The sequence below is a fragment of the Sciurus vulgaris genome (assembly GCF_902686455.1).
Source record: "Sciurus vulgaris genome assembly, chromosome: 7".
In the NCBI taxonomy this organism is placed as follows: domain Eukaryota; kingdom Metazoa; phylum Chordata; class Mammalia; order Rodentia; family Sciuridae; genus Sciurus; species Sciurus vulgaris.
In genome coordinates, this window is record NC_136467.1 from 48,264,002 (window position 1) to 48,408,180 (window position 144,179).

The 144,179-nt window shown below is 35.0% G+C and overlaps 4 protein-coding genes and 1 pseudogene across 13 annotated transcripts; 3 read left to right on the forward strand and 2 right to left on the reverse strand.

Annotated features, from left to right (window-relative positions):
• Window positions 1-15,318: 15,318 nt before the first annotated feature.
• Window positions 15,319-24,226, forward strand: FAM162B (family with sequence similarity 162 member B). The gene is made up of 4 exons (XM_079147970.1): window positions 15,319-15,567; window positions 15,722-15,830; window positions 18,774-18,882; window positions 20,639-24,226. Exons 1-4 carry the CDS (start codon window positions 15,396-15,398, stop codon window positions 20,735-20,737), a joined length of 489 nt encoding a protein of 162 aa, XP_079004096.1. The 5' UTR covers window positions 15,319-15,395; the 3' UTR covers window positions 20,738-24,226.
• Window positions 22,726-65,822, reverse strand: KPNA5 (karyopherin subunit alpha 5). 5 transcript variants are annotated; one of them, XR_013765190.1, is made up of 16 exons: window positions 65,686-65,799; window positions 61,980-62,109; window positions 60,288-60,421; window positions 58,826-58,927; window positions 58,605-58,704; window positions 53,984-54,078; window positions 50,646-50,777; window positions 48,798-48,886; window positions 43,811-43,910; window positions 37,080-37,243; window positions 34,921-34,999; window positions 32,358-32,483; window positions 31,501-31,628; window positions 28,360-28,538; window positions 25,207-26,425; window positions 22,726-22,864 (listed from the first exon to the last, which is right to left on the reverse strand). XR_013765190.1 is itself a non-coding variant. In XM_079147966.1 (15 exons), exons 2-15 carry the CDS (start codon window positions 62,008-62,010, stop codon window positions 26,238-26,240), a joined length of 1,647 nt encoding a protein of 548 aa, XP_079004092.1. In that variant the 5' UTR covers window positions 62,011-62,109; window positions 65,686-65,799; the 3' UTR covers window positions 23,326-26,237. The 5 variants fall into 5 exon arrangements, 4 of the variants coding, with proteins under 4 accessions (XP_079004092.1, XP_079004093.1, XP_079004094.1 ...); XM_079147966.1 differs by lacking the exon at window positions 22,726-22,864 and having other exon boundaries at window positions 23,326-26,425; XM_079147967.1 differs by lacking the exon at window positions 22,726-22,864 and having other exon boundaries at window positions 23,326-26,425; window positions 64,902-65,734.
• A 4,684-nt stretch (window positions 65,823-70,506) lies between these two features.
• ZUP1 (zinc finger containing ubiquitin peptidase 1) lies at window positions 70,507-96,719 on the forward strand. 5 transcript variants are annotated; one of them, XM_079146282.1, is made up of 10 exons: window positions 70,507-70,790; window positions 70,875-73,254; window positions 79,744-79,854; window positions 82,528-82,649; window positions 84,190-84,358; window positions 88,484-88,672; window positions 88,963-89,128; window positions 90,684-90,835; window positions 91,916-92,136; window positions 96,472-96,719. In XM_079146282.1, exons 2-10 carry the CDS (start codon window positions 72,630-72,632, stop codon window positions 96,517-96,519), a joined length of 1,803 nt encoding a protein of 600 aa, XP_079002408.1. In that variant the 5' UTR covers window positions 70,507-70,790; window positions 70,875-72,629; the 3' UTR covers window positions 96,520-96,719. The 5 variants fall into 5 exon arrangements, with proteins under 5 accessions (XP_079002408.1, XP_079002410.1, XP_079002412.1 ...); XM_079146284.1 differs by having other exon boundaries at window positions 90,684-90,724; XM_079146283.1 differs by having other exon boundaries at window positions 70,508-70,790; window positions 72,691-73,254.
• Window positions 96,720-101,690: 4,971 nt separating this feature from the next.
• Window positions 101,691-118,481, reverse strand: RSPH4A (radial spoke head component 4A). The gene is made up of 7 exons (XM_079146601.1): window positions 117,686-118,481; window positions 112,887-113,121; window positions 108,100-108,840; window positions 107,008-107,155; window positions 106,166-106,283; window positions 104,789-105,019; window positions 101,691-104,235 (listed from the first exon to the last, which is right to left on the reverse strand). Coding segments are annotated over exons 1-7 (2,151 nt in total). The 5' UTR covers window positions 118,363-118,481; the 3' UTR covers window positions 101,691-104,234.
• A 9,062-nt stretch (window positions 118,482-127,543) lies between these two features.
• On the forward strand, window positions 127,544-128,569 carry LOC306665506 (THO complex subunit 3-like; annotated as a pseudogene). Its single transcript has one exon. The product of its transcript is annotated as a THO complex subunit 3-like (transcript).
• The last annotated feature ends 15,610 nt before the right edge of the window (window positions 128,570-144,179 follow it).

Consider the following 144,179-nt stretch of genomic DNA (forward strand, 5'->3'; position numbering starts at 1 on the left):
CTTCCAAGTCTAAAATTCTATAGTTCTAGATTAATTGTGAGTGAATTCAAGACAGAGGCATTATCTATTTTGATAACTTGAAGTTCTGACTCTCAATAGTTATTTCTTGTATTACACTGAAGAAAAAAAAAAACAAAACAAAAAACCTCTCTGTAAATCTATCCCTTTATAAAGTAATCACAGAAGTGATCACATCCCCTCCTCCCCTGTATCCCACAGTAAAGCACAGTGGTAGGCACATGTTCCCAGGTTTCCCATTCTTGGTAAGAGAGTTAAATAATGTTGGTTAAATTAATAAATATGATTGATCCTCAAGTGAGAAATGCATGTTGTATTGTTGATCCAATAACATGGAAAATATGATAATCCAAAAGAGTTATTATTGATATAACCTAAGATCATTCCATTCATAATGAAACTTAAGATTTGATCCTTTTTGTTTTCTGTTTGTGGAAAACAGGGAAAATAGAAGAGTATTTTCTGAAAAATCAGTAGCTAAAAGAAGCATAAGCTAAATCATAAGCTCATACTTCCATTAGTTAGGATTTTCTTCTGAGAATCCTTTTTCCAAAAAATGAACACACACACTCACACACACACACACACACACACACACACACACACACACAATTTGTCATTTGTTTATCAAGGATTTGGGAAAAGATAAATCACTCTGCTAAGACACACAAGAGAATGTTCTTTCCTGTTCCCTTCTAAGATAGAGTATGTAGTGTTTGGGGCTAACCCTAAAAGGACAAAGTATGACTTACCCAGAAAGGGGTTTTTTTTGTTTGTTTGTTTTGTTTTTAAGGTTTCAAATTGGTGTTTGTAATGAAGCTCTAGGAGAAGTTGAGAAAACAAGTTGGAAATTAGATATATAGCCAAAGGGTGCAGAAGCAACAGGGGAAAGAAAAATCTATTCTACAGTCAATGGACCTGGGGTGGAATGAATTACTATATAAAGGCAGTGAATTCTCTGTATTTATATATAATTCTCAGCATGACATATGTTGTATATACTTATACAGGTCTACTGTTTTCTGTTGATTAAACTTTTCTCTATAACCATATAAAAAAGCTATTGTGGGAAAGTGAGAGAAAGAAGTTGGTCACAGAACCCTCTTCTCACAGTAAATGTCCTGAGGAATGGTGGAGAGATGCTGTGCACACGCATTATTTCCTGAACTTCCTTGCCTGGCAAACATGTACTACTTGTCCTTGGTATTACATTTATGCATTACTTTCAGCTTCTCAAAGAAGCTTTTTTTGATATTGCTACCAGACCATAACAGTGTTTTGTTTGTTTGTTTGTTTTACATTTAAAATGCTTGTCCAGTCTACCATTTGAGGTTATTCTAAAGATCAAGAGAGATAATGCACATTAAGGTACATTGAAAGCTACAAATCATTATTCAAAATATTATTGCTTTCCCCATCACTGTTAGTATTGCTTTCACAACAATCTTGTGAGGTGTGTTAATAAGCATTAGGAAGGAGGAAATTAAGGAATGATAACACTGAGTGTCCTGCTTAAAGTTGTACATCTATTTCATGGTCAAGCTAAAATAAATTCAGACACCCCAGCTTGCTACTAGAACACCAGGTCACATACAGTGAAAACAAAAACCAGGAAAAGAGATTTCCAGAATTTTTTATGAACAGTTTTCTTCATATCCCTGACCTAGATTGTTTAAACTGAGATAGAGACAGAGACAGAGAGGGATTAAATTATTTTACTGATACCCAAGTTAAAAGATCAGATTAGAATTGTAAACTTGTTTCTCCTGTGAGTCAATCAAAACAAAGATATGAAAAAAGAGGAAAGGGTAGATTCCAGAGACTGTTTACCCAACTGTAAAGAGACAGCTATGCTCGGACCTTCTAAGTAGGTTAAATTTGCTAGCTTGGAAATATATTACAGGTGCAAGGATAAGTCAAAACAATTTTTTTGGAGGCCAACTTAACAATAGCTGTTAAAAAGGAACACATAATATCTGACTTAGCAATTCCACTGCTAAGAATTTAGATCTCAGAAATAAATTCTCTATCATACAAAGCTATATTTATTTGCAAGATGTTCTTTGTAATGATGATGCTCAAAATAATAAAAATTTTAAAATTTCAGACAATTAAATATCCATAAAAAACAATAAAATAATGATGACACTTTTTTCAATGAGAGACTATTCAATCATTTTAAGGAGTAAGTTAACATGAATAAGTATTAAACACCCTGCCATGAATTATGAGGGAAAAAACAGTTGCAGAATAGCATAATTTTTGTATATATGATATATATAAAGATTGGAAAGACATGTATCTGGTAATATTGATTTTCCCCAAAGATCAAATGGTTGGATAAACTTACTGTCTATATTTTATTAGTGTTTCAATTTTCATTACAATGAGCGTATTTTACTGCAGAATACAAATGTAAATAAAATGTCATTTCTTAACCTGCCCATTTACTAACAGGGCACTCATGATGAAAACCATAAAATGTCATTTATATAATAAAAATAGAAAAATATGTACTAAGAATTATTCTAGAATAAGAATTATGATAAAGGTGAGAGAAGTACCCAGTAGAATTGTCCTTCCAGATAAAGTAACAATAATTAAATGATGTAGTATTGATGTAAAAATAACCAAAAAGCAGAATTTTTAAAAATCAAGCTCTTTTAAATATTTTTATGTAAATGTTTGATGAACTAACAATCACATAACTCCAGAGAAATTAACACTTTTTAATCAATAGTAATAGACGTTATAGTGCAAAATATAGAAAACTGATTTTGATTTAAAACTTATATACCAAATGTCTACTTTTTGGACATAGAAATGTTGAAGGGAAAAAAAGCAAAGCATTACTTGCAAAAAATACAGAAATGCTAACATATCTAGAAATTATGTGAATTATGCAGAAACATCATATTATTCATTATTTCTCTTTTGAACTATTTTGTTAAGCCAATTTCCAGAGTAAAACTGTTGGTTCCCCTCCATCACTGCGCCCTACACCCCAACATACTTCACAGAAGAAGAAATACGAATGGTCAACAAATATATGAAAAAATGTTCAACATCTCTAGCTATTAGAGAAATGCAAGTCAAAACTACACTGAAATTCCTTCTCACTCCCATTAGAATGGCAATCATCAAGAATACAAGCAACAGAGCTGGGGAGACAGCTCAGTCGGTAGAGTGCTTGCCTTAAAAGCACAAGGCCTGGGTTTGATCCCCAACACCACAAAATAAAAAAAAGAATATAAGCAACAATAAATGTTGGAAAGGATGTAGGGAAAAAGGTTCACTTACACATTGCTGATGGGACTGTAAATTGGTGCAACCATTCTGGAAAGCAGTATGGACATTCCTTAAACTTGAACACCATTTGACCCAATTAGCACAACCAAGTGATTTTTTTTAATTAAAAAAAAAAAAAAGCTAGTTTCAATTTCTGGAGCTGAAAACAATTATGCAAAACCACATACCTGAAACCATACATATTTTTAGTAGAAAAACCACTTCCAAATGCCTACTAGAATGACTTTTTTCCCTGGAGAAATATGCTTTTAAACTCATATTCAATCCAGGCACATCACTGATGTTGGCAAAAAAAAAAAAAGCTTCACTTTTTCGTTTCTTTCTTCTTCTAAGAATAGACTATGTTTATATCTTTTAAATAACAAAGAAAAAAGAAAAATTACATGTACATGAGCTAGAGAACACAGACTGGGAGTAATTTGAGGACAGGGAGAGAACTCATTCTCACATTCCCATAAAATGCCCCTTGTCCTTAGTTTGTAAAGCGAGTTGAAGATACTACTGCCACCTGGTGGACAGTTATATTTTTGCTTTTTATTTATATAACTGTAACAGACCTTCATGAATTACTTTTAGAATAATTTCATAATAAACATTAATAATGATACTTAAGTTTACCAAAATATCCATGAATGCAAGAATAAAACTAAAAATATATTTATTTATATTTTATGCTTATTAAACAAATAATTAAGAAATGATAATATAATATAAAAAATGTTTTTAGAAGCAATGAATTTACTTTTAGATCTTTTGAGGAGAAAATACAACTATTAATTCTGGCAGGACAGTAATAATTCTTTATTCTAAATTTTCATACACTTTGCTTTCTTAAAGAAAAGTAATTACAGAAATCATCCTCTCTTCCAAATCTAATTGTAATACAATCTTCATTGAGTATTTGTTTACTTTTTTACCATTTTACAATTCATTCAACATTTTACAATGATTACAGTATTCATCCCCTGCTGGGCAGTACCATCCAATAGGCTGGGGGCCTGGGCAGAACTCAAAGGTGAAAGAAGGGGGAAGCTCACATGTGCCGCAGACACTTGAATCTTCTTAAGCAATGTGGGTTTTGACTGCTGCTGTTCCAGTGGACATCAGATTCCAGATTCTCCAGACTTTAAGCAAAAACTTGCAACAGTGGCTCTCCACAGGGTCTTCAGCCCTGAGGCTCAGACTGGGGTGCATTGCTGGGCCCTCTGTCTCTGGAGTTCCAACTTCTTGAATTGAGCAGCTATTGTTTGCCCTGGCTCTTTCCCTGGCCACTCCAGCCATTGTAGGACCACTGAACCCCTAATCCTGTAAGCCAGTTTAATAAATACCCCTTATAATCACATGTATCCTATTGTTTCTGTTCCTCTGGAGAACCCTAACACAGATGTTTTCTGTAATTTGCAGCTTGCTCACTGATGATTACAATATTAAGCATCACCTGTTATTACTAGCTTAACTGTGCCAAATGGGTGGGGTGAGGGGGATTTGATGCTAACAGAGCACTTGTGTTGAAAACATGTAAGTGAAATAAAAATTTAAAGTGTAAAGTCTTTTAAAATCTTTATTGGAAATGTATGCATCCTATAAATTGAATTTCCTGGGGCAAAGCCTTAGTTGCCACAAGCTGACCATAGCTATCTATGGCTTTTATGGTTTCCAGAAAATTACATGAATTGCTAGGGCTTCAGAGACGAATCCCATCTGGTCTTTGAAAAGAGTTTGATGGAAAAGAGACTTAATTTAATATTAAGCCAGAAAATATGCTACAGAGTCTAGGCTAAGTCATTGAATCCTGAGTATGGATCTCCTTGTAAGCTTTGAACAGATGAGGGGAAGATGCTGTGGGCTCAGGGGAGTTTGCGTTTCCCCAGATGTAAACTTCACTCTTTCTGGAGTATTAAAAGATGAGAAGGACAGGAGTATGGAACACAAACAAATGGAAAAACATAAGTATTTGAAATATATATTCTCAAATGATTTGTAGCCAGGTTCTTTTTTTTTAATATATTTTTAAATTTTAGATGTTGACAGACCTTTATTTTATTCACTTGTTTATATGTGGTGCTGAGATTCGAACCCAGTGCCCCACACATGCTAGGTAAACCCTCTGCAGTGAGCCACAGTCCCAAATCCTGTAGCCCTGTAGGTGGATTCTTAATAAGCAAATAAATATGCCTTTAGAATTTGTCTCTGGCTAAAAGAGAAAAGGAAAAAACTAAACTGGGCACCCACTTATAATTATGTACTAAAGTTTAAAATAAAAAATTAGCAGTTGTTTCTTTAATGTTTAAAGAATTCTCTGGTTTGTCCCCTGTATTTCAAATTTCCTTTAAAGAGACATTTAACTTCTCTGTCTCCAGTTCCAGTCCTTTGGATGAATATATTTTATTTCATCCAAACAAGAACTTTTTGAGAGTGAGAGTACTCTCAAAATAGTATTATTATTATATTACCACTATATAATAATAGTACTTTTATATAATAATATAACTATAATGATCGTTATGCCAGCATTTGAGCCTTCAGGGATTCTAGGACCCTGATCCTCTTCCCCTTCTCTCGGAACTCACTTTAACAAGTCTTTATCCTCAAACACTACACCAAAAATGTTCTTGCAAGATATCACATTGTTAAATACAATAATCAATATTCTGTCTTAATTTTACCTGACCTACAGCAGTATTGAATACAGTTGATCACCTTCCTTAAGATACTTTCTAAAAAAAATTTGACTGTAGCCAGGTGTGATGGCGCATGCCTGTAATCTCAGCAGCTCAGGAGGCGGAGGCAGGAGGATCTCAAGTTCAAAGCCAGTCTTGGCAATGGTGAGGCGTTGAGCAACTCAGTGAGATCCGCTCTCCAAATAAAATACAAAATAGAGCTGTGGATGTGGCTCAATGGTTAAGTGGTCCTGGGTTTAATCCCTGGTATAAAAAAAAAATAAAAAATAAAGTTGATTTCAAAACACCACACTCCCTTTCCTTCTTCCTGCAGTTTAAGTAGATGTTTGTTTTCTCCCCTTTGCTGGTTCCTCCTCTAAGCCTTGATCCCACCCAGTCTTTGGTCCTCTTCTTTATCTGCATTCATTCCTTTGGTGATCTGGTAGAACCCTTGGATTTGATACCATTCAATGCTGACAGTTCTCACCCTCATCTCCTAAACACCATGTTTTATAGTCAAAACCTACTTCACATCTCTGTTTGCATATCCAACAGACATCTGTCACAGTTAATGTTATTTCTCAATCATATAATATCCACTCAAAGTTTATATATTACATTCCTAACCCCTATTGTGACTGTATTTGGAGATACAGGTCTTTGAGAGGTAATTAAGATCAAGTGAGATGATAAAACTGGGTACTAATCCGATGGTGCTGGTTGCCTTATAAGGAGAGGAAGAGACACCATACCTCTCTCCACCATATGAAGACACAATAAAAAGACAGCCATCTGCAGACCAGGAAAAGAGACCTCATAGGAGGAAAATCAGCTGGCACCTCGGTCATGGTCATCTCAGCCTCCACAACTATAAGATATCAATTTCTCCTGCTTAAACCATGCAATTTGTGGTACTTTGCTATAGCAAAACACTATTAGCTAGGCCATGGTACCCACATATTTACCTAAATACCAGTCGAGATGTTTCTGTGAAGAAATTTTTTTAAAGACAAGATTAACATTTGAATCAGTAGATTTCAAGTAAGTGGATGGGCTTCATCCTGTTAGTTGAACATTGTAAGAGAAAAAAATGAGGTTCCTTGAAAAAAAGGGAATACTCCCTGCAGACTTTCTCTCTCTCTCTCTCTCTCTCTCTCTCTCTCTCTCTCTCTCTCTCTCTCTCTCTCTCTCTCACACACACACACACACACACACACACACACACACGCACAACTTTTCTTCTGGAGAACCCAGACAATATCTCAAACTCAAAAATACCCCAAACTCAACTACAATCTCACAGTCAAAATCTTTTACATTCTATAGTCTTCTCTACCTCATTTAATGACAACTACACCTTACAAATATTTAAGATGTTGGAAAGGCCAGGAGAGAAGGATGGTTTAAGAGAAACATTTCTGGAGAAAACTACAGAAGCATTTTGGAACATCTGTCATCCCCACCTTGGGATTTGGGTTGGTTGGGGAGAGAAAAGATTCTTTTTTCTTACCTAGAACCAAGGGAGAGAGGCTTTGAAAGAACTACGCAGAGAATTTGGCACATTTCCTCAGGAGGTTGACCCCTAACCCAGCAATTCAAAGACAAAAGGCTGTGAACCAAACCAGCCAACCAGCAGCAGAGAACACAAGAAGCTTCAAGAAGAACAAGTTCTAAGCGCATGGACGTAGTAGAGGCAGAGATGAGGGTCTGTCTCCCAGGAACCCACAAAAAGCCCTCAAGAAAGAGGAAATTATATACCCCATTCATGTACAATGAATCAAAATGCAGTCTGTAAAAAAATAAACGCTAAATAAAAATAATAAGAATAATAAAAAAGAAAGAGTCAGCCTCTAGCACCAACTAAAGACAGAGAGTGCCAGCTCCAGAATACAAAGAAATCTGTCAAGTAAAACTTCTTGCCCCTTTTCTCTTCTCTGGTCCCACCTGTCTTCCAAGTTTAAGAGAACCAGAGATGGCCTAGTGAAGGTACAGGAACCAGAGTTAATCAGAGGTTAAAAAGGAGCATAAAGTGGGGAGATGACAAAAAAGAAAGTGACCACACATCCTCTCCCCCATGTCAAGTTTCCATTTTGAAAGAGATGTATGTTTGGAGGAAGGCAAGTTTAATTTTAAATAAAGCTCAGAATATTTATTATTACATTGAATTAGACTTATAATTTCTAAAAGTGGCATTATTCTTAGCAACAAAATGACTAGTCATCTCCAAAAATGTTGTTGTATAAAAAGATTTTATACAAGGGACAGAGAACAAATAGCTTACAAATGGATTTAAAGGGATAGCATAGGGTTTGGGTGCAAGGAAGTTAGGAGAATGAATTTACTTTATTATTGTGTACCATCAAGTTTCACTCTTTACCTAAAATGGATACAGTAAAGATTTATGTTTATTTTGATTCAGAAATTCCACTGCTAGGTAAATACCCCAAGACAAACTATTGCATATATTCCCAACAAGATATCTCAAGAATGTTGAATGAAGCATAACATACAAGAATGAAAATGTAGAAAACTATAGAATTGATCAACAAAGATAAAAAAAGTAAGATGATATCAAAGGTAAAATGCATGAACTAGTGCAACTAACAACAGATGCATTTCAAGGACATTGTTGGGTAATGAAAATGCCTGTTGGGTGATGTACTGTAAAGTCACCTCAGGAGAGACGCCCCACTTATTGGGGAGGTTGTGGGGGTAGGGGACTGAATTTGCCCAGTCATGCTCCTTCTTCTGTGTATCTTGCTGCCTGCAGAGGACACACTTTGACCTGTTTTCCACACCATCCATTTCACAGGCAGACTGGCACAGGTGGGAGGCCTGCCGGGACCAGGTGTTTTGGGACTTGACGAGTCCGTCTATTAAATTCTAGTGTTCAGTATCAGGAAGCCCACACGCCTACAGGTGGATGTGACATCCTCCAATCAACTTCATAAATGATACAGGTAAAACCATGGTCTCCGGTCAGCAGGCTTATTTTATTTTTCACTTGGTTTAAAATTGGCAAGAAATAGAAATGTAATTTACTCTATCTCTTCACATACCCAAATCCTACATGTAAGGAGCAAGGCTGCAGCCATTTCTTCCCTGATTCTGCCCTCTTCCGGCACATCATTTTTAAATTTAGGCTGTTAACTTTCTTGTTAGTCATTGATCCAGTTGACCCATGGATTTTCACTATTTAAGGGTGATTTCCCTGCTATTTACTCTCTTTCTCTCTCTCACTTTCACTCATGCACTCTCTCACTCTCTGGCTCTTTCTCGCTTTCCCCTTAAGAGCAGACACTTTGTTTGTCTGCTAATAAAGTTTCTCATGTGAGTTCCCACGTCCGGAGTGGTTTCTGGGTGCTTTCACTACACAGGAGATAGTAGTTAGCCATAAGCATGTATTTAGGAATCTTCTACTGACTTTAACATTTTTCTTTTACATATTTTATTACATGATCTCCCTTTGTTCTTGATTTAAAGTTTCATATTATTCTTCTTTGTGTATTGTTTTGTGCCTTTTATACACTGTAATAAAGATTCATCTTGTACTCAATTGCAGTCAATTACTATATGAGGCAGGATTTTTTCACTTATATGTAACTAAACTTATCAATGCAATTATGATAACACATATTAAAGTGACTTTATAATTCAATTTTTAAATGAAACACTTATACAACTAGCAAGTGCTCCAAGCACTTATTTATTGATCTTTTAGAACAGCCCAGCCTTTTATAAACCAGCTTTGAGCATTATAGATGAGTGCCAGAGGAAGCTAGGAAGCACTTCAAATTCAGAACGTAACAGTCATAACAGAAGTAAAGACTATTTAATATGGACATGCATAAGTCTCCATCCCTATTTTTGTGTGTGTATGTATGTTATCTCAACAGAACCTTGCTATTGAATTTAAACATCTCATTCTGTTCTTTCTAGAGTTAGCATTTAATCAAAGTAAACATGGACTTTCCAATAACAATTAAGGAGACAGATGTTTTCTAGAGTTTTAAGATTTGACTTTTGGATAGAGAATATGAATGGTTCTTGGAGATCTAGTTATGCTGGGCCTCTGTATATAGTCGCTTACTGAATACTTTTCAAGTGAATGAAACAGAAAATAAATGGACAAAATGAAATAACTTATTTTTAACTTCCGTAACATTCTGTACCTTAGGTTATCCAGTTTCAACCCTGAAAAACTTCCCTAGATTTTGATCCTTTAACTCAACCCAGACCTTTTATTTGAGAGCAGCCATAATTAGATGATTTGTGCAACCAGTGCTCTGTCAATTATCTTTAACAAATTTTGTTATAAATCTTCATTATTGTGATCATAAGTAATGATAAGGTTTCTGTTTGTAGATAGTGGTGTAATGGGCAACATGTAAAGACAAAAAAGAAATAAAAACTCTTAGTCTCTGCCCTTTTAATTAGTTATGCCTCGTTATTATTATACTTCAGATGGGAAACTGGAACCATAAAATGCTAACTTGGTCATGCAAGATTGTTATGAAGAGCTTTGGGGCTGAAAATCAATCATTGGGAATAGAAACTGCATCATCATAGTGATTAAATGATTGCATACAATCTGACATGTAAAAAGTCTTCATAATCATCAAACCAGACTACAAACACAACCATTTGGCTAAAGAATGTGAAGAATAAGGTCATTGAAGATGGACGAATGCCTCTTTACTATCTGAGGACTTTGCATAGACGTATGTCATAAATGTGTATGTATTTCAGATTTTCTATGTCTAGAACAAATAAAGCTTTTATTTATAGAAAATGTAAAAGACTTTGAACAGTTCTTATCTGCAGAAGTAGATAAGCCAATCTGCTTTCTTCTGAATGTATTTGGCAGACTAATATTTGGACTTCTCCTCCTCCTCTTCTTCCATGCCAGGGATTGAACCCAGAGCCTCAAACATACTAGATAATTTCTCTGCCAGTGAGTTACATTCCCAGCCCAAGACTAACGTTTAGAGCAATGGGACTACGAGCAACTCAACCAACTCAGGTATCATTACACTATCAGTACCATAGAGTAATCGAATGCAACCCACCTGGCTTGTGGTTATTGCCATTTTGATTGTGTAGGGATGTGAATCATTGTCTATGAATCAGACAATGCAAAATATCAGAGCTGAAGATTTGAAAAGGGGCCTCTCTGCCTCATTATGATTTTCTTTTTCAGAGTTGTCTTTGTAGTATGTGAACGAGGATGTGGAGTACAGGGTTGGGGAAGCAATAGAGAAGAGGTTGACACCATAAAAGCTTATATGATTACATCCATATTTTAGAAAGCTTCCTCTGGAGGCTATACAGAGAAAGGCTGAGAAAGAAATCAGTCAGAGATAAGAAAAATACATTGGAGATCATTATAATAGGAGGTTTGAAAGATAACAAAAGACAATCCCTAGAACCTAAAACAAAAACAGAACCAAACTACTACAGCAAAAACAGGAACCAAGAGAAGTAACATCAAGAACTGAAGTAGGAAATCATTGATAGCTTCTGAGATCTCATTTTGAGCGGTCAGAGGGCTGAGGCATGAATATGAAAAGACAAAATGGAGAATGAAGGCAAATCAGAGCATGCTTCTCTTTTGAGAATCTTATGGAATAAGATCAGGCGGCAGTAGTATCATTCATGCATGCATTCCTTTACCCAATGCATATCTCCAGAACCTCCAGATGTGCTAGGCACTATGCTGTATCCTGACCATATAGTGAGTGATGCCCTAAGGATGCTGGTCATGGAGATAGAATTGGTAGCAGACAGACCATGCAGAGAATGGCAGCAACTCCCATGCAGAAACAAGGTCATGTAATAGAGAACAACTCTGAGCTCTTTGGAAATGAGAGGGGCAGGGGGCTACATTTGTTAGGATGAAGAGGAAAGATCTCTATGAGGTAGGGACAGCTGTGCTGAGAACTAGAAATTGACAAGGAGGCAAACATATGATCGAGGCCCTGGGATGAAAGCTAGTTAGTCCTGTTTGAAACTCAACAGAGACTAGTGTGATTGGAACAGGTAGAAAATGGACAGAGTGGTCAGAGTTGAACTTGGAGAGGTCATATAGACCTTAATAAAGAGTTCCAATTTTATCCTAAGTATGGTGTTGAACCACTGGAATGTTTTACCTGGATAGATTTAGATTTTTCAAAAGGTCATAATCACACTAGGTTTTGATGTTATCATCACCTCTGGTCAAATTAAGACCTCTGGCGTCCTCAGGTACTCAATGCTATGATCTTCTGCAACTTGTGTTAACGTATATTTAGGATGTAAGTGTAAGGACCTTCAAGATAGTCCCTTGACTTTTTTTTTTTTAAGCTTCTAAAGGTTTTTAAGGTTTTTAAAGTTCTAAGTGTCAGAATAATTTCAAAATACTCCCTCTTTTTCTTTTTTGTTTCTTTATTTCTTTCTCTCTCGTCTTTCCTCCTCACCCATCTTTCTCTCTTCCTTATTCCTTCCATCCTTCCTCTCCTTCTTTCTTTCTTTCTCCCTCTGTTGTTAGTGCATGCTTGGTGCCCAGTGGGTCATCAGGCCTGAACTTGAGTTATCTATTTGACAAGATTGTCCAAAGCCCTGGAGATCACTGTGAGCTGTCTCTGCAGATAAACTGTCACTCTAGAACTTTCTCCAATGAAAAGACCAGTAGAAAGTGGGAAAACAAATTATTTAAGGTTCCTTCCAAACCCTCCCTCGGGAGTAGAACATTTGCTGATGAGGAAATATTATTCTAGCCAGACTGACAGTGCCTCAGGGGCAGCTGGGTAGCTCACTCTGCATTCCCCATCTTTGCCCAGTACAGATTACAATGCTTTTGAATAAGAATTTAAAAAGTAAAAACTACCCACACCGAATCTATTCCTAGTTAGTAGAGTGTATCTTAAGAAGAAACTATATTAGCTGAAGGAACTACAACTGTAAATCATACCAAAAAGCAGATCTTGAAGGAAAAATACAAAAAATGGTATATTCAAAAAAATTGCTTGAAGCTTTGGATTGAAAAATAATAAAACAGTATGAGCAAACTGAATTAATTAGAAGCTCTTGGAGGAGCAGAGAATTTCTTTTGATTATCTGCTCCAACCTCCCAGTCTGCAACATTGTCCAGAATATAAATACTTATTTAACAAATAAATGTGTTGCCCTGTTAGAAAAAAAATAAAAGAATACAATTAGCTCTTTCTTCTATTAGAAGTTGATTCAAGTTCTTTTTAACTTGTTCTAATTGTAGCACTAAAGAAAACATCTCTTATGCAGCTGTAAGTAATTTATTTTATGTAGAACACTGCCAAAATGTTGATATTTTAATCCCATTAGGGATAGAAAATAGAATGCAAATAGTTCTCTTTCTCATGACTTGAGGCCTTACTCACTAGCCCTGTAGGTCTCTGATACTAGAGACGCTTGGATGTATCTGCATGACATCTGGTTGTCTCCACAGAAGCAAACTTATTTAGCTAATTTAATACTTCTTGGTGAACTATTAATAACGAGTTGCTTCTCAGAGACAGTTTTCTCAAACTCTATGGATACTCTCAGTGATGTAAAAACAAGTAAATATGAAAAGAAAAAACCCATATTTGAAAAAAAAGTTAGCATAATGGTGGAACAATCAGATATCATCTATGGCAACATCATTTCTCAAATAGGAATTCAGTTCAGTTCCATAAATATTTATTTGAAGACTGCTATGTGCTAGGCAACATGATAGTCACTGGGGATACAAAGTTGGAAGGGACATAGATTGTCAAGTATTTCAGCCTTTGCTTAAAGTGTGGATGGAGTCAGTTTCCAGAGACTTGCATTTATCTCTTCATTATTTAACAAATACTGTTAAATATCTACTATGTGTCAATTTTTCAGATATATTCTGGGAATACAATAACACTTTCTTCAGGTCAGGGGATTAAAATGCCCTTGTGTTCTGGAACAAGTACAAGTATGTAAAGGAAAGAAACTATGTATTTTGAAAAATTATTATGTGCCAGGCACATTTAGAGCAGCATCCCTATCCATTCTTTGTAAATAGCATCCACTCTATCTCTCACCCCACCACTGCTCACTTTTTTTTCCCCATCATGCTTCATTTTTGTTCATCCTCTAGTCCCCACCTGATGTTGTCATTGCTTTAGCCCCAGCTCTGAGTAGCAGGCATATTGTAGATTTGGGATAGTCATTGCATGAATGAATGACAGGTAGGAATTCTGATTTTACTAAGGAGATCAAGATTTATAACTTAAATAATTTGCCCATGATTTTGTAACTCCTAAGCAGCAAATCTGAGATTTAAATCTAGGCGTGAAGGCAAAGTTGAAGTTTTTTCTACAATCAGTCCTCTAGATGCATATTTCTTTACAGAGTCAATAATCAATCATTTTAAAATAAACACAGATAAATGAAAGGCATTCAGCTCAGAGTTACAGAGAAGTTCTTACCCTCAAGAACCTGAATCTATTTAGGAAGAAAATATCTGGAAATCCACTGACAAGCACAAAGCAACATCTAAGTGTGGAAGGAAACTCAGGGGCAATAAGGAGAAGAAGGAGATGCTGAGGAACACTTTCACTTGGTGGGGTCTGTTGTTTGTGGAATACAATAAATATTTCTCCAAAGTGTAGTGCTATCTACATCCCCTCTCTCCAGTCTTGAGTGTGAGTCCCTGTTCCCATTTAGTGCAAAAGTAGAGTAATTCTCCTCAGTTTAAGCAGAGGGGAGATGGTGGAAAGTGACAGATGAAAGCACATTTGGAAGGGTGTTTGGAGGGTTTATGGGTTTACCAAGAAATGAAAAGACAGAGAAAAACAGTTGTAGGAACTGTGATAGTTTTGCCCAGAAAAGAGAAAAAGCGTAGAGGTTGGGGTGGGACGCCATAACTTCAAACAGCTTCCTTCCCCACGGGGAAAGCTGAAGTTTGGAGAGTGCCCTTACCCTTCCTTGGTAAATATTTGAACTTTCCTGCATTGAAGTACTGTTGTCTTTTCCTCGAGGACAGGGTTTAGATTTTAGCTCTTGATCATAAACGGCGGAGCCAAAGACCAAAAGCCTGATAGAAGCACAAAAAATCTCGATACAAAGACACATTTAAAATGAACAGCACAGGCTGTCTCAGGAGGTTGTGAGCCTGCACGCTTTGCAGTTTTCAAACAGAATCAAGCCGCTCCCTGGGGAATCCTTTCCCCAGGAGCCCTGGTCCTGGGTCACCCGCGGGGCGGGGACAGCGAGCGGAGTGTGCGCACGTCGGCGGTCCCAGCTGCACACCCCGAGTTCCCCAGGTCCGGGTGGGGTCGGGTGGGGCAGGGTGGGGTGGGGCAGGACGCGCTGGAGGGAGATCGATCTGGTGAACCAGTGGGTGCGGGAGCGACTGCCGACGCGGGAAAAGCACTCAACATGCGCATCGCCGTCGGGAGCCTCCTGCGCCTGGGCTTGGGCTGCGTGGTTCCCTGCGCCCCGGGGACGCTTCGAGCAGCCTCTCGGCTGCCTGTATCCGCTCTCCGGCTCTGTGGTCTCCCTCGCTACTCCAGTGGTGAGAACCGCAGCAGTCCTGATTCCCAAAGTCACGGTGAGCCAGTGCTAGGGAGGGAATGACTTAGGGGTAAGGGGACCAGGAGAGGGCGGGCGAGGGGCCCTGAGCAGAGGGTCGAGGCTTGAGCGCGCTTATCCTCTGTGCCTTGGATCGCTCATTTCCCGGTCCATCTTTGTCGCTTTCTTTGCAGGAAAGGTTCACAGGGTCCTCGCCCAGCACAAGCCTACACAATTCGACAAGAAAATCCTGGTGTGGACCGGCCGTTTCAAATCGATGGAGGAGATCCCGCCTCGGGTTCCGTAAGTGTGGCGGGGTGCACACCCTGGGGTCAAGGCGCAGGGCCAATTTTCCCACACACCCGCCACCATAAGAAAATGACTACACTGCCCACCCCGCACCCGCCGTGCGGTCAAATTCTTTGGACGGACAGTGAGCAGCAAAGTTTATAGGGAGTTGCAGAAGTTGCAGATTTCGGAAATTCACTGGGCATTTCTACCATAGTCCAGACACTCATCCCCAGTTCCCAGAGCACCCGGAGCTTTTAAGCGAGGCGCGGTCCTCGCCTGTACTCTGGTGGCTGCGAGGGCGCCAGAGAGGGAGAAGGGCCTTGGGCTTGAGGTGTCTCCGCTAAATCTACACAAGTAAAAAGTCCCTTGATCATGGCTCATGGGGGCTGCTAGAGGGTCTTTGGGAAGAACCCTCATCCAGCCAGCCTTCCCCTCTGGGGAGGGAGAATGCCTGTGGCGGACGTTATTCTGCAGCCCTCTGAATACCAGGTTTACTGGAGTTGGGACACGCAGGATATCCTCATAGTCCAAAGCCTATTGATGGGCTGAAGCCTATTGATGAACTGAAGGGTGGCTGAAAGATAAAACTCAAACTTCCAACTTCCCAGCCAGGATAATGTAACCTCTAAAAAAATGATTTAAATGATAAGTAAATGTAACTTGTAAAAAACCGTCATTATATCGTTTCGGTTTATGCCAACAACCCTCCCCCACCCACACCCCCCCAAAAAAACACCTCAAAGGACTTTTACAAGTGAGTAATTACAAGAGAAGGAAACTAAGGATATAATCAATCGGCTAGTTTTAAAAATGATCATTAAAAGATAGGAAGACTGAAACCACAATGCTGAAAAGGATTAGAAGTGTTTCTATTTATTGCATTTTACTTTACAATTCCTATTGGAATACATAGATGATGGAAACAGGGCCTGCGTCTTGTTCGTCACACATTGCCTTAAGTTTGTTGCTTATTAATTTACCAGTTACCCAAAGCACCTCAAATAAATGGGGGAGAAAAAAACGTGGTGGAAAACATATTCTCTACAGTGAATTCTGAAGCATTTTTTATTCCTTTTTGGATTCAGAATTATTTAATAGGAAATGAACATGAAATTTGAAATAACATGACTTTTGGAATCCATTTTGCAACAATAGAGACATTTTCTAATATTATAAAACAAATCTTGTTTTCCTTGAGATATGCAGGCTGAATGTAAAAAACCAGCACATTGTAAATTAATGCTTATCAAGAGATCCTATGCTTAATACAGCATTAACATAGCTTAATGTGGGAAGAGACCCATTTTACCAAAATGATTTAATTTCCTAAGGATTATAGTCAAGACATACTATGGACAGGAGCATTTAACAATGAACAATATGCAAATAAAGCTTTGTAGTTTTTAACAAAATTTTAAAGCATTGCTATTTAGGAGGGCTATTCCTGCTGAGCTGTTAGTTCTGAAATGTAAACAACTTTCCCTTTTTTATTCTCTTAGTGGACATATAATTAAGTGACCTATAATTTTTGTACCGTACACTAATTCTACTTCATAATAACCATGTTATTTTTTAAAATTTTTGCTGTTAAACTAATTTGGTATAATAGATCAAAGCCAGATGGATAAGTCAAAAAGATAAGATCTTTTGAGTTCCATCTGGAGCAAAAGGTTGCAAGAAATAAAATCTAATAATGTCTCCATAGACACTAATTGAAACTGTTCACAACTAACATCTTAAAATTTACATTATTCTGTTTAAAAAAAAATCTATGGAAAGTAGGCTTGATATTGCTTTCTGTGATCTTTCAATTAGTGGAAAAATTAGTTTTTTATTTTTAAGAGAAATTGTTAACTTGTCTTCCTGGAGAATTTTTAATATAACTACACTTTAAATTTGACATTAGGTAGAAAAGAATGTTATTGAATATATTCTCAAGAATCAAATACTTTAATTATGCATATTTATAAACTGCCACTTCGTATTATTGCAAATTACAAAGTTTATAGTTAATTTCAATAGAAAAGTTCTGTATCCATGATTCCTCTTGTAACATTACTTTTTAAATAGTATTGCTAAAATCTGGACAACTTTATTAATAAGACAGTCCAGTGCTTTAATGAGTACATCAAATTTCAGAATTACAAAAAAATGAAGATTTTTGTCTTTTTCTTTAACAAATTATTGTGATTTGGGTCACTTCTTTTAAACTCCTGCAAAAACCATGAAGGAAACACCCTTTCTCTAATAGTCATTCCTACAAAAGGTATAATAGTATCTTTTGGGAATAGGATGTAAGGGGGTAAGAAGAGATTGGAGCCAGGCACGGTGGCGCACACCTGTAATCCCAGTGATGTGGGAGGCTGAGGCAGGAGGATCACAAGTTCAAAGTCAGCCTCAGCAATTTGGCAAAGTGCTAAGCAATTTAGCAAGACCCTGTCTCTAAATAAAATATAAAGAACTGGGAATGTGTCTCAGTAGTTAAGCATCCCTAGGTTCAATCCTAGTACCAAAGAGAGAGAGAGTTAAAAACTAGTGAAAAAAAGTGAAGAGTTGAAAGAGAGTTTTAAAGAATAACCCATTCAAAATGAAAATTCAAGGCCTACCTAACACATAGGCTAAGTGAATATGAATCATAGACATACTTAGGTTTTAACTCTTATTCCTTTGGTGAATAAAAACCATAGTGTGACCATAATCTCTAGTAGTTATATTCTTGCAATTAGAAACTAAATACACTATGCTGTGGTCTCATACTGGTTAACATTATTCTAAGATCTGAATAAAGTGCTGCTAATTTAAAATTGGTAATACTAATGGACCAGCATTTGAAAATTTTCATGTCTGTTTTGCATTCAGGGATATTTTTGGAATATCTGTTTAACAAATAGTTATTTATCATGACCATCAGGAGACTGTATTAACATAATTAACAAAAATCACTTCTTGGTTTAGGCCTGAAATGATAGATGCTGCAAGAAACAAAGCCCGAGTGAAAGCTTGTTACATAATGATAGGACTCACAATTATTGCCTGTTTTGCAGTGATAGCATCAGCCAAAAGGGTGAGTATCTGCTTAAAGACAGACCTGTTGTGGGCTGGGATGTGGCTCAGTGGTCGAGTGTATGCTAGGCAAACATGAGGCCCTGGTTCAACCCCCTGCTCTATGGAAAGAGAAAAAAGACTTAAATTTTAAGGAATGTTATGGACCTTGTAATTCCAGGATTATGGCCATTCATTACTGTAAGAACAAATTTGTCTTTTGAAATCTGGTGCCACCCACTTGTATTTATCATACTGGAAACAAATTTGTGCATAGAAATTTGGGTCCACTTACAAAAAATAAGCATAAACAAAACCAGGACTTTTTATAACCTAGTTGAAAATCTGCACAAGAACTTTGTTGTGTAAAAGTTATGCAGATTAGATGGTTTCTTACATCATGAACTCAATTAGCTATTGTACAGAATTATGAAAGAGAACTATACAAGTTGGAAGTGATTGCCAAGGTCATCTAGATTGCATCCTGTTTGTGAGTGCCTGCTTGCCAACTTCAATGTACAGTTTCCGTTTAATACTGCTGGAGAGAAGTTAGGAGCTGACAACTTTCAAATTTTGTTCCCTGCCTTTCCAAATCCTTCCATCTGCGGGTCACTTTTTGTGACCAAGAGCAGTCCCCAAAATATTGGGAAATGTGTAACACTGCTGAGTCTTCTCCAGTCTTAACTTCTCTCTACCGGCCTCCATCTAGTTCTCTCTGAACTCTAACTTACCATGGTCCCTCTGCACCTGAAACTGAACCCAGGAGACAGATGTCTCCATCAGTTACGTACACTGCATTTCAGTCCTGTAGCCACATCGCACAGGATAGCTTAGTAGGCTCTCTAAATCTGGGTACATTTAACCAATCACCATTCTGCCCAATCCTATGACTGTTTTACATCTCCCTAAATGTACATTCAGGTACATTTAGCCAATCTGCCCAATTCTGCGATTCTGTCTTTACCTTTTCAGGTTCTCAAGTGAATCTGAACCCACATACTTCATGCAGGAACTAGGGCCCATAAACATACCATGATGTAAATGTCCATTCATCCCTATTAGCTTGGAAAATAACCTAGTCTTTTTTTTTTTCCTTATCAAATGGGAAACTTTAAAAAACGCTCTGAACACTAAAAAAAAGTTCAACAATCTCATTTTTAACCTATTCATCAATTATAGCCTGATGATTTTCTAGTTTCTACAAATCTTTACATTCAATTACACAATTGAATCTTGAGTAGTTAAAAAGACAAATATTACTTCCCTCCACATAAATGCTTATTTTTCTGCCAGTTCCTGGGATAACGAGAGGAGTTTAGTCATTTCTTCCCTCTTCCTGATTTCTTCAGCTTTCTATAAGTAGCTCAGCTCCATGCACAGGATTCAAATCCTGGATTAAACTTCCAGCCCACAGTTGTCAAGGTCAATATTTTCCACCCAATGCCTCCTGATTAAAACCATTTCCTTCTTCCCTTACTGGTACCTGAGGATTTCCCTTTATTAATTTGGAGCTTAACTATTTGAAAATGTTTTTGTTATATTTTATCCAGCAAACCTGTCTGTATGTACTGAGAGGATGGGGAAAGATTTCTGACATCAGCTCTCCTGTTAACAAGTTTTTTTTTTTTCCCGTACCAAAGAAACATTTTTCCTAAATACTATTTGTGACAGATATTCTAGGTTATTTTTCTCTTTTTCTTTTTTCAAAGTCTCTTCTGTATGTCTAAAACACAAGTTGTTCCAGAGAGTCACAATGCTTTGTTTTGGTTTTTGTGCAGGCTGCAGAACGGCATGAATCCTTAACAAGTTGGAACTTGGCAAAGAAAGCAAAGTGGCGTGAAGAAGCTGCATTGGCTGCACAGGAGAAAGCTAAATGACATTCTTACAGGGTGTTCCCTTGAATACCATCATTACCAGAAACAATAAAAGATAGGTAAAATAGAACATTTTAAAAATATGCCATGGTTTTATTTTTGTAGTAAGAAACAGTCTTTTTTATTCATATTTTTAGCAAACTTTTATTTAAAAAAATAGTGCACAAAAAACTATAGTTTGAAGAGAGTCTCAGAGAACATACTTATATAATCACTGCCCAAGTCAAAAAGTAGAATATCAATAGTACCTCTGAAGCCTTTCTGCTCTTTCTCAAGTTATCACTCCCTAAAGGTAACCATCAGTTCTGATTTTCATCACCATATATTGGTTTTGCCTGTTTTTGAACTTTATATAGATGAAGTCATTAAGTATGCACATGTGTGGATTCTTAACGTAATTCATTCCTTTTAATGGCTTTATAATATTCCACTGTATGAATATGCCAATTTACCTGGATATTTGGTCCAGTTTTTGGTTACTGGAGAAAGCTAAAATGGTCAATTTGTGCATGTCATTAAAATAAGCTTAAATTAAACCACTAAGGGTTCTTTAAAATCAAAATGGCAGTCGTCTTTAAACTTGTTTGAATAACACTAATTTAACTTTTTAAATTATATATCTCATCCCTGTATATTCTTAATTTGGCATTACATTTTAAAATCATAAATGTAAATTTTTATCCTCACCTTTTTTTCTTAGAAAAGATTTAGAATAAATGTCTTAAATATCCTAAAAGAAAAAAAAAAAAACTAGAAAAACTCCAAAGGGACTAGAAGATTGATAATTATAAAATTAAGGGCAGAAACTAATGAAATAAGTAAAAGGTTACAGAAGAACAATGTAACAAAATTTGGCAAATCATTAAGATTAAAAAAAGACAATATTAGAAATGATAAAGGATTAAAGTCCACATTTGATACATTTCATTAAAGTCCATATTCTTCTTTTCTAAAGAACATTATGCATTATGAATTGCTATTCTATTGTGTGCTTCTGGCCAAAATGGGATAATAAGGACTATTATTTACCTCTAGCCTGAAACAACTAAAACATGAGACAAAAATATGAAACTAACAACACACATCAGGTAGTGGGCAGTGAGTGAAATAAAGGAGTCTTATTGTGGTGCCATTTTACTTATAAGGGGATTTCAAGACTGCAGGACACAGAAGGGAAAGCCAGGATGAGCTTGGAAGTCTAAGTTGGGGACAGAGTTGGGAGGCCAGAATAAAGAGTTCACAGAATGCTGTCCCCAGGGGACAGAGTTATACAGGCTGGTAGAAATATGCAGAGGGTCCATGAGTGTTCAGCTTAGTTGATCACATGTGACCACCCGAGACCATCAAAATAACCACCTGAAAGGACAAGGGGAAACATATTACCGGTAATTCATGGAGTGTCACAGTATTCAGAATGAAACTGCTTCGGGAGTAAAATAAAGGCTGTCCTGTGTCTGCCTCACAAAGTTTGAAAGCAAGCCTATAAAGATCCAGTATTTCCCAAGTAACTTAATTGTATCTCATGAAAAAGCTCAAGAAAACAACTGGGTTGATTCTGTATCTTAATTATGAATTGTGCTGCAAAACATGGGAGAGAAGGAATCTCTTTGGTATATTGATTTCATTTCTCATGGACATATAACCAGAAGTAGGTTCATTATCATTAGCCAACAGAAATGCAAATCAGAACCACAATGAGATACCATTTCACACCAGTTATAATAGCTATTATCAAAAAGACAAAAAAAATTACAAATGCTGTTAAGGATGTGGAGAAGAGAGAAATTTTATACTTTAATTAATGGAATGTAACTTAGCAGAGTCATTACGAATAGTATGGAAGTTACTCAAAAAACTGAAAACAAATCTATCATTTGGGTATTAATATTTTATTCTGACAATCTCTGCTCTTTAACTGGAATCTTTAAATCATTAAAAATCACTGTGATTATTGATGTAATTGAGTTTAGATCTACCATCTTGCTATTCCAATTTTTTTGTCTCCTTTTTCCTCTTCTTCTGCCTAATTTTGAATTAATCAGGTATGTTTTTATGATTCCACTTTATCTTCTTTGGTGGTTTTATAAAGTAGATGGAATGTTAACCAACAATGGCATCTGGTTTTGCTCCCTGTTAGGAATAAATAATCATGAGAACAAATTAATGAGACACATTTACTTAAATGCAATTGTAAAATAGCATTTTATTATTTTTAATATAGTGTTGTAACATTTCATAATATCGCATACTGCTCATATATTGGTTTATTTATTTAGGTAAGAATATCCTCCTCCTCACCTGACCCCCAATCAAAATTTAAAGATACACTATCCCTTGAGAGCCCTAATATATTGGCTCCTAACATGTCTACATTTCGTAAAACAATACTATGAACTAAAATAAATAAAAAAGTTAGCAATAATTTGATTTCACAGTTTCACAATTAAGCAACCAACAGATTGCTGAATTTAGAACACCAACAAAAAATCCACTAATGCTTTTTCATATTTACTTTTTTCTATAATGCTCCTTCTTAAGAAAAGAAAAAATATAGAGAGAAAGGCAATAAATTCTTTTACCCAGTAAATGAACTGCAGATAGGTTTTACAGTTACTAAATCATATATTTATTTCTGTGCCAGCAGATTTTATTAATTTTTTTTTCTTTCTTGTTCTGGTACTACCAATAATTGAACAAATGACATTAAAATTAAGGACACTAAAAGTTAGAATTACCTTTCAGAATAAAACAGGTCAATGAGTCAAATACAAAACAAATAAGAGTGATTGCATAGATTAACTAGTAGAAATTTAAATTCAGACAAAATAAAACCATATTTAATTCAAATTTAATTAAATGAAGTGAACTCTTTCAAAAAAGTATTTTCTTGACAAATGTATAAATGCTGTATATATTCCCTTTTATGCACATTTTTATTTAACTTTATTTGGCACAGTTTCTCTGGGATGTAAATGTAATATATCTTATAAAAGCCAATCAAAAATATTTTTTTTTCATAAAGGACAGTGAAAATTAATGAGAATACATTTTGGAGCATTTTAAATGGTACAATTGAAAAGAGTAGTCTCATTTTTTCCACATATTTTTCTTTTGGACTTAACCCAGGAGTGCTTTACCACTGAGTTACATCCCCAGCCCTTTTTATTTTTTATTTTAAGACAGTATATGTTTTTAAGAGTGGTAATATTTTTAACAAATTTTAAAAACAAAGTATTTCTCTGTCTTGATCCAATAAACTCCTCACCAGGCCTAAATCTAGTTAAGTACCCTTTTCATTTGAATATAAACAAATTACTAGCCAAGTAACATATCTAAGAAATTAAATAGAAGTTTATATTTAAATGCTTAACTTAATATATGTCATATTCTATACCTAGAGATACATTTGCTTTATTAGAAAAACATTTTAAGTCTCCCTTGACAAGTCATTCAATGTGTGCCTGCATGTGCATACACACATATATTATTTTTCCTTCTATAAGGAAAAAAGTCGTTTTGGAAGATTTGGCTCAGAGATTTACTATAGTGACTATGGGGTCCTCAAAAGCAGGCACAGCTGGTTAGTTTATAAATTATGCTGCATTATCAAGTTCATTTGATTAGAAAGAGCAGAATACCCTGTCACCTGATGCTTTGAACCATTGGCACCACATAACAGTATTTATCTGATAAATTCACCATCAATTTGGCAATCTTTAATATAACTACCCTGTTTTTGAATATGCATAAAGCAAAAGAAACTTTATATGCAATTACATAACATCCACCATAATAAAAATGGCACAGATACAATCTACTTAACATTATAAAAATGGATTGGCAGATGAAGTTAGCATTATGGACACCATTTAAACCTGGATTTTATAGCTGTAGGTTTTAAGTGTCTTTGCCAAAAGCTTAGTTTCATGATATATAATTTACAAAGTATTTTACTACTTAAAAGTGCTCCTATATACACCTTCCTCTTGTAACATGCCTCTGATTTCCAGCAGAAACATTATAAATGCTATCATAAATGTAATCTTTCTTTATAGAATAGACTATGAATCATATCAAAATTGCTTTAGTTCCCATCTTAAAAGAGTTGCAAATTATGTTTTAAATAAGTATTCTAGGTATATAATTGGAAATCTAAATAGACTGCATATAACTATAAATTAAAACATAGTTCAACAGTACAACTGCTTAAAAAATTCTTCCATGCACTGTACTGTGAGAGTAACAGACACACACATATATATAAGTAAATAAATATATATGTAATTTTTCTAGTGAAACCTTTCTTTTAAATTTTCAGAGTCTAAAGAGGTTTTTGCTGTTAATTTAGCAAACACACATTATTTTGACCAATCTGATACAAATGTAGTACATGATTTATAATAAGCAGCAGTATGACTATTATCAAAACAAAAATTCTAATATAGATTCCAACCATATTAAAGAATCCTTACCAATTTTCCTTAATATCATCACTTACTGTCCAAACATTAAATGCACTTAATATAATGTAATACATAATAAGGTGATTTCTTCAGGATACTTTTGTCATTCAAGTACTTAAGTTCATCATTACAAAGAGAATAAAACTTCAATTACTGCTCTGAAAAGTCAGAGAAATAATTACAGTATTATTTTAGGTATGCAGCACAACTTTAGATTCATGATGGCATCACTGTCATGATGCTTTTTAAAATGAATAATGAAAACATAATAAAACACTATTTCAAAAATGGTAGCACATTTGGTTAAAATATAAAAGATACTAGTATAATAGCATTTATATGTTAAAAACATTTAAGTGTTCTGTAATCTTTTTAATATGCACAAAATGAAGAACTGCTCTCTTCAAAATTGTGACATCTTAATTGATTATCAGTACAATATTTCTTGTTTTATAAATAAATTTTACAATTTTTCTGTTGCAATTTATATTTGCAAAGTATAACCTACAGCACAGTGATTAATAACTTAAGGTAATAAATATTTTCACATTCTAATTTAGCTTTTACATGATTCCATGCTTCTGAAGCTTTTTTGTTTTTATTTTTGCTTCAAGACAGAGGTAGATTTAGTAGATTGGATGTGTCAGACTTACTGCCAAAATGCAATATCAACAGCTATACTGCTATTGTGCAGTTTCCAAGAATACTTGAAAAAATTCAGAATCACTACATAATACTTCATCAAAGTTCTCCTTTTCAAGCTTCAGTTAAATAACTGTATAACATATTTAATTGTTCACAGATACAGAAATTCAAATAACAAAAACATACATAATAACACTGAAACAACAAAAAATACTTATAACAAAAGGTTACATCTGAATGGACATTTTTGTTTCATTTTTCCTTTTAAAAGTGGGTCAAATTCTTTTCTGTTCTATGTAAAAAAAAAAAAACATGAAACACTCCTACTGATACTGGCAACAAAGAGGAAATATCTGAAGCTACCCTTCTTGGCTATTAATTTTTTTCTCCACAAATTAAAGTTGAAACCCTTCCATTGGTGCTTCCTGCTGCTGAAATACAAACTGTTGTTGGTTTTCATCCACCTGAGGTACAATGCTGGGGTCATCTTCTTCTACACCAAAATAATGTTCAATCAGATCAAAAGCCTTTTGGTAAATTTCTTGATTTTCATGGCTTTGTAGAAATTCAATTTTATCTAGACCTATTATATAAAACACATATATTAAAACAAATCATTTTTGAAGTTCAGTATATACTTATATCAAAACAATAACTCCAATGGCAACAGGGTTGCTATTTTTTACTTAATTTTTCACATATTGACAGCCAACACTTATGCCTACTTTGCATATTCTTTTAATACTACAAAAATACAATTATAACGGAATAGCCCAAACTCATAACTTAAGGTCAAAATAATGACTGCAGTAAGGAAATATCAAAATCAGTGGTTACAAGCTTATATTTGTGTAATGTCTCCACCAGCAACATTATGTAATTTGACATAAAGGCAATGTGACATTCCCAGCTTTATTTAAGAATCCTAAATAAAAACTTGAATCAGCATACAATAAAGAGACTTAATATGGGCAAGGAAATATTAACACAAATAATTTTTTTTTAATCACATAAGACCCTCCTAATATATTTATTTACCTTTAGAAAAACATTCAACAACTCCCTTGGTATCACCTTATGGGCAGAGACATTGGCAGACATTTGAATAGAGAGTTAAAAAACATTTTTGTTCATTCACACAGCTCATATAGACATAAGACACAGGTAAAGACAAATTCAAATAGAAATAAGAGTTTCAGATATGCTAGGAATCTTTATATAACATGGATTCACCTACTTAATCACCCACAACTATTTGTTGGGTGCCTATTGATACACTACTGCACTGAAAACTGAAGAATTTACAATGAATCACAAGGTCTTATATTTACAAAAAAGAAAAAAATACAAATATTTTAAAAGTTAAAAACAATAGAATAAAAACCTCAGAGTCACAAGGTCATGTTCATTATTTTAAAGTGGAAAATTCAAAAAGGGGACATATTCCTTCCAATTCTTATCTTGATTAAAAACAGAAGAGTGACACTGAAAATTTTTAAAAATCAATTTAGATTCACAGCTATTATAAAATAAATTCCAATAAGTTAACTATTTTAAGAATCCAATCAGAAAAATCTGGTCAGCAAAAAATTAATTTTTAACAAACCTCCAAAGGGGGTGATAATTTTGCACACTTCAAAAAAAAATCAAAAGTTTGCTTTATTAAAGTAAAAAATATATATAAAGACTGGGAGAAAAGCCATTTCAAAATAAACAAATATAAAATACAATTAATTCAAATTTTTACAGAAGAGTCAAATTGATAAACTAGACAAAGTGCAATAAAGATGCTATTTTGAGCAGGAAATACATTAACACATGGACAAGACCACTGTATATGAACTAGGCCAAGAAATGCCCATGAAAGCAACTTGGTGATAACCATCTTGCATCTGTTAAATCAGCAATCAATAAAACAAGCTTATAAGGCTGTGGGATTCATTCACAAAGAGGCAGTGGCACTGTCAAGTAATAGGCCTTTGGAAAGCAAAAGGAGAAGACATATCAAAAGTTTAAATCAAAGTTTCTACCTATGATTCCATAAATGCACTCCTGAAAATTTATCCCAAGATACTAATTCAACAGAAGAAACAAATTTATAAGCAGAAAAATGCTTTATATTGGCATATTTAAAGAAGTACGCAAATTAGAAACTAACAGTCAACTGCAAGTGTATGACTGAAACTGCACACAATGTTCGCTCATATTATATGGCAATTATAATTATAAAAATTATGAAGAAATGTAAATTTTCTCTAAAATGTTCACAATAGAATATAAAACTACACACTGTAATTATATTGATCTAAAGTATTTGTGCATAGGACAATGTAAAAAGAAAGGTAAATAGTAAAAATAAATTGTTAGGAAAATAGAATTATAGGTAACATTTTAAAAACATTTTTCAAAATGTACTGGTCTTACAACAAAAAACATTTATGCAACTAGAGGGGAAAACTGCCTATGACAGACAATTAAGAATTAACTACAGTTGTAAATTTTTAGCTAACTGCTTACCATATGCTTCTTCAATGAGAGCACAATATGAATTAATGCCTACTCCATTCTGCTTAGATTCTTGTTCTCCAAGACGTAAAATATTTTCAAGTCCATTTAAAGCCACTTGTACTATTTTGGAGTCCATAACAGTCAAAAGGTCACAAAGTGGTTTAATGCAGCCTAAAGCTACCAAATACCTTTGAGTAATTTAAAAAAGAAAAATGGGGGGAAAGAGTCATAAGATTTAAGTAAACACTGTTTATTATAATAACAAAAATATTCTTCATAATGAAATGGTATTTAAGCAATTAAGAAAAGTATTCCTGTGCAAACTCAAATATTACAATTAAATTTTTACCTACATACAATTTTTACCTTTTTTACAATTTTTACCTTTATTCTCCTAGTCTTTAGTTTAATATAATTAGCAATAAATGGTATTGCAAATTACAAAGTTTATATACAGGAAAAGTGGTACTTGCATCTCTTTTTGCAAGGCATATGAGCACTAAGAATCATGTTCAACCTGTTTTTTAAAAGGGCAAGTCTATATATACACATAGGAATCATTTGGTGAGAGAGAAATGGAGAGGAAAAAAATTTTTTCTCACAAAAAGAATCGTAGCTAATGCTCTGAAACATACTATGTTTCAGAAGTATAAAAGACCTCTAGGCATACAGGAAGCCATCTTGTAAATAATATTTATAAATAATATTCACAAAAATATTCCACTCACTTCCTACATTTTGATCTTTCCTTGTTGTTGTAAGCTGTTTTTCCATTTTCTATAATGAAGTAACTGATTTGTTTACTTGGCAAAAAGTTCATATTAAGCACAAAAGTTAAAGACGGGCTCTGAAGCCAGACTGCATGAGTTCAAGTCCCAATTCTATTCTTTAATAGCTGTGTGACCCTTAGCAGTTGCTCTGTACCTCAGTGGGGCTAATAACAGTACCAACCTAATAACAGTACCAACCTTAGAAGGTTGTGAAAATAGTAGGTATTTAGTAAAAGTGCCTGTCTCTTTAAAATAATGTGTATACCTTTACTGGAGCACTCACTTGCCATAATACTGTATTGTAATTGATCAGAAGTATTTGTTTAATGAATTTCTATCACACAGTTATGAAGTTAAAAGAGATAACATTACATAAAAGCACCTAATGTATTTTAGTTAAAAATGGCCTAGTATAATAACTGGCAATAGTAGGCAATCAACAAGTGTTAGTGGAATGTATGAATGCTGAGCCTAATCTGAGATCTGGAAGTTCTCTTCCCACATATGTAGAGTTAATGAAATGGTGAAATTGGTTAGAGAAATAATGATCTCCTTGAGCACTTAATCCATACTAAAAGGTTAAGGAATGGATATAATCATGAAAATAAATTGAAAAAAATATATAACTATTTGGAGATGAACAATCAGACCAAAGCAGATAAAAATAACATTAATATTTAAAAACAAGACAGAACAAAGGAAGGATCTTGCTTTATTACTACTTAATATTAAAGCAATTAGGTGTAATGAAATATAAAAAGCAGAGACATGTTATCACTGTATGTAGGTATGAATCTGAAAGAATAACATAATAGTATAATAAAGGCACTGAAAGACAATGATCTCACAATAGGTAGTTTGAAAATTCTGTGCTTTATAAAATAGTATTGAAATTGACTTCTTGTTTTTGTTTTGTTTTGTTTTGTTTTGCGGTGCTGGGAATTGAACCCAGGACCTTGTGCTTGCAAGGCAAGCACTCTACTGACTGAGCTATCTTGCCAGCCTGACTTCTTGTTTTATAAATTAAAAAATCCAAAGCAAATATTCATTAGAAAATATGCCATAAATAGCCACTTGGAAGAAATCTAAAACATCTTGAATTTCATGAAGGAATCCTCAAAGAAGATTCTGTAGGAAGGCAGGCTTATATTAGAAGAACAAAGTGGAGCTTTGCTATAGGAGATCAAAAGATTCAAAGTACATGATAAAAAGATTAAGGAATCAATATTGACAATAATTATGATTATAAATAATAATAGCTAACTTTAGTTGAGAAGTTGATAAATAGACACTGTGCTGAGTACTTTCAATGCATAAATCTCACTTAAGGTACAGTTACTGAATTCATTTTGAAACAATGAAGAAACTAGATTAAAACGGTTAAATAACTGTAAAGGTCACATAACATTTACTGAAGGAGCAAAACTTGAAATCAGGCTGACTTAAAAGCCCTGTGTACCAACTATTTATACTGTCAGTAAAATAAAGAATAAAAGACCTAAATTAAAAAAAAAATAACATGCATTTTAACTAGTGTAGAAAAACAGTTCTACAGTGATACACACTTGTAATCCAAGTAGCTTAGGAAGCTGAGACTGGAGGATGGCAAGTTCAAATCCAGTCTTAGCAGCTTAGCAAGGCCCTAAGCAATAAGCAACCTAGTGAGACCCTGTTCTCAAAATTAAAAATTTAAATTAGGGCTGTGGATGTGGCTCAGCGATTAAGCACCCATGAATTGAATTCTTGATACCCAAAATAAAAAACAAAACAGAAGTATGATACTACAATTGGCAAGGCTAACAATTAATGCAGAAGAGAACATCACTAAAATGTTTATATGAATTTCTATTTTACTCTAAGCTGATACTCAAATTTATTAGTCATTTCTATGCAATCAATTAAATTTTTGTGATTTTAATGTCTTTTCTAATGCCCATGACAAAGTATTTTGCAAATTATCACAGACTGTTTCTGTTCAGATTCTTAATCTCTAGCCCATATGGTGTTAAATTAAATAAACAACCATTGTGCCAGTAAGGTAGTGCACACAGCAGCTTGGAAGCTGAGGCAGAAGTATCTCAGCAATTTAGCAAGGTCCTCCCTCAGTAACTCAGCAAAACCCTGTCTCAAAATAAAAAATATAAAGGACTAGAAATGTGCCTCAGTGGTAGAATACCCTTGGATTCAATCCCTAGTACAAAAAAAAAAAAAAAAGAAAAAGAAAAGAAAACCCTCTGTGAATGAAAGATACAGCAAATGCTGCCATTTCATGTTTAACAAACTGACATAGTAATGATATTGGTTTCATCAACAAATAGAAATGTTTATTTCAAATTCTGACTTACACTTAAAAAGCAATTTTTAAATATCTGAATCATACCTTATTTGCTCTGGGGTGCCTCCTGATGTTGCATTAGTTATAGCCCAAGCTGCTTCTTTTCTGGTGCGAAACTCTGCTTTCTGAAGAATCTCAATCAAAACAGGAAAAATACTTGCATCTATAACAGCCTGGGAAGAGAAAAAATTACATAGCATAATTAGTACAAGCATTTTTTAAAATATTACCAAGTAGAGAAGTAAAGAAACTCAGTTGTCTAAGTTTTTGGAAATATTTTGTTTCTCATCTGTCAATAGACTTCCAGGTACCTTTCTTCTTCTAAAAGGAAATGAGCTTTTAAAGGAATAGAGAAGCTATCAGCAGAATATAAATTTTTTTTTTTTTTTTTTTTGGTGGTGCCAGGGATCAAACCCAGGGCCTCATGCTTACAAGGCAAGCACTCTACCGACTGAGCTATCTCCCCAGCCCCCCAAGAATATAAATTTTAACAATGATAAAGCATATAATGATGAAAATGGATAAGTAATCACTGACTTGAGCTTAAACAGAATCCTAATAAACCACTGAAAGCTACAAGAGGAAGACAGATGACTGCCTAGCTTATTTAAAACTTAAAAAAAAAAAAAAAAATCCCTGTTTTAGAGACTAACCATTGTGTGTCAGGCAAAACGTTACACATTTTTATGTATACTACTGCAAATTTCTCCCTAGATTATTAAAAATAAATGTTAGGATCATTTTAAAGGAGGAAAGTCCAAGTTCTTTAAATTGCTTTTCAGAAATCTTTTTTTTTTTCCTTTTAGTAACTCACTAAAATATATTATTGATAAAATGCTGACTTTGTCCAAACTGGCATCTTAGACCTTCCTGTTCTAATCCTAGATCTAGAAAGTATTTACCTGAATCTGAGCTCTGTTTCCAGCAGTGATGTTAGAAATAGTCCAGCAGGCTTCTTTTCTAATTGACTCCTTTGGACTACTCAACAAGTGTAAGAGGCAGGGTAATGCAGAACAATTCAAAATTACCTAAAACAAGTTAGAAGTAGAAACAAAAAGTTTCTTAATAAATAATCTACAAATAAATCTAATGGATTATTTTTAAGTATAAAAACCACTCCAAAAAACAAAATCAAAACAGAGAAATTTCTCTCATAGTAAAACACAAGCACTTGCTATCTTTTTCCTTCCTGCTGTTGCCCCACCTTGTCTAATGCCAGTGTAGTGAAGTGCCACATTCTCAATCTCCAAAAATACAAATCAGAAGCTCACCCTTCAAGTTTATAAATTAAAGCTAGATTACAAGTTAACGCAAGTTTACTTGTACCATTACCAACAAAAATGTTGTTTTTAGAATATAACCAAGTAGAGGAGTTTTCATTCAAATTCAATGTTTTTTTAAAGTCACAATTTGGGGAATACTTTCAGAGTTCAACTGAAATAACTGTTTAAAGATTTAGTGACTGAGAGATCAAGATCTAACCTCTAGTTTTCAAAAATAGTGAAGAAAATATTTATCAGTCTGAAACATTTAATTCTATAACCATTAAGAAATCTTGTATAGAATAAGTCTATTTAATTAAAATTTTTACTGTTCCATTTTTCTTTTGTAAATAAGTATATTCTCTTTATTTCTTTATTCCATGTGATAATAATTATGCTCCTATATCAAAATCATTCCCAATGGTTTACATTAAATTTATTTGGTGAAGAATATATGAAATTTTGCCTAAAAAATACAGTGTATGGTTAGATGGACATTTTCACTTAAAGAGCTACTTTAAATGAATTATCAACTATTTAATAACTTTTGTGGTATCTAAGTAGACTTGAAAAGAGTAAAACTGAGAAATATTTTGTACATTAGAAAAAACCTACCGTAAGCTGGTAAAAAAGAGAATCTAATGTGTTAGACAGTGGAAGTTTTTATCTTTAAGAAAAACTCCACCTAAATCTGGAGTCAACCTTGATCCCACACCTTATTTGATATTTTACAATTCTCAAAAAGACACACACGCACATATACACAGTTAATTATTAATTCTGGTCCTTACCACTCTTCCTGTGATCTCATAATTTTGGTCTGCTATCTACTATAAAAGGCCCTCGCGTTTACAACCCCACTTTTGTTTAAAATCAATCACCTGTCCACTAAAACTTTCATTCTAGTTAAGTTTAATGCTCTTAAACATATCTCAGAGGTCTATACCTAGGATCACATAGATCTCCTCTAATCTCATAAGTACCTCTTTTATTTTTAAGAACTAGCTTTAGTTCTAACACTTTAGAGAAACAGATTCTTAGCACACTGATCTCTTTTTCAAACTTTTATAGCATTTATTAACTGATCAGTTCACAGCACATATTTACTACCTTGGATAATTTGTTTTAATATATATTTTCTCCATAGTTAGATTATAAATCCCTCAAAAGCATAACCAATATCATGTACTTCTTTGCATTGATAGAGGTCTAAGATAATACTTTCCTATATAGGTATCTGAGTTGACAACATGTTATCAAGAATATGCAAACTGGGGCTTGGGATATAGCTCAGTTGGTAGAGTGCTTGCCTCATAAGCATAAGGCCCTGGGTTCAATCCCCAGCACCGCCCAAAAAAAAAAAAAAAAAAAAAGAATATGCAAACTGCCATGGATGCTTGTACAATTACATTAATGCTAAAGTGAAGAGGTGGGCATGGGAACTGGAAGAGTGGTTACAGAATTAGCAAGATTTCTCACTGTTTATGCTAATATATATATATTTAGAACCACAGAAATATATATTTTCAGAAATTATACTTTTAAATAAAAGTAAAAATAATGAGTTCTTTGTTTAAGGAGGCTAAGATGTCCACTTTAGCATGAAGGCTAAGACTCCAGATTAATATGTAGCTGCCTAGAGTCTTAATGTAATCATGTTTTTTCTTTCCTTCATTCATTCAACTAATATTCTTTTACAATTTCCCATACAATGGTTGTATACTAAGCTCTGGGAATACATGGTGAATAAAGACAATCCAGATCTTTGTTCCAGATTCTACATCCTAGTTCAAGATCTCCTCTGCCTGGAATCTGGGGTCTGTTATCAGCAGAACTCTAGGACCTCTATTAACAAGTATCTGAAGTGTGAGCACATTAAATATCATTGGTGTAGAGTCAAGAACTCAATATCCTTGATTTTTACAAGCAAACAAGACATATACAGTCTGGAGGCACTTCTGTTTTCTTTCACAATGTTTTATTGTGTATAATCTGAATATAATTTGAAACTCTATTCCAAATATGGCCCTTGCTTAGACTTATGCAGGGTTCTAATAATTTCCTATGTTGCTTTTTCATTAGTGTTGAAGAATTATCTAGTGTATCACTTATATATATATATATATATATGTAATGAAGTGATATGAAACACAATAAACTTACAATACCTTACATTAACAGTCTGTCATAAGTTTGAACTCACCTGTGTTTGAATATCATCACCTGTCACAATATTACCAACTGCTCTTAATGCAGGTGATACAACTTTATAATCATTGTGCCTAAAAATAAAAATAGAAACTTACATACTAAGAACTTAAAATTTACAGAAAGTAGCAAAAAAAAAAAAAAAGTACAAAAGCCTTCCATTTTCTTATACTCTACACACCACAAATCTCATTATACTTCATTGATTTTCCCAGTAATATATTATAATGACATCTAATGTGACCCAGTTGTCCTTTGTCTCCAGTCTCTTTCAATCCAGAATGTTCCTCAGCCTTCCCCTGATTTCATGATTTTAACATTTTTGAAGATGATAAGCCAGTTGTTTGTATCCAGTGTTTCCTTGTGATTAAGACTTGGGTTATATATTTTTGGCTAGACACCACAAATTGCTAGAGTCTTTTCATTACAACCTATTGGGTGGCATGGTATCTATTTTGTCCCATATAGTGGAATCAAACTCTGGTCACTAAGCAGTATCTGCCAGATTTCTCCACTTTACCATTGTTATTTCCCTTTATAATTAGTATTTCATAAGGAGACTGTGTAAAACCCCATTCTTTAACCTTTCGTCACTAGTTTTCTCCTGATGCTTACTGTCTAAAAGTAACAAGTAACTATTAGTATTTTTACCATTGATTTTCTACTACTACCATCCAACTATATGTCTTATCTATATACTGATCTACTTATGTTAGTGTGGACTCATGGGTTTTCTATTTTATTCAGTAAGTCATAATACATTACTTTAATTTATTTTGAAGTTCATACTGTCCCAGTTTGGACAGTGGGAGCCCCCTTCAAGTGGGTTTCTGTATCTTTCTGAAATTTCTCCTTTTTTTTTTTTTTTTTTTTTTTTTTTTGCGGTGCTGGGGATGTGAACCCAGGGCCTTGTGCTTGAGAGGCAAGCACTCTACCAACTGAGCCATATCCCCAGCCAATTTTTCCTTTCTTTGAGCACTAACTACTTTCTATGTTCACCTTGGTTTTTTTTTTTTTTTTTTCTCCCCTCGGTGCCAGTTCTGAAACTAATCATTTGTCTAAGAATTTTGGTTCCTTTGAATGGAGAATGTTACTGAAAAACCAAGATCTCATCATTCACTATGTTCTGTTGTAAATATAGGTGTCATTCCTCCTCTGACCTTTAAGAGAATGGACACACCCAATAAACACACAAATCATGTCTTTTTATGTTGAAAGCCATGAACTTACATTGAGAGCTCCAGTTCTAACCTACCATCATAAGGATTATTCAAGCTTTCCCATTTGATTTTTATATCTCCATTCTCTGATAACAAGAAACCAGCTTCTTTGATACTAATTTTCCTATATATATCTGAGCAGACTCAGATAGGCTGCTAATTCATGATGTGTTGGCTCTAAGCCCTGCTTTAGCCTGCTTGCCTTTTCAGTATGGTGAATGCTATTCTCAAACATGAGCCTTAATCTCCCCACAGGACTTGCCTGTTCACTCTCCACTTGCTGCTGTCCTCATGCTGGGGCCTCAACCCCTTACCAGACCTCTATTCTTTGTGCCACCTGACCTGTTTGAGCTTATCTACTAGTTTTCTGACTAGAAAGGAAGGAAGGAAGATGACATTTTTTTTTCAAGATGGTAGGAGGATAAAAAAGCTATTTCTTTAAAAAATGTTTTAACTTCTTTGTATAGAAAAGCCACTCTTTTTAAAGAAAGCAGTTATAATAGCCCAGCAAAGAGAAACATTATTTTAATAGAAGGATTTTCACTATATGGCTTTTTATAATAATTACTATAATGAATAATAAACTAGATTACTGTTTCTTCAAAGAGCAGGAACTATATTTTTATTTCATTAATAATTTCTCATGTTAATAGTCATTCTATAAGTACTTGTTGAATTAAGTCATGCTCATTCATAAAAAAAAATCTGATAAAGCAAAAGAAATTCATTTATGAAATAATTAGTCCATAATTCAGGATATAAGATACAAGTTAAGGATCATTTTTTAGGACTACTAGTACTTTGTAAAGTATAGGGTTGGTAATTTTTTAACTCTTCCTGAAAATAATGACTCTTGATATGTTTACAAGGCCATTATTTCAACTGCTAGTCTTAATACATAATCATACAATTCTAAAGCATAAATTATAGTTACATCAAAAGTTCCACCAATCTTCGACAGACTCCAGAATCTATGACTGCTTGAATTTTATCATTGGGTCCATCAGAGAGATAAGAAAGGGCCCAGCACACATCTGCTAACACATCCGGGTCACTGCTAAACAACAATCGTGACAGGACATTTAAGCAAGGCGAAACCTGGAAGGGAAGAAAGAATCAATATTTTAATTTTTCTTTATCTAAAAACCAAGTTTCCTTTAGGAAACCACAGAAATTTATTTTAAAATAGAAAGTTAATTCTAAAATAATACCAGAGAAATTAAAACATCCTATTGTTTTAAAATTATGATCAGATATATGAACATGAAACTGATTATGGTTGCTATTAATCTTATATTGAATAAGACATGGTAAAGTTTTTTTTTTTTAAATAATAAATATGCATTTGGTATCTACCATCTGTGTAAAACGAGGTCTAAACACTTCAGTGTTTGCTATAATGAGCAAGGAATATGATCTAACTTTCATGAACCTTGCCTTATTCATTACATGTGCTTAACTGGGAATAAATCTAATAATAATTTGAAATGCAAAGGAGTAGAAAATATAAGTGTGTGCAATATACATGTATAGGTATATACACATAGGCATATACAAATATATGAATGAAGGATCTTCAAACGAAAGTCAATAATAAGTTCTATTTCTTTTTCATGTACTAAAACCCTAAATTTTCAACTAAAGAAAACAAAACTAAACACATAAACAACTAATCAGTTGTAGAGAGTGGCAAGGTACTTCATCTCTCTGAGATTCAGTTTACAAATCTGTGGGAAAGGGGGTTTGAAAGATACATTCTATGACCTTTCCTCTTTGTCAGACAGATCTAGGTTCAAACTAGCTGAGTGGCTGTGGAAAAATTACCTTACATTTCTAAACCTCAAATTCTTTGTTTGTAAAACAAATAAGTTGTACTATTAAGTTTGTGAATGCATGTAGCATCTAAGAACAATATCTACTATTCAGTAACTGCTCAAATATCAGCTCTTTTTATCCCCATGATAGGTACTGATTCTATATTCCTTAAGGCATATTTTTTAAATTGGCAATCTAATGTATCTCTTAAGTCTCTTTACTAAGAGCTACAGCAGTCTCCTAACCCTTACAGACAGGAGATACATTCCAAGACCCCCAGTGGAAGCCTAAAATCATGTAAGAGTACCAAATCTAATATATTCTATGCTTTTTCCCATAAAGACACAAATTTAATGTCTTTTTCCACTTAAGTAAGCATTCATCAAGCACTGTGCGCCTTTACGTTTTGTTTTGTAGCATGAGGCACAACAGCAAAATTAGAACAAAATTCTTTTTCCTTCTTCATATTCTATGGACAGAAGCTTTGTTCTTGTTGCAGATCTTAGCAATGTCAAGACATTTTTTTCTTTCCTTATTAAGCTATACACTTTCATCTCTTCACTAAAAGAAGCGATTTATAGCTTCTATTTGGTATATATGAAGTACTGGAATTTAAACTGAATTCTGAAGTAAAATAAGGGTTCCCTGAACATAAGCACTACAGTACCTCAAGCATAGAGCACGGATATACTAGACAAAGAAATAATTCACATCCAAAGCAAGATGATGCAAGATTTCAGAATGGTTCTCAAAAGACATGCAATGTAAAATCCATGAAATTTCTTATTTCTGGAAATTTCCATTTAACATTTTTGGACAAGTAAATGAAAACTCAGAAAGAAAACTGCAAATAAAGACTGAGGAATACTATATATGTTAAATGCCAGATATGTCACAAATAAAAAATGATGAGTGTTTTTTAGGTTTCAAATTTTATTTTTCCCTTTATTTTAAAGATTTTCAGTACATCAAACTATAATCTTCTGAAAGTAGTTATCATCTCTGCTGGACCTTTGACCTAAGGATAATCCTAGGGCCCAGATATAGAAATTGGCTTATAAAATAGATGTACCCATCTGTGAATTAGTAAATAGAATCAGCACAACTGTAAATTAGTAAATAGAATCAGCACATCCTTCTCCAGCAATCATGCTTCTATCCCAATCACTTCTTCCTTGAATGGATGAACGTAAAAATCAGTTTTTTAAAAACAAATATGAAGTTCTGAGTTTAAAAAACTTGTAGCTTATGTATCTTTATACCAAGTTAAAACACAATAAAATACTAGATTTCTACAAAAAAAAAAAATCTAAATATCTAGTGTTACGAGAGCAAAGTATAAACATTTCTGTCCTGTCACCTTCTCAGAGACATGGAAAAAACTTCAAAAATATGAATTTCATATTTGAGGAGACGAGCAGACATTTATAATCCTCCCCACAATATTGAAAGATGAAAATAACATAAAATAGTAACTGACTTAGGGCTGGGGTTATGGCTCAGTGGAAAAGTGCTTGTCCAGCATGTGTGAGGCACTGGGTTCGATCCTCAGCACCACATAAATAAATAAAATAAAGTTCCATCAACAACTAAAAAATATGGGGCTGGGGAGATAGCTCAGTCGGTAGAGTGCTTGCTTTGCAAGCACAAGGCCCTGGGTTCGATCCCCAGCACCACACACACACACAAAAAAAAACTAAAAAATATTAAAAAAAAATAGTAATTGACTTATAAACGGAGGGAGGAATGCTGAAGAGGGAGCTACAATAAGAATGAAGGCAATTTATCACACCACCATCAGTCTGAAATGCTTCAGAAATCACAGGCACCAGTATCACATAAGGCAGGACAGATGGTGCTAAAGTAGAGAGAGATTAAAAATGTGCAAAAAAGAGGAAAGAATCTTGAGTCCCTGTTACACAGGTGACTGGTATTCTCAATGTTACCAAAGACTGGAGGTTTGTTTTAAGAAACTGAACAATAAAATGTGAACCAAAGAAACTGAATATTGGAGTGGTGGCAGAAATTAAGCAATGAACTGGAAACTAGGGAGATTAAGTAAAAAAATCCTACATACTAACTGATAAAAAAAAGCCTACATACTAACTGATAAAAATATCTAGTATCCTTTCAATGTCCATTTTCCAAATCTCCAAAGGTCAGGTGTACTACTTTCACTGCACCCTCAACCAATTTACTCACCTTCCAGAAAAAGATTCCAAATTCTGAATGGAAAACTAGAACGGTCTAAGAAAAAAAGACTAAAATTTTTAGTTACCAAAAGATAGTATGGATTTGCCATCCAGTTACCCTAAAATGAAGCCTGTGACATGACAAGCCATAACTATATAACCATCTTCCAATAAACTTTCTAAAGCCTCCTTCCTAAATCTGTCCAAAGTCAAGCAGCATCAGGTGAATAAGGATACCTCCAGTAGGAAAGAGACTATTACAAACAATAAACCATAAAAACAAGAAATTACAAAGAAACAGACATCTGAAAAAAAGAAAATTGCAAAAATAACGATAACTCCTTAGATAAGACAATTTGCTAGTTTAAAATAGAAGAATTACTAAACATGAACAACTAGACAGCAAGAAAAATAATTCTTGAAAATAAAAATATGAAGAAATAATATTTCCAAAAAAGAGGAATGATAAATGGAAAACTTCCATTTTCCACCATTAAGTTTGACAGCTTCCCAATACTGGTGGTGCTACTGTGCTTAAAAAAAAAAAAAAATTGTATAATGAAATGCGTTAATATTTGGGAAAGCTGAATAATTCAATGGATTATATTTTCCAAAAGACCAAGGCATAATGTTACAGTATCATGCTTGAGAAAAAAAATATCCCTTTAAGATGCAAAGTTAAGGCTGACAAATTTTAATGTAAGAGAATATAAAAAGTTTAGTGGAAGGATTCCAGACTCAATGCAAATAACTTTTGAGAAACTACTACTTAAGTTTTGGTACAGTAACAAGGAATATCCAGAATTACCTAAAAAGACTTTATATGCCTCAACTAAAACAACACAGTACAGAATTGAACACAAAGACAGAAATGAGAACTGTTGTCTGTCTCCAAGACTTAAAGATTTGTAAAATTTAAAACAATACTATTCTTACAAAATTTTTCTTGTTTTGAAAAATACGTTTCATTAAAAGTGTTACAGAACATGTAATGAATTTGCTGTGTTTAAACGAATTAATGTTTAATTTTTCTTAGTTTTTAATCTAGTAAATACCATTAGATATAAATCACATGAACAGAAAAACTTGGATTCTCATAATTTTAAAGAGTGGCAGGGGTTCTAAGACCAAAATTTTAAGAACTATTATTTATTGTTTTAGGTAGAAGGAACAGCTAGAGCAAAGTTAAGAGTGTGCTGGGTGACCCTGAGGAACATCAAGTAGGTCTGTGTGGCTAGAGAATGAAGTGAGATTGGAAAACACCAGAAGCTGAGCCAGAAAAATCACGAAGTTAGGGGGTGAAAATCCTTGCAGGATATTTAACAAACTTCTCTTCTACTTTGAATAAAATACAGGGAGCAACTGCAGGATTCTTAACAAAGTTATGGGACAAGGGGTGGTATCAGGGATTAAACTCAGGGGCACTCGACCACTGAGCCATAACCCCAGCTGTATTTTGTATTTTATTCAGAGACAGGGTCTCACTGAGTTGCTTAGTGCCTTGCTTTTGTGGAGGATGGCTTTGAACTCTCGATCCTCCTGCCTCAGTCTCTTGAAGCCACTGGGATTACAGGCATGCATCACCATGCCCAGCTGAAGTGGCATTTTAACAGGATCATTTTGGTTTATTTTTTGGGAATAGAAAATGATGGGTGGAGTAAGACAAAATTTGTTGAGATGCTACTGTAATAACCCAAGTGACAAACAGTAGTACAGAATAGGTAATATTAAGGGAGGTAGTATATTTCCTTCTTTAACAAATTATTTTGAAAAACTTCAAACTTATAGAAAATTGGCTAAAAAAAAGTACATCAACACCAACATGCTATTCACCTAGGTCTAGCCATTGCCAACTTTTGTCCTTTCTCCATGTTTGTACATAAACAAAAGTGTTTTTTCTTTTCTTGCTTTTTTACTGGATCATGTGAGAACCAATTGCAAACATTATCATGATACTTCACCTCCAAATGCTTTAGCATATATCTCCTAAGAAAATGGGCATCCAACATTCTTCTACTACACTATAATTATTACACCCAGGTAATTTAACATTGTCACAATATTATCATCTATGGTATGAATCAAATTCAAATTTTTTAAACTATAAATTTACAGTGATCCATGAACTAATCTAGGAATAAACACTTCACTTTTTTGCTATGTTTCTTTAAAAGAATATATTTTTTTAAATCTACTAAAGTAGCTACATAGAACAAAATTACACTTTTTAGGTATATAATTCAGTATGTCTTTTGTGAATTAATATTAACGTATATATCTGTATAACCAATATTCAATCATAATCAGAATATTTCTATCATTCTGAAAAGTTCTCTTTTGTCCATTTGTAAGCTAATTTCCTTTTCTTGGGTATCACCAGTCTCATTTTCCCCACCAGTTTTAGGGCTTCAACCCAGTGTACTCCACCATTGAGCTACATTCTCAGCACCTACCTACCTACCTACATATATATTTTTTTTTTATTGTAAACAAATGGGGCACAACTTGTTTCTCTGTTTGTACATGAAGTAGAGGCATACCATTTGTGTAATCATACATTTACATAGGGTAATGGTGTTTGATTCATTCTATTATTTTTTTCCTTCCCCTCCACCCCTCCTACCCCTCTTTTCCCTCTATACAGTCCCTGCTTCCTCCATTCTTGCCACCTTCCCACCCATTATGTATCATCATCTGCTTATCAGCAAGATCATTCGTCCTTTGGTTTTTTGAGATTGGCTTATTTCACTTAGCATGATATTCTCCAATTTCATCCATATGCCTGCAAATGCCATAATTTTATTATTCTTTATGGCTGAGTAATATTCCATTGTATATCCTACTTACCTATTTATTTATTTATTTATTTATAATTTTGAGATAAGGTCTCACTAAGTTGTCCAGGCAATTCTGGTTACCTATCTGACTTTTGTTATATAGATTTGCTATTTCCAAAATATGAAATGTAATCATGCACAATGCAGCATTTGTGCATGGTTCCTTTCATTCAGCTTAATGTTTTTGAGCCTAATCTATGTTTTTGCATGTATCAGTAATTTGTTGCTTCTTATTGTTGAGTTGTATTCCATCACAAGAATGCATCATACTCTCCATACACCAACTGATACACATTTACACCATTTCCAGTTTTTGGTGATCATGAATAAAATTGCACTAAGATTCGTTTACAGGACGTCTTTTTAAAGACATACTATTACATATCTCTTAGGTAAGTACCAGAGAGTGAGAATACTAGTTAATTAATACTGAAGTATCTGTGCTATTTTACATTCCAAATTCTAGGACCAACAGTAGATGAATTACTTTAATCTTTTTGGGAAGCTTCAGGTCCTGTAAACAAAAAACGTTACAACAACAAAAAAAAAAACCCCGCAATATTTCTAAAGTCAACTCCAAGATACCAAATATCTGGTTATAATGGTTGCCTCTGGGCAGATGAATTTAACAGATGAAGAGAAGGGAAATTTCCTTTTTACAGTAAATCTTTTGAATTTTGTGAATGTGAAAATACTGTCTAGTCAGTAACAAAAACAAATACTAACAAAAATTAGAGCCCCTTCAACTAAAAAAAATCTACCATAAAGAAACTTAAAAGTTTATGGAGACAGATTTCTTAATTTGTGTATTTCATTCATACCTTACTAAAGTTTGGAGGAGGGTTTTTGCCTCTACATAAGTTTGAGAGAGCCCATACAGCATTTCTGGTTGTTGTAAGTCTGTTTGAATTTGTTAATAACCTGCCAAGAAAAAGAAAAAAGAAATTGTTGCTTTAGATTCACATTTTCACTTTAGCTATTTTCTATCATGATACACAAACTCTCTTCAATATATTATTTAAGATATTCAAACTCATAAAATAGAAAAAGGGAATCTTTAAAATTCCCTTTATTCCCTTATTCTACTTTCAAAAACAAAAATAAACAGCTCTATATTTTAAATTTTAACTCTAAGATCTGAACAAATTCTTAAATCAAAAATCACTTTGAAAACAGTAGGTGTTGTGGGAAACTTAATTACTTCTATATATTTTGAAAAGTACTAGATTACTTTTAACCATGAAATACTACATTATATAAATTCAGGGAGCAAGGAATACAACATAAAATTAAATGAAGATCATTTACTGACAAGGGGATTCTTTGTTTTGTTTTCAATAGATTGCTTGTCTAAGTATTTATTATCTGATTTTCAATGAACCCTAGTTACTGCAAAGAAACTGTCTAAAATAAGAATTTTTCCTCTCAGCTTCCTAAGAAGTTAGTAACAGGGGTTTCCCCCTACCCCACAACAGAATGTTATTTTCAGTTATTTATATGAACTAGTTATTTATACTTAAATAGGAGATCCTACAAAATACTAGTCATTCAAACTTTAGGTAGGTGTAGACCCCAAGACAATGACAGATCCTTACAACTTAGAATAAAAGCACACACACCAAAATTTGGCATGTTTTTTCATGAGTCTGAGGACCTCCACAACCTGCTACAGAAATATAGAGACTCTAGATTGAAAAAATATCCCTGTTTTAGAGTAATTATCAGTAAAAACAGTATAGATGGGAACTCTGGGGGTGGATCTAGTTCTTCCTGAGAAATACTGAAAAAGTTGTAAACATGGTCAAAATAAAACTGAACTCTGAAAGATGGGCAAAAGGGTATAGTAACTAAAAGAACTTTTATCCAGAAAAGGGCTGAAATATGTTTCCCAAAAGGAAAGTTTTCTGACATTTTCATTTACCCTCTTCAGTTTGGCAGCAGAATTTAACATGGCAGTCTGTTCCCATTGTGAGTTCCTGGTTCTAGAGGGAACAGAACAGACTTGTTTCCAAGGACTTCTGTTTCTGTTTGGACTATGTGAGGATTCCCTGAAAAAAATGGATGTAAGGGACTTGCCTTTGTTTTGCAAACCTGGAAACTCTCAGTGTGGAAAAGTATTTATATAAAGAATGTTCCTTGAAAACAGTACAAGGCAAATTAATATGGTGCTGAAACCTACAGCAAAGGATCTAGTGAAGGCAAACAAAAGACACAAAGAGAACCTGGGTGGAAAAGTTGGGGAATAAGGGATTTAAGGAATAAGGAATTTGAAAAGTTCCTGCATACCAGATATCTAGAAGCTACACACATGCCCAGGTCACACTGCATATTCAGAAAAAGCCTCAGAAACTGTAAGTTTTCAACTTTGACCTTTAGTCTGGCACAAGTAACAAGTGAAGGCTAAGTCATAGTTGTAGTCAGGCTGGTTAAGCACAGAAAAAGACATGGAGAATTTTTTTTTTTTTTTTTTTTAAATTTAAACTCCTACCTTTCTTTTTCTGGGTTCCAGACTTTCATGGAATCCTGCTGTCAAACTCTAGCTAACCAATAAATTAAAGGAACAGACTTCATCAACAATAATGACCAATAATACAGGCTTAACAAAATTAAATCTAAAAAAAAAAAAAAAAAAATCCCTAAACAAATAACAACTATGACAACAGAGAACATATATTCTCCTAAAGTGAATGTGGAACATTCTCCAAGGCACACTCCCTGTCCCACCCCTTGGAAGTTTCCCATTGTCACCAAGAACCACCAAATCTGACTTTTACATTTGGTCTCAGAATTTAGGTTCCTACCCTGTCCCCCACCCTCACCTCCCCCCACCCGCCTTTTTTTTTTTTAAACAGTTTTCAAAAGTTCTTAAAGGCAAGAGTGAATTTCTGTGGATTTACTGGTCCCAGCTTTTAGGTTCTTTAAGACACTGACAGGACTGCATAGAGGCTTTTTCAGCATTACTGTATTGTCTCCGTGCCAGAAGTGGCAAGATCACCATTAGAAATGGAAATTACATTTGAAAGCCATTAGACTTCTAGGTAATGCATCTGAAAAACTGATCACACTTTAGAGGCATATGTGGTATCATTTTTTTTTCCTTTTTCTAAATGTTTGAATTTTATACCAATGTTTAAATTTAATTGGGTGTTAACTTGAGGTTGTAAAAAGGTTGTTTTGGGGGAGGTTTGTCCTGGTTTTGCTGTAAAAAGTGTTTCAAACTCTGCTGAAATGTTGCTTAAAAGCATGGTGCTGGAAACAGTTCAACAATCTGTGGCTACTCATTCTTGCCTACTTTTACTCTCCCTCTGAAGCAGGTTAGCATTGAAGGTGGTATGGAGAAGCCTGCATATGTGTTCAATTCTTTGTTTCTTCTTCCCTTTCCCTCTGCCTCCCCTACCCTCGTTTGTTCGCTGTACATCTTGTGTTCAGTATGTGTAACTTGAAGCTAATTTGTACTACTGGATACCTGACTGGAGCCACAGATACAGAATCTGTATTGTTCTTACTGAAACACAGCATGGAATTAACATTATACTTATATAAAACAAACCTAAATTAAAACAAAAAAGAAAAAAACAAAGTATCTTCTCTGATCACAATGGAGTAAAGAACCAAAAATACAACCATAAACTGGGAAATTCACAAATATGCAGAAATCATGTAACAGACTCTGAGATAACTAGTAGGCCTCAAAGAAATAAACAAGACATCCACACACAAAAACTAGGAAATACTGTGAGATAAATGAAAATGTAAATATACCAAAACTTAAGAGATGAAAGCAATGCCCACAGGGAAATTTGTAGCTATAAACATCCACATTAAAGATGACCTCAAATCAAGAACCCAATCTTTCACTTTAAGAAACTAGAAAACTTAAGAGTAAATAAAATCCAAAGCTATAAAGGGAAGGAAATAATAAAGAGCAGAGATAAACAAAATAGAAAATAGAAAAAAACTAGAGAAATAAACCAAAAGATGGCTCTCTGGACCAATAAAGGAGAAGAGATTCAAATTAATACAGTTAGAAATCAAAGTGAGGATATTACTACTGACCTTTCAGAAATAAAAAGAATATGTGATTATTTGAGAGTATTATGAACAAAGGCAACAAACTTGGTCATAAAAAGAAATGAGGGGCTGGGGCTGGATTTGTAGCTCAGTGGTAGAGAGCTTGCCTAGCATGTGTGAGGCACTGGGTTTGATTCTCAGCACCACATATAAATAAATGAATAAAATAAAGGTCTATCAACATCTAAAATATATATATAATGTACATATATTTATATATACACACATATGTATATATACATATTTTTTTAAATAAGAAAACTGTTAGAAACAGCCAAACTGACTCAAGAAAAAAATAGAAAAATCTGAATAGGCCTAAAATTACTCAAGATATTAAATTATTAATCAAAAACCTCCCAATAAAGTTCAGCATTAGAATGGTTTCACTAGTGAACTCTACCAAACGTTAAAGAATTAAATCCTTCTCATGCTTCCAAAACACATAACAGTTCCTAATTAATTTTAGGAGGACACCATTACCTTAATACCAAAGCCAATATTCTTTATGAATATATATCCAAAATTCCTCAATAAATTTCTAGGAAAATGAACCCACTAGCATATTAAAAAGATAAAATACTATTATCCAGTAGATTTTATTTGAGGAATGCAAGGATGGTTCAATTAATATAATAAACCATATTAATAAAATGAAGTAAAACAACTGATTATTTCAAGTGAAGCAAAAAAAAAAGCACATTTAAAAGAACTCAACACTGTTTATCATTAAAAAAAAAATCAACATTAGGAATAGAAGGAAACTATAATAGAAGGAAACACAATAAAGGACATGTATGAAAAACCCAGAGCTATTATACTCAATGGTAAAAAGAGTGAAAAGTTTTTATTCCAACATAAGAAACAAGACAGTGATAGTGGTTTTCGCAACTTCTTTGCAACATGGTATTAAAAGTTCTACCTAAAGAAATTACAAAAGAAAAAGAAATTTTTAAAAAATTCAAATTGAAAAACAATAAGTGAAACTATTTTATTTTCAGATGATAAACTCTTAAAGAAATCCAAAATAACACAAAAAAATTATTACTGTCAATAAACAAATTCAACCAAGTTGCTAGGCACAAGACAGACACCAAAAATTTGTTGTATTTCTATACATTACCAATGAACAAGTGAAAAAAATTTAAGAAAACAATTTTATTTACGATAGCATCAAAATGAATAAACTTCAGGTGTTCTTTGACTTATGATAGTGTAAAATCTTGATAAATTCATCATTAGTTGAACCTTATATCCTCCTCCCACCTCCCACTGAGGTTTATGTGCTAAAGGTTTGGCTTCTAGTCGATGGTGCTATTGGGAGGTACTGGGACCTTTAGGAGATGGGGTCTAATGGATGAAGTTAGGTCACTGGAGGCATGCCCTTGAAGAGGATCTTGCTCTTTCGCTTCCTAACAGCTTTGTTCCAAACACATGCTCCCTGCCATGATGTTCTATCTTACCATATGCCCAAAGCAATAGGACCAAGCAACTATGAACTAAAACTTCGGAAACCGTGAGCCCAATAAATATTTCCTCTTTGTAAGTTGATTTAAGAGAACATAAGAGAGAGAGAAATGATAAAATTTGTAATTTTTGCCTACTGTCATGCTACTGTGGCTATCAGAAAACATTACAAAACATTGCTGAAGAACTTGTGTATTGCAAAATATAGTAGAGAATATAGTTTTCATAAAGTAGAATTAATTTAATTGTAATAAATTTAAACAAAGTACTTACTCTAAAAGAGGTGGAAGTATTTCACAGTTCAAAACAAAATCTCTGCATTCTGCATTATCACCCGCAATATTACCAAGTGCCCAAACAGCCTTAGAAAAACAAGAAAAAAAATACTCTTAAGAAAATACCTTGATTAAAAGGCTCCTTTTAGAATGATACTTTAGAACAGAATAAACAAAATCACAATTTTCTATAGTGTGTGAAAATTAAAAGCAAGTCAGTAAGAAAGGAACATTTTAGAAATTAAATTTTAAAATTGTAATCAAATTATAAGAGAATTTTAAAAGTTCTTGTATGGAGAGACAAAAGATAACTATTTAGGAAATTTTCCAATTACTATACTGGAGGCTTGTCCCTAAGCCAAGAAACTCTCTAACTACTGATCTGTAAACTAGGAAAAGAGACAATGCATAGAAAAATAAATTAATGTGAGAATTAAATAAATCACTGAAAATAAACATAAGATTAGTCAGATTTTATTATCATTTAAAAATAAATGGTGGCAAAAGATCAAATTATTCACTTATTAAATTTTAGTCACATGAAAAACTATGCAAATAAAAATATCATTTTATTATATTCTCACTTTGAATTTTTCCTGTAAATATAAAAGTATATGCAATCAGGAAAATTTAACATTCTAAACATGAATTAATACTTTTGACTTTTAGTTTAGATATATTTTTTTAAATTTTTCAAAGAAAAACTTGTAAATAATAAACATAAACAGGGCTGGGGTTGTAGTTCAGTAGTACAAGTATAAAGTGCTTGCCTAGTACCTGTGAGACACAGGTTTGATCCTCAGCACCACATAAAAATAAATAAATGAATGAATAAATAAATGAATAAATAAATTAATTAAATAAAGGTACTGTGTCCATCTACAAATTTAAAAAATCTGTTTAAAAGAACATAAACATAAATAAAAAGCTCTAAAGCAAAGGTATTTCTCACCCTGGGAAGCATAATATTCTCTTAATAGGATATTATTTTTGGAGACAACTTTGAAATATGTAAAAAGACCCTTAGCAATTTTAGATCTGTTGATAGGGTAGTCATTTTCAAGAGGCATATGAAAAATGACATAAAGTGATGTTCATCAGAATAGTTTTAATACTAATAAACTGGAAGTAACTCAAATGTACAATCAAGAAATTGATAGCAAATTATAGAAAATACCTGAGTGCATACTAAGTTACCATTAAAATTTTCCTGGAAGAATAATTAACACTATAGGAAAAAGTTCCCAATATTAGTGTTAAGTAGATTAAAAAGAAAAAAGGTGATGAATGGAATGGTAGATCTACAGATCAATGTGCACAAAAATGATACAATCAAAAATACCAAAATAGTTTATTTTCTTTGGATGGTACAATTATATTTGATCAAATTTTCCCTCTTACAAGAAAATCTTAAAAATGTATTCATGAAGTATATTAAAATGGTTCTATTCAAAGTTATGCGATAATTTAAAAAGAAACAATAGAATCACTATAATAATCCACATGCATGCAGAGAATAATTAGTAGACTGACCCAGCTTTAAAACCTACCAGCCATTCATGATTTTGTGTAAGCTACTAACTTTTCTGGGTCTCAGTACATTCTTTTGTAAATAGAAAGACTGATTCCTATGCTAGCTGAGATCACTCTTTCAAAGAATCCAGGATTATGACCGAGACAATTCATTCTTCTACCCCTCTAATCTGATACTGAAAAGAAATTAGTGTTTAATAAATGCATTGTACAGGCAAATTAGCCACAAAAAATTACTAGTCATAATTACAAATGGCATTTTCAAGATAAAATTAAGAGCTAGCATATATAAGAGTACAAATTAGAAACTTACCTGTTCCTGAACATCTTCATGTTCTGAATTAAGAAGTTTGATAAAAATTGGAACAGCCCCAGTTTCAATCACTACCTTGGTGTGCAGAAAAGTTCCAGATGCTATATTAGTTAGTGCCCATGCTGCTTCAAACTAAAGGGGGAAGGTGAAATAAATAAATGCATGAAAGAAATGTCAGAAAAGAGAAAAAAGAAAGAAGAGAAGCAGTAAAAATGTAACAGGACAAGTATGAGAGAAAGACTGACTTATGATTAGTAAGATTCATTGTGAAGTCAGATTTCGTAAATGAAAACTCTTAAGAAAAACAAAAGTATTCTCCAATCTGTAAAAACAAGAACTGAGAGGGAATAAAATGGTAATTTACAAAACCAACAATATATAAACACATTTTAATTCATAAAATTGCTGATGTTTGAGACAGTAAGGTAGTCTAAAGAAAGTTCAAAAATAAAACACTACTTTACAAAGGAAAAAAATCATAAAAGGTACTTGTTTCCCTAGGTAGCAAGTAACCTCAACCTCGTTATAAGAAACAATAAAATGGAATTTCAGGGATTTAGAGATATTTGTTTGACATCAAAATTTCATTATTAGCAGAGCCAGTGCTAGAATTTCTGATGTTCTTTTTAAGCAGCAAAGCATCAAAGAAGTTATTTGTATCAATTCAATTAGAATTTGGATACATTTATATATGATACGATTTAATGGCAGAAACTGAGAAACCTGAACCCATGGCTCCCAAACAATAAAGCTGTAAATATAGAAAGCAACATATAAATTCACAGGCAAACTAAGCAATGACTATAGCTTAAAATATACTTTGAACAGACAACTTTCCTATTACCGTAGATATCATCATAATTAACAGAAATTGTACATAGAACCATTACCAAAATACTGAAAAGTACAATTATTGTTATGTATAATATTAGGAAAAAATTTATACTAAAAAACAATGTAGACCATAGTCCTAACAAATTGTAAATAACGAAATAAATAAAAGACAATTAAGGGGGATAGGGTGGTGCTTCAGTGGTAAAGTGCTTGTCTAGCATCTAGCATGTGTAAGGCACTGGGTTCGATTCTCAGCACCACATGAAAAACAAATAAAGGTTCATCCACAACCCCCCCCAAAAAAAGAGACAATTAAGGGGCTGGGGTTGTAGTTCAGCGGTACAGCCCTTGTCTGGCACGTGTAAGGCACTGGGTTGGATCCTTAGCAACACATAAAAATAAATAAATAAAATAATTCTGTCCATCTACTAAAAAAAATATATATATATATATATATATACACACATATATATATATATACACACATACATATATGTATGTATATATTTGTTGTTTTTTAAAAGACAAAGGATTACTCCACAAAATTCTCCTTGGTATCTGTAGAGAAAATGTCAGTGAAGACTAGGATATTCACAAACCTACTGAAGAACTGTGAAAAACTTGAATGCATACATGTGATTAAAGAAAGAAAGAACTTTCTAAAAATAAAAAAAGAAAGAACAGTTCAATTTCACTTTTACTATGTGGCAATAATGCTAACTTTTCTGATTTGACAAAGAAGTAAAAAAAGATCTGGACATTCATTTGAAATTCCCCTATTTTTAAAAAGTCTAATTCACATGTTTTAAAATGTGTGCAGGGAAACAAATATGTCTGCAGGCCATTCTGGCCTGTAGATCCCAACAGGCTTTAGACAGAATAATGGCCTGAACCTAGTTTATTATGCATTCATATGCATAATATGGAGTTACCTCGAGGTCACACTACTGTATTTCATTAGGTCTTAATTATAGTAACTAATAAATGTTCAAGTTGCCAAAGTTCTTGAATACACCATGCTATTCTCTCAACCTAAAACTATTTTCCTATTCTTAGTCCACCAAACTCTCCTTCACCTTCACGACTATTTGAGAAGTTTTCCTTGATTTCCCCCAAACAGAATAAACTACCAAGTTCTCTGTGTTCCTACAGCATACAGTTTTGTTACAGCACTAAGGATATTATGTTATCACAGATCTGCTTTTGTCTTCCTTTTGCTACAGAGAACTTCCATAGATAGGAACAATGTTTTAAGTTTGGAACTATAATGTCATATAATATTTGGCTCAAGCTAGCCATCATTTTTTTTTTTTTTTTGTACCAAGGATCAAACCCAGGGTTGTTAACCACTGAGTCACATTCCCCAGGGTCTCCCTAAGATGCTTAGGGCCTTGCTAAGTTGTTGAAGCTGGCTTTGAACCTCTCAATCTCCTATGCTGTTGTGATTGTAGGCATGTACCACCACGCCCAGCACAATCAATACTTTTATTTATTCATATCACTCATTTCATTTCACACCCTTAGAATTGAAGAGTTACATAATAAACTAGATATCAGGACACCCAGATGTTAAGTCTGGAATCTGGGCTTTTATATAAAGCCAAGAGACTAGCTCTCCTGATTTCTGATTCAAAATAAATGACAGTAAAAATGCAACCAGAAAATAAAGTAGCCTTTTCCTCAGAGATCCTATTGTACACATTTTCAACAGTTTTTCACATTCACATGTGCTACATATTCCTCTGTTTCTATGAGGCCTTTCCCAAAATTATTCAGGTAAGTGAATTATTCAGGTAACTATTCTAAATTGCAAATTCAACAACTGTTAAATAACATTCCTTCATTAGCATTATTAGGTATAGGCTTACTGGAATTCCTCAGAATTCCACCCTGTACTCTTACTTAAGAATTTACTTAGCAAAAAAGTCATGGAGGATAAACTTTTTGGTGCTTTTAAACATTAAAATATTTGCAAATTTTGGTAATTTGCCACTAGTAGCAACTTATGTGGAAGACATTTTAAATCAGACATATCAAGGATGAAGAGTAATGCTCCTGGGGAGAAAAACTTTAGTCACATTTTTACTAGATTATACTAGTTTATTCTTGTTTCAAAAAAGGAACTAATTGATTAGCTAAAATGTTTTAAAAGGAAACATTACAACTGTGGTTAACTAAGAAACAAAATAAATTTAACCATTAGTTCAACATTTTAGTATGAGGTTTCCTAAAACAACAAAAAAATTATTAATGGATAACAACCACAGAATTTTTATTAACATTAATAATAATTTTATATACTTTCAAATATTAATAAAATAACAATTGCTAGAAGAAACAAGCATTGTCATCATGCCCAGGGCAAGACAGGTGATAGTATGTTGTTTTTCTTTAACTGTCAAGTACTTTCTGAATGCTTACAATATAGTCAGTACTGAAGAATTTTAATATGGAAACTAATGTCACTTCTACAAACAGATTAAGATAGAAAACTTTAGACTTACTTGTAAGGTACAATTTTCATTTCTTTCAAGGAATTTCACAAATCTCTGTACAACTCCTGGTTTCTGTATAACTTGATCTATTGGTGGATTAGGTTCTAAATATTGAAAAAGAAATCAGTTACTACATAGACACAAGAAGACACTTATCTGGTCCCTGTTTTAATTATCAGGGCACATAAAATAACTTTAACTGGATATAACTGAAGACAAATTTTCTCATAATTGCAATTTTATTTACTTATTTATTCTGCTGCTGGGGAGTCAATCAGGTAGCATTCCACCACTGAGCTATATCTCCAATCCCACTGCAATGTTTTTTTTGCAAAGCAAATGTTACTTTCTCATTAATTGCACCGATAAAGAGATTTTAAAAATATTTTCTACATTGTTTAAATTGAAGCCTATAAAGGAGGTTACCTTAGCAACATGGGAGTATTTTAGCCCAATACTTAAAACACCAACTGAGGGATAAAGGACCTAATTCTTTCCAATATCACCCTCAATTTCAAGGATACCTTCTTTACAACCAAAAATATTTGCCTAATGTCTCTGAAGTCAGATGAGATTCTGTTTTATATGAATGTTTCTTTTTACAGAAATGCTACGGACAATCTAAAATTCTTAATAAATTTCTAGGAAATGCAGAAGACTTTTTAGAATCATAAAAGCTCTAGGAAATTCAAGAAAAATTCAAAGCTATTTCAGGGAGAGAACAACTAAACACAAAGAAATCTTGCTTCTATCTTGGATTTAGTAAAAATTTCCTCTGTGGTTATTCAGTAACTTCTCTGTTGGTGTTCTTTTGGATCAATCTTATTTCCATTTACTCTCTTCCTAGAAAATCAGCCTCTTTTGCTAATTCAGTTGCCACTTAGAGTCATCATTTGTTGTAATAATTCACAAATCTCCTTAACTGAATTCTTCTCTTCTATATGCCAGACCATATTTATAAGTGTGTTTAAGATGTATTTTGGGGGCTGGGAAGATAGCTCAGTCGGTAGAGTGCTTGCCTTGTAAGCACAAGGCCCTGGGTTCGATCCCCAGCACCCGAAAAAAAAAATGTATTTTTGTTTTCACACCTTAAAATGTCCATAACCTAAACCAAATTCATATCACAATGCTTACTTACTCTTACCCTTACCCTTCACCTTCACCCAACACCCAAATTTGTCTTATACTATGTTACCTATCTATCTAGTCACACAAGAAAAAAATTAACTTACTCTTCATACTATAGTTAATAAAGCTATAGAATAAAATTTTGTTCAGATGCTCTAAATGAAAGTCCAGGTTCTTCTAATTATTAACTTGAGACCCTAGTTTAAACTGTTTTACACTTACATAAACAGGGTAAAACAATAATATGTATTTTTAATTCTTTTACCCTCCACCTTTAAAAAAAATCAAAACTAAATATTATGGTTATAGTTTCCACCTTTGCCTTTCTTGTTTAAAATTCTAAATTTACTAGCCTTTTTTTTTTTTTTTTCCTACATTTATAAGAAAATTTGCCTTGCTCTTTTTGACAGTAGACAGGAGATGGAATTAGGAGAAAACAGGAATTTTGTTTTTTAGGTTTTTGTTGTTTTTTGGTACTAGGGATTGAATTTAGGGGTGCTTTACCCCTGAAATCCATCCCCAGCCCAACCCTTTTTATGTTTTATTTTGAGACAGTCTCACTAAGTTTCTTAGGGTCTCACTAAGTTGCTGAAGCTGGCTTCAAACATGCCATTCTCCTGCATCAGCCTCCTGAGTTGCTGGGATTTCAGGTGTGTGCTACCGGGCATGGTAGAAAACAGGATTTTGTGGTTAGAGAGTAGAAAAAGGCATGTACTGGACAATCAGTTATATCTATCTCTACAGTTAAATATAGATTTAGATATGACATATACATGAATAAAAACCCAAATATGGTCTTTTCCTGGAGAATTAAAAGCAACACTTTTATGGTTACCTCCATTGAAAGAAAACAGTTTAAGTGTACTTTGATCATCAGCTAACCCAACACATATCATTAACTGTTACTAGTATTATATGAATTGACAGAATAATGGTTTACATACTTCTAAAGGTAATGAACTCTGTGAGACCTTTATTCATTATGGCGGTATAAACATAAGTAAAATAGGGGACATATCTGCTTCAGCAAATTTATACAAAACTGAAATTGAAAAAAGGATGATTTGTGATTTATATCTACAAGAGTGGTCATGCTAGGGAAAGAGGTGATTTTAGCAAAATGTCATTATCACGACTTAAAGGGGTAAAAGCTCAAGCTAAGGGTAGGCTGTGGAGTAGCCAAGGACATACTTAGATGTCTCTAAGGTCAAAAGTAAGAACACTTATTACGATAAATAAATACTTCCAAAAGAGGCAAAGTTTCTGGATGTTTTTGCTTCCAGTTCTAATTATACTGCTTTCCTATTTTTCCTACACTTGATGAATCAAGTAAGACTGCACTAAATCTAATACTTTAATAGGCCTGATACATTTGACAGGAATCTGCATCAATTAGTAAAAGAAAACATCTACGACTCTTGATGTACACCCAACTTATGCAAGTAAAAAATCCACTACCAAGAAGAAACAGTGGAAAGTGATTACCTCTAAGGAAAAGATAATACAGTTTAACAGAAACAACACTCTGAGTAATTAGAGCGAATGGGGATAGAATCTTCTGACCAAGGAATTCTAAATCCAGACAACTTGCTCAATGGCATCAGAAAAATATTACTTAGGCATACAAAGGCTTAAAAGAAATTTTACCAAAGCAAATTTCATAGGAAGTGGGGAGGAGTACAAAGAAAACAAAATCCTTAAAACCATGCCCTGCCTTAATGAATCAAAATACAGAATTCAATAATGATCAAGTGGTAGCATAAAAATACTAGTGGCAGGCTCTAAAAATAAGGTGGCGCACAACTGTAATCCCAGTGACTCTGGAGGCTGAGACAGAGAAGTGTAAATCGTGAACAGCCTGGGCAACTTAGAAGACCTTCTCAAAATAAAAACTAAAAGGGCTGGGGATGTGGGTCAGTAGTACAGTGCCCCTGGATTCAATCTTCAGTACCAAAAATAAACAAAAACGGTGGCAAAATATAAAACAATTAAAATTTTGTTAATCAGTTATAATATCATGCACAGGTCAAAAAGAAATCTTGAAAGAGTATGATAATGTAAAAAGTAATGCAAAAATATTAATCTCATCAAAAAAACAATTCCTAATTACAAGAAAAACCCTAGAAAAGTACGAGGAGAAAAAGACAAGGAGTCATTCTTGATTGTACAAGGATTTCTTAACATCACTAAGCTACTTTAGCTTGGAAGAAGAATGAAAAACAAAACTTAAATGTAGAAAGCACAAGTAAAAGTCATGGATTCTATGTAGACCTCACCATGAGATTTCTTTTCAATTCTGTCTCTATTAAGAAGATAAGGCATTTCAAAATCTTATCAGTACATATATGGAATTTATAGAATTAGAATTGCTAATTAAATTACTAATTGTATGAATTCCATACATGAAACAGAAGACAGATTGAGACACATCTTTATTTAGTGATGAATTATTATAAAATTGGATAAATAATATATAGGCAATTATAAATTACAAAGGGGCAATAAAAAAGGCAAAATATTCAATCTATCAGAAAAATATCATATAAAATGCTATTACAACCATAGAAATGAAAAGATGTACCCCTTTTGTGTACAATGAATCAAAATACAGTCTGTAAAAAATAAAAAAAATAAAATAAAATAAATGCTATTACATAAACATTTATGTCTTTAAAAAAATTGTGTTGGTAAAACTACACTAAAAAGAATACTTATATAGGGGCTAGAGCTGTAGATCATTGGTAGAGCACTAGCCTCTAACATGTGAGGCACTTGGGTTCAATTCTCGGCACCACAAAACAACAAATAAATAAATAAAGATATTGTGTCCATCTACAACTAAAAAAAAATTTTTTAAAAAGAACACTTGTGCAAACTGAAAATTCCCTTTGATCCATTATTTCACTTTGTGAATATATGTGTAAATATATGCAGATTGTACAATGATTTTTATAGCAGTATTTATAACAAAAAGCTTGGGAAAAATTTAAGACTGATTAAATTATTACTTTATATTCATACTCTATAATGTCATGTTACCATTTTAAAATCATGTCTGAAAAATACTTTTACAAGAATTTACAACCTTATTTCTATTTTGGGAAGGGATACCAGGGATTGAACTCAGGGGCACTCAACCACTAAGCCACATCCCTAGCCCTATTTTGTACTTTATTTAGAGACAGGGTCTCACTGAATTGCTTAGTGCCTCACCATTGCTAAGGCTGGCTTTGAACTCCTGATCCTCCTGCCTCAGACTCCCGAGCCACTGGGATTATAGGCGGGTATCACTGCACCTGGTAGTACCAAGATCGTTTTTATATTTGCTTTATAAAATTCTCTTATATTTTAAATGTTTTCCACAATCAATGTTAATTTAGTAATATTTTTTAAAATAGATGTTATTTTGAAAGCTACGTTAAAGAGAAATGAAAATATGTACTAAAACAAAATTCTATTGCAAAATCCTATAATATCAAATAAGCATACTGAAAATTCTTGCCTTTAGAAAGTAGCTTTCTAAATTTCTGTGTTGCTGTCAGCTGTTGTTCAGCATTGTTAGAAAAAATCATCTGAACCATATCTGTGGTAATAACTTCTTCCTAAAGCACAAAAGAAAGTAAAATTTAAATTTAAATTTTTTGTAGGACTAATATCTTTCACAAACACTGTTTTTGAAATATTGTTGAGGTATAACTCAAAGTACATTTTTATAAAATATACCTCTGGAATGGGTACAGTAGAACTGATATCTGGATCCTGGATAGGACTTTCTAACATAGAGTCATCATTTCTGGGCAAAGAGACATTTCTGCGTTTGAACAACTGCAATAAAGAGAAATCATTTTATACATGGAGATTTCTAAATGCTCAATTGCTATAGAATTCCACTTTTCATTTTCAAGAACAAATCAAACTAATAATTTTATAATTTAAAATTTAATGTACATATTTACATTTTATAGCACTTGGAAAAGCATATATTCTGAAACTGAATTATGAGATGTGTAAGAATTTTTTCAAGAAAACCTTAATGTAAAAAGCACATCTATTTCATAGGGATGATAATAGATGGTATATATTAACTGAGTTAATATCCCTGTTTATTAGTTCAGGAATGGATAAAAATGAAGGGCAAAAAAGGAAGAAAGAAACATGGTAAAAGTAGATTTATAGGTACATTTCCTAATTCAAAAATGAGAAAAAAAAATCTGACTATAGTCTTTGTGATTCCTAACTAATACTGCTATTCTTCAGTCTGTACACACTTCCCTTTGTAATCAACAGGAATTTTTTTTTGAGTGCATACTATAAATATTAAGGACTGTGAGACACTACTACAGATTAAGGGCTGACAAATCATATTATTAATAGATTAATTGATTGTGATATTGAGGAGTAAATGCAAGGGAGCTCTACTACCACTGTTATATTTCCACTCTTCCCCCAAACATTTTTTTTTTTTTTTTTTTTGAGAGACAGGGTCTTCTTACGTTGACCTAGCTCGTCTCAAACTTGTAATCCTCCAATCTCAGCCTTCCCAGTTGCCTGGATTACATAGTGTACCACCAATTGACATTTTTTTCTACTTTCTTCTCCAATCTTTTCAAGAATCAGTTTTAATTGGTAAATGTGAGGACCAGACACTCCTATTTATTTGTAAGTATTTCTAAACCTAAGTATATCTTGGAATGAAAAATGTTGAGAAGTGCTCTCTTAAATGATTTTCTATTCTTCATGTCACATGTGCAAAATATAATGAAACTATAAGAGGAACAGAATGAATAACATGGAAGATTACTATAATTAATTTAAAAAATGAAAACACAAAGCAGTAAATAAACATAATTACTATTTTCTAGGAAGCATATTTCAAATGAAAAATGGCAGTGAGTGATCTAAATGAATCAAGAGTAAAAATTTCTTAGCAGTGAGGTAGAAATATGATAACATGAAAAGTTTATCCATAAAATAGAAAAATAATTCCAAGTGACTAAAACTAGCAAAGGGATCCTGATTCATAAATTTGCAATTATTATTCCTGGAATCTACTAAATTAAAAAGTAGATTAAGTTATAATAAATTTTCAACTTTCCACTTAAAATTGTCTAAAAATTAGCAATAAACTTTTAAATCTCTATATCATACTTTTGTCAAACAAAAACAAATGTTTAAAAATACCTACCTGTTCTTCCCTTTTTTGTTTTCGAAGCTGTATTCCTTCTTCTTCTCTTCTTCTGCGCATCTCCTGAGGATTTAGGGCTTTATTCTTATAACTTTTCATTCTGTAATTATCTTTCCCTGGACTAGCCATGGAATCTTGAAGGAAGAAAAAAGAAGACATGGCTAACTCTCAAAACAACATAAGATACTTCCTCTAGAGCAGCTAAATTCAGGCTCACTGATTATACAGATCGCAAAGATCATTCTGAAACTCATGTACAAAGAGCAAAATGATCAAATATTTTAGGAATTACATATTTGTCTTAAGTTTGTTTTCTGTTACTTTACCAAAACACCTGAAACCAGGGTAATTTATTTAAAAAGAGGTTTATTTCATTCACAGTTATGGAGGCTGGGAAGGTAAAGGAATCTGCTTGGGCCTCATCTTGCTTTATGCATAGGGATATGGCAAGTGGGTAGATATGTGCAGAGGGGAAGGGGACAAAAATGTTGACTAGTTTATAAGATCCACATTTATGAGAACTAATGCATTTCCACAAAAGACATTAATCAGTCTTAAAGGGCCCAACTCTGAACACTATTACCTTGGCAGTCAAATTTCAAAATAGGTTTTAACAGGGATAAATTACATATAAACCATAGCAATATTAGACGACTGACAGATTTTAGTCTAAATACAAAGTTATTACCCTTATTTCATTAAGAGTCAACAACTTTCCTTATTCCTTTACCTTTGGCCTTTCTGAAGTAGGATGTATCTTAAATCAATCACTTGAAGTCAGGAAATAATAATGAACTACTTAGGTAATAAAAAAAGAAAAAAACCTTTTAAATTATAGCTTCTGACAAAATCAAATAGCCAGCACTAAACAGTCTTACTGTCCATGAAATACAGTATTAGGCTTCAATGCGCACACCTCAAATATTTACTGAGTTCTGGCATCTTTCACTTATTTAAGATACTACCTTAAATTAAATACTAAGGCCATGAGTTTTACAACCTGAGTTATAACTGCAGTGTCAGTTTTCAGTACTCCAGTAATTATGAGTTTTTCACAATATTTACATATTCTATTTTTAAAGTTTTGCTACAAAAGTATTTCAGAACATTATACATTTCAAAACAAATATACTTAAGTATATATAAAATATATAATATAAAATTTTATATTTGAAGTATATGTTCTTTTACTTTTAAAATAAATTACATAAATGAATATTATATTGATAGTTTGCTTTATCTAACTTATATGAATACTAAAATACTGATACTGTATCCTATTCTGGATTTACACATGAAGAAAAAAATCAGTTTAAAGCGGTGTTCTCACTTAAGTTAAATATGATAGATAGTGAACCTAGTATGTTACTCTGATGAATTCAGAGGATAACAACCAGGCCTAACCAAATGATATTATCAATCAGCTCATGAAGTAAACACCAAAGGAGAGGCTGTCATCGATCTGACATCCCAGATAGAGTAGACATAGACTAATAAATGGGAAGATTTTATTGTATAGTAAAGTACAATTTACATATGCATTAAATCCTATAAGAGCACAGAAGACAAATATGTATCTTGTGGCACTCTGAAGGGTTTCACCGTTTTCTATCTTGATGAGAGAAATCCTCCAGGGAAGAGGATGGAAAGGGAAGAGAAGCAACGAACATTTCAAACAGAGGAACTATACACAAAAGCAACATTTTCTGAAGAACCCTGGCATAGCCAGGTGCTGTGATGCTTGCCTGTAATCCCAGCAACTCAGGAGGCTGAGACAAAAGGATCGCAAATTTGAGGCCTTCCTGGACAACTTAACAAGATCCTATTTCAAAAATAAAAGAATTAAATAATAAAATATCCCTAGCACTAAAAATAATAACTAAAAAAAGAAGCCTTACACATGTAGCCTCAGTACAGTAAGAAATCCAGAGTGCTTAAATAAGAGGATGCAAGAGAAAAGGGACAGGAAACAAAGGTATAAGTGTAAAACCTATGTGGTTTTGCAATCCAGTTCAGAAATTTAGACTTGATCTTAAAGAATAAAATTAAAAAGATTAAGGAGAAAGTTATCTCAAAAAGTCCAGGGAGAGAAAAGAGAGATGCTGAAGATATATTAGTAGAAATGAAAATACAGAAGGTAAGTTAGATTCCAGAAATATTTCTGAAATAGATTCAATAAGAATTAGAAGACAAATATGACAGATATGTAGTGAAGAACAAAAGGAAGTTGAAAATGACTCCACAGTTTTTAGCTTGAGCCATTTTAGTATTATGATAAAAATAACCCATACAGGGAATAGAATTGAAGGATCAGGAGGATCAGAGTAGTGGTTATTTGGTTTGTCTACTTGTTTTTGAGAGAATAATAATGAATTCAGTTATTTTAAATTCATTTTAAAAATTACATTAAGTAAAAATCACATTTGGCTTGTAGTTCTTTAAATTTAACAAATGCATAGCCATAAAACCATCATAGTCAAGACACAGAAGAGATCTTATAACTCTAAAAAACTGTCTCATGCTCCTCCTATTGACCCTCTTCCTAGCCCAGCCTCCATGCTTCATACTTGGGAACCACTGATTTGTTCTCTAGCCATATAGTTACGTTTTTTCCTGAATTTCTCATAAACGGAATTGTATAGTCTTCTGAATTCACCTTCCATTTGTGTCATCCATTTGTTGGCATTACAGTTTGCCCCTTCTTATTGCCAAGGAGCATTTCACTGTTGGGATACTTCTTAGCTATTAGTTTTTCAGCTGATGAACATTTGAGTCATTTCCAGTTGTAGGAGGTTATAAATATGTCTGCAACAAACATTCACATAGAAGTGTTTGTGTAAACACAATTTTTTTTTATTGCTATCTATCAGGTAAATATTTAGGAGTAGAATTGCAGGATAATAAGGCAATAGTGTTTCACTTTATAAGAAACTGACAAACTGCTTTCCAAAGTTACTGTCCCGTCTTGCATTCTCATCAGCAATATGTGAGAGTTCCAAATGCTCTGCATCCTGTCTCCACTTGGTATTGTCAAGACTGTTGGTATTGTTGTTAATTACAGTCATTCTAATAATTACATACAACTTCAATTTGAAATGTTAAATTTCTAGTACATACTCTGACATAGATCCTTACTGATCATCCTACATCATGGAGAGCTATAAAAGAAAAATCACCAAAGGAGAACACTTGAGGTTATTCACATTTTAGCAGAAAAAGGGAGAAACCTTGAGGTCACTGGTAAAGTTTGACAAATCTCACTAGTGATGGAGCTAGAGGTAGAATGGAATGGACTGAAGAATTGAGAATGTGGCTGTGGGTATAGATTAGTGGTAGAGTATGTGCTTGAGTTTATGCAATGCCCTGAGTTCAACTCATAGTATCAAAGAAAAGAAGCTGGTTTGTGTCTCTGAAGTTAACCCATGTGTATTCTAGAAATTAAAATGCATTTATAGTTGACCAAAATTCCTCTTTCAAATATTTAATGAATTTTAACAATACTGCATGCACCTATAAGTAATCATCATTAGAAACTATTCAATCTAACTTTTTAAAAACATTTAGCATTATTTCCTTATTATCTTATATATCAAGAAATCTTCTAATCTCACTAAGAGCTTAAGCTCCAAAAGGAAAAATGAAGATCAGAGTTCATTACAGAGCAAATTAGGCCTCAACAATAGTTGCTGAAAAATGACCAACAAGTAGAAAATATTTTAATGAGAAAAAACATTTTTGGTAATAAATCTCTTAAGATACTTAGCACCCATATATATATATATATATATATATATATCGCACTTTCTAGACCACCTCTAAGCTTTTTTGATTACACATTTTTATATATGTAAAATGTATGTGTATTCATCCTCAACACTTACTTCTAGACATCTATTACTATGTTAATAAGTTATCCCATTATAAAATTCACAAAAAATTGATTTTTTAAAAAAGGAAATTTTAAAAAAGATAAATACATGTTCTAATATTTTCTTTCCACATTTAATTGGATCATTTTGTGTTCCCAAACCAGCACCACACACATTCATTCTAGATACTACTTCTGAGATCATTAACCTAGGCAACCAGATTAAAAACGTTTAACAGAAATGTTTCAATATAAATTTATTATTCAAATACAAGGTAGTCCCCCAAATTAAAAAATCACTTTTTCCTTTTTCTTCTATAGTACTAATTTCCTGCATCTTATTTAATGCCTGCCTTTTCCTGTGTAGATTTAAAGGGACGTCAAGGCTAAGGAAAATAATCTCTAAAGATGCCCCATGAAAACATGAAATTGTTTTGTTCACAGGAAAATACAATTTAAAAGAGATTCAAAAGCTGGAGGCATTATAAGGTATTTTAAATATAAGAAAAGCTAGACAGTCACATTGAATTTGCAAAACAGAAAAAATTTTTTTCATTCATAAGCTTAATTTTTTACCCAGGTCTTAAATCATATTTAAGTTGAGCAAACTGGAATCTGAACTTAGAATTTTCTTTTTTTCTGATTTCTATTAATTGAATTTTTTCATGCCAGTAAAGATTTCATTTCCATGTATCAGACCTTCTCATTAGAAAATTACAAAACTGTACTAAGGGTTAAGCACCCACCTGAAGCCCCTACAACCAAACAAGCAGTAGTTAGGTCTGAAGGGCAGAGGCATGCCATGCTCAGCAGGAAATACTCTTTCCTACAAAATATGAGTCATTACTGAGTACCGAAATTGCGATACAAGTTAGAAGTCTTTCTTTTTTCCGATGTGTCTAAAAAGGTCAAGAGTTCATGTCAGTGACATATTTTTGAAGTATCACTGCCGTTTAATGCTTTCAAATCCTTATATGCATTATCGATTATACACTATTAAATTTTCATCTTAGAACGGAGCTGACACCATCAACCGAGAAGTGTGGAACCCTGGACTGAGCGCTCCCAGGCAAGCAGGTGGAAGGACAGCTGGAGACAGGTAGAGCTGCTTTACCGAGGTATCCCAGGATCCTGTCTCTAGCGCGGTGGCATTTCCATAAACTCCCTGCCGCTGGTTACCAGGAGTGAGTAGCAACGTCTGGCAAGACTACGTACTGCGAAGAACTACCCAGAACGGTGAGCGGGAGAGGTGAGGATCAGATCCGTTGCCTAAAGCTCCTTCCAAGGATCAGCCTGGCTGTCGGAGAGAATCTCTCACCGCGCGTCCACATCTACAAGGGAAAGTCGGGCTGCCACGCCCCCACGACTGTTGACGCCCTCAGGAAAATCTGAGAAACACCCTGGCAAGGCCAGGTCCAGAGCCCTACTCAAGGAAAGGAGTCAATAAAAACAGTGGCCACAGGAACTAGTAGAATCCAAAAGGACCAAGCCTGAGATTCCCCCAACCTGGCCTGTGTCACTCCCACTTACCCATTAATGTGACACTCTCCGGTGCCCTGACTCCAGTGCGGGCGGCGACAAGGTCGGCTTCAGGTAAGAGTGCCGGTCACTCCACCGCTAGCGCGAGCGTAGCGACCCGGTTCGCATTCCAAGATGGCGGCCACCTGAGCCCCTTCCCCGAGACCCCGAGGCTTGGTTCCCAGAAGCCCTTGCGTGAGGCGGCGGCGGAGGAGGCGTGGCCGCACAGACTAGCCGAGGGGCGGGGTGAAGTGCGCGCCCCAGCCACGCCCACCCAGGGAAGAGCCGCTAGAACGAATCCTAGGGTTCCTCACGCTTGCGGTGGCTAGGCTGTGCACTGCGGTCCCTAGTATAGCCTGTGTTACTCGGGACGAGCTCCGATTCATTCATTCATTCATCCATTCATCCATCCGCCTATCCATTCTTCAACCTAGTGTTGATTGGAAGCCTAATCTGTGCCAGCCACAGTTTTAGGTATTGGGGATTCAGTAATGGGGGAGGGAGCGGTAAAAATTCAAGCCACATGAAGTTTACACCGAGTATTTCACCTTCATGAACGTCTTCCTATATGCTCGTTTGTTTCAAGTTTCTTAATTGGCCATTCATATATAATTTGGGTTTCCATAATATCTGCAAGTTTTTGACTAATATGTAGTCACTGATTTATGCAATGAATAGTAATTCCAGATAAAATGCTCTAAATTCTATCACAAAAACACAGCCCTTAAGCCACCCAGAAGATCAAAAACCAGTATTGAAAACAGACTAAAATCCAGATGTAATGCTAGGCACAAAATACACAGGATAGATAACATAAGGATTCCTATCCTGAAGACATTTACCATTTTTTAGGGGGCGGGGAACAGGACAAATTGTTATGTTTACAATGTTCAATAATTGACAAATTACTTAACTGTGTTTATATGTGGCGGAGAAAAACAGAGAAGCTTGATTGACAAAGAAAACCTGGACAGGGCTTTTGAAGTATTAATAGGATTTTATTTACCTTAAGCTCTTAGCAATTCTACCCCTTCCCTATTTCCTTTTTCTGCTCCCTCTAGAGAAACAAAATACACAGACCTAGTAATCTCCCCATCATAAAACTGTTGAGATTACAGTGCATCCACTAGAATAATCTCCCCATCTCAAGATCCATAACTTAATGATATCAGAAAATTCTTGTCATTTTAGTCAATTTTGACAAGCAGAGAAATGTAAACGTTCAATCTACCATGTTCAACCACAAAATCCCCAGAATACTTTTTAAAAACAAACTGTTCATCATCAACTCATGTAATTCATCCTTAAAGAAAAGGGGACAACACAACACCATGTCCCTGAATGCCCTCTATCCATTCCCCAAAACCTTCCCAAATTGAGAATAATGAGAGTAATCCTGGACTGAAATGTCCAAATGCATATTATCTTGAAGAACTCTGGTGCTCTCTCACACGCGCTCTCTCTGTCTCTCTCTCTCTCTCTGTCTCTCTCTCTCTCTCTCTCTCTCTCTCTCTCTTTCTCTCTCTGTCTTTTATACCCTGAGAACTAGGGCAAGTTAGTGTTATCTGTAGAAAGTTACTTTCTTGCTTTAACATCAGGACCGTTGCTCCTTGGAAAGCTGGTCATAAAAAAAAAACTAAACAACCTAATATTAATGATGTCATTGTTTCTACAGTCTAATACATAAAACCCCTTTCTCAGTGGTGCCTGAGGTAGAACTGAGGGCACTGTGGAAAGGACACGCATCATTCATCTCACTTGCTGCCATTTAACAAAAACTTGAGGAAGAGGAGGCACTGCTTGGCAAAGTACCTTGAGGGACAGGTGCTCTCTGTTCATCCTGTCACTACTGGATCTTCTCTAAGCATTTGTCAATAAAGCCTTCTGCCTTGTGTCCTTAAGTATTAGGCTTATGCCTTCAGGTGGCCCATTCAGGAAGATCTTTCTTCCCAAGAGACCACCAGTGATAAGATCAAGGTAGTATGGCGCATGTCTTAACAGATATGAAAAAAGAAACACAGAAACAGACAACCAGAGGATCCCTGAAAACATGGCTGACAGATGGGAATTCTGTGTTCTGTGCATACAGAATTTCTTCCACTCACAGTACCTCTGACAGACCAACTTCCACTACAAGAGTGTATAATTCAGAAAGCTATTCAAAACAGTAAAACATTACCTTTTTCTTAGACAGGATTAACCTATAGGTGGCTCTTACTTCAACTTATTTTATCTTTGACAGAACAACTCCAGTTGCAAGATTGTACAAAAAAGAAACGACCAGAAAGGATCCCCAAAACCATGATCCACAGACGGGAGCCTTTAAAACAAACAGACCAGCCAAGATCTTTCCTATAGAATCAACATAGTACTGCCCATGTCTTAAAAGGGGCAGTAACAGACACAAACAAAAACACAACCAAAGGGAAGTCCCAAATCCAAGGCCAACAGATGCAAACCTAGAACAGACCAGAAGGGAGTAAAAATATCTCTTGATTCTCAAGTCCCACTTAACCATGACTCCTATACATGTGGCACCACAAATGTCCCCACAGAAAGGGACCAGATGTTTCTGTGAAGAGGAATCAGATGTGTAGAATTGAGGGTCTCAGCATGCAAACCAAGGGACTTACCCAATGGCCAAGGGTGTGGCTACTTTACTGAGTTCAGTTTCCTTTTTTTCAAAGTGGCTCAAGATGGAGCAACCTGTACAATTCAGGGAGAGAAGCCAGGAGTTTGTGAAGCAAAATAAGCTCTGGCAACTGCTGGAACAGTCCCTCAGCCCCTCCCTTTACTTGCAGTAATAGCTCCTCTGGTTGGACCTGAGGCAGACTCCTAACTCTCCTGCAGTTGGATCTCAAGAAGTTCACCAGCCACCCTTTATCCTCAGCATAGAAGTGTGGTTGCTTGGAGAGTCAGGCCTGATCAAGAAAGCTGTAACAGGGGCTTCTCTTGGGTTCCATTTGGTGTACCAGATTTATTATGGAAGGCTTGGTCCTTGTCCCCAATGCCAATCCAAGGACACAGTTTTGAGAAAAAGAAAAAAGAAATTTATTGCTTTGCTATCAAAGAAGAAGCACTCCTGTCCCAGAGGCTGTGATTCTGCCCATCAAGGGGACCAGGGGACTTTTAAAGAGGTTATTCAAAGGCTACATTCCATGTATTTTGTCCAGAGTTGTAATTCACTTGTACATTTGAGAGAGAGTTATTTCTTAGATCTTCTGGTGTCATCTCCAAAGTCTGAATTACTTCATTCTTATGGTGGTGTATGCTCAAGGACAGATAACTCTGCCTAGGATGGGGAAGAAAGGAAACCCTGTTTCCCAAGAGAATAGGGAGGGGGAGAGATTAGGGATGAGGAGGGAGAAAGGAAGAGAAACATGTTTTTTAAAAAATAAGTCACAGTGGCAGAGCAGCAAGGCATGGACCAAGGTTACAAATCTGTCCCACTGCCCTGGCACAACTAAGCTTTGGTCATGACATAATATGTCTTCTTATTTAAATATCCCAATAGCTTTCTTAAGATTCTACATTATTTGATAACTGTCTATAACTCTGGCTTCATCTTGTAATTATTTTTTTTAATAGTACATTTTGCTCTGATTCCAAAGTGTTTTTTTGTTTTGTTTTGTTGTTTTTTCACTCTGGACTTAAACCTTCATTCCTGTCGTTTTATGTGATTGAAATGTTCCCATGCTGGTGCTCGGTTTGTTCATCTGTACACTCACCTCCTCACAGAGAGCTAACATTAATTTCTCTTTAAGCCAATTTTAGTTGTTTTCATAGCACTTGTCAAGATTAGTTCATTTACTTGTTTATTTTCTATACCTCACCAGAATAAACTTTAGTTGTCTCGGATGTTGTGTATTTTGGTTACTGCTGCAGCTCTAGTTTCAAGCAAAATGCCTTTCCCCCCATATTTTTTAATTTGTCTAGAATAGCTTTTTAATATGCAGTCTTAATGTTTGTTGAATATAGTCTGAAAGACAAATATTAGGCGTGGGTGATATCATTACGAGGAAAAAGTCTGAGTTTTTCTCCACTGTGGAACAGTTTATAGCTTCACACCTAGTAGTGTAAGGCCCCCAAAAAGGAAACCCCAACTCTGTCCCATGGATCGACGGCAACCCCAATCAACCGCAGGAGGCGTCACTTGATGCAAACCTCAAGAGGTGTTTATTCCAGCGTGCTGGGACCCAACTCAAGGAGTCGAGTCCCTAGCAGAAAATCTTGTAGGTTTATAAAGGCAGAGACCACACATCGGGAGGGGTCGCACATGAAAGGGAAAAGGGGAACAAAGCTGCCGGGAAATTTCAAAGGGGGTCTGGGTTTGCTTATAACATACAACATGTTTCACAGCGTTTTACAACAGGGTGTTGTAGATTCTGGTGTCTTAACTCCCTGAATACTATCTTGCTCCAATTACTCTTTTACTCTCTGTTTGGGGCTGTTTCCTGGAACAGCTTTAAGGGCATTGTTACCATTACTTGGAGGGAAACTTTAGGGAGTTGAGATAAAACAGACAGTTTAAAAAAATGTCCATGCTTTCAGTAGCATTACAAACCCTTTATATTAGAAGAGTGCTACTCTAGACAATGAGTAATTTAGACTCCAATTTGCTCTAAGACTCACCCAGTGTATTTAATCAAATGCGGTATTAAAGTTTTCAGATTCTATCTCTTTTTTTAGCAGATTATGTGTTCAAATCTCAATGATAGGACCAAATCTGCTAATGGGAAGGATGCCAAAAAAGAAAAAGAAAAAAGAAACAGAAAGCAAAAACCCCATAAGACTACGACTCCCAGAATGCACTGCAACGCAGACCCGCGTGGAGCAGGGTATACTGGGATTCCTTCCTTCCTGGGCAATGAGGAATTTATTTTTATTATTTTGAATGCAGTATTGGGACTAGGATTTCGGGTGTCCCTGATTAGTTGTCGGCTGACTGTGTTTGGTATTTGGGGATTTGGAGGGCCTGGCTGCATCCTTTCAGGCCGGAGAGGTAGTGGACTGGCGCCCTCGCTCCTCTGCCTGCGGGACCGACCGCCGGGCTGCAGCGCCTGGACGAAAAGGAAGCTGAGCCGAGCGCAGTGTGGCACCTGCTGGACCCCGGGCGGGTAAGAGCTGAGGGTCCCGTTCTAATCCCCCCACCTCGTTTCAAGCTTTGACCCAGTAGAGTCTGGATTGGTTTCGTGTTCTAGCTCGGGACCTTGGCGCAGAACTTGGACAGATTCCGCCTTGCGGAAATCCTGCCCCTACCGCCTCCCTGACCACGTACCCTGCCCGACTCCTGCCACTGGCCTTCGTTCTCTCACTTTTGAGTCCACATCCGAGTGTATCCTGTACCACGTCCTAGCCGTTAGAAGAAACTCCGAAAGTGGGGTTCCTAGCACTGGGGAACCAAGAGAACGTCCTTGTAAAATCAGAGACTTGTTTTCACTTGCATGTAGAGAAATGAGAAGGAGGACATCGTAGGGAGGCCTGGTAAATATTTAAACGAAAGGAATAATGCCCTTATTTTTCTTTTCCTGTTTATTTTAGAATAATTCTTAGCTGAACAATGGGCTGTAGTAGGAGAGTGGTGACCTTGATTGTTTACAAATTGCTTAACACCATCTGGTTTGTAGTCAGTACTTTATTAGTTCATGAAATCCAAAAGTAACTGTTAATACAACTCGTTTTACAGACCAAACCTCAGAGATGACACCACTTAATGGTGAAACCTGAAACTGTAAACCAGTTTTCTAGACCCAGAGATAAGTTTCTATTATAACCTCTCTGCTTTTCTCCTTTGGGTTTAATACAGACTGTGGAGTATGACCAGATTAGCATTTTGGCTTCTACCTTTTCTTGGCTACCTTGTCCTGTCTGACCCATGGTTTCTTTATGTGTAGAAAGATATCAAATAGTACTAAATTAGTTTGACATATCTAAAGCTATTGAAGTGCCTTTAAGATATGTTTAGTTCTTCTCTCCATTGCAATCAACTTTAAAGTTCTATATTTAGGTTAATCAGTCAATAAATAGGTGATCTCTCCTTGATCCCCACCCAGGAGTGAGGACCAAGCAAGCTCAGGGCCTTGCTCTGCTAGGCCAGCCCACTGCCACTGAGCTAAATCCCCAATTCCTACATTACTTCTTTTTGTTGTCTTTTACTTCTTACCTGGAAAGTAAATTTATTTTTAATTTAAAAATATCTTTTGTTGGTTTTTGCTGGGCCTCACACATGCTAGGCAAGTACTGCTGAGCCCCCATCCCCAACCCCTGGACAATTTTTAAACATAATTTTTTTCTGCTGCCTTGACCCAGACATAACTTTTGAAATACTTTATTTTAAAAATTATTTGTTTTCATTGTTATTACCTTTGCCTCTTGAAACTACAATCTTGAAATGTAGTATCCTTATCTGAAGTGCTTGGTTCTGAAAGTGTTTCGAATTTTGTACTTTTTAGGATTTTGGATTATTTACAAACACATGATATTGATATCTTGGGGAAGGGACCCAAACATAACCAAAAATGTATTTATGTTTCATCTGTACCTTTGTTTATGTTTCATAAACTTATACACATAGCCTGAAAGTGAACTTTTACAGTTTGTTTCTTTTTGCAGTGTTGGGGATTGAACCCAGGGCCTTGTGCTTGTGAAGCAAGCACTCTACCAACTGAGCTATATTCCAGCCCTATTTACAGTGTTTTAAATGTCCCGTATTTTAATTGCCACTCATCCTTTGCGGTCACGTGCAGAATTTTCAACTGTGGCAACATGTCAGTCAATACTCAGAGTTTTCAATTGTGTAGGATTTTAGGTTTTCGAATTGGGATTGCTCAACCTGTGAAGAAATTTTGGTTAAGATGTCAATAAGTTTGTGTATTTCAGGAACAGTAAGTACATTGAAAATTTCTTCATCAAAATAATACAGTATTAACTACCAAAGAATTGTCCTAAATCATTTTATGAAAGGCATTTTTTTCAAGTCTTACTTTGACACTAAAACAATATTGTGTTCTTTTCTAGCTACCTGTCATACCATGCTTTCCTGTGACATTTGTGGTGAAACAGTAACCTCTGAACCGGATATGAAGGCTCACCTGCTAGTTGTTCACATGGAGAATGAAGTTATATGCCCTTTTTGCAAGTTGTCAGGTGTAAATTATGATGAAATGTGTTTTCATATTGAAACTGCTCATTTTGAGCAAAATACACTAGAGGAAAGAAACTTAGATACAACACAGTATGGAACTTTAAATAACAAGGACAACAGTCTACAGAGTACAGTGGGAGTTAATTTAAGTATTCATTCAGCTTGTGCATCTAATCATCCAAAAGGTTCAGCTCAAAGCTTGCCTGAGGATACTTTAAAACATAATGAAGTTTATTCAGAGAACTTAAGTGAATCTAGAAAATTCCTGAAAAGTAGGGGAAAACAGTCTGGCTTATCTGAAATGAAAGAATCAATTTATGAAACAATGTATAGTCCTCCTGAATGCCCATTTTGTGGAAAAATAGAGGAATATGGTCAAGATATGGAAACTCATGTGAAAACAAAGCATGCCAGTCTTTTAGACACTCCATTAAAAGGTAAAATGTTCATTTTATTATAAATTATTATAAGTAGCAGTAGTCTCAATTTAATATATGAGGTGTCTTAAAGTTGGTTTGTGTGTGAGATTACTACTTTAAAACAATCAAGTTTATGTCTATAACATTGCCATTATTGCAATATGAAAATACAGTTATGAGAAATATTTTTGATGCAGATTTATATATAACGTTTCAGTTCCATTAAGACTAATTTTGGAACTTTTCTTTTACTTCCCCTAACCCATTGGTATCTGGACTGTCTTGGATTCTAATTTTTTGTTAACTTCTTCTTTCCATTATGACCAGGGAATACATTATGGTATCAGTTCTTTTGAATTTATTGAGGCTTATTTATGACTCAAGATATGATCTTAGGTCATGTTTCATGGGTTCTTGGGGAAAAAAGTATTTTCTGCTTTCTTGGGTAGAGGGTTCTCTATGTTACTTAGATCCTATTGTTTGTACTCAGATTACCTATTTTCTTGCTGATTTCCTGTCTAGTACTGTCTACCAAGTTTTCAAGAAGAGATTATTGAAATCTACATTTATAGTTATAAATTTTCTAATTTTTCCTTTCAGCTCTGTTAGGTTTTGCTTCATGTATTTTGAGGCTTTATTGTTGGTGCATGTACATTTATGATTTTTTGTCTTTTTTTCCCACATATTTTTATTGGTACATTATAGCTGTACATTTATGTGATTTATGCCTTTTTCTTATTGTCAAGCTTTAAATTTTTTTGTATATTTTGGGTATAGGTCCTTTATATGTATTTTGCAACTATGTTCTCTCAGTGTGAACTTTTAATTTTAATAGTATTTATCACAGTGGAAGTGTTTAATTTTAATGAAACATAACATTTGTTTATGACTCATGCTTTTGGTGCTATAACTAACAACTCAGTGCCAATGTCTAAATGTTTTTGCATTTTACAGTTAGATTACTGATAACTGATCCATTTGAATTAATTTCGTAAATGGCATAGTGTCTAGATTCTTTTTTATGTATTCCCTAATTGTCAATGAAATCAGTATCTTTTTCACATATATATTTTAATTTTCTCTATTACAAGGTACATGTTACATTTTTTGTCTACTTTTCTATTGAGTTAGTGCATTCTCCAACTGTTGTTATATTCTTGTCCAATTATCTACTGTCTTTTTTTAGTTGCTTTTTAAATATATTTTCAATACTAGTCCTTTACTGCAGTTGTATTCAATAGGCTATAGGTTATACTTTAATTTTGTTCAGAATTTAACCTTTATTTATGTTTACTTATCACATATTGTCTAAAAAAGTACTCTTGACCCGAGTTTGTAGATGTATTCTCTATATTTTCTCCTAAAAATCATAATGCTTTGTTCTTTTTTTTACATTTTAAAAACTCTTTATCTGGATTGTGTATGTAGGTATTGAGTGTACTGTATATATTGTGAGATTCTGGGATCTAAGTTTTGAGTTTTTTTCCTTTTATAGAAAGTAGGTTTAACACTGATTCATAGTACTTTATCTGACTTTTATTAAGTTTCCATATATGTATGGCTCAGTTTCTGTTCTTTTATTACTATTTTATTACTATTTTATTACTATTTTATTTATTTTATTACTATTTGCTTGACTATTATTTCCTCACTTTCTCACTGTTTTTATAATTTTATAATGTCATCAATATCAGATAAGACAGCTCTTTTTCTTTTCATTATAAGACATTCTCATTATTTTTGTTTGAGTTTTAGAACTTTTGTCAAATTCTTTGAAATTCTGTTGAAATATTTGAAATTAGGTCAAAGTGCATTTCCACATTAATTCAGGTCATCTTATATTCCTTAATAGTTTTTTTGTTTGTTCATTTTTTCATTGTATATTTCTGCTAGCTTTATTCCTCTGTAGTTCAGTTTCCTTTGCTTTTGTAAATTGGATTTTTTTCTCTTTTTTACTTAACTCTTACACATTTATAGAAACAAAATTTCTATAATTTCTAATGTGTTTAATCTTGTTCAAGTCTTACTGATTTTGATAATCATCTGTTGATTCCTACCAGTGTTCTAAGTAGATGCTTTTATTATCTGCTAATGAAAAATTTAAGAACTGCGATGAGGACTTCACTAATGATAAGTGCCTGATGCTACTCTATTGTGTACTGTTTCCTATATAAGTTTCTCAGAATGCTAGTGCTAAATGAATTTGAATGTAGTGGAGTGAAAAATAAGCTGACTGTCACTAAAGGTACAGAAATTGCAAAAGTAGATAGTTGGGTTTAACTAACATTCAGGTTCAAAAAATGGAACAAGGGAGTTTGAAGCTGGTTTAAAGGAGCAATAGTCATATATTGAGGGCATAGAATGTAGGCTGGAAAGTGAAAAATCAAGAGAGAGGTGATGAATGACAAAAACACAGGGCCTGTATATACATTCTGTATAGCAGATTTTAATTAAGTCAAAGACTTTAGAGTGGTAGAACTAAAAAAGTGAGGTGGGAGAATGGGAGGAGGAATGTTTAGAGATTTCAAAGGTGGGTCCGTTATTGGAGATACAAATGAAGTATATCTCTGTTAATCAGTGGTTCAGTTAGGGTGAAGGAAAAGATTATTGGGAATGAAGGCAAAGAACCATTCCTATGGATACTGAAGTTGCTAAGAATGATCACAATATAGGGGCTAGAAAAAGATTGCCAACCAAGTGCTGAAATCTTTAGCTAACTAAAGGACATGTGTAGAATTTCAGAAAATATTAACTACTAAGAAGGGATATGGAATGCTATATTCTAGTGATATGAGCTAATGAAAGATGGAGCTTTTGAAGAAGCAAGGAAGAGAACTTGTTTGAAAATACAATGAAAGGGAACAAAAGAGAAACTGTTTCTACTTCTGGGACCCTGAATTATGAAAGAAAAATTGCCTATGTGTGTTCAGGAGCTGTCAAGGAAATTGACCACCCAGATTTCAGTTAATGCCAGAAGGTGCAGTGAATATTTAGAGAAAAGCTGTGGATATAAGAGGCTGACTGATGACATAATGTAATTTTTGGAAGGTACAATAGGATACTTTGAGGGAATGAAAAGGAAAGATAGTTCAGTAAAATGAGTGGATGTACTAAGGATAGTTAAAGACTGTTAAGGCATAGCCCCTGACTAATTGAAATGGATTCACTGTTAGCACAGTGACAGAGATAATATCAGCCCTGGATGGCCCGTTGGATGATGATAGCTAATCTGTGGAGCCTGGAATTCTGGTGGTAAAGTATACAAGGATAAGAGGTATAGTGCTTGCCTGTTGAGGAAAGCTGATGATGAGTTCAGATTAGAAGGAATGGAGGGATTGGCTTGCCAAAGTGTGATGAGCCAAAAAATGAGCAAAAGCTGCCTCTGGGTATTGACTCTGAGGCATTTTATGGTAGAGAACTGACTGAATGACTTTTTTAAACATACTAGATATAACCCTTTTTAATGTCCTTTATGGAAGCCACGTACTTTTATCACTGAGTGCTGCTTTGGGGAATATTTTCAAAGATTCACTTTCCTCCTTATGTTTAACATACTTATGTTAGAGTGCTTTGTAGATTACTTTTACCTCCATTTCTTCACAGATGATTTTTTGCATTTGTGGATTTCTGAACCGTTTTTCATGGCATTGGTGTTAGTCACCTTTTTGTTCACCAAAGTACCTGATGAACAACTTAAAGAAGGGAAACTTTATTTTGCCTCACAGTTTCAGAGATCTAGATCTATAAACAGCTGACTCCATTGCTTTACACACTTGAGGCAGAACATCATGGCCAAAGGGGATGGCAGAGGAAAGCCACTTACCTCGTGGCAGCCAGAAAGCAGAGAGAGACCCACCCCACAGGGAAGATGTACCCTTCTTTCTAGGGTACAACCCCAGTAGGACACGTCTTTAGCAGTGCCCCATCTGCCTACAGTTACCATGCAGTTCATTCAACGTAGGATGGACTAATTAGGCTACTGCTCTCACAATTCAGTCATTTCACCTGTGGACATTATAGCATTAACAGGAGCTTTTTGTGGACACCACATATCTAAACTATAGCATTGCTCCCCTGGGCCCCTAAAGCTCATGTCCATCTCACAATGCAAAATAACATTTAGTTCATCTGCCTGAAGACCATAGTCTTAACAGTTAAAACATTTCCCAGAAGTCCAAGTCCAACGTCTCATCTGAGACTCAAGCAAACTCTTGGCTGTGAGCCCCTGTAAAAATCAAAAACAAGTTATGTATATTCAATATACAGTGACACAGAATAAACATTCTCATTCCAAAAGGCATAAAAAGGAATGTGGACAAACCAGAATGCAAACCCAACCAGGCAAACATCCCAGAACTCCTGGCATACCATCTAGGACACATAGCAGTGTGATGTGCTCTCCAAGGGCTTGGGCAGTCCTGCCACTTTGACCTTGCTGGTTTTAGTGTCTACGGTCACTCTTTTAGACTGGCTCTCATCTCAACTAGCAGCTTTTCTTGGCAGATAAAAGTATTGCCTGATTCCTGGGGTCTCCGTTAGGGCTCTGGCTTCACCTTCAGAGCTCCACATATCATCCTTATGGGATCCCAACCCTGCTACACTTTGCTTGGCCTCCCACATGGCTGAACATAGTACGCAACTTTGTAGGCCCCCCTATGCAAGCAGAGCATCCCCATGATCTCCTCTCAAAGGAATAGTCCCTTTTACATCCTTGAGCTTCCAGTGGGTGTGGTCCTGCAGATTTCTGAGATGCCCCTCAAGCCATCTTTCCTATTGTTTCTGTGCAAAATAATTAACATCTCTAGCGGTTGTATTCTCTTTAATGATCACACCTTCCTTGGCCCCAGTTTTACATGCACTTTTCTAGCTAAACTGCAAGTTTTTAAAATCATTTAGCTGTGCTTTCTGCTCCCAATTTTCAGAATAAACCGGGCTAAGATTTGCCAGCAGTATTCATACCATGGCCTGAATGTTGTGCTGCCTTGAAATTTCCTCTGCCAGATTAATTAGACCATTACCTTTAAATTCAGTCTTACACAGAGACTCGGGACATGGACAAGTTCTTTGCCAGAGTATACCATGAATGACTTCTAGTCCAGTTCCCAATAGAGTCCTCACTTCCTTCTGAAATCTCATGGTCATAATGTACATTCCTATGGGCATTCTGGTCATGTTAGCTTCCACCAGAATTAGTCATTAAGCTCTGATTTCAGAATTCTAAGTCTCTTTCAGCCTGCATCTTTAAACTTTTCCAAATTCCTTCTGCAAAGTAGCTCCAAAGGCTTCCCAATCACATAGTTTGTATAGTAACAGCAAAGGCCCCAATTCTTGGGAGTAGTTTCTGTGTTAACTTTTGATTGTGTGACCTAAATATTCAACAGGAACAACATAGAGGAGGGAGTTTATTTTGGCTTTGGGTTTCAGAGGTCTCAGACAACTGACCCTGCTGAACTAGGCCTAAAGTGAGGCAGAAAATCATGACCAAAGAGCATGACAGAGGAAGTCTGCTCATTTAATGGCAAGCAGGAAGGGGGCAGGGGTAAGGAGCCTGGGATAGATGAGCTCTTCAAGGACATGCCCTCCATGACCTCTAGTAACACCCTACTAGCCTACAGTTACTGTCCAGTCCTTTCAAATTAGGATGGACTAATTAGGCTATGGCTCTCACCATTTAGTCATTTCACCTCTGAACATTTTGCATTATCACAGGAGCTTTTGGGGGACACCTTATATCCAAACCATAATAACATTGGACCTATGAATATATTTTGTAATTCACATTTAAATATTCAACTTAATGAGAATTTTCCCTCATATGATCTCCTCCCAGTAAAGCGCTTCATGTTTCTTCACCTTGGCATTTCACACAATCACAACTTCCAAACCAGGCCTTATAATTATGGATTGCCTAGTGATTTCACTCTGTATGTACACAAATCTGTCCCATCTTTTGTGCCCATTAACCTTTAGGCCTGAGTCTTACAGAGGTACTTCTACTTCTCTTCTGGGCAAGCTGGACCTGTCTACCTCCAGTGCTGTCGGGTAGTTCCTTTTCTTTAATCTCCACCCAGGTAGACAGTATGATCCCATTTCTCAGCCCTTTGCAGGATGCTTGAGTTAAGCATCTCACCTTTTGGTGCTGAGAATTAAGCCCCAAATTCCATATCTAGACTGGCCCTACTTTAAGCTTTGGTTTTCCTTTCCATGTTTCTTCTTTTGACTATAGATCTTAGAGCTAATTATTATTTTTCATTTTTTTGAGTGATGAGAGGTTTATACTATGCTCAGTCCTTTATCTTGACCCTATGAGTAGAAAAATAACTTTTAAGTCCAATTCTAAATAGCTTTTATTTCTATAATAAGAGTAGTAAGAAATAGTCTTAGACATGTTTAGCCTAACCACAAAGTGCTTTTACTTATATGGTTAGTAAGTGGCAGATATTCTTTAACATGGGATGAAAAATCTCAAAGTTTTAAAAAGGAAACTGGATTATGTCTCTCATACAGACTGTGATCAACCATTCTATGACTGCCCTATGTGTGGGCTCATTTGTACAAATTACGATATTCTCCAGGAACATGTTGACTTGCATTTAGAAGAAAGCAACATTCGACAAGGTATGTTTATGTGTATAAAGATAAAAATGTCTTGATTTAACTTCTACTTCCTGGGACACATATCTGATTTTCATATTAGTTATATGGGAATAGGGATCATAGTATTTAAAAATAAATTGGTTCCTTTAAATAATTTTTATCTATCTGTAACTTTTTCCTTAGAAGTGTGTCACAAGAAGTTGTAAAGGATGAATGAATTGTGGTGAGCAACATCTGTAATAGGGCTGTGCATCCTGGGTTTTGCTCAGGGCCAATGATATTTAGAAGGTGCAAAAGTTTAAGAGAATGATTTTTAAACTTTGTTATTTAGAAAGTATTTTATTTACAAGTTGATGGCATTCTTTAATCAGCTAGAAGTAACTGACTAGCATTTGACCAGCAAAAATGGTTAAACTTGGAAACTGCCACATGGCACATATAATTTTCAAAATGTATATGAACTGCATAACCTGAAAGTCTTTCAATGCATTTTCAGCTGCTCTCCCTAGCTTCTAAAATTATTTAGTGGTTAATAATGACTCTATAAAAGTTTTCCTCTGTTCTCAGTCACTTTTAATTGTGACATTAAGTAATTATTATGGTACCTTAGACATGAAAGTATCTTATATAAGTTTCACAAACCTACTGAAAGAAAATATAAAGTAGACCCTAAAAGAAACCAATTGTATTCTACTCTCTTTCTAAAGGAATATAGATAAGTTCCAGTAAGGGGAGGATTTCTTAGTACCCAGTATCAATGAACCTTGTACCAGAATCAGTGATTTCCATGCACAACAAAGCCTACTCAGTCAGCCCAGCTCCAAGATGAGAGTTACTAAAGCAAATATGGAATAGTCTTCTATCCTGGTGATTCTGTACCACCTACTCCATTTGGTGTCCCATATTACCTTAGACAAGATTGTAAGGGAGTACTGGGGAAAGAATACCCTTTTGAAGCTGAATATCTAGTAATTCTTATTCTGTTTATGATAGGCTTCCTATGGTTACATATATTATGTAAGTCTAATGTGGGTTATAAAAGGAAGATATGATCCAAGAAAATCACCGAATCTTTTGTTAAGGTGCACTAAAATTTAGTCACAAAGTGCATATTCCAAGAATGGAAGGAGGAATCAAATAGGAAGATATAGCAGTGGCTGAGAGGTTTGAAAAAAAAGGATTTTCAGCTACATAATTAAATCACCTAGTTGGAACACTGTAACTCATCTGGTTTGAGGAATGCACAGAGAACTGGTGAAACATTTCTTCTGGTGTGACTGTGAGAATATTTCCAGAGGAGATTGACCTGTGTCAGTGAACTGAGTGAGGAACACTTGCCCTCCAAGTGGGCAGGCACCATCTAATTGACCTGGATGGAGCAGGAAAGCTGAAGAAGGGGGAAATTCTGCTTCTTCCTTCTGCATTGGGGTCAGTTGCTCTACTGCTGCCCTAGCCCATCAAATTTCAGATTTGCACGAGTGGCCTTTCTAGAGTTTTTAGGCCTTGAACTGGACATTGTACCTTTTGTCTCCCAGGTTTGGTGGTGGGTTACTTAGCTTTCCGTCCCTGTGACAAAATACCTAATAAAGTCAATTTAAGAGAGGAAAGATTTATTTTTGGGTCATGGTTTCAGAAGTTACCATTTACAGTAATTTAGCTTTGTTGTTCAGATAAGGCAGAACATCATGGTGGGGAGCACAAGGTAAAGCAGAACTGCTCACCTCATGGCTGCCAGGAAGCAGAGAGAGAGAAAGCATGAGAGGAAGGACCAGGGACAAAAACCTACGCTTCAAAGGCCCACCTTCACTGACCTACTTCCTCTTCCAACTGGAAGATGGCCCCACTTCCTAATATCATACTTAATATTACCAGGTTTTTAGCACATGATCTTTGGGGAAAGATCTGAACCATAGCAGGTAACCTCCTGGCTTCTTAGACTGAGCCACACTACTGGATTTTCTGGCTGTCCAGATTACAGACAGACTGTTGTGGAACTTTTTAGCTTCTGTGATCATGTGAATTAATCCTGTAATCAATCGTTTCATATACACACACATACATATTTTCTCAGTCTGTCTGTCTCTGTCTCCCTGTCTTCCCTCCCCTCACCCCTTTCTCAGTTCCATTTCTCTGAGAAACCTTGACTAATAACATGGGTCAAGGAGACAAGGTTCTAGCTCAAAGAAATTAACTAATGGGATCTGAGAGAAACTAGGAAGATGTTACAAAGTTATATAATTTGAGACCAAACTATAAGTTATTATTTATCACTTGTATTTTGCAAATGTAAATTTTATGCTCCTATTACTGCCTCTCCCCCCATCCTTAGTATTTCTTTGAAAAATCAATCTACCTTGTTTATACTACCGAGCATCAGTTAAGAGCATTTCTCAACCTCTTCAAATTTTGGTTTCCTCAGTAGATAAAACCTACTGCATAAGGTCATAAATATAATGAAAGGTGCCTGTTGCAGCTTAAACACTCAATGAATATTAGGTATTGATGAAGTAGAGATTATTTCCTTAGCAAAAGCAGTTCTGAGTTCTGCCACAATTGTACTCCATGGTTGGATATCACAGTCATGAATAAATGGCAAACAGTAGCTGTAACTCTTTTTAAAATACTTAACTGATGGTAAGCTTTGATTGCGGCAGTTATTTTATTTTTAACATTATTTTAATAAATATTTAACAGGCATGGATAGAGTTCAGTGTTCTAGTGATCTCGAATTGGCTCACCAACTTCAACGAGAAGAAGACAGTAAGAGGAGATCTGAAGAATCAAGACAAGAAATGGAAGAATTTCAGAAGCTGCAGGTGCAGAGATTAATAACAGTTATAATATTTTGATTTGGTAGAGTTCTTATTTCTAAAATATGCTTTCAACACTTTATCCTATTTTTTCCCTTATTAAAAATATTTTTCTCTATATATCTTGTAATTCATAACAATGACCTTTTGTAAGTACTCATCCTAATTAGACACTGGAGTAATCACTTAATACAGAGTATTTCAGAATCTTCATAATAAATCCACAGAGAAGTTAGTCTGTCCTCATACCTTTTTTTTTTTTTTTTTTTTTTCCAGATAAAAAAGTGGAAATAGAGTGATTGAGTAACTTGCCCAGGGTTAGGCAGCTATTCAGTGATAAAGTGTGGATTCAAACCTGTGTAGGTAAATGGGCAAATTGGGAGACTGAGACTCAGAATTTGAATATCTGTATAAATACTTAGGAAAGGTAATTTAGAATAAGTGCCCCCTGAGTCCTAAATTTTTTAATAGTTTTCAATTTCAGGCTTTTAAGAAGAAGCATTTATAATAGAAAGTGCAGTTTAATGATATTGAGACTGTGTTTACCTTAGTTGAATTTAGTATTTGTTGAGCTAAACTGGAAGCATCTGTTATATTTTTAATGGATTTATATTTTTATAGTTGTTTTTTCATTTCTAATTTATGAACTATAATGTCATTTGGGCTAATAACACTCACAGAGTTTTTAAATGTTGATTTTCTATGTATTATAGAATAATGTATAAATAAGAAGTGTTTATGATCAAGTAGGTTTAAAAGTATTCAATTAAACTAATTTGATTAGATTTCTTTAAAGCTTTAATATGCTGACATGCATTATACATATAATTTTCCCAGATTTGTTGACCTTTGTCTTTTTTCTCTAACATCTCACACGTGGCTGTTTTTCCATGAAATGTGTGTGCTTCAGAAAATCTAATTTAGGATTTTCTTTCTCACTGGTGATTCATTTATTCACAAAACATTTTCCCACCAGGATTTGGAGGAGAAAAGAAAATTGGCTTTTCCCAAGTCTTTTTTGAATTACATAAAATGCAAAATGCCTTTTCAACATTCTTAGTACAAAAAATTTCCAATATTTTTGGAGGTTTGTTATATAACTACAATGTAGCATGATTGGTAAAATGAGTTATTGATTAAGTAGGTCTTTGTGGATCAGCCTGGCAACAAGTAACAAGAACTGACAAGTTTCCTTGAAAACATGAGTAGCATATTCAGAATTCTTCTGCCTTTTACAATATATTTAGAAGACAGATAGGACCTTCTATTTTCTCTGCTACAAGAAAAGAAAGTGTTTGCTTATGGAGAAGGGCCACCGTAGTTGTTTATAGAGAGTTGTTAATTATAAGTCAAGGATTTCATGTGTATACATATATGTGCACGCGTGTACTTTAGTCCTCAAAAAATCTTCAAGTTGATTTATATAAAACTATGTAAGGCAAAATGTTTCAATATACATTTCCAAATAAATATAACTGTGGCATGTTTCCATCTCAGTAACATACAAGGACATTAAAATTATGCCCTTTGTTTTTATGTTCAATAGCGACAATATGGTTTAGATAATTCTGGAGGATACAAACAACAGCAACTACGAAACATGGAGATTGAAGTAAATAAGGGTAGGATGCTACCATCTGAATTTCATAGAAGAAAAGCTGACATGATGGAATCGCTAGCTCTTGGTACTGATGATGGAAAAACAAAAACTTCCGGTGAGTATTTCTACATCAAAATCATAGTTTTAATATTGCATATACCACTGAGATAATAAAATCATTTAATCTTGCTCAATTTTTATAACCCAAGGTTTATATGGTATGAGGTGGGAGTAAGTTCAAGTAGAATGCTAACCATCTTCTAGACTAATGCTTTCCAATAGAAACCTAATAGAAGCCATGTACAGAGTTAAATATCACTGAGCCACGTTAAAAAAGTAAAAAGACACAGGTGAAATTATAGAAACTTAAACTTCTAGACCTGCGGTAGGGTTATGGCCTGATAAACCATTGTAAGTTGGAACATACCTTGTGTTGAAAATGCGTTTAATACAGCTAAGCTGCTAAACATCATAGCTCAGCAACACAGTACCCTGTAGTGTATCAGTAGTTTACCCTTGTGATGTCATAACTGGCAGCTGTAACTCACAGCTGGTACCCAACATCTGGAGAGAGTATCTTACCCCATACCCAAAGCCCAGGAAAAGAATTTAAAGTACACTAGGTAAAATTTAAAGTATACTATAGTAGTCGAAATCATGTTGCTCCATCACAAGTCTATAATTTTAATAGTTTAAACCCAGTGTATCCAAAATATTATTGCAATGTTTAATCAATTTTAAGAACTATTAATGAGATATTTAACATTCTTTATACATTCTTTTAAATTCAGTTTGTATTTTGTAATTTTCAGCACACCTGTATTAGTAGAGCTACATTCCAAATGCTCAGTATTCCCGTGGAGCTAATAGCTACTCTATGTTCAGTATATTTTTGGATACTAAAAGTTTTTTTTATATATTATGTCACTTAACCTGAAACAAAAATCTTCTTGTATACTTATTCTGCATGAGGTCATATCACTTAGGTTAAATAACTTTCTGAAGGCAAGGTTATTCAACGGTTATTGACCCAGCCAGTATTCATAATCAGGTCAGCCTTGTTCCAAAGCATGTCATTTCTCCTGAAAAGTGGTTATTTAAATTACTTTTTTGTATATATGTTAGGGTAGTAAAAAGAATTATATGAAAATATCTTTGTTCCCACCACCAGTTGTTTTTTTATCTGAATGTTTTTCCACATTTACTTTAGTTTTTAAAGCTGTTAACTCTTTCATTGGATTTTTAAATCCTTGTGAACCCCTCACTGATTTTAATTCCTACTCCCCCACAAAAGGAATCATTATCATTAATATTGTACTGGTTAGTGTCACCAATGTTTTACTACTCTTACTAATATGTACATCTCCATCAACATTATATACCATTTTAAATGTGCTTAATCTACTTAACAATGGAATACAATATGTATGCTCCAAATTGCTTTACTCAAGTATAATGATTCTTAAAGCTGTACTCCATTAATTTTAGCTGCATTATAGTATTTCCTTGTGTGAATTCTATGCCATTTATCTGTTTTCATTTTAATAGACATTTAGGTTGTTTCCAGTATTTTATTCTTACACTTTAGGAACAGAACTTCTTCAAGAGTTTTTCTAGATTGATATTCAGAACTAAAATGCTAAATTTAAGGCTATACAAATCTTCAGCTTTGATTTTTCCAGAGTGATCTGTGTTCACGCCAGTGTATTCCCAATCACATTTTGTATGGTGACACTTTTTAGTTTCTTCCATTTAATGCAACATGGAACGAACATGTTTTGATTCGCATTTTCCTGATTACTCCTGAATTAGTTTCCTCTTGAATGAATTATCTTCACTTGCTCTGTCTGTTGTCCATCAGGTTGTCTTTCCTATTATTTGTAGGCATTTTTTAAGTATTCTGGATATTAATCCTTTCTTGAGTATATGAATGCAAATATCTTTGTTAGGTCTATTTGTGGCCTTTAAATTTTGTATATGGCGTCTTTAATTAGAAGTTTTAAAATCTGAAAATAACCAAACTTCTTAATTTTTCCCCAAATTATTTGTGTCCTAAGTGTCTTTTGGGGGTGATCACAAATATATGTTCCTTTATATGTTCTTTAAATATTTTATGTTTTATATGTTGATTTTTAATTTCTTTGAATTTGTGTAAGTGCATATGTATGTGGAGGGTTGAGAAAGTAGGAATCTCTTTTTTCCCCTTCATTTCTAACACTGTCTGAAAGTACTTATTACCTTCCTACCACTTATGGAATCTATATTTTTTCTATTTATTTGTAATACCATATATTATATTTTGATATATGCATGGTTCTTTTCCTGAAGGCTGTCCTTATACTTTCTTCAGGGGTCTGCATGTGGAAAAGGTCTATGTAGCATAGGGCATCCTAGCAGATATGCAACATGAATCATTAACAGGAAAACCTGTTAAAACTTCTATTTTTATTTATTTTATGTCGTCCTTTAATTTCTAATTGCAAATATGTTTTAGAGTTATAAATGCAGTAGTATACATAATTTAAACTAAATATATCTGTAAGAGAATGAAGAACATTCCCCTCTATATCATTTTTATAAACTGTCTTGTAATTTAGATGTGGTTGATTTAGTGGCATTTATTTTTTGTTAATGATGCAAAAGTTAATGAAGCAGCCATCATTTAAAGAATCTTCCTTTATATATTTGCAACCTTGTTATGATTTTAACAATAGAATATTATTTTAACAAAAGATCAGTTCATCCTGGAAAACATAAAAAAGGGATTTACATGCTAAGGAATAAAAAATACTTGATTATAAGAATATTTTTCTTGAAAGCAATTATTTGATGTCATTGATAAAACAGTGTAACCCAGATAATGAGGTATTCCTCTCTTATATGTAGTAAGTATTCCAAAGTACACTATAATGTGTATCAGTTACTTTTAGGGTTTTTTCCTTCTCATTCTTAAAGGATTATCTCTAATCTCGATCTGTTCATCAAAGTCTGTGTTACTGAAATCCACATTTATCATACTTTCTCTAAATTGCTGGGTTAACCATTTCCATGCCACGATATTTACTACTCAATTATATGCCATTTTATTGTTCTTTTTCTTGAATTAATTATCTTCCTACATTCTTTGAAAAATGACTACAATTTATATTTCTCTTCTTCCTACTACTAGGCATAGTTACAACTGTTTGTTCATTTAATTGTTTTGATTTATTGACCTTTGATCTACCTTCTTAGAAACAAAAGCCCATCTTCTTTTAGGATATCCATCATTAAAATAAAAGGCATTTGGTTATTGTCATTTTGGTGCCACATGTTATAAGAAAGTATAAAGTATGTAAATAAGACATCCCTGCTCATAAGCTTCACGAGTCCATAGAGTATGTAAAATATATGCACAGAACTGTAGTTTTCTGTGATAGAATGTGACTAATACCTAGAGGGCACAAAAAATAAATGCAGTGATTGTTCAGAAAAAAAGAGACAGAAAAAGGATCCTTGAGAACAGTATCATTTGATCCTTGAAGGATCCCTGTGATTCTAAACACAAAGAGAATATACTAAAAGGGAAAAAGTACAGTCATATATGTACCTGGTTCTAACACCTTGTTTATCATATAGCCCTTGTAGTCTGAGTCCATGAGATTTCAACTATTGTCATAGTTATCTTTTTTTATCTTCAGCACTTAGTGTAGTACAAGGTAAATACAAAGTGAAACACTGAAATTAAATTAAAACTCAGTGGACAAAATGTTCGTTGTTCATTTAGGCCACAGCCAAATTCATGGCAAGAAGAGTGATCTGAAGTAAAAATAAGTTTGAAGATGGCTTGCAGTAAGCTGCATATACCATAAGCTGATACTATTCTGTGGGTCATAGAGAGGTATTGTCTTTTGAGTGGGAACAAATTGTTGAGAACTGAATGGTCTCCAACAGTATATATTATAAAATGAAGAGACAAAGAGATAATTCATTCATTCAACCATTCTACTTTTATGTGCTGAGTCCTGCAGATGCAGAAGTATGAGATGTAAACAACTTGAATTCAGTGTAATAAATAATATTCTAGCGTCAGGAAATGTGGATTGTAGTAATAAGCAAGGTTATGAATTAAAGTTGTAACAGTAAGAAGGTAAAGAAAAAAATGAAATGGATAGGATTTAGCTATGTAGTTTGAGAGTGAGGTTGGCGTAGAGCCATAGAAAGGTGGAACCAAATCCTTCTGTATCTTCTCTTTTCTTAGGAATTATTGAAGCCCTTCAAAGATATTATCAGAATGCTGCCACAGACGTGAGGCGTGTGTGGCTTTCTGCAGTGGTGGATCACTTTCATTCATCTTTAGGAGACAAAGGTTGGGGTTGTGGTTACAGAAATTTCCAAATGCTACTTTCATCATTATTACAAAACGATGCCTATGATGATTGCTTGAAAGGTATGTAAAATGCAGAACTATCAACTTGTCATCTGATATAATACACATATGATATGGAATGAATTAATATATAACATGCATAATTAATAGCTTTAATAAACAAGTGCTTTGGTGGATATTTACATAAGAAACTTGAAATCTGGTTGGAGGGAGAGAATTACATAATACATGTTAGGAATAACTGTCTTAAATACATTGTGGATTCCTTTACACTATATGATATACTGCCAAATGATATTGTTTAGTACTTTATTAACTGTCATGTACTTTATTTGCTAAAATAATTTTAGGTATGTCAGTTCCTTGCATTCCAAAAATTCAGTCTATGATTGAAGACGCGTGGAAGGAAGGTTTTGATCCTCAGGGAGCCTCTCAACTTAATAACAAATTACAGGGAACAAAGGCCTGGATTGGAGCATGTGAAGTATATACACTCCTGACCTCCCTGAGGGTAAAGTATGTACCTGAAAATTTCAGTTAATGTCATTGCTATACCTGGGAGCTTTTGGTTTTTTGGTGTTTTGATTTTTTTTTTCCTAAATTTTGTTTTTATCTAAGAGATATGTAGTGAAAACCAGTTGTAGACAGTGTCTATTGCTTTTTTTTTTTTTTTTAATTGTTCTACCTACTCACCCTCAGTCTAACATGATTTAGTCAGTTTCTATTTAGTCAGTTTCTATTAAAGACAGTGTAGACTGGGCGTGGTGGTGCACATCTGTAATCCCAGTGGCTCGGGAGGCAGAAGAATGAGTTCAAAGCCAAACTCAGCAGAAGCAAGTCATTAAGTAACTCAGTGAAACCCTGTCTGTAAATAAAATACAAAAACTAGGGCTGGAGATGTGGCTCAGTGGCTGAGTCCCCTGAGTTCAATCCCTGGTTCCCCCACCCCCCAACAAAAATAAAAGAGTTTAGATTATAATTGTATAAATGTTGCTCATTGCTGATTTTATTCCCTCTGAAAAACTTCCTGAAGTTCTCCTTAATCATTGCCTTTTCTTTTCCCTCTTCCTATTTGACTTAAATATTCCTTTTAATTTATTATTAAGAAAAATTTTCTTCTAAAATGCCTGATCTAGCTTCTTTACTGATTTATTAAAGTTTAGTAAAGCTTATTTATTAATATGCCTTGTATTTGTGTGATAGTTTAAATGTCTTCCTTTTCTTCTGTGTAGAATTATACTCCATAAGGTACTATTAACTATTTTAAATCTAAACATGAAATCAGACTGCTGACCCTAAAGCATTGTTCCTACATCTAAACAGTTTATCCAGAAGTTTATTTGAGCACCTGAAACTCAGTAATTAGATGCAAACTCTGAGCATTAAACATAATGTGACCGAGTTTAGCATGGATATTTTGGAAATTTTATTGCCAAGAGAGACAAGAACAGGCTGTCATCTGTGCTGTGGTCTGAAGTGATAATAATGCTGTTAATGCTTTTTATTATACTTGACCTTTGTAAAATAGTCATTGAGTAGTATGACCAGTATTTATTCAAGGGTGACTTTTCTTGAAGGAAGCATACCACCATTATCTGGTGCCAGGTAGGAGATAGATAGAAGGACAGATGTGGGTTCACACACAGGTTCCTGTCATCTTTACATGTATTCTTGTCTGTTACTGAAATTTGAGAAAATTGAAAGTATTCTTAATGTACACAAATGGCTATTGAAGAAGTAAAATCAGAAATCAGCTTCTAACTGATCATCAGGATTAAAGGCTTTAGAATAAAAACTATGTCCTGATTATATGTCCATGACTTTTAAAAGTCAAGCATGGTCCTCATTTACTCTTTAGATCAGTCATAAATCTTGTTGGTGAATGGTTATTTACATAATTATTTCTCCCACAAAGATAACAATTTCCCAGTTAAATAATAAAAATTTATCATCTAATAAAAATTTATCATCTTCTTAGGAAGAATTAATAGATAAGATTAGTTCTAAAATAAATTTCTTTTTGTATTTGACACTTAACTCAGAGAAAATCCATGTTGTCAATTTTTTATAGGTGCCGTATTATTGATTTTCACAAGTCAACTGGTCCTTCAGGTACACATCCTCGTTTATTTGAGTGGATACTGAACTATTACTCTTCAGAGAGGGAAGGGAATCCAAAGGTAGTATGTACGTCTAAACCTCCTATCTATCTCCAGCATCAAGGTTAGTATAACTCATAGAATGATGTTCTTTAGAAGACAACAAATTGTCTATCACTTTAGGACAATTTAAGTTTCTGGTAATAGGGGAGGAGGAAGAATATTGTGACAGTACTCTCATTTTCATAACTACTTGGTCATTACAGTACATTTTTGGGTAATGAAGTATATTCCTGGCATCTTAAGGGTCTTTTGAACTTGTTGTTTCTTGTTTTTTTTTTTTTTTTTTTTTTGGTTGGTATTATTGTTTTGTGGTACCAGTGCTAGAGCCTAGGGCCTGATGTATGCTAGGCAAGTACTTCCACTGAGCTATATCCTCAGCCCTTGTCATTTTCTTTGCTTCACTCTTTGATTGTTCATCACTTATGTCATTTAAATGAAGCCTTCTCTGACCCCACCTTATTTAAAACTGCAACTCCTTATCCCAGCTACCCATTACTGGCATTTCTTTCACTTCTTTTCTTTGTTTACAGGGTCTCTTATTATGTGAGGCACTTGTCTGTTCTGTTTCCCGCTGTGTTGTTTGCTGCTGGAATAGTACCTGGCATAGAGATACTTGATCAAGTTTGTTAAATGGATGGTTTGAATTGATAGGATAAAGAGTCATAATCGTAGTATAGGAATACAAACCAGGGGAAATTAAGCCCTCCCCATTGATATCTAGTATATATAATTTTTTGTCTCCCTTTAGGAGTATTTTTGTTCTAGGCAGGTCAATTTCAAGCCCTTTTATTTAAGATAATTTGAATAGGGAGTGGGAAAAGAAAAAGGGATCAAAGGATTAGGAAACAAAAAGGTAAATGTGGTGGAGTAGAAGCAGAATTTTTTGTAATGAAGGCTTTATAAAAGTAAAATTGAACAAAAGAAAACTAAAGAAACAAGGAAACTGAAAATTACTTTATGCATTATGAGAGATCTCAGATACAGAAATGTTAGAGACTGACCATATTTATATTCTAAACACATAATATATGTCCACACATTATCCATATATACAGAGAACAGGATTATATATACAGTAATATCTGTGTATATACAGCTGAAGGTGGATGTGACATATATTGGTTACTTTATATTTTGATAGGTCATAGTCGAACAATTGTTGGAATTGAAGAGAGAAAAAACAGAACGTTATGTTTACTGATATTTGATCCTGGATGTCCTTCTCGAGAAATGCAGAAACTATTAAAGCAAGACATAGAGGCTAGCGGTCTCAAGCAACTTCGGAAATTTGTGGGAAATTTAAAGCATAAGCAATACCAGATAGTGGCAGTAGAGGGTGCTCTTTCTTCAGAGGAGAAAGTTGTAAGTATGACGCTTAAATGGGCAGAACTTACTTTAAAACTTTTAGTTAAAATTAATATTATCCCTTTGTATCTCCTAACACCTCATTCTGTCTCATTAAATGGACAAAGCATTTGTTTTTAAATTACTGAGTTTCTGGAGTGGATAACTTTAAACTTAAAAGCAACTTTCAGTTGCTTCATCCGACTTCATAAAAATATTTAATTTTATAATATTTAGCTTAATTTTTAATATGTGAGTTATGAATAATAATAAATACAGTGAAAAAAATCTCTTAATCCAGAGACCTAACTCATAGTGGTTTTATAATTCTTGTTTAGTGCTGGGGTCCAGCCCTAGCAGGGGTCGTAGTGGTCACAGGTGATGGAGTAGGCATTGGCGAGGTGGAGAACAAAGCAACACAAACTCAAGGAATGGATGCTAAGTTCTAAATTTCATTTCTCCCAGCCAGCTTTTTATACATTAAAAGGTTGACAGTTACACATGTTTTTCCAGAACAGGAAAAGATCACAAGGAAAAATAACAAAAATATCTTATATAATCGTTACTAGACCAGGCAATGAAATATTCTAATTATTTTTAGTAACTGCTTTCTCATGATAACCTATAACTAAACAATAAGACATATTAATATTGCTTAACTAATCATAAAGGTTAAAGCAAGTTCAGCAGGGTTGAGTAAATATCAGTTGTGTGGCTACTGCTGTGGTTAATAAGTGCTAGACAGTTTAAGCTAACAATAATATGACATCATCTTCTACTGTGTGAACTTAACATTGAGGAACTTTTTCTCCGGGGGATAGGTGGCCAATAATATTTACAGCATTTAGTAAATCCTAATCTTTAAGAAATGGAATATCTTGCACTCTTGTATGTATACTTTCAAATCAAATTATAACATGTCCTGATTTTACATGTAAATATCCCATGGGAGATAAAGGAGGGTCTAAATCCAGGGGCTTAAGGGGCATCCCTCTGTAGGGATGTCATGTCTTTCCATTAATTAAATAAGCATTGTCATAAGGTGTTTTAACTGTAGGAACTCTATTTTCTTTATTTCTTCTGTTCCTGTTAATCATTCCTGATGGGGTTGGAGTTATTTGCCTACATACTTCAGGTCATCTGAGAGTAGTCAACAGGGGATCAGCAGCTAGAATCTATTTTTGTATTTTCTCATAATATTCTTGGTTACTCAAAGTTTCATTACAAATGACTAAATCTGAAATTACTGTTCCATTAGAAGTCTGGTTTTTATGTTTTAACCCTGGTTCTGTTAAGACCCCTGTTTTCATGGAAAACACATAAAATATTAATAGTAAATCTACACATATTAAGCAAGCAAGGAAGGAAAGTCCGCAACGGAATTCCCGATACGATGAGACTTTGCAAACACCTTTATTACTCAGTGGAATCCTTGTCAAGCACTGAGGGGAATTGCAGGTGGCGTAACAGTTTAGTAAAATATGACTTGCATGATTCCTGTTGCTCTGCTTTATGCACTTGATCTTATTGTTTATACACAGTTCTAGAATTTAACTTAGACTTGCTGCTTGCTTTATCCCTCATAGTTATGAATGATTTGTTACAGAAAAAAAATTCTAGAAATGGAAAAACCTGCATATGTTATGAACTGAAGCTAAATTATAGCACATCAAGTCTAAAAAATGCACAGGCCCCAAAAACTGAAGAAAAGGACCCCTATTTGAGTACTTTACATTGTTTTACTTCCCTTTAAAGGCAGAGGAGACAGAGTACTGGAGAAGAACACAGGAAATAGCAGAATCATGGAGAAAGGCCTGTTTAAAATGAAAGGAGCTAGAATAACCTTTTCAGAATCATAACTTAGGATATAATATTTAATAGGTTCTTCAGTTTAATTATGATGCTTTAAAAGATTTCTTTGCAGTGACTTAAATACTGAAATCACACATATTTTTCATCTTATCACCAATTTGTCCATTTGAAGTTAGGGATCATTATAATTATTTAAAAACACCAAGATGCTTACTCACAGATTATTTTAAGATCATATGTATAGTCAAAAACTATCATATCATGGAGTTGAACATTTTAGTTGACTTTCACTTTTCTAGTTTAGAAAACTGGGTGGTTGGTGTTATGATATTAAAAATGTGGTTCCCACACTGTGCATTTGATGCTGTTCCATTTTTCTTTTTTTTTTAATTTTAGGCAGCAGCTGTGTCTTTCACTATTAAGAATCATAACTTGGCTAACAATGTACAATACTGCCAGGTAGAGAAGGAATAAAATAAGTATAGTATGCTTATTTTATAGTGCTTATTTTGTGCTAGGTGCTATCCTAAGCACATATATTAATGAATTTAATTATAAGACAGTACTGTAAGGTAGACACTATTATTCTTCCCAGTTTACAGATGAGGATGCTAAGGCTATATTCCTGAGGTCACATAGCTACTAAGTAACTTGAGTTAGGACTACAGTTCAGGCAGTTTTTATGTAGAGCCTCTTTTGTAAGAACATAGAGCCTCATGGTTTCATGTTTGCTACACTTTCACATGAACCCTTTCACATTTATTTTTGAAAAAGTATTACATTCTTTTTCTCTGATATGCAGATGCTAACTCACAATAAGGGTGGGGGGAGGGAAGAATAGAAGTACTTTGGATTAGATAAAGGGGAATGAAGGGAAGGGAGGGGGAATGTGAATAGGAAAGATAGTAGAATGAATCAGACATTACTGTCCTATGTGCATATATGATTACATGACCAATGTAATTCTGAATCATGTACAACCAAAAGTATGAGAAGTTATACTCTATATATGTATAATGTCAAAATTCATTCTGTTACATATAAGAACAAATAAAAATTTATGATAAAAAAGATATTACATTTTGAAAAACAAAACACTGTAACATTTTTACATATTGCCTTAAATCCTTAGGGGTGTGTGTGTGTGTGTGTGTGTGTTTATCATTTATGTCTTATAGTTATTCTTTCTGTTTTGGCAGTCCTTTTTATATTTTGGTGTACTGATTGATCTGCAGACCATCAGATGGAAGTCTGAAACTTTACTAAGAACAAAATAATGATTTTACTTTTATTATATGTGTATAGCTCACTTTTAAAATGTCCATTTCCTTCTACCAATAACTACAAATTTTTAATTGTAAGATTTCAGAACAAATTTGGCATTTTACAATATTAAAAAATTTACATATTTAGTGTTTTTTTTTCATATTTGGACTTATAATTAGTCCTGATAGTTTAGTAATCATGCTACCGTTATTCAAAGTTGTTGGTTTTCAAAAAAAATTTTTTTATCTTATAACTGTTTTATACTTAACATAAGACATATACTCCAAAAGTATATTTTGATTATCTTCTACTTCCAGACCTTGTTGTAGACACTGGAATACTTAAGTGAATTAATTTATTTTAGAAAATGTCTTAATGCAGTTCAATTAAGTAATAAATACAGCTCTTTGTAATAGCCATTTTCAATTATTTTTCACATTTTGATATGCACTTGTTAATTTACCCCATGCATTTTTTGTTTTCCATTCTGTCATTCTTGTATGCTGAACTTAATTTAACCTGATTTGTTTAATTTAGTTAGATTAATGTGCTTTGATATGTAACTCGAGTTGTAAAAATAACACATTGAAAAAAATATTAAAGCAACATTTTTAAGGCTAGAATAAGGGAGATGATTATATTTTCTTTCTTGTATTTCCTATTTCACTATGTTTGTGTGTATATTTATATGTGTTTATTTTTATGGGAGTTGAATTTGGGGGCTCACCCACCACGCTACAACACTTTTTATTTTTTAATTGAGACAAGGTCTCACAAAGTTGCCTAGGGTATCACTGAACTTGTATTCCTCCTGCCTCAGCCTCCTGGGTAGCTGGGATTAAGACCTGTACTAATTTTCATCTGGCCCTGGCAGAGGGAGATGGTCTTCTTAAAGGTTCTTTGTTCCGAAACTCCCTCTTGCTCTCCACTTTTGTTGTTCTCTTCCCCTCTCTCCCATCCTGTTTGTTTGTTTGTTTGTTTTCCCCTCTGTGAGCCAGCATTTTTACTTTTGACTCATGATGCCGTGGATGATTACATTTTCTTTTTATTTCATTGTTTTGTTTTTATTTAGAATTTTCTTTAATTTCTTTATATCTTGGCTTTAAAAAAACCTGTTATTTGTAATTTCATAAGTTTGAGGCTGGAATTTTGCTTTAGGAATTTTCATTACTTGAAAAAAATTCAGATTTTATTTCTCTCTTAAAATAATATTTAATATATAATGTAATTACTTTCTAGCTTACAATTAATACATTTTAAAAATTCCTTTTCAAGGCCAGGAGACAAGCTTCTCAAGTCTTCACAGCAGAGAAGATTCCCTGAAGAACTGAGTATTTCAATGATTATGGAATTATATTTTGTTTTCCAAATTCAGATATTAAACTCCTTAATACAATTTAAGAATATGAATTCTCTAAGTACTCAACATATGATTTAATTTCTAAAATTCCTCTATTAAATTATATCTGTATTACTTCATTATTTAGTAATTATTTCAATAAAATGTCTTGTTTGCAATGTGAGTTTTCTTTTTCTTATGTATGTTTCAGAAACCAGCTTTGTATTATCATTGTAAGCTAATATGTATTAGGTCTGTACTTCTGTTAGTTACTCTTACTATTTTAATCTATTAATTAGTTAGTCTTAAGAATAGTTCTTGGAGACAGTACTCTTATTCTGCCCACAAGGAAGCTGAAACTCAGCAAGGTTAGTAGTTTGCCCAAGAAGATTATCATGATGCAGGGTATAAACACAGGTTGTCTCCTTTTTAAGCTCTCTGACACTATACTTTTTGACTATTTTCTATTAGAGGACATAATGAAATCCCTCCTCATTGCTTAGAAATAACCTTAATAAGTAGTAGTCATAGTTTTAAAAATCAGGATTTGTTTTTTTTTTTTTCATATTTTTAAAAATAATTTACTTATTTTGATTCATTGTGAACAAATGGAATACAACTTGTTTCTCTGGGACATGAAGTAGAGTCATACCATTTGTGTAATACATGTATATAGGGTAATGATGTTTGTCACATTCTGTTATTTTTCCTTCCCCTCACCCCTCCCACTCCTCTTTTTCCTCTATACAATCCATCCTTCCTCCATTCTTGCTTCCTCCCATCCCCCATTATATTTCATCATCCGCTTATCAGAGAGATCATTCAGCCTTTGGTTTTTTGGCACTGGCTTATCTCACTTAGCTTAGCATGATATCTCACTCACTTAGCATGATATTCTCCAACTTCATCTATTTGCCTGCAAATGCCATAATTTTATTCTTCTTTATGGCCAAGTAATGTTCCATTGTATATATATGCCACAGTTTCTTTATCCATTCTTCAATTGAAGGGCATCTAGGTTGGTTCTACAATCTGGCTATTGTGAATTGAGCAGATATGAACATTGATGTAGCTGTATCACTGTAGTATACTGATTTTAAGTCCTTTGAGTATAGGCCAAGGAGTAGGATAGCTGGGTCAAATGGTGGTTCCATTCCAAGTTTTCTAAGGAATCTCCACACTGCTTTCCAGAGCACTAATTTGCAGCCCCACCAGCAATGTATGAGTGTTCCTTTCTCCCCACATCCTCGCCAACACCTATTGTTGCTTGTATTCTTGATAATCGCCATTCTAATTGGGGTGAGATGAAATCTTTGGGTAGTTTTGATTTGCATTTCTCTTATTACTAGAGATGTTGAACATTTTTTTCATATATCTGTTGATTGCTTGTAGATCTTCTGTGATGTGTCTTCTCGTTTCCTTAGCCTATTTGTTGATAGGGTTATTTGTATTCGTGGTATAAAGTTTTTTGAGTTCTTTATAGATTCTGGAGATTAGTGCTCTATCTGAAGTATGAGTGGCAAAGATTTTCTCCCACTCTGTAGGCTCTCTCTTCACATTGCTGATAGTTTCCTTTGCTGAGAGAAAGCTTTTTAGTTTGAGTCTATCCCAATTATTGATTCCTGCTTTTATTTCTTAAGCTTTGGGAGTCATGTTAAGGAAGTCTGATCCTAAACTAACATAATGGAGATTTGGTCTCTGGTCTGATTCCAAGTTTCTTGCTCCATTTTGAGTTGATTTTTGTGCAGGGTGAGAGGGGTTTAGTTTCATTCTGCTGCATATGGATTTCTAATTTTCCCAGTACCATTTGTTGAACAGATTATCTTTTCTCCACTGTATGTTTTTTACTCCTTTTTCTAGTATTAGGTGACTATATTTATGTGGTTTTGTCTCTGTGACTTCCATTCTGTAACATTGGTCTGCCTGTTTATTATGGTGCCAGTACCATGCTGTTTTTGTTACTATTGCTCTGTAGTATAATTTAATGTCTGGTATTGCGAAACCTCCTGTTTCACTTTTTCTACTCAGGATTGTTTTGGCTATTTGAGGTCTCTTGTCCTTCCAGATGAAGTTCTTGATTGCTTTCTCTGTTTCTATGAGGAATGTCATTGGGATTTTAATTGGAATTGCATTGAATCCATACAGTGCCTTTGGTAGAATGGCCATTTTGACAGTGTTAATTCTGCCTATCCAAGAACATGAATCTTCTATCTTTGAAGGTTTTCTTCAATTTCTTTCTTTAATGTTCTATAGTTTTCATTGTAGAGGTCTTTCACCTCTTCTGTTAGATTAATTCCCAAGTATTTTTTTTTTTTTTTTTTTTTTGAGGCTATTGTGAATGGAGTGGTTTTCCTAATTTCTCTTTCAGAGGATTCATCACTTATGAATAGAAATGCATTAGATTTACACATATTGATTTTATATCCTGCTACTTTGCTGAATTTATTTATTAGTTCTAGAAGTTTTCTAGTGGAGTTTTTTGGATCTTCCAAATATAGGATCATTTCATCAGCAAATAGTGATAGCTTTAGTTCTTCTTTTCCTGTTTGTATCCCTTTAATTTCTTTGGTCTGTCTAATTACTCTGGCAAGTGTTTCAAGGATAATGTTGAATAGAAGTGGTAAAAGAGGGCATCCCTGTCTTGTTCCAGTTTTTAGAGGAAATGTTTTCAGTTTTTCTCCATTAAGAATGATGTTGGCTGTGGGCTTAGCATAGATAGCCTTTACAATGTTGAGGTATGTTCCTACTATTCCTATTTTTTCTAGTGTTTTAAGCATGAAGAGGTGCTGTATTTTATCAAACGCTTTCTCAGCATCTATTGAAATAATCATTTGGTTCTTAACTTTAAGTCTATTGATGTGATGAATTACATTTATTGATTTCTGGATATTGAACCAACCTTGCATCCCTGGGATAAACCCCACTTGATCACAGTGCACTATCTTTTTAATATGTTTTTGTATGAAATTTGCCAGTATTTTGTGAAGGATTTTTGCATCTATGTTCATCAGGGATATTGGCCTAAAGTTTTCTTTCCTTGATGAGTCTTCGTCTGGTTTTGGTATCAGAGCAATACTAGCTTCATAAAATGAATTTGGAAGGGTTCCCTCCTTTTCTGTTTCCTGGAATACTTTGAGGGGTATTGGTATCAGTTCTTCTTTAAAGGTCTTATAGAATTCAGCTAAAAATCCATCTGGTCCTGGGCTTTTCTTGGTTGGCAGGCTTTTGATGACTTCTATTTTGGTGCTTGAAATTGATTTATTTAGATTGTGTACGTCTTCCTGATTCAGTTTGGGAGGATAATATGTCTCTAAAAATTTGTCACTGTCTTTGATATTTTCTATTTTGTTGGAGTATAGATTTTCAAAGTAGCTTCTAATTATGTATTTCAGTGGTGTCTGTTGTGATCTTTCCTTTTTCATCACGAATTCTAGTAATTTTTCTTTCTCCTCTTTCTTAGTGTGGCTAGGGGGGTTATCAATTTTGTTTACTTTTTCGAAGAACCAACTTTTTGTTTTGTCAATTTTTTGAATTGTTTCTCTTGTTTCAATTTCATTTATTTCAGCTCTGATTTTAATTATTTCCTGTCTTCTACTGTTTTTGGTGTTGATCTGTTCTTTTTCTAGGGCTTCGAGATGTAATGTTAGGTCGCTCGATGATGAATGAAGTACTCTGTAAATGTCCATTAAGTCTATATCATTGATTGTATTATTTAGTTCTATAGTTTCTTTGTTCAGTTTTTGTTTGGAGGATCTATCCAGTGGTGAGAGCGGTGTTTTAAAGTCCCCCACTATTAATGTGTTTTGGTCTATTTGATTCTTAAAATTGAGAAGGGTTTTGTTTGGGGCATAAATATTTAAAATTGTTATATCTTGCTGTTTTATGCTTCCCTTAAGCAGTATGAAATGTCCTTCATTATCCCTTATGACTAACTTAGGTTCGAAGTCTGTTTTATCTGATATGAGGATGGCGACCCTTGCTTTTTTACAGGGTCCATGTGCATGGTATGTTTTTCCCCATCCTTTCACTTTTAGTCTGTGGATGTCTTTTTCTATGAGATGAGTCTCTTGGAGGCAGCATATTGTTGGGTCCTTCTTTTTAATCCAATCTGCCAGTCTATGTCTTTTGATTCTTGAGTTTAGGCCATTGACATTTAGGGTTATTATTGTGATATGATTTGTATTCCTGGTCATTTTGGCTTGTTTTTGGTTTTTAACTTGACTTGGTTTCTCCTTTGATTGGCTTTTAATTTAGGGTAGTTGCTCTCTTTGTTGACGTGTATTGTTGTTTTTCACTTCCTCCTCACAAAATAATTTGCTGAGAATGTTCTGTAGTGCAGGCTTTCTATTTGTAAATTCTTTTAACTTTTGTTTATTGTGGAAAGATTTTATTTCATCATCAAATCTAAAGGTTACTTTTGCTGGGTATAAGATTCTTGGTTGGCATCCATGTTCTTTCAGAGCTTGAAATATATTGTTCCAGGCCCTTCTTGCATTTAGAGTCTGGGCTGAGAAATCTGCTGATATCCATATTGATTTCCCCTTATATGTAATCTGACGCTTTTCTTTCACTGCCTTTAAAATCCTATATTTATTTTGTATGTGAGGTATTTTCATTATAATGTGTCTTGGTGTGGATCTGTTGTAATTTTTTGCACCTGGTGTTCTGTAAGCTTCTTGTATTTGATTTTCCATTTCATTCTTCAGGCTTTGGAAATTTTCTGATATTATTTCGTTGAACAGGTTGTTCATTCCTTTGGTTTATATCTCTGTGCCTTCCTCAATCCCAGTAATTCTTAAATTTAGTCTTTTCTTGATATCCCATAGTTTTTGGAGATTCTGTTCATAATTTCTTACCATCTTCTCTGTTTGGTCAACTTTGTTTTGAAGATTAAATATTTTGTCTTCAATGTCTGAGGTTCTGTCTTCCAGGTGTTCTACCCTATTGGTTATGCTTTCTATGGAGTTTTTAATTTGGTTTATTGTTTCTTTCATTTCAAGAATTTGTTTGGTTTTTTTTTTCAGAATCTCTATCTCTTTTGAAATGATCCTTTGCTTCTTGCATTTGCTCTTTTAACTGTTGATTGGTGTGATCATTCAATGCCTGCATTTGCTCTCTTGTCTCATCTGATCGTTTTAATTATGTACATTCTGAACTCCCTTTCTGACATTTCTTCTGCCATGCTGTCATTGGATTTTATTGATGTAGCATCTAGGTTTGTTTGGAACACTTTCTTCCCTTGTTTTCTCATATTGCTCATGTATCTTCCCCCGCTAGGAGTGCATATCTGAGGTATTTCCGTTTCCCCCCTATAGGCTTATAGTGTTCATGCAGGTTTCCAATAACTCACCTCCTAGTCTTCAGTAACCTGAAGTCTTGGAGGAACTTGATAATGCAGTGACCCAAAAAGGATGCTGCCCCTCCAAGGATGGTGGCCTCCAGGTGGGGTATATTCCCTGTTAGTGGGCAGAGGCGCCTCCAACATGTTGACAGATGGTCAACTTCAGGGGCACCAGACTGCGTGCTGGGGCCTGGCTGGTCTGGGCCCAGCTCTCTGGGCCTACCTCCCCTGTGGGGAAGTCTCGCCTGGTGGCTCTGTGCTGGGCCTGGCTCTCTCAAGGATTTGCTTTTGTTAAATATTTACACTAACTATACAGTCTACTATCTAGAATCCTGTGTGTAATGTGTCCTGTAGGAAAGGATTCTAGTTGAATATCTTATATGATTGCAAGCAAGAATCCTGCACTGGGCAACATAAACAGAAGGGAATTATCAATAGATTTTCAAAAGCTCTCAGGATCCATGGGTAACTAGAGAACTGGGCTGGAACCAAGTCAATTGGAGGCTAACATGGTAAAATTTATAGCAGGAACAATCTGAGGAAGAGCCACAGTAGAATGGTTTGCTTAGAATTCAGACTCTAGACAGGACTCATTTGATTGACAGGAGACTAATGGGACAGAGGTCCTCAGAAGGTGAATGAGGAGGAAATGGAAATTAAGCAACAATAAAAAAAAAAAAAAGTGTAACCATACAATGAACAAGAATCTACCTGAATGAAGATTTATGAATTTTAGGTATTCCAGCAAAACTGAAATTTGTGCTCTAAGAAAGAAAGAATATTGGCAATTATGAATGAAATAATATTGAGAATGCTGGAGCCACCCTAATGACCAGTTTTCTGCTTCAGTGCCACCATGTTCTCTAATCTAGGTGATCTGATAACTTCCTAGTTTCCCTGTCTTAAATCTTAATTTTTTACTATTTGATTTCCAAACTGAAGCTAAAGTGTTCTAAAATACAAATGAGTTTGTGTGATTTTCTAGTTTAATCCTCTCCATTGTTTATGGGTAAAATCTGACTTTCCTACACTCTGCCTTTTGCTTACCTCTCCAGGTTCCTCTCTCACCCCTTTTAAGGCAAGTTCACCCAGACTTAATCAAGTCCTTTGCAAAAATGCAGCTCTTTCTGTCTAGAACCTTTCCCTCATACCATGCCACCTGGTGGCTCTTAAAGGTGCTTCTTGACCTGCTCAAGTCTGGAGTTAGGTATACCTTCCAGGTACTTGAAGCAGTGTAACTCAGTGTAGATGAGTGATCCACAAACTTCTAGTCTAGACAAGGTAAGTGTAGTCATTAAGAATTGCTGTGATTTTTTAAATTTCACAAACGTATCAGCATTAATAATGGAATTAATTTTTTAATTGGTCCTTTACCACAATTTGAGAAACACTATTCTATGGGACCCTGTAATGGTCACATTATACTACTTGCTAAATTGCAATCTAACTTTATATTTACATTTTCATATTTCTGCATCAATGAAAGCCAGATTTCAGGAGCAGCATCTAGTTTTTATTCATAATTCAGGGTGACTAATACATCGACTTAAAAATCCCCCCTTTCTAATTGAATGAAAATGTTTTAGAGATGTAGGGGTAGAGAATGTAAGTTTGAAGTGTTTGGATCTGCCAGTTTCCCATCTCTACAAATCATTTTTTTTTTCAAATTTAAATCAATTTCTATAAGATGAAAAAGGACTACAATTGAGGAAATTGAGAAGAAAAAATGGGCTTGCTGAGCATGGTAGCACATGCCTACATTCCCAGAGACTTGGGAGACCTGATGCAGGAGGATCACAAGTTTGAGGTCAGTTTTGGCAACTTAGACCCTGTCTCAAAATTCTAAAAAATGGGGTTGGGGATGTAGCTCAGTGGTAGAGTGCCCCTGAGTTCAATCACCAGTACCAAGAAACTGGCAGGGGTTGGGGTGGTGTGCAAAAATGTGTTCAATAGTCTTTTTTTGTTTGTTCTTTTTAGATATGTATAACTAAAATACAGTATGATACTGCATTTTTACATAAAAACACGGAGCATATCTTTTTCTAATTAGGATCCCAGTATTGAGGATGTACAGTGTGTTGGGATTCACTGTAGTATATTTATATATGTACATAGGAAAGTGATGTCAGATTCATTCCACTGTCTTTTCCATTCCTACCCCTCCTTCCCTTCATTCCCCTTTGTCTAATCCACTGAACTTCTATTCTCCACCCGCCTTGTTGTGTGTTAGCATTCACATATCAGAGAGAACATTCAACCTTTGGATTTTGGGGATTGCCTCATTAATTTTCAGACTATACAAAAAACTCAAAATGTTCTAGTAGTCATTGAGCAGGTCATGAAAATATGAACATTCTGCCTACAAAGAGAAAATGAACATGAACAGTATTTGCATTCAATATCACAGGCTCAACCACCAGCAATAACAAAGGTTTAAGAATACATGCCTTAGTTCAGTTTTTACAAAGGTTAGAAATACATGCTCTAGTTTAGTGGCTACCAGTGCTTTTGATCTCCTTACTCCTCTACACTCAAAAATATAGAATTTCTAAGGAACTTTGTGGATTACAGTTTCAATGTTTATTGTATTAGAAATTAAATCAGACCTTTAAAAAAAAAAGGAATACATATGCGTACATTCTGTTAGCTAGGGTCATTAGCAGTGATGTGACTGCGTGTCATTTAGCTTCTGGAAAATCCATTGAGCATCTTTCTATAAAAACATTAATAGTTCTGCATATGAAATGTCAAGTTTGGTATTTACAAAGAACGGCATGCACATAGTGGTCAATTTGTATATATGTTTACATATTTTGTGTGCATATGTGTATTCATATGTATGTATAATCAGTCCCACATAAGGGATTTGTGTATATTCATGTCACATAGGTGCCAGCTAATTTTATTCTTACTAGTCATCATCTTCATCTTCATCTTCCTCAGTTTCTTCATTCTCCTCAGCTGCAGATACACTCGCTTCTTGTGCAGCCCTGAAAGCATGCTCTTCTTCCACACTAGGATCATCCATTTCTGTAATTTCTGGTCCACTGGGGTATTCTTGATAGACAGGTGGTGGAACTGGGGGTGTGTAATTGTCCACACTATACTTATGACCCCACCCTATGTAGAAGTTTTCAAATTTTCTGTAAGTAAAAAATATATAAATAAGTCTTTATATTCTGTTCAGTAAGAAAACTTGACCCTTTTATAGCAATAAAGTGCTATTACTATATCGATCCATAATTTTGAAAAACAGTACATTTTAAATGCTAGAAATAAAATATCCCTCAGTAATTCCAGTGAGGTTGCAAAGGCTTCACCTGGGAGACCTCACTGGACTGCTCTTCCCACAGTAGACATGGGGCTCAACCAGTGAGTTGCCTTGTCTAAGGAGCTGTGGCCAAGGACTCTGACCCCTCTGGCTGGCCTTGCTCTTCACATGTTCACATTCCTAGCCCAGGTGCCTTATTCCTAACATTCTAGTTGAGTCCTGAAGGCCTCATTTTTCATCCCCATCTAGCTCCCTGACCCCATCTTCCATCCATACTGCAGGAGCCTTTTCTTCAGGGACTCCCTTGTCAGTGAGATGATGCCAGGACCTCACATCTATGACACCCACATCCCTGCCCTCTTATCTGATCCTCCACTGGTGGACATTCTATGGGAGAAAATGGAACAGGAAGAAGACAAAATTGGCTCTTGCTCATGCTAGCACAGTAACCATGAAAGGCTTAGCTGCCACAAGACACTCTTGACAGCTGGCAGCTCAGCTCTCTCCAATTCAGTTGAGCTTTCAACACTAGGTTTTTAGGAAAGAAATAGAAGCATGAGACAAACAGAAGTGTACATGCAAGTGAGGGATAAAAGGATTTTTAGTAACCTCTAGATCTTCATTTCCTTGAGATTGTCAGCCTAAATAAGCATATTTAAAATTATCTTTTACCAAGATATTCAACAAAAATGATCTGAGTCTTAAACTAATTTAAACACTGATTAGAATTATCTCCATTAATCTAAGTAAATATATAAGTAAATCATCCCAATAATCATAGATGAAAAACCATATTTTAATTCAATTAATTGCATAACTAAGATGAAAGGGCAAAAGCCTGAATTGTTCTAATGTATTTTACTGTTTAATACAGATGCTATTTGAATACATCTTAGGCCACACATACCTGATATGTCAAAGATGAGTTAAAGCAATAGTAGCTTAATATGCTAGTGACAATATAATTTCCAGAGTTAAACAGTCACAACAATGACTTTGTAAGTGGTTAGATACTTACTTGCCATTGGAAAAGGCATACGCTCCAGGCCAAAGGTTGGATCGGAGAACTGCAATAGCATACTGGGGGATGAGATTTGAGGACAACCGTGTTGTCCAAGCAGGCATATTCTGAATCTCTGGAACCCAATGAGAGATTTGAAAACTTAATTCTTAAACAGACAAGAATCTACTGTATAACCAAAGTTATTTTTATAAATCTTATACACATAGATACATACATACTTGATAAAGAAGGAAAAGTTAAGACGGCAGCTTAACATAAAATCAGGAAAGAATTTATGAGTGTTTTGGAACAATAAAATTTGAAATATATGTATGTATATACATGCATATATCCATTTTTGCAACAGAGACTTTATTAAGGGAGAGTGGGTTTCTGTGGTAGAAGGAGTACTACTTCATAACCAAATGAAAGCTCAGATTGTTACTGTGGAAGAGACTAAGGACTGCAAGCAGAGAGGATCACTACAAAGCAGGCAAGAAGAAACAAGAACGTGGGACTAGAGTGATTGTAAAGATGTAAGCGCCACATGTGATATTTTGCTACAGTTACACCATGTGTTTAGGTTTGCAAAAAGCAAGACAAGAATAAAGCACAAGACACTGAACATTCCCAGCAAAAGCTGCAGCCCACTTGTATTCCCTCCCTGCATCATGCCTTCAGCTTCTGTCAGAGCATGTTGGCATGGACAGCAGCATTCTCCCAACGTTCTAGAACACAAGACGGGGAAAGGGGAGGAATTCCTGGCTCCAGTTCACTTTTAGAGATTTGAACTCTTAACCTATTTGCACATGTTATACAGTTTTTGTGACTCCGGGCTAATAGTCATGTAAAGTTACCTAAATCTTCAGAGATTGGTGTCAAAAGAGGGGGCCCCACTTCCTGTTCTATGTAGTCAGGATCTTCGCCTTTTTCTTCTTTTTCTTCATCTTCCTCCTCTTCTTCTTCCTCATTTTTTTGTACAGGATTGAACCAATTACAGCGACCCTGGAAATGAATTTTGCATTATTTAATAGTCTCATGAGGACCTTAAAATTTCAGAATATTTGATCCTATTAAAGCAATTATTAGAATGAGTTTTCATTATGTGGGAATCAGTCAACTATCCATTCATTCATTCTACAGCTATTTGCCAAAAGCTATTTCCATTTATTTATTTCAAAAATAAAATATATTATTTACTTCAAGAATTTGTCCACCTCTTGAAATTGCAAAACTTGAAGGTTTATATATGCTTTAAAACTATCAGTGAAAAGGTAATAATTTTTTCTTGCTCGTTTGTAATATATGGTTTATGTAAATGAAGTAAAGTTGTATGGTATGGTTATTAACAACAAAATTTTAAGTGTGGTAATAAGGCAGTTATAATTCTCAACTTATCTAGAGCTAAGAATATCTCTTATCTAGATAAAAGTATAATGAAGATTTTTCTACCCTCAAATAAGGAAGAATAACAGATGGTTAAGAGGGTGGACTCTGGGTCCATTCTGCACCGCCTCACATCTGTTACATATTAGCTATATTATTTTGCCATGTTTCCTGAACTCTCTGCTTCAATTTCCTCATCTGTAAAATAAAAATAAGAATATTCAATCTTTCATAGAATTTTTGTGAATATTAAATTACATATATGTATATGAGATTGTATACATGAATTAATTTAATATAATTATGTATAATTTTATAGACATATTACTCTTAACAGCACCTGCCACAATAGGTTCTATATACCTGCCCTATAGTTGGCTTTTTTTCTTTTCATTTTTGTTATAATCCTATAGTGTTCGCTTTTATTTTTCATTTTTGTTATGATCCTATAGTACTCTTGAAATAAAGATTCAGATTTTATGAAGACAGAGTAAAAGAACTGTTTTAAAAATGAATGCACACAGCTATATTAAATCTGTACATCACCTGGCAAATACCCCTACCTGTGGGAGAATGTGCTGTACATGATGAACCCAATTGGAGAGGGATTCCACTAGATCCATCACTTGGATGCCTTCAAAATCAGGGTTTTCCTCAAAGCTATCTCGCCCTCCTTCCACCTCTTCCTCCTCCTCTCCTTCCTCTTCACCAAACTGATAGAATCCTAGAGGGCTGACGTGAGTTCCTGCTGAAATTCTGGCAATTTGTGCTCTCAAGTAATTGCTCTCATTTCCTGGGAAAGGTGGGTAGCTTATGATGGGGGCATCCAATCTCCCAGTGAAGAATTTCTTGATTTTTCTTGCCATCACAATTTGTGCAGGCATAACTGATGGTAACTTCACCCACGGTCTTCCTGGTTCATTGCAAACAAAATAGACATATTTGTTGGCGCCCATTCTACTTTCTTCTTTGGGTATGGCCCGTGGGGCCTTGTAAAAGGCCTTTGGGAATTCATCTTCCTCATCTTCATCAGCCTCAATTGCTCCATTGTCCCTCTCTTCAGCTACGTCCTCCTCCTCCACCTCCTCTTCATCTTCCCCCTCACGAAATTCTACTTCAGCTACAATATAATTCCTTTCTATACCCAGGATCTTGCCCCAGAAACGGCATCTTTGAATTGGGTGGGTGTCGGCAAGTTGCTTGAGGGCAAGAAAGATGCGGTAAGTCTCATCAGTGCCCAGACCAACTCCGGCTTGTTCAAAATAAAAAGCTGCCTCCATTACATTTGGAAGAGAGCCTTCAGCCTGGGAAACAAATGCTATGGTTAAAATTTCGTCCATAAAGGAATGCTTGCTTCCCTTTCCTTCTTATACGTCTTTATATTAGCGCTAAATTCTGTCTCCACCACTTCTTCAAAGAATTTTCAAAGATTTAGCTCAAAAATATGATAATTCCTGAATTTAAATTCTTACTACTTGTAAGTGTAACTTCTTATATTCATTGTGTCTTATACTCACTAATATTTTATAGTGGCCCTGTTTAGTGTGTGCTCTTACGCAGAAAAAAATAATAACTACTATCAGTGATAAAAACTCAACACCCTTTTTTTATAAAAAAATTTAAGTAACTCTACTACCATAAAATAAGATATATATATATATATATATATATATAAAACCTATGTACACATGTATTTAGAAAGAACATAGTTATATATGTGCCTACATTGCCACATAAAAAATACTTACTAAATACATGGTTTTACTTGTGTGTGTGTGTGCTTGTGGTAAATAAAAATCAATATGTTAACATATTTAGGGTAACATACAGGGTAAATAAGAAGAAAACATCATAAGTGCTCAGGCATTGCCTATACTCAAAGACATAATGTAGTCAGATGCTTGCCTCTACTTATGATAAATATTTTTGGACTTAAATAATGAAGAGAATATAAATAAGTAATTCTATAATAGAAATATAGAAAAATGAACAGGCAGAGTCTCAAGTATACTGTAGGAAAACGTTTGTAAAAATGTAGGAAAGTTAGAGAATTTTCTGAGGTCAATATAATTTGTAAGACAAAATGTCGACTCAAGATGGAGAAATCGAGAGTACTTGCTGTTCTTACAAATGATCTGCTTGTATTTGTATTATTACTCTGTATTTTAAAAGATAATGTCTTTTAAAATCCTCATGTTTTTGATGTAGAGTTGTGAAACTCTCTTTGGCATTTGGATGACTTTCAATCCTACTCAGTCCTCTAGACCTATTTCTTCTTAGCCTCTTGCCATGGTTCCTATTTTCTTAATTGAGCCCTACGTGTTATTGTTCTTAAATTCCCTTTTTAGTCATCTTATCACTCGGTTCTTTTTGCTTACAGGAGTTCTTCTATCCAACTCAAGTGATGTATGTCTGTTTGAAATGTGAATAATGTTTTAGTCAGTTTCTCATTGCTGTGATCAAAATACTGGACAAGAACAAATTAGAGAAGGAAAAGTTTATTTGGGCTGATGGTTTATGGTTTGCTGACTACAAAGCTCTGGGCCCCAGCTAAGATTAAACATCATGGCAGAAGGGTGTGACTGAGGAAAGCTGCTCAGGACATGACAGCCAGGAAACAGAGAGAGAACTCCTCTTGCCGGGGACAAAACATAAACCCCAAAGGCATGGCCCCAGTGACCTACTCCTCTAACACTCAACCTGCATACAGTCACCACCCAGTACAGTAGTTCTTTCAAATTATTAATCCATAAAATGGATTAATCCACTGATTAATTATTATAGAGGTCAGAACTCTATAATCATGTAACCTATGAACATTTCTGCATTGCCTCATACATGAGTCTTTTGGGGGATACTGCCTATCCAAACCATAACAAATAATGTTTCCTAACTTTATTATTGTTCTTTTTTCCCCCAGATTTTTATTTCTTTTAGTCTTCACTTTGGTGATCTACTTATCCTTCATGTTCCCAAATGAAATATCACCTGTGCTACAAAGCCTCACCTAATTGCCGACACCAGAGTTATTCCATTCTGTCTGACCCTGTAGCTTGCTGTCAAAACAATATAATAATAACTGCTATAATATATTTCTAGTATATACCAGACTTTTATACATATTTTATACCTTTTGACTACCTCTGCTGCTCAGCTTGTTGCTATGTGATTGTCCCCAAAGTTAGAAGTTTACTTACTTGCTCAAGGTCACACAACTATTAAGTGAATGATCTAGCATTGCAACACAGATGTAACTTCTTAGCCCAAGTTTTTCCATCATATTACACTTATCCGATCTTTGTTGTCTCTTTCACTAAATTGTAAGCAACTCAAAATTAGAAGTCTTTTTCACATGTACTTCTCTGGACCTGGCATGCAGTCACAGTTTGTAAGTGAATCAGTGAACGAATAAATGAAAGTTGAGGACTAAGAGCAGGAATCATGGTGTGGCCCAAAACAGGAATAAAACCATGAGCACTGTAACATAAATGTGGGACAGAGTTGCTCAGATTTCATTGCTTCAGAGATCTTCCTCGCTTCCTGTTCCTGTATCTTTCCACTCTGAGATGGAGCTTTTCATCTGCACCTAATGATTCAGCTCTTCCGGGTTCTAAAAACAGTCCTACCTTTGTTATGGAATCTAGCTTAGGGTCTCTGGGTCGAGGATTAAATGCAGTTTATTTGTATTCCCACCAAACCCTAAGTTTAGAATGCAGATCTCTGCCTCATGATGCTATGCTTATAGATAGCTCTATGCCCCATTCTTACGCTGGAGTCTTTGTTTAACCTACCCTATGAATGTCTGCCTATCTGCCTGATCCCCACCTGCTGTGCACTCCCTCACTCCTATCACTTGTATGGTTAAACTATCAAAACAGCTTACCATCAACTCCTTAACACCTATGGCCTGTTCCTTCAGTCTGAGCACTCTAGAACTCACTACACCAGGCTGAGTCTCCTCCTTGGGTTGCGGAGCTGTAGGAGTTGTGCCTACTGCCTGATCTTTCCCTGCTCCTGTATCTTTTCCATGACAGGTCCCTTTCAAAATATATATATATATATATATATATATATATTTTTTTTTTTTTTTTTTTTGGTTGGTCACAAAATACCTTTGTCTTATAAATTTATGTTTATGTGGGGCTGAGGATAGAACCCTGTACCTCACATATGCTAGGCATGTGTACTACCACTGAACTACAACCCCAGACCCCAACAGGGTCCCTTTTTGAAGATACCTCTCTACACATTAAGCTTTCTACTATATAAACTTATTATAAATAGTCTAGAAATAATGACATGAAATTTCAGTGGATTTGTATAAATTACAAACACCTAGGCATTTAGGTAATAGAATATTAGACACTTTTTAAAAATTTGAAGCTAAAATTTTTGTGATGTATAAGATTTTACTCTCTAATGTAGCTCCCTCACTTTGTTACTAACTTTCTCTAAATATTTTCACCTATTTATCTATTAAAATTAAAAGAAGTACTTATTCCTTTCCTCTTGTAATATGTTCTATGGACATAATATGCATAATATCAAAACATAATGTAAGACACTTGCCTTGAAAAAGAATGCAAATGACATTAAAAGGACTTTTAAATTTTCAATAAAATTTAAGGAAAAATATGCAACTTGATTTAAAACTTCATTTTTCATTACACTCATGCATCACAATGACAAGGTCACATTCTTAGAAATATGTCACTAAGTGATTGTGTCATTATGAAAACATCATAGCATGCACTCACACAAACCTAGATGACACAACCTACTATGCACCTAGTACTCAAAAATCTATGTGCTATTCATCAATATAATGTGTAGTGCAGTAGGTTTTTTTTACACCATAACCACAAACGCATAATGCTCTGTGCTATGACCTTATGGCAACTTCAGTGTCACTAAATGATAGGAATTTTACATTTCGTTAAAATCTTAAAGGATCACTGTCATGTATGTGGGCTGTCATTTTCTGAAATGCCATTACCTGGTGCATAACTATATCTGACATTCATTCATTATTCAACAAATATTTAATATGAAACATCAAGTTGGAGATCATAAAATAGGAAGAAACCATTTTTTTCCGTTATCAAGAAACTTACCCCTTAAGCATTTCGCAAAATATGAAACTGTAAAAATAACTAAGTTAGGATGTAGGTGGTGAAAAGTGGGGTTGATTAGAGAAGGCTTGAAGAGATTTTTAAAAATAAGATGCAAATACTATTTGGAGAGCTATAAAATATATAATTGCTTAAAAAACAAGAAAGAAAGTAACACCCTGCTCAATCCAAATAAACCCTCAGAATTTTAAGTATTAAAAATTATAACAATGACTCACTATTTCTTCTTCTAATTCCTGATCGGCTCCTTCTAAATTTCCCTGGAGAAAAAGTGCCTTCTGCATCTCTGCTATTTCATACATTGGAAGCAGCTCATTCTCATTTTGGAGTGTATCTAATTTTTTACTAAAATGTGCCATTTTCACATCTTGGCTGATATTTTCAATGATGTCAACGGCATTATCGGGACGCTCATCTAATATCTTGGTCAGCACATTAGAAAGATGATCGTATCTGCCCAAAGAGAGAAGATTTCAGATTACACACACACACACACACACACACACACACTCACACACACAGTCAAGAGCATTTAAACAAGCATTTGATCATTTGATTCAGACTCAGTTGGGTTTTAGGGAACTTCAACAACTTGAAGTCTTCAAAGATATTTTAGTGAAGATAATTTATACCGTGAAAGAACCTATCCTAGAACTTTCTTGGAAAATACCTCTAATAATTTGGATGTTTAAGTTATTAAAGAAAAACATTATAACAAGATACATATTCCACATCAGGTACATTTTTACATTTCATTTCTGACACCAAAATCTCTTGGTTACATACTTCAAAGTGACAAATACTTTTCACTGCTTTATCTTAAATTCTTTTCCATTTCCCTTTCCTCTGCCCTTACCAAATCCAATTTCATTTTTAAATCCTTTTGATTCTATCATGCTGCTTAAGCCAATTATCTACTTCAGTGTTTTTAGACCTACATGAAATACATTTCATATTGCAATCTCCAGTCATACACAATTAAAAGACAATTGTCATCAAATATTACTCCCCTTAATTAAAAAGTGACATTTAATATCTTGTACCAAAAACCCTACTTTTTATTTCATAACTGAATTAATGAAGCTATCCCTACCCTCTCAGGAATTCATTGCATTTTATACATAACTGATAGGGTGTGATTTTTCAAATAGCAGATTTGTAATGTGGATTTATTTTTAGGAAAACAAAAATCGATCAAAACTGCTTTCATGTTAGAAAGAAACCTTCCTGTTCAATGTGGAAAGGTGCATAAATTACCTCTCTGCTGGATGTGCATTGTACCTCTCAAATTTTGTTTCTAATTCTTTGACCTTCTGTCCAGTGAGATAAACCTAACAAAAGTCACTTTCATACTTGGTGAAGTCCCAGTTGAGAGCCTTTATTTTTCCTCAATATATCATTCCTGTTAAAAAATAATTTAAAATTCCTTTTTTGCTCAAGGACTCATCACTTTAAGACATTCTCTCAAACAATTCTTCCTCAGTTTAAAGTAATCCTTTCAGAGAACACTGACATGCTGCTATGAAATTTTGTATATTATATATTTCCTATTCAGAAACTGTGTTAGGTTTTTCTATGATTAAGATTAGAGTTTTATTTTTAATTTATTTCCTGCCTTGCTAGAAAGAAACACAATAATTACATGATCGATAAGTATATATTTCCTATTAATGATCTGATATATTATTTTTTGAGTTTTATTCATTAATAATGTATGTATTCATCTTAGACCTTAAAAATATCATAAGAAAATATGTAGATTCTATGTGGAACCAATGTGAAAGGCAGTTCACAAATATTATATTTAAAGAATATGTTATTCTGTCCCCAAATATCACTGTTCTTGTACATGAACAGGATTGTTTTGACTAGGAGTTTCTTTAACATGCCATCGAGCTTGCCTAATTTCCATTTAGTGTTGAAACTCACAAAGAACTCTCTAAACTAAAAAGATGGTTGTTACCAGGCAATAGAAGAGTTTTAACTAAAGTGTTTGATTTGCTCCAGTAGTATCTAGGGAAATCAGATTCCAAGTCAAAATTTTCATTTTATTTTTCAATATAATGTCCATAAATTCCTCAGTCCAAGTATTGCATAAAATTTTAAGTTCATACCTTACCTGATGTATTTTATTAGATCTTTTTTTTTTTTTTTTTCGCACCAGGGATTGAACCCAATTGCTGAGAGCCACCTATGAACCATGTGTGTGAACCCAGTCATGTTCAAGCCATTAAGCAGGGAAGCCTGGTTTTAGGAACGCCCAGTTGGAACCCACTGGTTCCAGAAGGCCTGATTCAAGTTGCAGCCTGTGTTAGCTCACTGCTCAATTTCAAGTACAGCCTTCCTGAGATGGGTGTAACTTGCCAAACGTCATTTGACCTGTTTACTGCAAGACCCTGCCCCACCAGGAAACAAGCACCAAAACAGAACTTCTCCCACGGAAACCTTATCCCTGCCTTTGGTGTACTCCCCCTTAAATAAGGAATTGGAGCCTTTTTCAGTTGTTCAGTTCCAGTTCCTATCTGGATTGGCAGACCCATCAGGTGCTCTGCTTTTTAAATCTAACTTTCGGTTTTATCTCTAATCTTTTGCTAATTATTTCAGACTTTTAATTTTCTCAGGCAGCTCACACTTTCTGAGCAGGAATCTGTTCTGTCAGAGTACTGCCACTCTGTCACCCAAGGGCCTTAACCACTGAGCCCTTTTTGTGTTTTATTTTGAGATAGGGTCTCAATAAGTTGCTGAGGCTGGCTTTGAACTCCAATCCTCCTGCCTCAGCTTCCCAAGTCACTGGGATTACAGGTAAGTACCACCATGCCTGGCTTTTATTAGATCTTAATACATAATAAGTATATATTTTTTGAACTGAGAATTGAACCAACAGAGTATTTACTACTGAGCTACATCCCCAATCTTTTATTTATTTATTTATTTGTTTGTTTGTTTGTTTGTTTGTTTAAAACAGGGTCTGGCTAAATTGTTGAGGGTCTCACTGAATTGCTGAGACTGCCTTCAAACTTGTGATCCTCCTGCCTCCAAACTTGTGATCCTCCTGCCTCAGCTTCCTTTGTTGCTGGGATTACAGGCATGTGTCACCATTTTTTCAATTAAGCAGTATTAATTATTTGTTTTAATAGAATGATAAGAAAAGGAGGAAATAATTCTTTTCTGTAGGCTTTTTGTTCAATAATGTAATAGGAAAAGTATTATTAGATCCTGTATTTAATCCAGATTTTCATTGCCACAAAAATAGTTTTTATGAGATCAAATTAGATCCCCTTATAAAAGATGGGGCTCAAAGGCATCTTTACTAAGTAGTTTTTAACTGCAGGCTCTAAAGAGGATAATAGTGAATATTTTGGAAACTATTCATTTATTAACTCAGAAACAGCATTTTAAAATAAATGTAAATATTAAGTAACATAAGTTAGGAAATAATTTAGTAAGGGAAATTTTCTCACTTTAGTTTTTTTATTCAATTTTAAATGTTTAGTAAACGCACAAGTGCTTTTATGAAGCTCTTTTGCAATTGCAAAAAGTTTTATAAACTCATGCTTGTTATGACAAATTTATCCTAGCTATTCAAGTAGAATCTTCCACTGAATTGGAAAATTACATTCTCACAGTGTAAGCAAGTTATAGTTTAAAATGATAGATAATAAATAATATTTTAAATTGTTCGATATCAAATTTAGTGGAAGATTTCTTACATCAAATATTTTTTTCATTAGAACTCAAAACCATATTTTACATTTCCCGAAGTCTAGTAAGAGCTGCACATATTTGCCACATTGCATGTTCATTAAGGACTCAGAATTTACTGACAAAACAGGAGGCCCCTCAGCACATTATGATGAGAACTGAAACTGATTCAGAGGGCATGGATTGTAGTCCTGCCTGTGCTGCCATTCATTCATGCATCCTCATTCAATCATCAGCTGACAGCATTGTGCTAGGCACTGAGTACACAATGGTGTACAAAACTCACATGTCTCTTCACTCTTGGGGCATCCATTCCAGTGGAAGAGGAAGACATTAAGATATAAGCCCATAAACGTTTACAAAATTATAAGGGGCATTACGTGCAATGAAAGAAAAGAATAAGTTACAATAACAAAGTTCTATGGAAGCTGAATTCTGAAGAGTCAGGAGTCTGCAGGAAGACTAAGGAAAGGCATCTTCTGTGCAGAGAGAACAACCTGAAACTGACTAGGTCATGTGTCTGGAGCATAGTGATGGAGAGGCAGATAGGAGAGATGTGAGCCAGTGGAACTGAGCAAATTCTGTTCTCTCAGAGTCATTTCCTCCACTTAAAAACAAATGAGTTTGTTTGATGTTTTCTAAAGTTCTTTCTGCCATAAAATTCAGCTGAGTATTTTTATGGAAGTCTGGAGGCAAGAATCTCTACAGAGCTTTGCTGTCAAGGACTCTGAAATTAAAGCTACAGTGGAATGCCCTGAAGTTAACTGGCCATCCCATTTTTTAAGGGAGAACTGGATAAATAGCATGTGCTCTAAGGGCCTCCTGTGGTGACCAATTTTCCTAGTTTGCTCAGGACTAAGAGGTTTCTTAGGATGAGGAAGAACTTTCAGTGTTCAAATCAGGACCGTCCCATGAAAATTGCGAAGGGAAGGAACTCAAAGCCAAGCCATGCAAGCACTAGAATGCTTAGATTGCAGGCTTGCACCCTCTCTATCCCTGCAGACACTTATTTATTACAATAATCCTGGAAAGATGCTTAGACTTCACTACCTTTTCTTGTTTGTTTCTGACAGAGCCCTTGACCATAAATCCTATGTTTTATTTCTGTGTACCTAGGTTCTTCAAAGAAATTTGAAGAATCCTAAGAGGTGACCTGTTTTGAGTCCTTTGATACAAAGCTATGTTACTAACTCTCTTTTAGTATAAAATCTCTTCGAGTTTATTTGCATTCACACACAGAAACAAACTCTCACACAGAGATAATCACACCCCCATTTGCTCTGACAATTTTTTTTTTTTCATCTTGGAGACTTACAGATTGAGGCCCGACTTGCTACTGGTCCTCAGTAGGTAAGCCTTAGCATTGTGAATGGCAACCTCAAGCATGCTGGGAGTCACTTCTGAGGCCCCAGGCTCAGACTGCAGGAGATCACAGTTACTGTTTGAGTCTTCCTCCTGAAAAATGTCAAATCTCAGCTCTTTTTGTTTAGAGGTATCATAGCTTGGGTCCCTCAGCCCATACAGGTCAGGTTTGGGTTGCTGAGGCTCTGGAAAGGTGTTTTCTTCCGATTGTCTTGTGAGATGAAAAGTTGACTCTCTCTTGTCAGATGATTGTTCCAAAGAACCAGAAAGAGGTGTCCCAGCATCAGGAATCCTAGTAGTGGTCCTGCCTGACTGCAGTGGGGCTCCAAGATCCTGCTCTGCGAGAGTCAAGGGAGGAGTGGAAGAAGTTTGCTGAGGAGGGGAATTGGGAGGTGATGCTTCTTGTCCTGTGACATCTCCCAGAAATGTGCTGGCTCTAGACTGGGGGCTCCAAGGGGGGCTGTTCCTGGGCTGGGGCCCAGTTTCTGGAACCTGCTCTGCCTCCAAAGGCTCAGATGATTGAGGGTCAGGATCTTGGGGAGAAGCTGCTGTCTTTTCTTCCCATGGCCCCTCTACTTCCCTCAGTCCTTGGTTTTCTTTTTCTTGCTTAGGGGAAGTCGAGTCTTCCATGGAACGAGCCAAGAAAACAAAAGTTCTGGGTGAAATGGGCGTGAAGATATGGAAGAAGGCAGGCAAGGCTGGTGCTTTGCTGAGGTTTTAAGTGATTAAGCTGTAAGTTGCAGCGTCCTATCTCCATAGCAACCCCGGGCAGGGTTCCTTAAGGGGAACAATACAAGTCTGTTGCCAGGAATTTTAGGGAGGAGCCCAAGAAAGAGGAAACTCCTAGGTTTGTGATTTGATGGAGCCCCTGCCGCTCTATCTAGCTCAGCCAATCCGACCTGGACTCTACCAGTCCTATTTGGAAACCCGAGAACTCCAGCCTCTGTGTCTTGAGCACTGAATGGAAGGATTGGAGGTGCCCTGCAGGAGGGTTTTAAGGTCTAATAGATTAATAACTGTGAGGAGTTATCGTGCATTAGCGGAGGGACCAGGCATTTATTCTGTAAGGATGCGCGAGGGACCGAGACAGAAAGGAAGAAAGGTAGACATTAGGTAGATGGGGGGGTTGCGCGGAGAATGCTTTCTTCAAGGAGGAGGTTATGCAGAAAATTACCCTATATGATATAGTTCTTGGATTACCTGTTGCCTAATACTTGAAATTAAAGTTAACCCTAAAACCTGTCAATATAATAAATCTTTACTTGATAATGTAAATATGAACTCAGAATTTTGCAATGATTTCATGTCATGATTTTGCCTATTAATATATAGTAATATATAGTACTTATAATATATAGTATATATGTTATATAGTATAGTTATATAGTATAGTATGTTACAATGATCTTCTGATTCACAATGGTGATAAATTTTACCTTCATGGACAAACATAATTTTACTCGTCCACCCCCAGTTTAGAGGGGGAATCAAAAACCCTTAAATAATTTGATAAAAGCTGTGGATCTTTTCCCTTCCCAAAATACACAATTAAGCACACTCACAAAATGTTGCAGATAATTCCTGCTGGTTCTGGGACTCCTTAAAGTTAAATGGCCTAGATTTAGAACATTTAGAATTCTAAAAATGAAACAAAAGGTTAAGATGAACTAGAACTATAAATTGGTTTCTATGTAACTGTGCAAGGGTTAGAGTAGGTCTTTTTCTCCTGCATGAAATCTTTTCTCTTCTCCCTTGGAGCTGGCAATATATGATGGAGGTTTTTTCTTTTTGAAAACAAACAAACAAACAAACAAAAAGCAAAACAAAACAAAGCAAAGCAAAACTGCAAAGTAGGAAGGTAGAGCCAGGAGAAAGAGAGCATGAAGGAACATTCAGATTTCACTTATCTCTCCATTTGAGGAAAAAAGAGCAATTGAAAGGAACATTCTAAGAAAATGTCCATTATTGTTCTAGTTTCAGCCCCAAACTCTATCTAGACTTTGACTGAATAATCCCAAAGTTGCTTCTCATTGTTCTTAGAATAAAGTCCAGAGTTCTTAGCCTGCTTACCTTCCCAGCTTCATCTTGAGCCATTCCTACAAATTCTGGACTCATAAAATGGGTGATAAAGCACTCCCTCCCATTCTCTGAAGTGGATTGTGTATTGGCACCATTTCTTTGAATGTTTAATAAAATTTATAGGGACACTTTGAGTTTGAAGATTTCTATTTCAGGAGGTTTTAAATTGCAAATTAAATTTATTTCATAGTATATTAATAGGACCATTCAGATATCACTTTTATCTTGGATGCCTCATGGTAGTTTGCAGTTTTAAAATAATTTTGTTACATGAGGAGTGTGTGTGTGTGTGTGTGTGTGTGTGTGTGTGTGTGTGTGTTTCTGGGACTGGGGATAGAACTCAGGGACCTCTACCACTGAAATACATCCCCAAGTCTTTTTATTTTATTTTCAGACAGGGTCTTGCTAAGTTGATGAGTCTGGCCTTGACCTTCTGATCCTTCTGCCTCAGCCTCCAGAGCAGCTGGGTTTACAGGGGTGCACCACCATGCAGGTTATTTTGTGTTTTTTGTAGTACCCCTTTCTTATTCTTTTAAACTTTGTTGAGTCTGCAGTAATATTTCCTTTTTCATTCTTGATAATGATAATTTCTCTGCTTTTTTTCTTGGACCTATTGGAAGTTTATCAACTTCACTGTATATTTTAGAAACTAGCATTGCGTTTGATTATTTTCTGTATTACTTTTGTTTGTTTTCTATTTCATTGATTTCTGTTCTTAGTTGTTTCTTTCCTTCTTACTTTGGGTTTATTTTGCTCTTCTTTTGCTAGTATCTTGAGATGGAAGCTTGGATTATTGATTGAGATGTCACTGTTTTGTTTTCTTTTTTTAAAATTTTTTAAAATTTATTTTTCTTGTAAACAAATAAGATACATCTTGTTTGTACATGAAGTAGAGGCATACCATTTGTGAATCATACATTTACATAGGGTAATGGTGTTTGATTCATTCTGTTATTTTTCCTTCCCCCCACTCCTTCCACCCCTCTTTTCCTTCTGTACAGTCCCTCCTTCCTCCATTCTTGCCTCCCTCCCATCCCCCATTATGTGTCATCATCCACTTATCAGTGAGATCATTCTTCCTTCGGTTTTTTGAGATTGGCTTATCTCACTTAGCATGATATTCTCCAATTTCATCTATTTGCCTGCAAATGCCATAATTTTATTATTCTTTATGGCCTAATAATATTCCATTGTATATATATACCACAGTTTCTTTATCCATTCATCAACTGAAGGGCATCTAGGTTGGTTCCACAATCTGGCTATTGTGAATTGAGCAGATATGAACATTGATGTGGCTGTATCTCTGTAGTATGCTGATTTTAAGTCCTTTGAGTAATAGGCCAAAGAGTAGAATAGCTGGGTCAAATGGTGGTTCCATTCCAAGTTTTCTAAGGAATCTCCACACTGCTTTCCAGAGTGGCTGCACTAATTTGCAACCCCACCAGCAATGTGAAAGTGAGCCTTTTTCTCCACATACTCACCAACACCTATTGTTGCTTGTCTTCTTGATAATTGCCATTCTAATTGGGGCGAGATGGAATCTTTGGGTATTTTGATTTGCATTTGTCTTATTACTAGAGATGTTGAACATTCACCAGCAGATCTCTTTCAAGTTAGGACCAGATAAAAGATGTGGTCAAGAGGGCATTTCTCTATACTCAGAATAACCACTTTTTTTTTTTTTTTTTTTCAGGCAAATATGCACTAATGGATAGGACCCCAGTGGGAACCCAGAATGCTGTGTGATCCAAGAAATATTTCCATACTCCCTCTCTTTAATTCTCATAGCAGCTCCACTCTCTTCTACCTTGGAATTTTTAGTACTGGCCTCACACTTGATCCCATCCATATTGGTTGCCTAAAGATAGCTAGATTCTCAGAAATCCTCACTCATCTCTTGCTCTATTGAGCTCTGGAAATTACCTTGCCTGAGTGCATATTCTACCCTTCGCTATCTCCAAAAGACCTAACCCTTGTGCCCTTTGGAATCTATGTTAATTATCAATCAATTACTCTGACATCTCTGTATCCTTTTGTAACATATCCTTTACCTTTTGCTCTGAGTCAACATTCCACCCTTTTCCAGCTTCTAAAGTCCTATCTCTTATCTCTTTCAAATCCACAGTCAATTATCAACCAAATATTCTATAATGTCTATGTCTTCTGGGAATCTGTCCTTCACCTATTTTCTCTGAGTCAAATTTCTACACTTCCCAAGCTCCGGAAGCCCTGATCTTTTATGCCTTTTGAAATCATGACAACAATTAACCAAATACTCTTTAACATCAGCAACCCTCTGGGAACCTGTCCTTCAAATTCTTATTACAGGAAACATTTCTCTTCCCTATGAAAATAATGCCCCCCCCCCTTGTAGTTCTTTCCCCAATTGTGGCCATTTTCTCTCTCATAAGAGGGCTTTGAAAATCCTTCCTTCTTATTGCTAGCTTCATATAATTAGTCCATTGTCCCTCATGAGACTCAACCCAGTGTCACTGTCACATTCTTTCCATATATCACCCATTATCCATTCTAGTTTACTATAGAGATCAACCAACTTAAGTCAATCCTCTCATTCATTGAAGATTCTACCTCCTTGACAACTGAATTGTTATTCCCATTATTTACAACTGCAAACTGAATAAAGCAACTATCAGATGATGTTGAAAGGTGGAGAAAAGAAAGATGATTTCCCAAAAATCAAGGACCTCAGTGGTGACCCAGTGTTAAGTTCTGTCTTTTCCCTCTTCTACATATCCAAGCCTAGGTGCAAGAACAGTATATGCCCAGAAATTTCAATGGGCACATACTTTAAAAATTTCTGAGAAGGGTCTGCTCTCCCCACATGTGCAGAGGCAGTAAAGAGATCCTGCAGAACAGAATCCTTTTTTAACCTTTTCCCAATCTCTTCTAGGCATATACTGGGAAAAGCCATACTTTGCCTCCTCCACACTGGATTCTGCAGAGTCAGTGGGTTTCCACCTACTTAACCATAACTACCCCATGAGCATAAGCAGAGGTGGAATCTATTCCATTTCCTACTGAGTGAAGAATTTTCAGAAACTGCAAGGTAGAGTTCTGTCAATCATTCCCACCTTACATTAATAGAAGCAGAGGCAATACCTCTTCTCCTCCTCCCCTGTGAGCACTACAGAGAATAGAGCAGAACTTTGTCAACTACGTTCAACAGTATTAAGTGAACAATGGCAAAGAAGTGGCATATGACCCCTCCCAATTGTAGAATAGGGTAAAGAGTATGGAGAGGAGTCTTAAAAATGGGGAGGATTCATTAAATCTATTTATAAGTTTCTAAGTAAAACCCAAGTCGCCCATGCTTAAGATTAATAAAAACCAAACCAAACTGTGATGCATGAATTTAGTGAATATTGATAACAGTTTGCATAGATCTTTTCAGAGCACATAGAAAGAAGACCAGATTTTTACTCAGATTTTGAAAACTAAGTTGACTTTCAAACTAGAGTTGACAATATCAGATCTATACATATGTTATGAGTCTAAGAAAGTTTATTGACTTCCAAAGTAGAAGTTTTGTGTAGGAAACAGAGTCTCAAAATATAAAAATATGTAGGATACAATTCAAAATCGTTAGTCATTTCAAGAACTAGGAATCCTCAATTTGAATGACAAAAGACAACTGATACAAATAACATGATGGCAGTGTTGGGATGTCCACAAGAATTTTTTTTTTTCAGTGCTGGGGATCAAACCCAGGGCCTTGTACTTGCAAGGCAAGCACTCTACCAACTGAGCTATCTCCCCAGCCCATGCCCTCAAGAATTTTAAAGAAGTCACTGTGCAAACACTCTTAAGTAGCAATTGAAAACACCCTTGAAAAATGAAGAAAAAATATACAAAACTTCAGCAAAGAAAGAATTATGTCAAAAGAACAGAATGGAAATTTAGAAATGAAAATATAATAAATGAAATAAAAATTCACTGAATAGGCTAATGCACAATGGAAACAACAGAAGAAATAAATAATTATCTTGAGGATATATCAATAGTTGTATAATTGAACAATATAAGGAAAATAGTCTAGAAAAAGAAAGTTACCAGAGACTCAGGGATCTGTGGAATAATAAGAAATGTAACATTAGTAGTAGTTGAAAAAAGAGAATGTGTGTGGGTTGAAAAAAATGTTTTTAAAGAAATAATGGCTGAAAAGTTCTCAAAAGCTCAAAAGGCATTTAAGATGAATTCTTAAATGAATGAATGAATTCAATACCTAAAATTTAATAGTGATGTAACAACAGCTCACAGTTTATTTTGGCTCACAATTTTAGAAGTTTTAGATTGCTTGGTCCTGCTATTTTGGGGCCTGTAATGAGGCAGCACAACATGACTCAAGAGTGTGGCACAGAAAATTACCAGGAAATAAAAGAAAGAGAAAGGAAATGGGGTCTCAAAATTCCCTTCAACAGAATTCCCACAATGACTTAAAGACCTGCCACTAGGCTCCACCTCTTAAAGGTTCTAATACCTCCCAATAGCACTTCCCTGAGGACTAACATGAAAGCATTTAAGGCTTTCCACCTCTGGCTTTCAACATTTCATTCCCATTCCACAAAGACAAAATCATTCATTCAATCACTGGAATCCCCAAATCCTAACTGTTCCAACATTGCTCAAAAGTCTAAATCCAATGTTTCTTCCAAGACTCCAGGCAAACTTTTGCCTGAAAAAAAAAATATAGCTAAAAAAAGAAAGCTATATATTTCCAAGATATACTGGTAGGGCGTATTGAGGGTAAACATTTCATTCCAAAAGGGAGAAAAAGGGAAGTGGAAAAGAATCAACCCAAAGCAAGACCATAACCCAGAAGAAGAAAGTAACACTAAATACTAAATATCCATGTCCAACATCTGGGTCACCTGTCGTGGAATATGGGCTCCCATGGGTTTGTATAGCCCTGCCCCTACAGCCTTACTCTTTGCAGTGAACATGGACATTCTCTCAGGCTGGTTCTGGCCACTTCCTATCACTATCTCTGATGAATATTGCAGATTGCTGGTATCTCTACCTTCCTTGGGTCTCCACTGCACTTTTAATTTAATTGCTACAGCATCATGCATTGCCCTTTTGGGAAGTGCTAGCAAGGATTCCAATCCTGCTGCATGCTTCATGACATCCCAGGACTTCCTCTGATATCTCAGTGGAAGCCATCATTACCCCATACATTCTGCATGCTTGTCAAACCAGCATCATGTGGATAATGCCAATGTCTTCCTCTGGGGTGAATTGTATTTGGGTTTGCTTGAACCATAGCTATGGCAGCCTCTGAGTAACGTGCTAGCTTAACATAGGGAAATGATTCCCTGGGCAATCAAGAACAAGCAGAGTTCCCTGGGAATCTTTTCTCATATGATTCTTCCCTTGAATATTTTCCAAACAATTTTGCATTTCTACATCTCAGAGCCTGTGATGACTGTAGGTGTGCCAATGTATGAGATATTCTTAAGACATCCTTACAATTGTCCAAGTGCAAAACATTTGCCTTCTTTTTAGTGGTGCTAACATCTATACTCTTCTTGGCCCAAACTTTCTGTGTGCTCTTTCTTTTCTGGCCAAGTTACAAATTTTTCAAATCTTTTTGTTGTGTTCCTTTTTTTCTCCCCATTCGTATGAGCAAAAATCAGCATGTAATACCTATGCTGTAGCCTGAATGCTGTGCTGCCTTGAAATTTCCTCCCCCAGAAAAACTAGTCCATCACCTTTAAGTTCAGTCTCCCACAAAGTCTAGTAGAGGGGTAGATACCTGAGCAATGTGAGAAAACAAGGGAAGAAAGTGTCCCAAACAAACCTAGATGCTACATCAATAAAATCCAATGACAGCATGGCAGAAGAAATGTCAGAAAGGGAGTTCAGAATGTACATAATTAAAGTGATCAGAGAAGAAAACAATGAGATAAGAGAGCAAATGCAGGCATTGAATGAGCACACCAATCAACAGTTAAAAGAGCAAATGCAAGAAGCAAAGGATCATTTCAAAAGAGAGATTCTGAAAAAAAAAAAAACAAAAAAAACAAATTCTTGAAATGAAGGAAACAATAAACCAAATCAAAAACTCCATAGAAAACATAACCAATAAGATAGAACACCTGGAAGACAGAACCTCAGACATTGAAGACAAAATATTTAATCTTCAAAACAAAGTTGACCAAACAGAGAAGGTGGTAAGAAATTATGAACAGAATCTCCAAGAATTATGGAATATCATGAAAAGACCAAATTTAAGAATTACTGGGATTGAGGAAGGCACAGAGATACAAACCAAAGGATGAACCACCTATTCAATGAAATAATATCAGAAAATTTCCCAAACCTGAAGAATGAAATGGAAAATCAAATACAAGAGGCTTACAGACACCAGGTGCAAAAAATTACAACAGATCCACACCAAGACACATTATAATGAAAATACCTCACATACAAAATAAATATAGGATTTTAAAGGCTGTGAGAAAAAAGCATCAGATTACATATAAGGGGAAACCAATATGGATATCAGCAGATTTCTCAACCCAGACCCTAAAAACTAGAAGGGCCTGGAACATTTTTCAAGCTCTAAAAGAAAATGAATGCCAACCAAGAATCTTATATCCAGCAAAACTTACCTTCAGATTTGACGACAAAATAAAATCCTTCCGTGATAAACAAAAGCTAAAAGAATTTACAAAAAGAAAGCTGGCTACAGAACATTCTCAGCAAAATATTCCATGAGGAAGAGATGAAATACAATGATGTAAATCAGCAAAGGGAGGAACTACCCTAAAGGAATAGGCAAATAAAGGAGAAATCAAGTTGTGTCAAAAAACAAAAATGAGCCAAATGACTGGGAATACAAATCATATCTAAATAATAACCCTGAATTTTTAATGGCCTGAACTCATCAATCAAAAGACATAGACTGGCAGATTGGATTAAAAAGAAAGATCCAACAATATGCTGCCTGCAAGAGACTCATCTCATAGAAAGAGATACACAGAGACTAAAGGTGAAAGGATGGAAAAAAACATACTATGCACATGGACTCAGCAAAAAAGCTGGAGTATCCATCCTCATATCAGATAATGTGGACTTCAAGCTAAAGTTAGTCAGAAGGGATAAAGAAGGACATTTCATACTGCTTAAGGGAAGCATAAATCAGCAAGACATAACAATCATAAATATCTATGCCCCAAAAAGTAGCTCATCCATGTACATCAAACAAATCCTCAATTCCAGAAATCAAGTAGACCACAGCATGATAATACTAGGTGACTTTAACACACCTCTTTCACCACTGGACAGATATTCCAAACAAAAATTGAACAAAGAAACCATAGATCTTAATAACACAATCAATAATTTAGACTTAACAGACATTTATAGAATATACCATCCAACAAAGAACGAATACACTTTCTTCTCAACAGCACGTGGATCCTTCTCTAAAATAGACCATATATTATGCCACAAAGCTAATGTTAGCAAATACAAGAAGATAGAGATAACACCTTGTATTCTATCAGATCATAGTGGATTGAAATTAGAAATAAATGACAGAATAAAAAACAGAAACTACTCCAACACCTGGAGATTAAATAATATGCTATTGAGTGATGAATGGATAACAAAAGACATCAGGGGGAAATAAAAAAAATTCTTAGAGGTAAATGAGAACAAAGATGTATCATATCAAAATCTCTGGGACAGGGGGTGAAACCTCGGCATGGCGGTGCCCACGGCAGCCATGGGGCCCTCAGCACTGGGTCAGAGTGGCCCAGGCACTATGGCCCTCTGGTGCTTGGTGAGCAGTGGCCCGTCGGGATGTAGGAGCTGTTCCGGGGCCACAGCAAGACGTGCGAGTTCCCAGCTCACAGTTCTCAGTGGCCTGGAGCTGCACGGGCATTGCTTAGCCTCCGGATCTTTCGACAAGGTGGGCAATGTCATCTTGTTGGAGAAGGACGGAGTGGTCAAAGAAAACAACTATCGGGGACATGGGTATAGTGTGGACCAGCTTTGTTGGCATCCCAGTAATCCTGACCTCTTTTTCACTGCATCTGATGATAAAACCATTCGCCTTTGGGATGTGAGGACTACAAAATGCATTGCCACTGTAAACACTAAAGGGGAGAACATTATTATCTGCTGGAGTCCTGATGGGCAGACCATTGCTGTAGGTAACAAGGATGATGTGGTGACCTTTATTGATGCCAAGACACACCGTTCCAAGGCAGAGGAGCAATTCAAGTTTGAGGGCAATGAAATCTCCTGGAACAATGAAATAACATGTTCTTCTTGACAAATGGCAATGGTTGTATCAACAACCTCAGCTACCCAGAACTGAAGCCTGTGCAGTCCATCAACACCCATCCTTCCAATTGCATCTGTATCAAGTTTGACCCTATGGGGAAATACTTTGCTACAGGAAGTGCAGATGCCTTGGTTAGCCTCTGGGATGTGGATGAGCTAGTATGTATATGGTGCTTTTCCAGGCTGGACTGGCCTGTGAGGACCCTCAGTTTTAGCCATGATGGGAAAATGCTGGCATCAGCATTGGAGGATCATTTTATTGACATAGCTGAAGTAGAGAGAGGAGACAAACTATGGGAAGTGCAGTGTGAGTCTCCAACCTTCACTGCAGTTTGGCAAAAGACCTCTGCTGGCATTTGCCTGTGATGACAAAGATGGCAAATATGACAGCAGATGGGAAGCTGGGACTGTGAAGCTGATTAGACTTTCTAATGATTCCTGAGAGGGGGACCTGACGTAAGGAGAGGAAGATCTGCAGAGACACTCTGTAGTTTGGTCTGCTCTCTTGGACTTGGTGGATACCCTAAATATTTGTAAATTGGTAAAAATTATAAAAGTCTTTTGTGAGGCTGCCCATTCCAATTCCCTTCCCATTTTTTGTGTTTGCTATTTCCATTTTTTCCCCCAGTACCAGTTAGCTAAGGAGGACTTTGCACTATGGGACCTCCTATGTTCCCTGATTTTAGATATGTGGTAGACTTTGTTGAACTTGATGCTGCTTGAGTAATACCTAGTTTGGAGAGAGGGTGGGATGAGGATGGAAACTTTTTAATGAAAAGAAGGAAATATGTATGTACAATTTTGAGAATTGAGCATTTAACACAACTGACTTTATTATGGAATTTTTGGACTTACATAGCTATGGTATGATTATTACAGGAAGATATTGCAGTTTGTATTTTTTTTAATTTGAGAAATAGAGTTTGAGTAGTATAATTCTGTTTAATGTCCTAACCAAAGAGCCTGAAATAATAGGAAGAAAGCATTTAGTGCATGGACTCCAGCAATCCTTAGAGGTCATCAGTTGTTTCTGTTAATATGTGAGTATGCCTGGCTTCAGTATACACAGGATTTGTAGACAAATTATGACAAACACTAATAAAAGTTATAAAATATAAACAAAGACAAAATCAAGATAAGACAAACAAAAACTAGAACAGAAATTTTGACTGGGAAAATTAAATAGTAATATGTACATATTGTTAAAAAGAAAAACATGCCAGCTTCTCATGGAAAGCAAAACTTACCTCTAAGAGAAATGGCTCATGCAGGAACTTGTTACCTACGAATGATATTTTGACTTTCATTGTTTCTTAATGTTTTTTGTCATTAAAAATAAAAAATAGAAATGTGCCTAAAAAAAAAAATCTCTGGGACACTATGAAAGCAGTACTTAGAGGAAAATTTATTTCATGGAGCGCATTCAATAAAAGAAGAAAAAATCAACAAATAGAGGGCCTAACACTACAGCTCAAAGCCCTAGAAAAAGAAGAACAGAGCAACACAGAGTAGTAGAAGTCAGGAAATAGTTAAAATCAGAGCTGAAATCAATGAAATTGATTTCAATGAAATCAATGAAATTGAAACAAAAGAAACAATTGAAAAATATGACAAAATAAATAGTTGGTTCTTAAAAAATAAACAAAATTGATAAACCCTTAGCCACACTAACAAAGAGAAGGAGAGAGAAAACTCAAATTACTAAAATTTGGAATGAACAAGGAAATATCACAACAGACACGATTGAAATACAAAACATAATTAGAAGCTATTTTGAAAATCTATACTCCAACAAAATAGAAAATCTCGAAGACATCAATAGGTTTCTAGAGACATATGAATTACCTAAACTGAACCAGGAGGACATACACAATTTAAATAGATCAATTTCAAGTAATGAAATAGAAGAAGTCATCAAAAGCCTACCAACAAAGAAAAGTCCAGGACCAGATGGGTTCTCAGCCGAGTTCTACAAAACTTTTAAAGAAGAGCTCATTCCAATACTTCTCAAAGTATTCCATGAAATGAAGAGGAGGGAACCCTCCCAAACTCATTCTATGAAGCCAATATTACCCTGATACCTAAACCAGACAGAGACACATCAAGGAAAGAAAATTTCACACCGATATCCTTAATGAACATAGACACAAAAATTCTCAACAAAATGTTAGCAAATCACATACAAAAATATATTAAAAAGATAGTTGACCACGATCAAGTGGGTTTTATTCCTGGGATGCAATGTTGGTTCAATATCCGGAAATCAATAAATGTCATTCACCATATCAACAGACTTAAAGTTAAGAATCATATGATTATTTCGATAGATGCAGAAAAAGCATTTGATAAAATACAGCATCCCTTCATGCTCAAAACACTAGAAAAAATTGGGATAGTGGGAACATTCCTTAACTGTAAAGGCCATCTACCTAAGCCCATGGCCAATATCATTCTAAATGCTGAAAAACTGAAAGCATTCCCCCTAAAAACTGGAACAAGGCAGGGATGCCCTCTTTCACCACTTCTATTCAACATTGTCTTCGAAACTCTAGCCAGAGCAATTAGACAGACCAAAGAAATTAAAGGGATACGAATAGGAAAAGAAGAACTCAAAATATCCCAATTTGCTGATGACATATTCTATATTTGGAGGAACCAGGAAATTCCACCAGAAAACTTTTAGAACTCATAAGTGAATTCAGTAAAGTAGCAGGATTTAAGATCAATGCTCATAAATCTAATGCATTTTTATACATAAGTGATGAATCTTGAGAAAGAGAAGTTAGGAAAACTACCCCATTCACAATAGCCTTGAAAAAAATACAATACTTGGAAATCAATCTAACAAAAGAGGTGAAAAACCTCTACAATGAGAACTACAGAACACTAAAGAAAGAAATTAAAGAAAACCTTAGAAGATGAAAAGATCTCCCATGTTCTTGGATAGGCAGAATTAATAATGTCAAAATGGCCATGTTACCAAAAGTGCTATGCAGATTCAATGCAATTCCAATTAAAATCCCAATGATGTACCTCACAGAAATAGAGCAAGTAACCATGAAATTCATCTGGAAAAATAAGAAACCCAGAATAGCTAAAGCAATCCTTAGCAGGAAGAGTGAAGCAGGGGGTATTGCAATACTAGAACTTCAACTATACTATAGAGCAATAGTAACAAAAAGTGTGGTATTGGTACCAAAATAGACAGGTAGATCAATGGTACAGAATAAAGGACACAGACACAAACCCAAATAAATACAATTTTCTCATACTAAACAAAGGGGCCAAAAATATGCAATGGAGAAAAGATAACCTCTTCCATCGGTGCTGGGAAAACTGGAAATCCATATGCAGCAGAATGAAACTAAACCCCTATCTCTCACCCTGCACAATACTCAACTCAAAATGGATCAAGGACCTTGGAATCAGACCAGAGACCCTGCTTCTTATAAAAGAAAAAGTAGGTCCAAATCTTCAACTTGTCAACTTAGGATCAGACTTCCTTAACAGGACTCCCATAGCACAAGAAATAAAAGCAAGAATCAATAACTGGGATAGATTCAAACTAAAAAGCTTTCTCTCAGCAAAGGAAACTGTCAGTAATGTGAAGAGAGAGCCTATAGAGTGGGAGAAAATCTTTGCCACTCATACTTCAGATAGAGCACTGATTTTCAGAATATATAAAGAACTCAAAAAACTCTACACGAAGAATACAAATAACCCAATCAACAAATGGGCTAAGGAAATGAACAGACACTTCACAGAAGAAGATCTACAAGCAATTGACAGATATGCACATCTTTAAGTTTTTACATGTATACGATGATTAAATGAGACTGCCTTTTGCAATACCTGTTTTACTGAGCTGTAATATACTGATGACACAAACATTTTTCTGAACACATGAATGGCCAAAAAGGAATTAAGAATAGAAAAATAACAGGAAGTATTTAAAAGCCTTGGAGAATATTAAAAATATTTTATCGAATATACTATTTTCCTAATATTTCTATAACTTTGTACCACAAAATGAGTGGCTTAAAACAGCAGAAATTGGGCTGGGATGTAGCTCAGTGGCAAAGTGCTTGACTCATAATCTCAAAGCCCTGGATTCAATATCCAGTTTCAAAAAAGAAAAGACAAAAACAAAAAATCTGGAAATTTATCCTTTATACATTTAGAGACTTTAAGTCTGAAATTTAGGTGTTGACATGTGGAGTCATGTTCTCTCTGAAGTTTCTAGGGGAGAATACTGCTGTGGTTTGGATATAGAGTTTTCCTCAGAAGTTCATATTCTCACTTTTTTTTTTTTTTTTTTGTACCGGGGATTGAACTCAGGGGCACTCAACCACTGAGCCACATCCCCAACCCTATTGTGTTTTATTTAGAGACAGGATCTCACTGAGTTGCTTAGCACTTCACTTTTGCTGAGGCTGGCTTTGAACTCATGATCCTCCTGCCTCAGCCTCCTGAGCCAGTGGGATTATAGGCATGTGCCCCTGTGTCCAGTGATATGCTGACATCTTGATCCTCAGTATGATGGTGCTAGGCTTGGTCCCATTTTGTTTAAGAGCTAGAGCCTAGAAGAAGGTATGTTAGTCAGTTTTCCATTGCTGTGACAACATACCCAAGAAAAACAATTTATAAGGAGGAAAGTTTGTTTTGATTGAGCTTCAGAATATTTAGTCCATGTTGCTTTGGGTCAGTGGCAAAACAATGCATTATGGTGGGAGTGCATGACAGAGGTGTCCTGTTCACATAATGGTGACAAAGAAACAAAGAGAAAGAGGGAGGAGCCAGGGTCCCAATAGCCCATTCAAGGGCATGCCTCAAATCAATGTATTTTTCCATTAGGCCTTATCTTCAGAAGATCCCACAACCTCCCAATAGCACCACAGTCTGGAAACTAAGTCTTGAATATATGGGCCTTCCCTTGATCATTCACAATCCAAACTACAAAGTCATGGGAGCTTCAGAAGGAATGGTTGTCCATAAAGTGAGGTCAGTCCTTGCCTTGGCCCTTTCTATACACACCCAGGTCCCATTCTCCACTATGTTATGACTCAGCCAGAGTCCCTTCACTAGAAGGTAAAATACCTGTACAATGAAAATTACAGAACACTGAAGAAACTAAAGAAGATACTAGAAGATGGAAAGAACTTTCATATGCAGAATTATTGTTAAAATTGCCATGTTACCAAAAACAATATACAGATTCAAAGCAATCCCCATGAAAATACCAATGATGTTCTTCACAAAATTACAAAAACAGTCCTAAAATTCATTTTGGAAAATAAAAGATCCAGAATAGCCCAAGCAAATACTGTTCAAAAAGTAATGATGGAAGCTTCATAATATCCAACTTCAAATTATACTATTAAGCTCTAGTAACAAAAACTACATACTACTGGCATAAATACAGACATATAGACCAATTGTACAGATAAATGACACAGTGAAAAACCCACACATATACAGTTTTCTGATCCTTGACAAGGTGCCTAAAATATACATTGAAGAAAAGACAGCCATTTTAACAAATGCTACTGAGAAAACTGGTTATCCACCAGTAGAAGAATGGGACTAGATCCTTATCTCCTACCCTGCACCAAAGTCAACCCCACATGGAATAAAAACCTAAGAATTAGACCAGCAACTACGCAACTCAAGGAAGAAAACATAGGTTCACCATTCTAACATATAGGTTCAGGCAACAATTTCATCACTAGAACTCCTAAAACTCAATAAATAATACCAAGAATTAATAAATGGGATGGCATCAATTGAAAAAGCTTCTGCATGGCAACGGAAACAATCAAGAATGTGGAGAGAGAGTGAAAATAATGGGAGAAAATTTTTGCTTGCTACTCTTCTGACAGAGGATTAAGATCCAGAATATAAAAAGAACTCAAAAACCTGAACACAACACTCCACTGACAACCAAATGACCCAATTAACAAGTGGGCAAATGAAATAAACAGGCACTTCTCAAAACAAGTAGTACAAATGACAAAGGACATGAAAAAACGTTAACATCTTTAGCAATCATGGAACTGCAAATCAAAAGTAGACTGAAATTTCATCTCACTCTGGTTAGAATGGCAGTCATAAAGAATATATACAATAACAAGTGCTTGTGAGAATGCTGAGAAAAAGGAACACTTTTACACTGTTGGTTGTATTGTAAAACAGTACAATCACAATGGAAATTGGTATGGAGGCTCCTTAAAAGTCTAGGAATGGGACCACCATCTGACCAGCTGTGCCACAACTCCGTATTTATCCTAGAGCATTAAAGTCATCATCCTACAGTTATACATGCATACCCATGTTTATAGTAGCACAATTCACAAACTGTGTAATCAGACTAGATGTCCATCAGTGGATAAATGGATAAAGAACATTTAGTATATATCTCAAACTGAGTTTTATTCAGTATAAAAAGGAATGAAATTATGCCATTTTCAGGAAAACGGATGAAACTTGAGAACATGATGTTAAGTAAAATAAGCCAAACTCAGCCAATGGTCACATGCTTTCTCTCAAATATTAAACTAGAGAAGAAAAAGCAAAAGAAAGATAGGTGAGATTTTATGCAAATGGGAGGGAGACCAGTAAGTAGAGAAAAGGAACCAGAGGAAGAGAGAAGGGGAGGGAAAGGCGAAATGGGAATGACATTGAGCAAAGTGTAATGTTACATGCATGTACAAATTCATAACAAAAATTCCTCTATTATGTATAATTATAATGTAAGAATAAATCATGGAAAAAAAGGAAAAGTGGAATACTTAAATTGTTTGATATTTATTTATTGATATTTAAGACCTTCCCAAACAGAATTACTGGGGGTTATGTTTTATATGTGCTATCAGGGAAATAAGAAACATAAGAGATATATAAATTGAGTTCTGAGTTAGGTTATAGAGAAAGAACCATGCACATATATAGGAAAATGCCACTTCAAGCAGAGGGAACACCTACTGCCAAAGACAAAGACAGAAAATATCTCGGGGCACTTGAAGGGAATTAAGTACTAGTCTACCTGGTGTGTGGTGAACTTGAAGAAAAGTGGAGTAAGTACAGGTCAAAAGAAAAGGGAGTGTCAGGTAGGGCTCTACTTGCTATCGTTTACACAAGGACAAATTCTTTCATTAGGAATTTGATTTTGTTCTGCATGCCATAAAAATCAATTAATTACTAATAAATCAATTAATTACTAATAAAATTATCTAATCAATAAACACAAGAGCCAATACTCTTTTCAAATGAAAGGGGGTATGACAGATCAGGCCATAGCAGATCTGACCTCCAACACGATGAAGTCCCACCTTCACCTTTATTTATTGTTCTGCAGGTAAAGGGGCCAAGACAGGGAAGGACTTCTGTGAGGAACAGGATGGGATGGAGTTAGGGAAGCCATTGTACTTAGATAATTAGCATATCCTTGGATGGTTAGCCAACTCTGTATAGGACCACTTACTCCTTGACTATCTGAAATAGTCTCCCATGACTGCCAGTTCCTGGGAGTCAGACCTCAGTATCACTTGACTCAACCAAACCAGATTCTGCTAAACAAGGATTTCTCCCCACAGGTAATGATAAAGATGACACAAAACAAAATCAAAATAAGCTAATAAGAAAACCTAACCCTTGAAATACAGAGCATGGAAAAATAACACCTTCATGGAAACAAGAAAGCTACAAAAACAAAAGAGAAAGAAAGGAAAAACAAAACAAGGTTGAAGGTTGGGGTTTAATACTTCCTAATTTCCTTTCTTGGGAGATTAGTCAGGGCAGGACAGGCTGAAGACCTGGAGGCCAAGTGACATGCCAAGGAAGCTGCATTGTTGGTGGGTGGCAAAGTAGCTGGCCATGTGTAATGGTTAATTTGAATTGTCAACTTGATTGTATTAAGAGATGTTGATGATTAAGAGGCTTCTGGGTGTGTCAGTGAAGGTGTGTCTATGAATGATTGGGATGTGGGATAGTGAACCAAAGTGGAGTCCCTCCCTAAGCATGGGCAGCACCACCCAATAGGATGGTGGCTTGGATGGAATAAAAGTTGGAAGAAGGAAGCAGATGTAGATGCAAGCTCGACTCTTCTTAAATGAGTTCTTGATTGCTGCTTTGATTGTCTGAGGATATCAGACTCTCGCTTCTTAACTCTTCCAAGGCTGACTCTGCCAGTGATTCTCCAGGTAGTTTCCAGAAACCTTGGTAGCACTGTTGATCCTTCTTGTTCTGGGGATTCCACGTCTTGGACTGCACAGCTGTTGGTTCTTCTGGCTCTCCAGTTGCAGATGGCCAATGTGAACTATCCAGCTTCTGGTTGTATAAGCCAATCTAATAAATCCCCTTTTTAATAATCATATTTCCTATTGATTCTGTTTCTCTAGAGAACCCTGACTCATACACCATGTCTGGGTGGTGGGTGAATCAGGGCCTGGTGGGCTGACTGGGAAGTTCTGTGCTAAACCAGGTGGCTCTGGCAACAAAGTGGCTTGTGGGGCAAGTTGGGGCCTAGCCATGTCAGGTACCCAGCTCCTGCCAGGTGGGTCAGGGTTGGGTGAGGGGACCTGCAGTCTGGCTTGAAGGTGTGTGCTGGACCAGGCAGGTCTGGCAGACAAGCAGTGACCTGGCATGCAGGGTTATGGGCTGGTGGTTATGCAGAGGGCCTAGTTGGTGCAGTGGTGGGCTGGGCTGGGGGCAGGGTGAGGGTTGGGAGAATAGGGGCTGGAGAGAAGGAGGGCCCTGTTTTGTCCCAAGGACACATGGATGCCATATCTGGTAGGCCTCAAGAGCCTAGTGGGTGCCAGATCAGCTGGCTGGGCAGGCTGAGAGTAAAATTCTCTCATGCCCTCTTTTCCAACCTTCCAAACCACAATAGCAGGTCTGTCAGTCCCCGCCAGCTGTAGGACTCACAAAGTTAGGGAGAGCCAAGCTCTCTAGAGCCTCTCTAAACTGGGTCCCCCTGGGCAAAATGCTCCTACTTTTCTGACTTTCCACAGGTTTGCTAGGCTCAGACAGGTCCATGCAGAACTAGCTGAAAACTTGCAGATCTCAAGAGTAATTAATTCAGTACTAAAGTAGAATGACTGTTCCAAAATGAGAAAAAGAAAACAGGGAAAAAGTGAATGAATATAAAAATGTTTCAGAAAGTTTACGGATAAAAAATCTTGCAAAACAAATCTTAGCAAATCTGTCAAAGTTTGGATTCATTTATTTAATTATTTGTTTTTAAATTAGCTTTAGTATTAATGACATGATAGTACAAAATTAGAATTTGATACATTTTTTTTCATTGTACACAAATGGAGTATAACTTTTTATTTCTCTTTTTATTTGCAACTCTACCACCAATGTATGAGTGCGCCTTTTCCCCCACATCCTCAACAATACCTATTGTTGCTTGTATTCCTGATAATAACCATTCTAATTGGAGTGATATAAATCTTAGGGTAGTTTTGATTTGCATCTCCCTAATTACAGAGATGTTGAACACTTTTTCAAATATTTGTTGATAAATTGTATATCTTCTTCTACAAAGTGTCTACCCAGTTCCTTAGCCTGTTTATTGATTGAGGTCTTTGTATTTTTGGCATAAAGTTTTTTACATTGTTTATAAATTCTGGAGATTAGTGCTCTATCTAAAGTGCATGTGGAAAAGATTTTCCCCCATTCTGTAGACATTCTCTTCACCTTATTGATTGTTTCCTTTGCTGAGAAAAAGCTTTTTAGTTTGAATCCATCCCATTTATTGATTCTTGATTTTATTTCTTGTGCTTTAGGGGTTTTGTTAAGGAAGTCAGATCCCAGGCTGGCATGGTAAAGATTTGGGCCTACTTTTTCTCCTATTAGGTGCATGGTCTCTGGTCTAATTCCTAGGTCCTTGGTCCTATTCAAGTTGAGCTTTGTGCAGAGTGAGAAATAGGGGTTTAATTTCATTTTGCTGCATATAGATTTCCAGTTTCCCAGCACCATTTGTTGAAGAGGCTATCTTTTCTCCAATGTATATTTTTGGCACCTTTGTCTATTATGTGATAACCATATTAGATTCTTGACAAAATTACCTAAAACCTATGTTAGAGAAAAGACAGTCTCTTTAACAAATGGTGCTTGGAAAAATGAATACACATTCGTATCATGAAAATAGATCCCTGTATCTCATCCTACACAACAGTCAACTCAAACTAGCCAACTCAAAAAATTGGGTATAACACCAAAAATTTTGCAACTGCTGGAAGAAAATATAGGTGAAAAATTCCAACATGTAGACTCTGTCAATGACTTCTTGAATAGGAATCCTAAAGTTAGGGAAATAATAGCAAAAATAGACAAATGGTATTACATCAAATTAAAAAGCATATACACAGCAGTGGTAACAATTAGCAGCATGAAGAGAGAGTAAAAAGAAGGGGAAAATATCTTTGGCAGCTATTCTCCTGACATATAAGATCCAGAACATATAAAGAACTAAAAATACTCAATACACACACACACACACACACACACACACACACACACACACACACACAAAGAACAACAAAAAAACCCAAACACATTCAATAAATCAGCAAATGTACTTATTTCAAAAAGAAGTACAAATGGTCAACAATTACATGAAAAACGTTCAACATCTTTATCCCTTTATCAAAACCACACTGAAATTTCATTTCATTCTGTTATGGTGCTCAACTTAAGAACAGACTGATCACCACTGAGATGTCCAAATTTAAGAGTCTTTATTAAGCCAGCTGACTGGCTGTTTCACACAATGCCCCAAAAAATGACTATTGGGAGAACAGCCCGGACCACAGGGTTGTAGGGGTTCTTATACCAAAAAATCACATCAATTGTGTCTGTTGCTATGATTCAAAATTACAAACTAATATCATGAGATCATCAACAGAGGGGGAAGTGGTACAAACTAAAGAATGGTTACTGACATCCACACAATTACCATTTACATGGTACATTGGTTAAGAGCAATAGAGATCAAAAAAAGTAATTTTTCATTACATAAGAATTGTCATTTTGTATTGCTAAATATGTCACACTAAGTAACTGACGATGGGTACAGAGGTGGGGTATTCTCATGGGAGAAGCTTATTTTCTATATAACATGGAGTCTCAGAGCAAAATGGAGTCTGTTTAGTCATTTCCCTTAGAGTCTGGCCTATAACATTCTCATGGAGCCAGATCTGTCAGCCTATCACACACTCTAGTCAGAATGCACATCATCAAGAATAAAAATAGCACAGGGGATTGAGGTAGGAGGATCACAAGTTCAAGGTCAGCAACTTAGTAAGACCCTCTCCAATATTCAAAATTTTAGAAAATATAGTAAATGTAATTCAGTGATAATGCACCCTGAGTTCAATCTCCAATACCAACAAAAACAAAACAAAACAAAACAATAAATGCTGGTGAGGATATGAGGGGGAAAATGAGCCCTTATGCACTGTGGTGGGACTGCAAATTGGTAGACACTATGGAAATCAGTATGGAAATTCCTCATAAAACTAAAACTGGAAGTACCATATACCCAGATCTACCACTTCTTTGAATTTATCCAAAAGTTTAAAGTTAGCATATTAGAGTGATACATGCATGTTCATGTTTATAGCAGCAAGAGTCACAATATCCAACATAAAAAAACAGCCTAGGTGTCCATCAATATGTAAAAGAATAAAGAAAAATGTGGTATATGTACACAATGGAATATTATTCAGTCTTAAAAAACAAAATAACATAATTTTCAGAAAAATGAATACAACTGGAGATCATCATTTTAACCAAACTAAGACAGACTCAGAAATAGAAGTATCACATTTTTTCTCTCTTATGTAGAATCTAGAAGAAAAAAAAAAGGCATGAATGTAGAAGAGAGATTATTAGGGAAGAAGAAAGCAGTTAGGGGAGGTGAGAAGAGAGATAAGGGATCATACTGGGGGTGTAGAATTGGTCTAAGTATGTTATATGTATACATGATTTAACCGGATGACACATAATTTTTTGCAATGACCAACAGAACAGGAACATTTGTACACTAAAAAACATAATAGCAAAACTTCAATGGAAATATTTCTAGTAAGCCTGTAAATATTTTGATTTAGCAACACTCATAGTAGAAGACTTACTGAGCCTTGTTTTTAATAAAGCAAAAAATAAAATTATTCTTTTATTTGTAATAAAACATTATAAAATTGATTTAAACAAATGTATTTATATGTGTGTGCATTAGTTCTACATACAGTTTTTTTTTTTTTTTTGGTACCAGGGATTAAATCCAGGGGCACCTAACCACTGAGCAACATCCCCAGCCCTGCTTATATTTTATTTTGAGACAGGGTCTCACTAAGTTTCTCATGGCCTCACTAAATTCCTGAAGCTGGCCTGAACTTGGGATCCTCCTGCCTCAGCCTCCTGAAGCTTTGGAATTATAGGAGTGTGTACTGCACCCAGTTGCATGCAGATAATTTATCTCTTTTTCTTATGCAGTTGTAAAACACATTACGTATTAAAAAATTGATCATGTAATTGACAATAAAACTTCTTAATAAGTCCCCAAAATTAGAACTCTTAAAGCACCATTATCTGATGATAGATAATTATATAATTCTTAAAAATAAAAAATCATCAAAAGGGCTGGAACCAATTATAAAAATAAAGCTGATATGACAGGTTTATCTAAGCATTAACAAAATTATATCCATAGCTATACTAAAAAGGATATGTATCCTTTTAAAATATTCAAATTAAAAAAATAAATATTGGAAATAGATGTACTAAATATTTAATTTAAGAAGTAGAAAGATAAATGCAAACAAAACATGAAAAAGATAGTTAAAATGAAAGCACAAATTAACAAAGGAGGAAATATTATGTTTCATAAGAGAAGTAACTTCTTCAGAGGACGAAAACTGAGTAAAACTGAAAACATCTTGTATTTTGAAAACTCTAAATATAAACTGTTTATCATTCCATAATGAATGAAAAATATGAAACCACAGAATTGGCATAAATTGATAAGATCATGAAAAAAATATGGTGTATTTTTTCAGTAATTTAAAATCTACACAAAATGGGTAAAAAATACACTAAGAGTAAGATAAGGTACATATGGAAGACATGGAAGTGAACCTGATAAAATAGAGCCACATATTGAACATGGGGAAATGTTATTGTAATGTTGGTTGACCCAGAACTAATCTCTGTATCTATTAAATTGAAATCCGTATTGAAAAATCATTGTGGATTTAAAATTTTTTTAAAGGTTGATGGGACAATTTGCCTTATTGATTAAAATATGTAAACCAAGGAAGAATTGCCTCATTTCAAACAGAAGTATCCATTTTTGGAAAGAAAAATGAATAATAGGAGTCTTATTGAGAAAATCTGATCCTAAGCCAACATGATGAAGATTCGGGCCTACTTTGTCTTCTATTAGGTGCAGGGTCTCTGGTCTAATTCCTATGTCTTTGATCCATTTTGAGTTGAGTTTTGTGCAGGGTGAGAGATAAAGGTTTAATTTCATTTTATTGCATATGGATTTCCAGTTTTGCCAGCCCCATTTGTTGAACAGGCTATCTTTTCTCCATTGTATGTTTTTGGCTCCTTTGACTAGTATGAGGTGACTGTATTTATGTGGTTTTGTCTCTGTGTCTTCTATTCTGTACCATTGATCTGCCTGTCTATTTTGGGGTGCCAATACCATGCTGTTTTTGTTACTATTGCTCTGTAGTATAGTTTAATGTCTGGTATTATGATACCTCCTGTTTCACTTTTTCTATTCAATATTGTTTTGGCTATTTGAAGTCTCTTGTTCTTCCAGATGAAGTTCACGATTGCTTTCTCTATTTCTATGAGGAATGTCATTGGGATTTTAATTGAAATTGCATTGAATCTGTATAGTGCCTTTGGTACAATGGCCATTTTGACAATGTTAATTCTGCCTATCCAAGAACATGGGCATCTTTCCATCTTTGAAGGCTTTCTAAAGACACACAGGCAATTAATAAATATATGAAAAAGTGTTCAACGTCTCTAGTAGTTAGAGAAATGCAAATTAAAAAACTCTAAGATTTTATCTTACTCCAATTAGAATGACTTTTACCAAGAACACAAACAATAATAGATGTTGGCATGGATGTGGGGAAAAAGGCACACTTTTACACTGCTGGTGGAATTGCAAATTGGTGCAGCCACTCTGGAAAGCAGTATGGAGAATCCTAAGAAAACTTGGAATGGACCCACCTTTTGACCCAGTAATCCCATGCCTCAGTTTATACCCAAAGGACCTAAAATCAGCAAACTACAGTAACACAGCCACATCAATGTTTATAGCAGCTCAGTTCATAATAGCTAGATTGTGGAACCAACCTAGATGCCCTTCAACAGATGAATGGATAAGCTCTTGCATATATACACAATGGAATACTATTCAGTCATAAAGAAGAATAATATTATGGCATTTGCAAATAAATGGATGGAACTGGAGAATATCATGCTAAGTGAAATAAGCCAAGCTTAAAAAACCGAAGGCCAAATGTTTTCCCTGATGAGTGAGAATGGGGGAGGGGGGTGGGGAATGAGAGAATAATGGGGGACTTTAGAATACGTAGAAGAAAATGAGGGGGAAGGGGGTATGAAAAATTGTACATGTATGATTACACGAATGGTATGAATCTACATTGTGTACAACCATAGAAACAAAATGATGTACCCCATTTGTGTACAATGAATCAAAATGTGGTTTGTAAAAAATTAAAAGCTAAATAAAAATAATCATAATAATAAATGAATAATAGGAAGAGAGAAACAATAGAAACTTAGTAGGTCAATATATAGATTTCATAATAGTGAAAATTATTAAAGTGAATCCTTCAAGAAATTGTATTGGAACAACTGGTGAAACTGTTGGATAAATATCATGCAACATTTATGTGCTTCATCATGTGTTGTATGAAATATAATTTATAATCATAAATAAGAACATAAAAATGAAATTAATTAGGGAAAACCTTGAGAATATTTGCATAATCTTTGCAGTGGGAAAGTACTAAAGAACCAAAGCCAGAAGCCATGAAAGAAACATTAACAGATCAGTTACATAAGAGTAAAAACTTTCAACAATTTTTAAAGGTAAGCCATTGATTGTGAAAACATTGTCTCATAGAAATAGTTCCACAACACATTAAATAGGATAAAATAAAGAAAAATGGGCCAGTGGATATTTAAAGTTTATTTAAAGGCCTATAAAAATATAAAAGATAATCTCATTAAAATCAAAAGGTTTGCAATTTACTAAAGAACAAGGTGTTTTTATCTAGTATATTAGTCATGTTTGATGATTACCATTTTTAGTATGCATGTGAGGAAAAAAGTATTCTTACATGCTATTTAATGAAGAATAAATTGATACATTATAGAAGGAAAGGAGGTAATGGCTACCAACACTTAAAATAGTTGAATATTTTAATCTGAAAACTCCACTTTCAGTGAAACATGGCACAGGAATAAAAATGTGTGAACCTTATAGGAATGTTTATTAAAACATAATATACACTTTTGCTGCAACTTACCTGTTGATCAGATACACATTAAATACTGTGAGCCATAAAATAAAATCCTATGAAACCATAAAAAGAATGGTATTTTATAGTCAATGTGAAAGACATTTTGTGATAAGCTATAGAAATATACTGCCAATTATATGTGCAATTGCTCAAGGTATACATATATTTATAACTTTATATAATGTGCAAGATAAAAGCCTAAACGTAGAATAATTATAACATTTGAAAGGATGTGAATGAAGGGATTGGGGAACCCTACTTAAAAATAGATATTTCGTCTGTCCAAAAAATAGTTAATTAAGCTCTATGACATACTTTAGCTTTTTTGTTCTTCAAACCTTTGGGTACTAAATTAAATGGTAGATGGGAAGAGAAGAAGTGAGGAGATGATATTTTGCTATGGTCTGAGTAATGGTTAATTTGAATTATCAACTTGATTGGTTTAAGAGATGCCAATGATTAAGAGGCTTCTGG

Excerpts from the sequence above, each read along its gene's own strand:
- FAM162B (XM_079147970.1), top strand. The coding sequence starts at position 15,396 with ATGCGCATCGCCGTCGGGAGCCTCCTGCGCCTGGGCTTGGGCTGCGTG. Across the intron at positions 15,568-15,721 it reads TCCTGATTCCCAAAGTCACG|GAAAGGTTCACAGGGTCCTC; the intron begins GTGAGCCAGTGC and ends CTTTCTTTGCAG. Across the intron at positions 18,883-20,638 it reads TGATAGCATCAGCCAAAAGG|GCTGCAGAACGGCATGAATC; the intron begins GTGAGTATCTGC and ends GTTTTTGTGCAG.
- KPNA5 (XM_079147966.1), bottom strand. The coding sequence starts at position 62,010 with ATGCCAGGGTTCTTCAGAAAATGTTGCTTTT. Across the intron at positions 54,079-58,604 it reads TAGAAAGCTACTTTCTAAAG|AACCTAATCCACCAATAGAT; the intron begins GCAAGAATTTTC and ends TTCAATATTTAG. Across the intron at positions 50,778-53,983 it reads ATGAAAATTGTACCTTACAA|TTTGAAGCAGCATGGGCACT; the intron begins GTAAGTCTAAAG and ends TTCCCCCTTTAG.
- ZUP1 (XM_079146282.1), top strand. The coding sequence starts at position 72,630 with ATGAAAGGCATTTTTTTCAAGTCTTACTTTGACACTAAAACAATATTG. Across the intron at positions 79,855-82,527 it reads AGAAAGCAACATTCGACAAG|GCATGGATAGAGTTCAGTGT; the intron begins GTATGTTTATGT and ends AATATTTAACAG. Across the intron at positions 82,650-84,189 it reads AAGAATTTCAGAAGCTGCAG|CGACAATATGGTTTAGATAA; the intron begins GTGCAGAGATTA and ends TATGTTCAATAG.
- RSPH4A (XM_079146601.1), bottom strand. The coding sequence starts at position 118,362 with ATGGAAGACTCGACTTCCCCTAAGCAAGAAAAAGAAAACCAAGGACTG. Across the intron at positions 113,122-117,685 it reads AGCAAGTCGGGCCTCAATCT|ATACGATCATCTTTCTAATG; the intron begins GTAAGTCTCCAA and ends CTCTTTGGGCAG. Across the intron at positions 107,156-108,099 it reads TACAGCACATTCTCCCACAG|GGTCGCTGTAATTGGTTCAA; the intron begins GTAGGGGTATTT and ends ATTCATTTCCAG.